The 116413-nt window shown below is 37.0% G+C and overlaps 2 protein-coding genes across 7 annotated transcripts; one reads left to right on the top strand and one right to left on the bottom strand.

Moving 5' to 3' along the window:
* Positions 1-544: 544 nt before the first annotated feature.
* LOC124169543 (high affinity copper uptake protein 1) lies at positions 545-47570 on the bottom strand. Of its 3 annotated transcripts, XM_046548180.1 has the most exons (6): positions 47289-47570; positions 7267-7447; positions 5137-5270; positions 3019-3120; positions 2315-2344; positions 545-1566 (listed from the first exon to the last, which is right to left on the bottom strand). In XM_046548180.1, the coding sequence occupies exons 2-6, from the start codon at positions 7438-7440 to the stop codon at positions 1365-1367; spliced, it is 642 nt and encodes a 213-aa protein (XP_046404136.1). In that variant the 5' UTR covers positions 7441-7447; positions 47289-47570; the 3' UTR covers positions 545-1364. The 3 variants fall into 3 exon arrangements, with proteins under 3 accessions (XP_046404136.1, XP_046404138.1, XP_046404137.1); XM_046548182.1 differs by lacking the exon at positions 2315-2344; XM_046548181.1 differs by lacking the exon at positions 2315-2344 and having other exon boundaries at positions 545-1575.
* Positions 47571-47709: 139 nt separating this feature from the next.
* LOC124169544 (FK506-binding protein 15-like) lies at positions 47710-111524 on the top strand. 4 transcript variants are annotated; one of them, XM_046548184.1, is made up of 15 exons: positions 47710-47880; positions 48241-48483; positions 53110-53254; positions 54033-54131; positions 56776-56994; positions 57335-57535; positions 60927-61080; positions 65148-65500; positions 79311-79520; positions 93051-93227; positions 93475-93723; positions 93936-94073; positions 94524-94895; positions 99454-99591; positions 103565-103651. In XM_046548184.1, exons 1-14 carry the CDS (start codon positions 47819-47821, stop codon positions 99547-99549), a joined length of 2718 nt encoding a protein of 905 aa, XP_046404140.1. In that variant the 5' UTR covers positions 47710-47818; the 3' UTR covers positions 99550-99591; positions 103565-103651. The 4 variants fall into 4 exon arrangements, with proteins under 4 accessions (XP_046404140.1, XP_046404141.1, XP_046404143.1 ...); XM_046548186.1 differs by lacking the exon at positions 47710-47880 and adding an exon at positions 47887-47985; XM_046548185.1 differs by lacking the exon at positions 99454-99591 and having other exon boundaries at positions 103565-111524.
* Positions 111525-116413: the final 4889 nt, after the last annotated feature.

Genomic DNA, 116413 nt, shown 5'->3' on the forward strand with positions numbered 1-116413 from the left:
GGCCTTAAGAAAGGGCCAAGCTTGACCTCCCAAAAATATCTTTAATTATTAAGAAAGCATAGAAAAAATACATGTATATATTTTGACATCTATGTTTGCTGAAGATTACCTCACAGCTCCAACACTTATAAACTCATGTTTTCTGTATTCCATTTCCTCATTCAATATAAATATGTAATTGATTTAAGTTTTTCATGTTTGTACATAAAAGATGAGGTTGAAACATTGCAGGCAACAGTGATGACACCATGGTGCATCGTTGCTTTCAACCACTATAATGTTTAAAACCCTGGAGTGCTAAAATCATTAATATTTTACCAAGAGGAAAATAATACATTTCCCAATAGGTATAGATAGTTTCTCAGCTCAAATTTTCCACTTTGTCACACCCATCATTCATTTGTATTCATTCATGAATGCCACATACAGAGCAAAATGGCTATGCTAAATGAAGGCCTACTGGGCACATTGTTTTCTATATTTTTCACAGTACATCAACTTTAACGGGTATTCATCAAAAAGAAAGGGAAACAAACAAGAGGGATACAGTACGTCTTATTTATTCAACAGATAAGAACGATTTGACACATGATTCTCCATTCTCTACAGACATTGGGCACATGAGTCAGAGAGAGAGAGAAATTTCTTAAGCAGTACATATTTACACTTGGTCTGGTATGGCAATCCTCCAACTGTTTACCTAAGTATTGGCCTGCCAGAGATATTCTGGTGCTTCAATTTCTCATTGCCCTTTTGACTCTCAAGCAGGAAAAGAAAGCAGTCTTATTCACTTTCATTCATTGAAACCAAAACTTCAGAAATCACCAATTATTTACACCTATAATACTCTCCAAGAGTAATGATAACAAGTTGAAGAACCCACACAGATGTACAGTACGTTGTCCAATACAAAAACGTGATGAATTAAAACAAGTCAGTAGTTCACACCTCATGAAGCAATCAGGTCAATGCTCTCATAATTGAATCTCCTTTCCAATGAAATTGGCCAAACGTTCAAAAAATATACATAGCCATATTCCCCACCCAACTTCCAATATAATTTACAGGCATAAATCAACAAATTTAGGCCATATTTCTTAGCCAAAAGAAGGTAACAGTGCAGAGTAAATGGCCTGGAATACTAAGAATATTACTGTTTTACTAGGAAAATAGGTATATCATCAGTCACTCTAAATACATCTGCAGTAGAACATGGTTCATGAAGGATTACTCCTGATTTCGTCAGCTACACTGAATAGCTTCACGTCATCAGTTGTCCCCTGTTGACCTTGGTCACCCAGTACAGTTGCAATTGGTGCACTGTTATCACACTGGCAGAGGTGGTCCAGGGGACGATCCTCCTGTCAGTGACAGTGTTCGGTTACATCCACAACCACTGACTTCTTCCAGCCAAATAAGAAATATCCAGTGCCAGCTCCAGCCAAGACAGCTATACACAACCACACGTTGTACGTCATAAAAATCAGCATCAAGAAGTACGAAATGACAACTTGAATGATGTGAAGAACAGTTTGCAGAGCATGAGGCCAGCTCAACATTGTTGGTCTGTCCGGCCAGTTTGAGAAAAAAAAGAAGAAAAAAACAATGATAGTTATTCAGAATAAATCGTACTCGAGAGTAATTTGGTTATTAACATAAACACTCATCAAACACATCTCAAAAGAAATTTTAATAACACAAAGCCACTCTTTTAATTCATATTCATCACATGTGTACAATTAACCTCATCAATCATGAATAACGGATTTTTTAGCCTTTAAGCTATGGATACATCAACACAGCTACCTAATTAATAGAGTTAGGATTCATGTATTCCCTGATTAGCACAGCATATAGCAGTCAGAATATTTCATTTAGGTTACAATTTTTGTTGCATCCACTACAATCACATTAATGTAGTGATTAACCATTTAATGCAAATGTCTTCTAGCAATTATTTAAATTAAAACAACATTACACTACGTTTTGCAATATTTTTTTTTCCTTGTTACCTAGCTCTTCATCCTCTTACACTAAATTTTCATGCAAGGACAACACATTTATTTGTCCAGTAAATTTCAGAGAAAATGGATGTAAATTTTGAAAATGCCACAGAAATACAAAATATGTACCTAATTTCTAACATAATTGTTTTATCAACTCTTGGTTATAATTTTGTCATGCAAAAGAGTCCAATTCTAGTTAGGAGAGTGCAACTAATGATCAAAAACATCTACTACAGCAAAGAACAGCTAACTACCAATATTCAGCTAGTAATGGTGCATACTAAGAAAATCTGCTTCCCATGACTCACCTTTTCTTACGTATCACTTCACCTACAACACTAAACGGTGCATGGATAGGGGAGAATGGAGAAGTTTAAGAATGGTGACGACAGAACAATTGAATTCACAATACACATTAATATATTCATCACAATCAGAAAGGCCAAGTAATACCACTAAAATTATTTCATATTCTCATTTATGCTAAAAAATTCACAAGACAAAGTTAAAATTAAATCTTTGATTCAGAAGATGAGGAAAATTTTCCAGTAAAACTATGCACATGTTTATATAACGGATGATGCTGCTTTAGAGCAATCAACAAAGTTTAAGTAACTTGCGACTGATTAAAAATCAAGAAAAAGCATATCAAGCCAAAATCAATTTATTTACAAAATTAATGAAAATGTCTGTCTCAGAATGGAAGTCTTGCAACAAATTAATGTACTGTGCACTGTAAATTCTCACAAGCACAACAAAAAAAATTGATAGTTATTTTTTCCCAGCAGGAAATGAACACTTTTTCATCGAGGAGGATACATTATTAATAGACAACATAATATGTATTCCAATTGACTCTTCCGTTCCTAACTTTTAAGCATACACAAATTGCATGTTCAACATGAATGTAGGATAGTCTAGAGACATAGACATCTTTTGGCCAGTGCAATATGACCTCATTCTCTGAAATCAACAGATACTTTAATATGCCCCATTAAATTAAATTACTTACTGAACAATCCTATGATCACTTGTTCCAATGCTCCCTTTCTCATCAGGTGTCGTTACCGATCTATACTGAATGGAGTTGTATGAGCGCCAAAACAAATATTCCCTGCAAAAAATATTTCATTCCAATGAGAACATCAATTGAAATTGTTCTGAAAGACCACATTACTATAAAATAAGATCATGGCAACTTAGAGCAGAGTATATCTCAAACACCCAAGAAATATCATACATTTATCGCCAGCTTCAAAGGCCGCAACTGAAATATGATTTTAAATTAGATAATTTTACAAGCACCTCACCAAATACATTAAAAATGGGATCAATGTAGTCGTAATGATTAGTTCTCCTTCAGTCCATATAGTTAGGAATCTTTTTGAAAGCCCACTTTTAATAGTACATATGTACTAACATAAAATAATCAGCAAAAAATTTGAACAAAATTCAGAGGAAAACAATTAATTACAGGCTTAAAGATTAGATAGATATTATTTAAAGAAATAAAGAAATAAGAGCAATGCTTTTGGGAATAGATTCAGTTTTTTTGAGATAACATAATTTATTGGATTCAAATTTTGAAGGGAGATCATTTTGCATGCTACAATTCACTAAATCAATTTTGAATTTCATAACCATTAAAATAACATTAAATCATTTTATTTCAGCACATATCACATCACTGTCCGGTTTTGTACCACTAAATGCTATTGCAAAAAACTGATTCCCACTTTGAACTGCATTATGTCAGTTTCAATTATCAGAGAATTCAAATTACAAACTCTCTACAGCAATATAGAAAGCGTTAAGGCTAGTCTACAATGGGACATAAGCAGACATATGCTATAAGACGTAAGCCGTAACTGTAAGAAATTGCTAGCCTCTCATGACAGACATAAACCATAAGAAAAATATTCAAAATCAAGGTGCTGATAGAAACAGTTGAGTTCCACCATCATGCCTAGTACTTGAGACAAGTGTTTTCATCTCATTTTTTCACATGATACTCAAGTTTTCTGAACTACATGAATTGGCATCATTTGCAGAAAAACTTAGCGGGGGACAGGCTTCCAGGAGGCCCAGCAGATATACCTTCATAATAACCTCATTAAATTCTCCGGGGGACATGTCCTAAGTATCAAATATTGGGGGGATGTTTCCTTCACAGCATTGAGGCCAGTGACTACATGTATTCTTTCTAACTCTTAATCTACTTATTTTACGCTCAATATAAGTATGTACCATATTTTTCAGCACTTTCAACCACATTGAGCAAATTTTTACAAGTTTTGCTGGTGCTAGATGCTCAAGATGTTGATATTTTTTTCCTTACTCTCAGGTTCCAATAAACATCAAGCTAATAAATTCATTTATGCAATATGTAATATTTCCCTTTGTGTCACATATCTTTCCCATAGTTTTTATTTCTTGGACATTAGACCGTGGTCAACTGAATTACCCACCACCCACTTCTTGCTTGGTAAAAGACTCTACTGCCAGCACTTGTGCTCAAGTGTCACTGAAATTGTCCAGACGTAAGTCATAGGGATGAAAATCAACCATCTTTCTTAGGCTTATGTCATGGGTTATTTCAATTGTAGAAAAGCATTTTGACTTATGTCTGATGGCTTATGTCTTACTTAAGACAGGCCTTTACAGATGAGTGACAATTGTTCACAGTAACAACGGACTGCAAATGACTTAATAGTTTAGGAAAATGTTTTATAGTGTGATACAAAATGTGTCGGAAGGAACCATACGGAGGTTATGTTAGAACTAAGTCAATAAAAGCAATTTAAGACGGAATGCATGACAAAAAATAGGAAGTCTCCGCACAGTGAGATTTCTCTCCTATAAAGTTTTCTTAAAGATATTCTCTACTTGGTGGGATACAGAAATGAGCCTAGAAAGCAAAATGGCACTTTTACTCTAGAAGTTAAAATATAATTCACATGCTAATAGGTTATTATGGGTACACCTCTACCCCAGCTTACTCATCAATCTAACCTTTGGGTTGAAACTGCAAGTGAGTGTAAGTAATAACCAATATTCATAAATCACAAATCAAATTAGGTAATTTAAAAGTAAATACGGGTAGATTTCATAAAAATATATAAAATTTTACCTGTAATATTTCAGTCCTTCATATAAGGCTGCCATTATAAATATTCCAATCATGGACCCTACAAGGCCTCCAATATTTGTAATTTTCCAGCTCTCAAAAAGAACAGTTTCATTGTAACCAAAATGGAAGAACATCTGGAAAAATAAAATACCAGAGATTTAGAATAATGGCAATGTTTAGGCTTATCCAGAAAGTAAGTACCATTTCGTTTTAGTGCCACCACAGTGCTGCCGTCATTGCTTCAAGCACGAGCACAAGCCTCCTTGGTTTTTAGGCTACGATTCATGCTATTTTGGTTGCTCTTTCTGATGCATTCTTTCATCTGCATGCATTTACAATGCTTAAGACAATAACTGAACTCGCTAGTTGTGAGATTAGTTCTGTGATTTGAATTTTGAACACAATGAGCATCAAGCTGGCTAAAATCCATCCTCAAATTCATGAAGTTTAGCGCGACATAGCTATATAAGTGATGAAGTGATGAGAAAATTATTTAAAATTTCAATGAGGGAAATTAAAGATGAAAGAATGTCCATGATGAAGCTCAGACAGACCTATTTCCAAACATGATCTCATAAGGAGAGTCTTTGAAAAAAATCATTAGGTGTGAGATTTCACAATGAGAAAGTTTTTTTGAAAATTGCCACGTAATTTCAACAACCACTACCAATTTTAACTGGAGTTCAAGTATGAGCCAAGCAGGTGCACATTTTCAAAATGATGACAATGTGAAACACTTTTAGGAGCTATGGCTGTCAAAACTGGTGGTTTGCATTGCTTCATGAGGAAGGTCTAGATAACTTGGTTAACCAGAATGACAAGTGTCTCAAAAAACTTGAAAACAATGTAGATAATACTTTAAGATATTTTCTTTCTTAAGCCAAAAGAATTTGGATCTTAAGAAATTGTTCACAGTATTTTTTTTTCAAAATGACACTTACTTTCTTGATACACATCATACTTCAAGTATTTTTCAAATTATAGGGAAAAAAATCTATCTAGTCATAAAACATAGCAGCGGTGACCCTCATTAAACCTAATCATAAAGCTAAAAGCACTCAAGTGAATTATCATTTCCTTCACACATATGAGTATGCTAAGAAAACTCAATTTATAAAATGGGTCTTAAAATTAATCAACATAATATGACCCAAGAATAAATGTTTTTATGCTACACATACAATCAAATAAAATAGCAGAACAAGAAGAAATAATGGTGATAAAACTCTGCAATACTACAGAATAACTATAAAAGGATGACTCACGCATTATAATTTAGATGAAAGATGAGAAAATGGGTATCAGCATTCTGACATAAATAATCAATTTAATGGGCAAAATGAATATAACTACAGGTTTCACACAATTTTATGATTCCCTAATGCATGCATAGAAATGTAAACATCTCAGACACAGGAGTGACCTAGCTAAGACGACCAGTCCACAATCTCTGAAGGCTTCAAGTACAATAGATAGTAAGAGGGTTGCTTAGAACAGTGATAAAATGATAAACACCCCCAGAGCTCAGAGAAATTTTTAAGTTTAATCCATTTTATTTAATTGGATTGATATTACTAATAGAATAGTGTAAGGATTAATAAAATATCCCTCAGAAAGCCGTAAAACTCACCATTTTGAGCCATTTATCTTAAAATTCCGCAATTTATTAATCTCGCACCTACCGCTTATCCTGGTGGGTATACCATACCATGGGCACTTAAACCTTCCCTTTCCTAGCTGCACCCCAAGCTTAGACCACCCTCGGTTCTATTTCCCTGTTAACTTTGGGGTACTTAACTTTTCTTTCAGCAAATGACTCAGGAAAGCTAGATCATCACTAACAGAATACCAATAAACAAGTCATAAGAGTACATATTTCAGCAGAGGAACTTGTGTAATCAAAAACAGGGGCAAAAAGAATAAGAACTGAATTGAATACCTCATGCTTCTTGCAGAGCAAAGTGTCCCTTAGAAAGGAATTGACACCCTTAACTGAATATGTGAAATTCAAACTCCTGGAGCTAAATCTGGGATGAGCTCTACCATCACCTTACACCATATCTACGCCAACCTCGAGCTGAAGCCCTAAGTTTAATATTTCTTACATGCATAAAAGTAATACAAGCCTACCATCATCATTGAATGCATAGGAGGCATGGAACCCATTGCAGAGTGGTCATGTGCTGAGTGATCCATGGAGTCATCGTGCGGCTGTGGGGTGACAACATTTCCTGGATATGCCATCATATGATCATGCCCTTCGTGGCCATGACCGTGATGATCATGTGCATGACTGTCAGCCATTTTCTACCTGAAACATTCAAAAGTTGAAAACAGTGATCAGATGAATACATATAAACCTCATCATCATCAGTCTTAACTTAATTGACTAAATTTGTACGTGGTCTGCATACAAATTATATATCGATGCTTTCGATGGATTGATAAGGAAACTGATTTCATTCATGCTTGATACACACAAATTATGCTAAGGACTAGAATGAAGGGTGATAAGGAGGTAGGGTAGAATGGAAGAGATTAAGTATGGTGCCGTTTGGATCATATGATACCCCAAATAACTAGTTTTATGTTTCATCTGTCCATATGATGGACAAAAGTTTTGAAGCATCCTACACCTTGGGCATGTAGCTGGGTGGGGAGGGGGCCTCATAATACCACTAGCCCTAGGGTACCTATCATGGCACCACTCCATTTTTTAAATATATGTATTTACATTTCATACTGTCTGCCAATTACCAACAATTAATTTCACTTTCAGCATCATTTCATTTAAATGCATGGCAGATTCATTGAAATGTATGGTTTTCCGATGTTAGCAAAATATTAGTTGCTCATGACCCATGGGCAGTGGCATAGCCAAGGGGGGGGAGTCCGGAACCCCCCCCCCCCCAAAATAAAATAAAAACACTCATTTTTTTCATACAAGAAAATAAAATATTGAAAATTCATGAATTAACAAAATATTTTATAAAATTATTAAACTAGGGGGGGGGGGGGGGGGGGGGGGGAGAGTGCTTGAGATTGGGCTCGTTTGCCAATTTTATTTTATTGTTGATTATCATAGATTTGAAAATAACACCGTCGCCTACTCATTATCACTGGCCAACAACCTTAAGACTAGTTTGACGCGGCTCTCCACTCAATTCTCCTTTTGGCCTATCTCTTATTTTCCCAACCTACGTATTTCTTCTCTTTCACACAATTTTTGACCCAGTCCATATGATTTGTTCGAGGTCTTCCTTTTCCATTCTTGCCATCTATTGTCTTCATCAGGCCATCATATCTCACGATATGACCTGTAAGGTTATTCCGTCTTCTTATCAAGGTTTTTATGAGGCTTCTCTTCTCTTCTTAGGACTATCTCATTCCTACCTCAGTCGATCCATTTGATCCTCATCATTTACCTATAGCACCACATCTCGAAGGCCCCTTACAACGTACTCGAAATAATCTCGGAGAAAAATCGACGGTTTTGACCATTTTGCCGATCAGAACTGACGTCAATGACTCCTGCCGAGCGGATTACCGCGTCCATGACCGCGTCTCAGACACTCCTCCACCTCGCGCGATTCGCTGTTGTTTTCACTCTAGGGCGATTTCCTTTCCTCAAGGAGAGATTCTCTCTGAATATTTACGACCTGAAATTATGATGATAACACCTAACACCAACCTACGAAAAGTGGGCGGCAACTTTTTTTTTCTTTTTCAACGCGTTTTCTCATTGAAAAATTACTAAATGGAATATTTTTGTCGTGACTTGTATCTCCCTCCTATGCACCAAATTATCCCAATCAATTGCAAATAAGGGTCAGAGTGAATTATCCCATTATCCCAATCGGTTTTAACCACGAGCGGACGGTATCGTGCGGTTGTCAATACGATAGGAATTTGTTGCGTTTGAAATTTTCGTCGTGACTTGTATCTCCCTCCTATGCACCAAATTATTCCAATCAATTGCAAATAAGGGTCAGAGTGAATTATCCCATTATCCCAATCGGTTTTAACCACGAGCGGACGGTATCGTGCGGTTGTCAATACGATAGGAATTTGTTGCGTTTGAAATTTTCCATTTCGATGACGAGATGACCCCTCGTAAAGAGCAGTCGAAATGAAAACTTTAAAACACCCTAATTCCAATCGAGTGGAAAACCATTCCCAATCAATCGCTCGTCATGAGAAGAGCTCCCAGTTATTCTGATCAGCGTCGAGCATCCTTACTCTACCCCTCCAGAGCTGCACGCGAAAGCTTAACGAATCAAGTACATTAAAGTAATGAAAAGAAAGGATTTTACAAGGCTAGCCACTAGTTTGATATCACAAGCCCACACGTATTCTACGTTGTTTTAGTACCTCAACGGCTCCAGATTAACATTGTATATATTTCGTTCGCATGGAGCTGAAAGTTAAAATCATTAATAGCTATTAGCAGAAATAATGCAATGAATATCGAAAACGGAGTGTCAGATGTTTGATGCCTCAGGGCTAGCGGTCTCCTCAGTCGATGTATCGCGGATATTCCCATCAAGGGAAAACATTCCGGGCTAGGGGGTGGAGGGGTTGAAGCCCCCGGATACCTGCCTGGCTGTCGCGCTCAAATAAACCACAATACACCATGCCTCGGACGGATGAACAACATCTTTATGCCTCCAAACAGCTTTCAAATGTCTCCAAGATTGCCGCCCCAAAATTCTCCACCCCGTACTTCACTATCTCTAAATTTGGCGATCAAGTTATTAATAGTGGATTTCTACGGTTGACAGATGAAGTTAGACATTTTTTGTGGCGAATAAATTCTCTGGAAATAGTCTAAGCGCTGATATAATTAGGATTTTTAAAGTAATATGAATTTTAATAGATTTTAACAATTTTTTTCAAATTAGCATATTTTAACATGAATTTTTAAAAAATCGGGTCAAGACCACACTGACTCCACAACACTCTTTACCCTGAGGGGTGACGCAGACCCTTGACTTCCCCAGAGGATGAGAGGTCAAGTTATGTCGGGCCCTTATATTACAGGAATAACTTCTTCACCGAGTACTTACACCATCCCCATACAGCCCGAGCTTAAGCTTTAAATAATAAATACCATTACATACAGGATAGAATGCCCGCAAAGTGGAGCGATTTTGATTACAAAATGGCCTGTCAACGACTCAGTATAATGGTAGACCTAACGGATTCTTACGTGTTCCGTTTCCGCCCCCAGCAGTAATCGTGATGCAGGTAAGAGAAAGGTCGAAATAGCCGAGGTGAACTGAATGTGAGACGTCATGCATGGTTGGACCTTAGTTCTATATTACATCCTCATCTAAGCTGTGATTTTCCTTTCGAGCCTTGTAAGCGTACGGAAATTTTATCAGTAGATTTTATTTCGCTCACAACCTTTCTCCCACAGTTGAGTGATCATAAAAAGCAGATGGCCAACATAGAGAAATAATGAAAGCACAAGCTATGCATAACGATAATTACGGATTGCTGGGAATAATCAACCTCATGAATGAATTCATGAGGATAATTAGGGACGAGCTTCCTCTACCATTACCCCACGAAACTAGAGTAAAATTACGAAAAAGTAAGAACCATAATCTGGATTAGTTAAAAGAAACATGCGTAAGGGCATGGCTGCGTCATGCAAAGATAGTCCCTCATAAGTATTATTATTATTTGTATTTATTCTAATATTAATCAAGGGCGTACCTAGGATCATAACTAGGGGTGGGGGAAAGCCATGGTTCAGGGGGAGGGCAAGTCATGGTCTAGGGGAGGACAAACCAAGTTGAGACATAAGTATATGAGATTATTTCCTTGAAAAAATAGTTATATTTTAGTCACATACCTTATACTAATACATATAATCTTTCGTGGTTTTAAAGAAAATTTGTTGAATGCTTTCATTTCAATTCAGTACTGATTTTGCTTAAAGACTTTTGCGATTTTTGCTTCTGGGGGGGGGGGGGCAGCTACACCCTCCCCCTGCCCCTCGCTGGGTACGCCCATGATATTAATATCATAGAGTGTCCTTGTTTAAAATAAGTTCAACTAATCTTACATTGCCTACACCACAACCATTATCGATCCATGATACTAAATGATTGCTAATGAGGGTACGTGAGAGAGAGAGATGGAGGTTAATCCGAAGGGTCGAAATCACCTGAGTGAATATGACGAATATTCCCGAAGTACTCTGACCAGCTTTAGCTCTAGAATGTGTCACATGGGTGGGCCAAGGGTGACCCAGATTATAAAATGGGTGGGCCTTCGTCATAAAATCCACTTCGATTATATTTTATTCATTTTACGGAGTTAATATTGGCAATACAAAATTTTTAGCAAATTATCAGAGTGGTTTTTCTTATGCCCATAACTGTGTACAATTTATTTTGATAATATAAAATAAAGTTGAACTTTGAACTTCGATTCTGAAATTTGTCCGTCTTATTTGGGTATGCCCGGGACCACCCTAGCCCACCCCTAGCGACCCCGCTGGCTCTGACAGGCGCGGTCCCTCTCGACACCGAGGTTATGCTCTCCATGGGGCCAAACCAATGTTTACAGTTACTACTGTCAGCCCTCTCGGGGGCACAGGGAAAGAATGAGGGGCCCGCCACCATGCCCCCAAAATAAGGATGTATATACGAAAATGGTATCAAAGCTTGCAAAATGAGAAACTTTTATCAATATATTTTTTCGCTATCTACCATTCAGTCATAGTTGACGGATCTTAAAAAAAAAACAGATGGCCAACAGCGACCAATAATGAAACCTCATGCCATGCATAGCGATGACAACGGAATGCTGGAAATAATCAAGTTCATGAATGGTGTATCCACGATAATAATACATGTATTCACGGAGAGGCATATATTTGGAATGTCCTTTTGCAATTAATATTTTCAATTCGAGAAAAAGTTTACTACTGTAATTTATTTCCCGAAACGAACTCACACTTATGAAAATTTCAATTTTTAAAAAGACATCAAAACATACCACCGAGTACACGACCGCTATCGTTTGAGCATCACGGTATTTAAATCGAATACGCGTGTACCGGCGTCCTGTTTCGCTGCTCTCTTTCAGGGCACTTTTGGCAGGAAAATGAATTATAACGTACGAGATAAAATTCCTCTTCGTTCGAATTTCATACAATGTACCAAGCGTGCGCAGGAATATATAACTTGGTGCTTTTACGGTTTTGTGCCAATCATCCCACCATTATCAGTCACAGTGGCGTAACTAGGAATATGGTTTGGGGGGGATGGGGCGGCCTGGTGTGGCGACCCTCTCCCCCGGGCAACGGGGGATCCGGGAAAATTTTTGAAAAATAACATGCCTAGAAATACATTTCACATCATTTTGTCACTAATATTTAGCTTTGAGCAGATGCAGTTATTATACGTCAAAACTAGGCAATAGTTTTAAATATTTTTTTCATTTTTCAGAGGCTTTGTGGGGGGGTCTATCCCCTCATCCTCCCCATAGTTACGCCACTCATCAGTCAGATGTAAATCATGTAATCCAATTTCAGGATTGCACGCTCAAAGAAACAAGAATATCGGCGCTCGTCAAATGTAATTTCGATTGAAAAGACCTCAGACTGAGAGAGAATGCCTTGAAAACGACGTGTGATTAGAGCAGTGATCAGAGAATGGATCCGTAGATGACGCGGGGCGTTTCCATGGCAACCCCATTCATCATGAGATTCCTCGGATTCCTAAGTCGAGAGCGCGTCGGACCAATAAAATGGCGAAAAATGCTGAGCAATGCCGAAGCCAACGTGGAGAACATAATGATGAGAATACCGCTTGGGACCTTCTCTTCACAAGAACCCCCCGGCTAAAGACAGACTCCGTAGTCGGCCGCTTTGGCATACTTATCCTCACATCCGAAAGCAGGTCACGGAGCATCAGGACGAGTTTAGTTAATTAATTTCGCATCAGACTGTGATTTCGCGGTCTTTCACAGACAACACAATCCTGATTGTAAGGAACTTATGGATTTTGTTAAAAACACTTAACAATAGCTCTCGAATTTTATTTTGCAAAATTTTTCTGAAATTGACAGTAAAAAAAACCCTTAAGGCTGTTTTACACGGTACACGGAATTGCGCAAACTGACGTACGTGCGAATGCAATCAAAATTGCGTCGTGTAAAGCGGTGAATTGCTAGAACACATGCGAGACGGCAAAATGGCCCCTGTTCTAATTTCTTTCATGCATTCGCGCAATTCCACGCCATTTTAGAAATTAATGCAGCTCTAACCTGCGCAATTCCGTGCCCCGTGTAAAACGGCCTTTACGAGTGTAAAGCCTGAATCACACGATCATTTTTTTCCATCCCTTCCGAGGGACAGCACCAGCGATCGTTCCTGTGATGCCAGAAAAATTCGCTTCTGCGATCATTTTCCGCGACGGCTCGAGGAATGGAAATCCCATCCCTTTTTCCATAACTCGGAACGTCCCTTTCTCCGTCGCTGGCACCGTCCTTCAGTCAACCAGAACGTACGGCCACTTAAAAAATCTATAACACCACGCTTTGCTTTTAATTGAACGACAGTTTTAAATACGGAATATGACGGAAAAGCGATGGAAAAATGGACGGTGGGAATGACCGTATCATTCAGAAAATGATGAGTCGAACGATCATTCTTTTGGTCCCTATAAACCTATCGCTGAAATTATCACTCGAAGGGGTGGAAAATATGATCGATTCTAAAATTCATACTTAAAAAAGCTATAATGAATTGTATCTATAGATAGCAATAGAACATTTTTCCATTTAAACAGAGAATTTTAAAAATCTATTTTTGCTGAAAAAATGCAGTGGCATGGTGAAAGGATAAAGCGACAGTGTAATTCTCATTGCATTGTAAATTACTCGACATACCAATCCAGTGCTAGAAGACAAAACGCTTCAATGTTGAACTCACCACTTCCAAACATGGCCGCTCATAGTAACAAAGCCCATAAATATAATGAAAAGTAAATTTAGACCCACCCACTCCGGAATGAGCAACACATCACATTCAAAAGCAAATTACGCAGGTGATCCCTCTAACTGCATCAGTAAATTATAAAATAAATAAATATAACACTGAATGGCCATCATTTGCTCCGTATTTCAGTCTGCACAGCTGCGGTTAAAGTGCCATAAAATTCGAAGACATATTGCTAGAATAAATGCGCAGCGGTTCCATAAACAGCCGTCGCGAGAATTACAGGTTATAAAGATTTACATCCTTTCGTATCCCTAGAATTCGACGTCAAACGGGAAGGAAAAATGGGTACTTCAAGAACGCTCTCAATACTTTTGGCGTGGGCGAACGAAGAAAATTGACGTGACTAAGAATGAAGCGGCCCTCGTAACGATTCCATGATAGAAGTGGACTCGATTTGGCCAATTGAAGAAAATTTTCAAAAAAAAACGGATTACTCTCACCAGCAACTTTGTATCAACTTTAAAACAATCTTTCCGCACTTGAATATTTTCTTATTTTTAGAAGAAAATTTTGAAATTATATTACACCTAAATTTAGAATACAATAGAATAGATATTTATTATGCTCTGGGAAAAAACTCTTGGAGCAAAAAACACAATTTACAGTAAAATGGCTCATCAAAGCAAAAAGTTCATGAAAAATGTCAAGTAAAGTTGTTTGATACACACATATAAAAAAGAAATAACACGTAACAAGGATTGAAATTTGACATCATAGGCAGACGGAATATTGGGCAATAGTACATAATACATAATAATAATACATAATAGGCTGTATTTTTCGTGGGAGTTTATTTTAGCTCTCCACCGAGTATCATTTATAATTTAATTATTATCCATGTATAATTTAATTTTAAAAGCATGGATGGAGCCCCTCTGTCTAAGATCCTCAGGGAGAGAATTCCAGAATTTTCATCCCGTTAAATTTCAGTTTTATAGATGGAAAAAGAATTGAGTTCTTACGGTAGAAAAATGATTTGAGTCAATTACTCCAAACTTTTAGAAATTGGCATGACATGGTAGTTGGAGGAGGCAATCCATAGCTGAGGTCATTTGTGAGGTCATTTGTGAGGTCATAAGGAAAGGGTAAGAGAAGGAAGGATGAAGAGAAACCTGGCGTTAGCATCAGCCTACTCTTATAGAAAGACGCCATGGGGACCACGGCTTAACGTCCCATCCGACGGACGGAGTGTCGTACTTGAAATGCCTTCCATAAAGCACTCAAGCAGAGATCGGACAAACTCAGAAAATTTTCCACCACCACCGGTATTTGAACCCAGGCCCACGGGGTGGGAAGCCAAAACTCGGGCCAATACACCAATCCGACTCCCTTTCATTAATTTAAAGCATCCCATCGTTCAAGGCAGGTTTCGCATGGAGAATATTGCGAATCGCCACATTCTGTTCCCTCTCCCACACGGTACTTCCATCTTCATTTCACATGAACGCCTTTTCCCTTTCAATCAAACCATAGACCCTTTAACTTACCTCACCCTTCCATGTTTACCACAGATTTACCGGCATTGATTATTAACGGCTGTGGGAGAAACTTCATTCATTTCAGTTTCATGCCAAACGCTTTTTAATTCTGAAAAATACGCATTCTTAGCCCACAAATAGGAAAATATTGATTAATTGAAAAAATTACGAATTCTAAATTCCCGTTGATTTTTTAAATTTACCTTCAGGGTTCACGTTCACCTGTTTTTGTTTTAAGAAAAAATGGCTACATTCTTCCAAACCTAACAGAAAAATTAATTCTTCAGCACAGGAAATTTACGCATACTAGTAATTAAAGCTCCAGCTATGAAAAACACCCCAATACCTCACAGAAACAAATTACACATGGCATTCAGGTGAATTATTCACTTTTCCTCAGGATCAGTTACCTTCGATACTGAACATCGTTCCTACCTTTGCTGACGCCGACTACTACAAACTAAGACATTATATTCCTACTAAGAATGAACAATAACCTAGAAATTCAAGAGCTTTTTTGATTGTCAGTCAGAACGCAATGACCGATAAAAAGCACTTTTCCCGGTTATAGATGACTGATAAGATTCAATGAGGAAGAAAAAAGACGTTGCAATCACAATGAATATTCAACAGTGGATGATTATTACGCAATAAGGCCCTTGAAAAGCGATAAAACCGCCAAATATGTACCACAATTGAGCTTCTTATCTGTGATTCAGGGTGAACGCTGTGTTTGTATACCCCTTTCTCCCATTCCTTAAGTTAACTGAAGCCTACTTATAAATCCCGGAATGTTTTGATTTGATCAGCTATTCATCATCGTTTTAACAGCTAAAGGTGTTGGACGACCTGAAATTTATGAAAAAAAGAAGTACATGGCCAGAGTTACCGAGAGAAATACAAGCGCCGGGATATAGGTAACTCAAAAGAACGAACAAAATCTTGTAACCCCATTGAAGTAAGCGTGGTGTACAGTCCACAAATCAATAATGGAAAGTAGTCATTCTGGAAAGCTTCACTCTCAAACAGAACGTATTCAGGGTTCCTAGCACATGCCATCCACTAATTTCGGAGCAAAATAAATGAAAATAGTCATTGAATGACTGTCCAAAATACCGGCTACGGTCGAGGGACACAGATTTTATTATAGTCTTGCTGTGAATACTATAAACAAATGTACACGAAGTGTCACATTACATTTCCCACACACACATTAAAATTTAGTCGTGCCATCCACATAGCAATTTCAAATATAAATAATGTGTGATTTTTAAGTCCATAATTATTTATTTACGATGGACTACGGGACAACTGGTCAAACCTTAAGACATTAAACACCATTTGGTTCCATTCTTTCCCTTCTTTTGGGCCTTTCATAATTTGGAGAATTCATTAAATGGATGAACCAAACATAGCCATTGGCGTTATAAAAAAATTTGCCTTCACATTAATTAGGTTAACAGGCTAAGTTAGTAACTATAGTAACATATGACTTTGATAGGTTTCGTATGAAAAGCCTGATAAATAATGCGATAATTAGGTAAAATACAAGGTTTTTGCGTGCATATCAGATGATCAGATAAAAGGGTTCACTGTAAAGCTTGCACAAAAAAATATAATCTTCCAAGTATACTTTAGTATAGCATTAAGAGGGTCGTAAGTATACTTTCCAGCGATCCTCTAAATAATGATACGTTACTAATGAAAATCTATCATACTCCATTGTTAATTTCAAGAGGCTAGCAACCTTTATTGCAAGTGGTAAGGCTAATAAAAATCTTTTCTGGTGCTATGAGTAGAAGAAAATAAAGTGCAGGTTAAACCATTTATTTTCCCCCATCATAGCCATATCGAAAATTTCCTAACGACTGAGGCAGAGCATATCACTTCTCCCGACAGTCTGTTTACCCGAGTAATACGGCGTTGCAGTAATGACTAAAATAGTTCAGTTCACACAAAAAATTTGTTCGTCGCGGCACTTCCGGTCAAACTTTTGCCTTTGCGTGGAATTACATCAGCCAAAGAAGAGAGATATACATAATTCAATACTTTCCATCACTTCCAATACCCAATCACACACCAGCAGCTATTAAAAAAAGAAGCTTCTACTCCGAACGTATTTCGTTCCTGTAGCAAGTACCATCAGGCTTTATGCACCCTTTTCTTCCGTTGATACAATTCGAAAATGAATAAAAATGAAACATGCATAACCAACGCACTATCAAAATAATAGTTAGAAATACGGATCCAGTTCTGTAGCACGGAAAGCCTGTTCCCAGAATCAAACTCTTTACCCATTGAACACAGAGTGTGCCGCGCAAATTTGATATGAACTCTCATTATTTTATCCGCATTAATAAACGCGTAACTTAACATAAAATAAGGTTTTCTCATTGCATACCCTAGTGGTCTCACAAATTATAAGATTCATTGTCCACATCACACATACTTGAAGCCAGGACTTAATAATTAATTTAATCATTAAGGACATAAGGAAGTGAATACAAAATATATGGTACGGATGCTTATTAAGATTTATGGCCTATTAATTGATGCCAGTTTCCAATTACCTTATCCGTATCAGTCCAAGGAAAGAAAAAAGATCAGAAAAATTTAGAACGGTTAAGAGGACCATTCAAATGTAATCGAAGCGATCTCCACAGCGAACATCAGATGAAAATATTAAAAAGGCGATGTTCCCACAATCTGAATATTTGTGCTAAGTAAGTATTATGGTCTGTGACTTGGGAAAGTTAACCATCAATGACCGGCATTTACATACCGACTAGTTCCTGCGAAAGCCAATTTTTTTGTGGGCGTAAATATCTTCACTTAAAAGAAAATGCAACACAGCATGTCCTGGATCGTGATGAAGTGCGTCAAGAATAAAACCACAAGTGGAAACTTGAAACTTGAAAACTTCAAGGGATTATAGTAAAATTAGAAACACGATTCCTCTTCACAACACTAAAAGATCGCAAGAAAATTTCTCAGTGGGACCAAAACAAACTCAGTTATTCTGTTCGGCTGCCGCGAACAAGGGAATAGAGACGAGAACCAAAGGAAGTGATGGCAACAGGCCGCGGGGTTCTACCGGAAGCGCTCATCTCGGCTGAGAGAGTGATACTGATAGGATGCACCTAACGGAAAACGCAATACGACTGAACCGCGATAACAAGGGACTGCATTGAGAGGGCTCCAGTCCGTCCCGCAGAAGTTTGATTTTTGCTGCCACTATGGGTGCCATGAATATTACGATGAAGGATCCTCAAGTCGGCCTCTCAATGTGTTGCCACCCACCGCGTATTTAAATGGGTTTACAGAGGTTGCCACTCACATAGCTGACGGAAAAATTGGGACTCCTCAATATACAGCGCGATATTGGTAATCCGACACAAATGCAGTCGTGGCATGGCCGAATTACTGGAAACGTACAGGGAAAAAAACAAATAACAAAAAACTTTAGAAGGTATATATTTACGATTAAATACATATATTGACGCCATCTCTCCCTACTACTTATGGTGTCAGTCAAGGTAGATAACCAAATTAATAATAAGGATTACGGTTGGTAAAGGCAGAATAAATCCTGGACACCACTGTGACTCTGCAAGGAACGTTTTCACCCCGATTCAATGGGTCACGTAATAACTTCAAGCAAATCATGAACTGACGAACATCTACATAAATAATTTAAAAAAAAGCTTAACGTTTCAGGCTTGACTTGGTGGAAATACCATATATGCATGATATAGTTTGGTTATAGTTTCATAGTTATATATTATAATATACATTGAATTTTCAAACAAATAATAAGTATTGAAAAATCTTTATCTTAATCTTTATCTTTATAATCTTATCTTAAAAATCTTTATCTTTATAAAACTGACGAAGTTATATTGGCCAAAGGGAGGTCGCCAGCCCTGCACAGCGAATTGCTGGACGTGTAGGATTACCGTAAGGCCGGATAACAGAGATTGTACTGTAGTATGTACTAGCAATCATGCAAAGTGAATGTTGAAAAGTTATGAATTTCATGGGTGACACTTTCATGAATATAAATTTCGGTTAACGCCCTAAAGCCTCTTTGGCCGTGAAATTCGGTGCACTCTGCCTGTCAGCGACGCGGGAGGTGACTATTGTAATCCCTTTTAAATGGCACGTGGCAACGCATTTAGTGACCGACAGAAGAATTTTCTACTTCAATACTCGTGCGCGATAACATCGCGTCATGCATTCCAAAAGAAAAACGCAGCACTCTTGAACATTACAGATAATAAATCCCAGACATCCTCGACGAGTAAAAAAAAAACCTATCCTTGGATAAAGTTTTCCTACGTCCTTACATGTTAAGTTAATTAGACCGATTTGGAAAAAATATTCCAGAAGCCCCTGGCTAATGATATACAATTTTCCACACTTCATATATTTATAAAGACGAACGTTTTAAATAGATTTTAAATATGCACTGCAATCGAAACTGGCAATATAAATACATGTATAGGAAGTTGAAAATTGTATCATATTTAGCGGCAGATTGCACAAGTCGACCTTCGTCAACGTAGACAAGAGGTCAAAATAGTGAACATATTTTCAATAAAATTCACATATTATAAACTAGCCGCCTCCAATGTTTAGTGTAGAGTGATTCTAAGTCACCAGCCGTGAATATGATAATTATAACTAAATCAATAAAGATCGTAGGCAATTAAAATATAGCTATTATTATATATAATAACTTATAAGTTTGGCAGTACTTTCATTGTAGCTAGCGTTTTATTACGGTCCTCTATGTTTACCACAAAGACTGATTCCTTCACCTATCTGTACGAGAATGCAATGATGCATCTCTCTCAGGTAATTTTCCCATGCAATGGAAACAATTACGCTCATTAATTCAGTTAAAAATATGGGCATATATACTTTATTCTTAAGAAAGTAAAATATATTTTTGTAGTCCACGAGTACGCTGTAGAGGAGCCAAAAAAGAGATACGGTGTGAATATGTTCTCTCTCTAAAAATCTTAAGCCTGAATCACACGATCATTTTTTCGTAATTTTCGAGTGATCACTCCCGCGATCACGTGGAGGGATTTAGAAAAATGATCACTCGAGCGATCACTTTTCCGGTCCCGAAAAGCGATCGCTCGAGTGATCACTATGACGGACGAAACAAATGATCGCGTGATTCAGACTTAACAAAATTACGTTAAAGGTCTGTACAAAAATGTGACTTTGTACGAAGTCACGCGCACGGGTCCAAAGTTGGATGAAGTTCGCGATGAAAAAAAATTTGACTTAAATATTTTTTCATGGCGAATTTTATCCATTGGTGTCTTTAAATTATTGGAAATAAAGGCGTAAAACTTTGTTAGGTTCACTACTACTTCATGAAGATGTAACTACGTTCCGAAACCCGAATCAAAGGTCGTGCCCATAATATCATAGTAGTGAACCTGACAAAGTTTTACTCATTTACCTCCAATATGGAGAGGTTTCACAAAGTTAAGCCTGAAGTTCTCAGTTATCTCTAAATTATGTTGCGTGACTGTCTACGGAGACATTTTTGAATGCACGAGTCTCGTATGTACTCGCCAGCGGCGTAACTAGGAATATGCTTCGGGCAGCAGTGGCGGATACAGGATAGGGAAAAGTGGCGGGTAACCTCCCAACAGTAGTGGGGGTCCAAACAAAATTTCCATTCTATACAGGGTAAATTACTTACCCAAGGGGGTCTATAGTCCTTCACTGGATCTGCCACTGGATTGTAACATCCCAAAAGAGTGTAAAATAGGCCCAAATTTAGCGCTAATTTTGTATTTCAATTCCTTTAAGTAGATAAATATATCAGAAAAAACAATTAAATGCTTTTGTACAAAGTGGCAACCTCAAAAATTTTGATTTTATCCAGTGCGTGTTTCGACCCAATAGCCCCTATAGGCTATAGCTTCAGTCCCCCCCATAGATCCGCCAATGCTTTGGGGACGATTCCTGCCTGACAATTAGGGGGTCTGGGAAAATAAAAAAATGACATGCATGGAAATATATTTTACATCATTTTGGCACTTACATTTAACTTAAGCACATGAAGTTATCATACGCCAAAACTAGACAAGGGTTTTAAATAATTTGTTTATTTCTCTGAGACTTTGGGGAGGGGGTTGGGTCTATCTTCCTCATCCGCCCCATAGTTACGCCACTGGTATCGTAAAGAAAAGCAATTAAATGCTTTCTGAAGTCTCTAACTGTCATGTCGTAAAGAAGTTTCACATACACCGTGCCGATTGATCACACTTCGAGTGGCGGATGACACACGAGGAAACTCGTGAACAGTCGTGACTTCCCTGCTGTGCGTGAAGTTGGATGCGATGGGCTGTTTTTCCCGAGGCGTGAGGGAATGGAAGCCGACATCCTCCCTACCACGACCTGCCCAAATGACCTCGACGGAAAGGAAGATGAGATAATGGAGTCGGGACAGCATTGCGTTGGTTGTTGCCGCTGAAACATTTTTAGGTTGACAAAGAGGGGCGGATTCAGACAAAATTCGAGCCTTGAAGCATAGGCAATGTCACTCAGTGTACAACCACTTTTACGACGGGGCACTCTCCCCGTCGGCCACCAATTGTGTTGTTCTCACACATTGCGCATGTTCACTGAAGTTCCCACTCGTGTCGCTGACGAGCGGAGCGATCCGAATTTTTCGGTAAAATAAGCTATTGAGCTAGAATGGTTATTGTTATTAAAGTATTCTACCGATTGAGATAGGTTTTCATGAAGCATTTATAACCTTCCGTTTCAATTTGTTTCCTGAGTTAGTTCTCTTATCCTCTATTTATTTTTTCTGTCGTTCTTTTTAAATGGAATGGTAGGTAATGACATGATATATTATAGCATGTAATCAAAAAGGAACAGTGAAATAGAAATTGGTTGTTAAACATCGAGAATGCAGCTATCGCTACTCCTATGAAATCATTTATACCTTCCAATGCATCATATTCCTTGAAATATATGTTCTTTGTGTACATTATGGATGTTTTAACATTTTTAAACTTTCAAAATATTTATATTGTTCCCCTTATTGGTGCAAAAAATTATGGAGCTACACTCGTCATGTCTCCAATTCAAAATACGGCCGACTCCCTTTGATTCTACCTAAAAATCCTATTCTTTTCCTTCCTCTCCCTCGTTTACCCAACATTCTACCCTCTAATACTGTTCTCAACATCTCCTTCCCGCTATGTACTCCTTCATTGCATACCCTCTGTCTCCTCGGTATTTTATCGTGAAGATACGTTTCTTCACCCTCCATGTCCAGCACTTCCTCGTTCCGCCTCCTTTCCGTCCGTTTTACTTTCTCCATTCTTCTTCACACCCATAGGACAGCACTGATTTTCTTTACTCTGATGGCACAACCCCAAGGTTGATTTTAAAATTTGATGGTAGAAATTGACCAAGCCAATGCCGTGTAAAATTTAAGACTAAATATATCCTATCGTTAACTAATTGATAAATTTCATAGAGTTTAATGGATTTTGTATTTGTTTCCTATGACTGGGGTTAAATGCTGCGCATCATAAAATGGGCCATCCGGTATAAACTTTTACGTTATTAGTCTCAGAAACAAATTTTTCTCATCGATTTAGTCAAATGAAATTTCTGTTCCAGTATATTCGACTGACGGAAATCTAGATCTCAGTACTAATCGTTCACTGTTTCAAACCTTAGGTACATACATTATATTTAAGTCAGTCATTTGGGCGGACACAATGGAGAACTTTCACGGAAAACACATGGAAAAGTGACGACGCATCGCGACGTGATTCCCCCGTGATTCTGAGCAATTATTTAGGTTTCCATTCTTCATGCCATGACAGATCCGTGACCAATTCGCGTTGGGGACCGGAGATTGCCTGTTTCCCTTCACGGAGCATTCGTGCGGAATATTTTTTTGTTCATAATCAACTGAGATTGCATTTATTAAAATCCATGTAAATCCACCTTAAATTAGAACTGAAGAACATTCTGCAAAATGAAAAATAGAATTCGTTGTCTCCGGCGTGACTTCATGGAATCCACTTAACATAATGAACAGTAACACTTTGTATTTTCACACACATTTATTGATGTACGACCTAGGTTTCGACGCAGCAGGTTTTCGTTACGAAAAGTTGTAATTTCATTATGAAAAATACAACTAAAGACACAACATTTCAAAGTATCACAATACATACACAATAAACTTTCCTGTGACTCTGTATCTTTGCCAAATGGTGGGGCAAATGTTATAATTTCATTTCGATATGTTAAAGTATTTAAAGAGGCAAGTACTTCGGGGGAAGTCACGTCATTTCACAGAAGTCTGCAACGAATGCAAAACTGCCATCCAAAGAACAATGTATCGCTGGATTAAGTTTCACAAGCAAACAGCAAGATTGCAAATGATCATGCGCACCAAGGTTCTGACGCCCCTTCCTATATTTAAGGCAAAGAATGCAAGAGGTTTCCACGATGTTTTCTACATTGCGAAGGATTCCGATTACCGGGTCCGCCATTGTCTTCACGGATTCACTCAGCCCCTCCAGACGAATCAGCAGCCAATTCATGAAGATATTAACAGAGTGGAAAATCCGCATCGCCACATTGACAAAATAACCCCATGCATATAAAATAAAGAGGACTGCAAATAAAAAAGGGAAAATAGCTTGGGGAATAAAAACGAGTATAGACGAACTTGGACCCACTGAAGAGCATCCTCAATTAGCAAAAAAGGGCAAACAACCATTCTAATGATGCTACAAGATAATTGCCTAATAGCAGCCGTGAAGTCGGTAAAAAATATGAATCCACCATGCGATTCAAAATTTAGTGTTTTTTAAAAACAGTTTATACAAAATATAGGTATGACGCATTGCTTCATTTGCATAGATAAACAGTTTATCTGCTTGTATTCTGTACAATTCTGACTTCAATCACAAAAAACACCTCGACTCCATGAGGCGCCAAATAAACACATACAACAGGAGATCGTTAGAATAGATTTAACGTACGGGGGAGGTTTCAGTGTTAACTAAAATAGTCTTCAGTCGGAACCATTGTAATTATTTGACTTTTGTAAGCTTTATGGCTAAACCGAATTGAGTACGGTAAAAAAAACAAAAATTCAGACAGTTGAATAGTTTGACGCGGGCTTTAAAAATGGTATTAGTGGGATATGAAAGGGTATTATAGAAGAACGCTATGTGTACCATGGGTGCAAAATTACAATTAAAATTAAGATGCTGCAGACGTAAAGATTAATACATGTGCCATACAAGAACTGTATGCTTCCATCGAGGTAGGGAGGAACACTGGTAAAACGGGGGGCCAGGTAATCTTGAAAGAGATGGCTGAAACCGGGATGGCTACGGGAAATTCAGACTCTTAAGAAGTAACTCTGTATTTATTCGCTGTCGGGGATTTCGGAGCCCCACCCCTGAAAGTAGTTCAGATAACCCATCGGCAAAGCAAATTTATGAGGAATTTAATACGAAAACCTGTACCTAATGAATAATTAGGGGAATTATATCTCAAAATAATTATTAAAAGAGCGTTAATGCAGCCATAGTTGTTGTTATTAGAATGCAGCTTGGTCAGCCCACACCAACGCCGCAACCACAAAAGGGCAAGGAACAAGAGATTCAAACCCCCCTACGAAATTATTAAATAGTGCAACGACATTGTACAAAATGCGCCCCGCCTCCAAAAGATATTTTTATGGCTATGGCCTTAGTTTTATTGGCCTTAGCTCATTCTCATAAATATCGTGTAAGGAATAGAAAGGCCTACACCACAATATTTATTCACTCATTTCCATCATAAATATATTTCATAGGGGAGTAAGCAACAAATATGCAGCCGCTAAAATAGCTCGCATCGGATGGCAGCGCCGGAATTAAAAAACGCTTATTCCTTGCTCCATACGCATATCCGGTTCACGTAAATTTGCTCGACGCATGAAGTAAACACTGCGAAAAGACTGAGATACAATAAGCTAGCGATAATTGAGTGCAAAAATTTTCTACAAAAATATGTGACTGACAATGAGAGGAAAAGAAATAAAAAACATACCCTGCTCCTGTAGTATTTCCATGGCCTCAGTAGCAAGGAGAAATATAAGCAACTGAGAGACAAAACGGACTTGAGGTCAAACTATAACAATCAATTGATCATTATCGCGGCCTTGGTAGGCTTGTTGATTAACTGAAGGATACAGACGGAATATATCGTCCGAATGAAGAATTTATGTCAGGTATATTTTACAAGCAAATTAATCGAGCCTTGTGCATGGAATGCACAAAAAATAATCTCCAATACAATAAAACATTTGTAAGACACCTAAAAAATTCTACAAAAAAAGGAGCAGTTACCAAGTCAATCGAGTTTTTGGGAGCAAATGACATGTTATTGCACATTTTGGGAAAGATAAAATACTAAGGAAGTTAAGAATAGCGTGTATAAATCAATAATGAGATGAAAAACCAAGGTATCCACAATATACGACGGGTTGGTGTCATATAAATACAAATAATTCATACGCACAAATACCCACCAATAAATACCATTTCTCAAGGTATTTGGCCGGCCCAATCACACTTAAGGACTGAAATTAATCGAAAAGTTTGTTGGTTATTCTGCCCAATTCAAAATCAGAGTTAAAGAAGTGGTGAGAAACACAAGAACCAAACGTTTGGTATAGATTTAAGTCAAGGCCAGTTAGCCTAAAAACAGTTTCGCAGACGACCACATGCCTGTGGCTATCACGGATGTGGTCATCCTTTCAACATGTCTCGAATATATCCAGGAATTCCCCGGTCTACCGCTGTGACAACACGATAATCGCCAAGACGAACCAAAATATGACGCACGCCACCCATAAAGATACACACGGATCACGATCATCATCAACAGTCATCGAAGCTAGGATTGGTTTGACCACGAATATTACAAAAGAAGATCCTCAAGTGTACCTCAAAATGTGTTGCCACTCACCGCGCATTTAAACGCGTTTACAAAAGTATCCACTCGCTTCGCTAACGGACAAATTTATCTGAGTTTCACGGGGACTTAAAGTATAATTAGGGGCACGCATTAAAATTCACGCATAATTCCCGATTCTACCTGTTTCCCTGGTCACTGAACATCATGTTAATCACCCCGGACTTGTTGAAAAACTATACTTACATAAACAATGAGCATATGAAGGAAGAATAAGCGGCACCCGTGCAATATGAGAAACCCAAGAACAATCTATAGCATTTCACGTCAAAGGTTGCTAACTCACTGATTAAAAAAACTTCAAGGATAGAAGACTAGGTGAAACCGCAAACATTTTAGTTCCTATCTATCGTAGGATGCGGGAAGTCATCAACCCAATTTATATCTTGAAGTTGTGGTCGGTGATGGCGTATTGTTTAACTCCGATATCACTCCACTCTGATACTCCAGCTATCTCTATTGAATTTTTGGAAACTGGACAACCGCAACCGGATTTAAACACACAATCTAAGTATTGCTGAAATCGGCTAATCTATGGCAAACTTGGTTTGGAAATTATGCGACCAAAGGTGATAAGTTACCTTAAAGTATGAGATGGCATAAATCAAAAACTGTCGTTTTTATTGCAATGAAACGCATTCCGGCGGTGCGAAAACCATCAAATAATAGTGATTCCATCTAAAATATTAACTAGGCCAGAAATTTCCGTCGGCAAATTGGGATACCAGCAGAAAACACGTATCACCATCCCAGAGCTATCTTTAGAATACTTGTCACGCAATCTCCGCAAAATGTTCGTAAAAACATTTTCTAGAGAATTACAGACTAAATGACAGGAAGTTAACGCGATATAACTTTGACTACAGTGCGGATTATGTAACCTTTCCTTAATACGGTTAGTTCTTCGTCACGCCAGCCATAATCCGATGTAATGAAGAATCTCTGTGAATTCTATTTAATTTTTCACGACAGCCAACGAATGATTTTTTCAATAACAGTGTCATGATAGAGGAAAACAATTCAAGGCGATTTTTCTTCATCGTCCATTGCCACCATCAGAATCGTAATTAGGAGCCCAGAGGTCCAGCCACTTACATCAACTAGTCGGAAACATAGTAAGGAAACAAAAGGGGCGATATGATAAGAAAACATTACATACAAAACATACATAATTAATGAGGTTTGAGCAAAAATAAAATTAATGCGGAAGAAAACTTTTGCGATAATCAAATGGGAAAGGCACACACGGAATGAAATCATAAAAAAAAACAAGCAAATCCCGAGAATTGAATAATTAGGACGCAACTGACATCACAGAGGTTACATAAGAACTATAAATATCTCCAAAAAGGCTGTCATTATTTAAAAAAAATTTAATCAACGTTTAAGGAAGAAAATTCCCTCTTCGCACCTGAGGGAGATGAAATGCAAGTCAACACGTTTGAGCTCCACTCCACACCATTCTATTCTGCTAAAAAAAAGACAATTCATAATCTCCAAAAACTATGCATGCCACCTAAGCACACAGAGAAAAATATGCCTCTTTCAAAAAAATTTTGCAACAGACTACCGTCATCATACAGCAATAAACTGAGCTTCATCTGACACGCATCACATGCACATTTATTCAAATTAAAATCCTTGTATATAATCACACTACATGCCATAGTTTTTACTCAATCTGCCAATCCATATAAAATTCAAATTACATTACAACTAATATACTAGTGTAACTGCATTGATCGCGGAGATTTTAATCTCTACTTCCGTTATTTAGGTCCGTCTTTCACTCAAAATCCATCTAGTATATTTCTTATCGTACGCATTTACATTAAGACTGATATCCTTAAATATTGAGCAATAAAAATTCTATCATAACCTACATATAAAGATAAGATTAGAAAAGATTGCGATCGCAGAGAATGTCAACTCCCTGTACTAAAATGTATAAACAACCTCATGACAAAGAGGGTGGAAGGAAATCTATAGGGATACAATCTATTATTGACAGAAATATTACAAAATACTAAACAATAGAATAAATGCAGCCCGATTGGCGTTCGTACTGGAAAAGAAAAGACTATTCGTAACACGTGAAACTCGGAAATATGAAAATTGCACTGCGAGAAATCTAAAATGGAAAAACAACACTGCTAACCGAAGATCTGACTATAGTACTTGACACAAACCTTTTTCACAAAAACTCAACTTGACTTAACTTGGCAAAACTATTGCGTAAGCAAACTTGAGAAATTTTCTCAACTACAACACAACTCATTAAAACGGTGTAACTTGTAGGCGTCGTCATTAGTTAAGAAAATGTCACAATTTACTCGAAATTACGGTGCAGCGGATTTTGCCCAGAGATATGCATCATAAGTCCTCCAAAATTTATTTCACCATAAATTCACAGCAGACTGGGCTGGTATTGGAGGAATATTTCAGTTATCTCTCTGGGCCGTAATATGTAACGTTATAAGCAAGTCAAGTGACTGCGAGCGATGCTCGAGGCTGTTGAGAAGATATTATCGTCAGAGATACACACTTCTGAGCCAGCGTCATTTTGATAAAACCAAAAATCCCCCCAAACTCAATGAACTCGAAGCATACATACAAGAAATTGAGATTTGAATCGTGGAGATTTTGCACACCAAACTATCGTTTAAGGGAACTGTGAGATCCTAAATTGAGGGTTTAAAATCACGTGAGACACAATTGAACAATTTTGAAAACCGTGTTTTGATAGTGGTATTCTAATGATTATCTGAAATTACTAAATGAAAAGAGATTGAAACATTTGAGGATAAAAAAACTCCAACCAACTAACGTTCTTTTATTGATACTTCATACGACTTCGATTTGGCCCTGACGGGGCAGAGAAAGTCTCCGCGTTTGTAAAAGTTTCCGCGTTCAGGGCCCGTCTCCCGTTCCTTTTTTCAAGGTAAATAATAGTCCAGAGGTCAAAGCAAGGTATACCTCCCCATTAACGCCGCTGAAGGCTGACAAATTCGGCAATTCGAATTAGAATAAGGCACTCACAAGATGGCCAGAATTTTACCAGAAGGGCAGGAAGTTGCAACATCCAGCCATGAAGGTACCAAGTTGAATTCCACAACGAATTATCTTAATTTGTTTTTATTTTTGCTATCATTATGGAGGAATCAAAGTTTAACCATGTACCCGAAAAATCAAAAATATACATCGAGAAAAAAATCATTTGCTTCGCCCTGGAATTGAGTCAATATTCGCCGATTTCATATGAAGCATTCAAAGCGAATTCAGAATATTCTGGTTTAAGTCTAACCCAGGGCATCTGCTAGATTCACCGCTGTTAATCCTAATTGTTTCACGAGAAAGGGGACAAAACCAAGAATCCATTACGAAGATTATTACCACAAAAAATACTAAGCACGAATTGCAGTGACATCGTATAGAAATATTTATTCGAAGTTATAAAAAAAATCTATTTCAATATATCCCCGGCTACGGGTGCTTCCTACTGAAATTTGGCACGGATGAAGGATTTCAATCGCAACGTGATATTGGGGGATATGAAGAAGTTATTACAAAATAAAAAAACAATAAATATATTTGATCGAACGTGAGTAGAGATGCATAGGGTATTCATTAGTCTAAAAATAAAGTAAATTTAAATGAATATAAGAATACAATTAAATGCTCAATAATATCGGGCTTTTGGGGACGGCAATATGTAGCCAGTCTAATGCAAGCCAACTGCCCCGTTCCAATGCCGGGTGTGAAAATTACTCGAATTGCGGGGAGTCCACTTTATAGCGAGACTTACGCGACATTTAAGCAAATACGAGCCTGTGCGAAAAATGGGTGACTCCGTAAAGTTATCACAGTGGCTAATCCCTGTATGCTTAAATAAAAAAATGTGAGCTTATTAACAAAATATTGCACTTGTATACACATCATATTTCGCTAACTAACTGAAGCGTTGATCAGTTGGCCGAACACCTTGTTTAGCAAACCTAAAAAAATTGGGGGGATGCTGTAGTGCCCTCAGCACCCTGCCGTATACGTGCCAATACCTGATGGAGGGGGAGTAAATATCCCAGCGTCTTTGAATATTCCTCCTGCAGGGCTCGATTTTCCAATAGGTTAGCTAGGCCTCAGTCTAGGGCCTCAAGATCAAGAGAGGCCTACATTCAAATTATTAGGAGAATTGAAATTTCTCTATTTTAAAAACAGTGAACACTAAAACACCAAACACAGGCCAAATTTTATGCATATGATTAATAAACGAACAAAAAAATACTTTGCATAAGATCAACGCTTTGGTTTCGCTCATTGGGTCTGTTCGTTTATGTGTAATAGATTACATCAGACAAAGACTTTTGCGATTTTTGCTTCAGGGGGGGGGGGGGGCAGCTGCCCCTCGCTGGGTACGCCCATACATCAAAGTAAGTTCATAGGTTCACTGATTGCAACGGCAAACATGCCTTGCACTCCTAAGTTTGAAAAATAGAAGGTGATAGGGCCTCATAAGTGGAATAGCCAAGGGCCTACCCCCACTCCTTCAGCTTAAAATATAGCATTAACTGTAACGGAAAGTGTCTGAATTATCACCCCACCAATTCCAGTAAATGGTGAACATACGGCGAAAGGCATGCGGTTCATAAACAGAAAGCAAGGTCGTTATCTGCATGGAAAGAGACTCTGGGACCACGCAGGCGGATAGACATTGAGCTGGTCTGCAGCGATAGATAACCAACGCCCGAAGGAATTCCGAGATTCGATTTTGAAATCCACTTTTGAGTTCCTTAATTTCTTCCGCCTCCCCTGAATGACTTCTTGTAATGTCTGGAAAAGCCCCTTCACTGCTCTAAATAACACGTGTGCAAGACTTTCACCTCCCGTCACTAAAAACCAAGGAGAGAAGGGAAGACAGTTGTGCACGAACGTTGTTGGCGCGACCGGAGCCCGGTCTCCGAAGCGGAAAAACGATAGTAACCTCCATCGGAGAAAAAGAAAGTTGGGCAGTTGGTGCATGCTTGTGTCGGAACTTGAGGAAACCATGGCAACGGCGCAGATCAGAGGTATCGGACACGGAGTGAGAAGAAAACGGAACAAGTAAACGCATTAGTCGCGTGGGCGCTGAAGTGGACCGGGCATTTATCCAATGCGCAGGACATGCATCTATGAATATGTGGTTTTTTTGGCGAAGGAGAAGTAGTAATTCAACCTAGGTGAGGTAAGGTCGCACTATCTACAGGCCCTTAACAGCAAAAGTACACGAAATAGAAACATAGCAATCAATAATAATAATTATTATTATTATTATCATTTCAATATTATACTGTTAAGGTAGTTTTATGTAAAGCGTTTATAGCTCAGTCTGTCTCCATTCCAAGATTTAACCTCGCCCATTAATACACAAAAGCCCTACTCCTTTCATTTTATGAATTAATCGTAATATTTTGTTTCCCAAGTCAAAAATAAATAAATGAACAACTTACAATTACACAAAAATTTTCAAGTATTAAATTGGAGCAGTAATAATTGATATATAATAAATATCAAACAATTTTCTCAACTCAGAGAGCACACTACAACAATAATGGTAACGCGAAGTTAGAAAAAATCACAAAATTCACTTTTGAAGCAAGAAATTGATTTTAATTTCTTTCAACGGACTGGCAATTGGGTCCATAGTCGAGGTTACAACAACGAAGCTGGAGGTAAGATGTGAAGGGAAATAAATCTACATACTACCACACAAGCCGCCTAAAAGGCGTGTGGCAGAGGGTGTTAGGTCACCAGCCGTTTACACATTCAAAAATGCGAAATAACGTTTAGCATTTATTAAAGTCCTGGTTCGGGGGAAAAACGAATTCCCAGATATATCCGTTCGGCTAAATATCTCTCTAAATTTATCGCTTCTGTCGGACCTGGAAATATAGTGGGGCTCTAATATTACCTTCTCCGTGTCGGTCTTAAATATATCTATTCTCGATTGTTCAAACCATCTAATCCTAGCGCGCAGCCTCCGAGTCTCCAGTGGCTCCCAGCCTAATTCGCTTAACATCTGGGAAACGCTGACTGTACGCCCATAGCAGTTTTTGACGAACCGCGCAGCCTTCCTTTGTATTTTATTCAGTTCACGAAGTGAGTCTTTCTGCACCGGATACCATATTACTGCATATTCAACGTGTGGCCGAACTAGTGCGAAATAACACCTTTACTTTCTCATCCAAAAATCTTCCCACAATATGCCTGACGTATCGTAATTTCTTCAGGGCTATCGCAAATATTCCTTGAATGTGTTCCCCACGAGAGGTTTGAAGTTATCGTAACTCCCAGGTACTTCACTTCGTCTGTTGTCTTTATTTTAATACCATTCACATCATAAACATTGCTAAAATTGGACGAACTCTGCAAAAAATGTACCCCCGCGCAAATGTAACAAGAAAGAATTGACCCTGCGAGAACTGAGAACAGTATTAAAAAAGTATGTAAATCGTGGTTTTTCGGGTGTCTATGAGTAATATGACTCAGTTAAAGGATACTTTAAGTTTATGGGTGAATAAAATAACAATACTTCTGAGCACTAAAATACACAATGTAACGATACCATCTTACATGAATGGGATAACAGAAAATTAACCTTTTATAAATTGGTAAATGCTTTCATACAACTCCATTTCCGTTGAACCATTTCCACGAACTTTTCGTCATTTGTGCAACTTGATGCATATTGTCGCCATGTAGCCTGATAGACGCCAAGATACATAAGGGTGCCCTCTCCATTCCGATCTTCGGCCGATTCTCGACTCGAAGAACGAAACGCTATAGCCATATTGATCAGTTTCACTTGTATTACCACCCGTAAACGGATACATTAACAGAATTCCTACGAAGGCCTTCTATTATAGCGAATTTGCAATGATTTGGGCAAACATCTAGAATAAGGGTAAGTACGCCATTTTCAGCTCCACCAATAACGACAATCTTTGATACGTTTGAAACGATACTACTACCAAAAAAATGAAATAGAACATGTATCGCAACACAAAGGTAAAAATTTCCCCACCTTTTAAAATAATAAATGTCGATACTGAATGTTAAATGAACACCAATTTCAAAATATTCAATTTCAATAGCTCATGTTACCATCTTCCTCAACACTAAACTCAAAAGTTTAACCGTTACGGCTAATAGATATCACACAAAATTCAATATCTGTCTATTTTACTCTCCTACACCTTGGCTGTCCTGACAAAGCGCTCTTTCACAGAAACACACACTGGGAAAAGTCGCACCTAATGAGCAACGGACTTCCCAAACTGTGCCACAACCCCGTTGAAACGAAAAAATTCCGACAACTTTCCCGGGAGACTTTATTGTGATACGCCTGAACCATCAAGCGCAAAATTGGAGAGCCGAGGAGTATTGGAGGCAAACTTTTGCGACATTACAGGAAAATTTCAGAGCCATACAGCGTAAAATGATGGTAGCACCGAAAGATGAAAAATAGGGCCGTTCTTCGGATTTGAAAGCGGCCTAAACCCAAGTCACAACGACACTTTGACTTCTCTTATGAAAACTAGAGGAAACTTAAATCTTCTCGTGCCAACCAATCCATTGGTGTGGGCGTAGCTGTAATATTGGATTTACAGCACCTTTGATGCAGATATTCTGAGCATAAAAAGTAACAAAGGACGTTATACACGAAGCACGTACTTGCACAATCTGACGTATGTACGAGGGCGCAGTCAAAATTGTGTCGTGTAAAGAGGTGAATTGTTAGAACACATGCGAGAATGCGTGGACGTGAGATGGCAAAATAGCCCCTGTTCTAACTTCGTTCATGCATTCGCGCTATTCCACGCCATTTTAGAAATTAGTGCAGTGGTAACCTGCGCAATTCCGTTTCCCGTGTAAAACGGCCTTAACATCTAATAATTAACTCCTTTAATACCGTAACTAAAGACCTCCAAATGAAGACCTATAAAATGCATTCGTATTGGTAGTAAGTCTTTAAAAAATGATCACGTCATGACATTTAATTCGATACCAGCAGACGTACTGAAGTCAACATCCGGAAACAAAAATTCCCAAGCCTTCAGAACGAAGGGGAAAAACTATTATGTAGTGCGCTTATCGGAGGAGATGTTCAGTCACTTCCCCTGCGGCCAGTAACCCATTCAAAGTAATAAATGTCATAGAACCAACATAAATCGAACCCCTTTCCAAAATCAAAACGAAAGGTATCAAGCAGTGCTCTGCCAAGTACGGCTTTCGATCGATAGGATTTTAGAATGGAATGGCCCTGATCGCAATGTAATCTCCTAGAGAGAAGGGAGACACCTAGGCAAGTCGCAAACTCATAGCGAACTAATGGTGCACAATCTCCGTGTGCTAAATTCCAGCAAAAATTGCACTACAGGAGATGCCAAATAGTTCAGAGTTAAGGAATTAGATAGAATTTTCTCAGATTAATTGAGGAAAAAGCTCATTTAAACGAGGCAGGCATTAGAACAACAATTACGTGAACATATGAACTTAGATACCGATTCTGTACCTTCTCTCTCCCCTGTGAACTACAACTAATGCCTCCTCGTTCATAGCCTTTCTTATCTTGGCTCTTCAGTAATAAACACAAGTTCACATGCGTGGAGACAAAGAGAAATATGCATAATTTTTAATCCACCTGTGTAAAATATAAGCGTTTTTTTCTTCATAATTAAAATTTAAACTAATAAATAAAAGAGCAAAAATGCATTTTAATCCTAAAAAAAAGTCTTATTCGTAATATTTCGACGTCCCTCAGTGCATATATCGGAATTCTTTGGTTCTTTGGCACCATTCCATTACTCATAATTTTTTCACCATACTTACACTTCACTGATTTGGTGATGAATGTGAAGCACTGGTTGTCTAATCAGGCGGCAAGCTTCTTTGACGATGGCATACAAACGCTGGCCCCAAGATCCGATAAATGCCTCAATAGTAATGGGAATTATGTAGAAAAGTAGAGTAAAGTATGGCCTTTCAAGTGAATGTATCATTTTTGGAAAAAAATTACTTGTTGTTTTTTTTATGTCAAAACAGTACTTTCTTTAAAGACACGCCTCGTATAATGTCGCACGCCAAGATTGTCGGTCAAGAAAAATTCCATACAGAAGCACTAAATGTTAATCGAAGCAGTACAGTCTTTGGGTCGAACAAGTGGGATATGCTTTTATTGTTTTGGAACAAATAGCATTCCAAAAATAGCAACCATAGGGCATTCATTTGGGGGTAAATTACCTTGAGGGGAGAAATGTATTTGAGGTCTTAATAAGGCACTATTACGCCTCTAAATAACTAACGCTATTCTAACCTACATTTGCATAGCTGAGAGATTGTGGTGGAAGATTCGTTGGCGAAAGTAATGCTAGACAATAAAAAGAGCACTACATAAACATCGTCAAGATAAACCTACTACGCAATGAAGACAAAGGAAATCTAAATTACGTCACAGACACGTTCATCAACCTTTCACATACCTTTCCGGAAGGAATGAAACGCTTTCTCCACCAAACCTGAAATGCTGCACAAGTTTATCAGTCGCTCACTTTTTGCGAAGACAGTTTCTCATTTCGGCACTTTCGGCGAGGAAAACGCAAAACGGGTCCCGGATGACAAGCATTGGTATCCCAAATGAAAACGTAAATGACCTCATTCACTTTAAACATAACAATTACCACAAATATTAAGATCTTATCCATCCATTTATTAATAGAATATCATTATAAATCAAATTGTGAAAACAAAGGACGTAACACTACCGATAGTTTCACAAATACGAAGGCAGTTATTGGAGAATTCCTTTTTGAAACCAATCACATACAGATATATTATTGGATAAACCTTCGTGAGCGCTCTGGCTGAAATTAAAAGTCACTTTCTAAATCCAAAATAGAAAATGAAAATTTTTAATAACTGTTTTCTAGCCGTTTAAGTAGAAAATACTTTAAATGGCCTTCAGTAGAGTGCTTGGACTCAAATATACCTTCAAATATAGGAAATTATATGTGTACTGGTATGTTAGGGTACAATTTGTAGCAATTTTTCACATTGCATAACCCAAATTACACTCCTCAATGCCGTCATCAAATACATCAAACAGTAATTTAGGCATGAATAACCCATGAAAACAAGATTAGCCATGTAGCCATGATTTGAATAACGGGAGCACAAAAATAATCTGGGAGCCCAAATAGGAGTCAATGTCGAAGGAAAATATTTGGAACGAAAAAATGAATGGTCATCCGGAATGATACTGGACACAGATAGGGGAGACCTGCTTGATGGTCCAGGTGCCTTCTTATCCGATTGCTGATAAGCAGATATAGTGGGATGCACACGTTTTAGATTCCCGATAAAGATAAATAAAAACGTCTATACGTATAAAATATTTGCCCCTCACCCCGCATCCGACACTGCTCCAAACAACTTGCTTGCAAGACCCTTCATTTCTTAAATGCTATTACGGGCACGTTTACTAATAAAGGCCGGATTAAAAAAAATTGCGTTAAATTCTTCGTTCGGAACACTTGGCGTGAGTTTCAAGCACCCATTCGTTCGTTTGGCGTTCATAAAAAAATTAGCTCGAACATTAGCGAGAAACCTTTAGAAGGCGCAGTGTCGTATTAATTATTAATGCGCTCTGAAACCGTGTTTTGTTAGATCTATCCGTGAATCGCGGAGGAAGACACCTCGGAAAGAAAAATAGCGTGGGCATTTAAATACCTCGATGCGGATTTTAAAAAACTCAACTCCATTGCAATATCTTATTTTCAGCACTTTGGTGATACGTTTCTGCAGAAGAATGACAGATGGGGTCCAGTCCACGCTCATATTTTCTATAATAACTGAGAAGGTATTTTTTTTAACACACCGGCCCTACGTTACTCTGTAGATTTTAATACCGCTTCATACATAAGAAGACCCGTATTCTTATGTTTTTAGATCTTTCATCCACTTCTCGAGCTGTTCGCGATGAAAATGACGACATTAACCCTTACGAAGATAAGTAGATGACGTCACGCGCACCTACTAAGCGGGTCACCGCTTCTGGTCTCAGCCTCTGGTAGGTTTCGTTGATGTTTAATTTACAGTGTCATAATCATTATCTCTACTATCGGTTCTCCTGGAGTAGATGAACTAGAACTCCTTTATGCCACTAACTCGCGTAAAGTAGGCGGAAACTTTGGCAATTCATTATTTCAAATTTATCTCTAAAGCCTGAATCGCGCGATCATTTTTTTCATCTCTTCGGTGGGTCTGCTCCAGCGATGACGGAAAAATTAGCGTTTCTTTCCATCATTTTCCTCGATGGCTCCAGGAATGGAAGTTCCATCCCTTTTTCCATCACTCGGCACGTCCCTTTTTCCGTCGCTTGCACCGTCCTTCAGCCAATCAGAACGTAAGGCCGCTAACAGCGATTTTAACGCCACCCTTGCCAATTTATTGAATGACACGGAGAGTGACGAAATATGCAATGGAAAAAGGGACGGTGGGAACAAGGCCCTTATATAGGGCCATGGGTGGGAATGAAAGTGTAATTCAGAAAATAATGTGTCAAGCGATAATTCTTTGGGTCCTGAAAAGCTATCGCTGCAGCTATCTCAACGAGGGATGGATCGTTTAATTCAAGCTTAATGAAGACAATTTTTCTTTGGAACTCATCTTTACTATGCATTCACCGAATTCTTTTAATGGAATGAAACATCAGGTTAGAGTGAACGACCCCGCGAATCCATGGCCTCGCAGCAATAAATCACGGAGACCACCGAGTCACGAAGTCCGCCTACCAATCACGGAGGATTCTCCGATTCAGCCCATCTATTGCACTCCAATCGAAAGGTTAAACGCCCAACCGTGCGATCAGCCGCCAACACAAGGAAGCGTGGAGGGAAGGACGCTCGCAACTGCGAGGGACGAGATCACGTCCGCACGATAATACTGGCCCGACGAATCCCAGACCTAACTACCATAAAACCGTAAAAGACAAGAACTGAAGTAATCCTCTTTCAAATCCTCATATTCTTACATCGAGCAAGTACCTAGCCAAGGGCGGCGGCTTAACCTCTCCCTCCCCTCCCCGCTGAAAGGAATGGAGTGCCACCTAACTGAGGCCATTATCGACGGCTTTAGGAACCCAAAAATGAATACGAGAAAGTACACCGGCCCATCGCATACAAATTATAGGTATCGCTGTAAGAATTGCAACTTCAGCTCTCTAACGCAAGCGCCCCATGAGCTGTAAACTATTACTAAATTTACCACTTAAACAACTGATTTACAGAATACAGCAGTAAATCTGAAAAAATAAATAAAATATAGCAAAGCTATGGTAAATTCCTACTAATGCTTACATGCGAGCAAATAACCTTGTTATATTTTCAGAAGCCATTCACGTAATCGTGCAAGCGTTCGAAATGGTTACCTTTACGATTTCAAAGAGTTTACGTAGGACTTTAAGCAAATACTGGTGCTAGGAATAACACCCTTGAGTTCATAAAAAATACCAGCAGATGCAAAATAGGTGTACAGGATAAAAAACGGTTCAATAAACTAAGTAAACTGTTCTCTTCCAGGGCTTCTGCGGTATAATACGTCTGAATAATAACGTACTTGTAATAAATACGGCTTATGATACGAAGGAGTATTAGCGTTCTCAGTTTATTAATCCTGATTTTACAAATTATGATCACTGCAATAAATAATAAAGAACACGCCTTAAAGCTACCGATCGATTAAAAAATACTCGTTAAGCGAAAACAAATTTAATTACTACGATAGGAGAGCTAACATAAGTGAGAATTATAAAATGAAACATAGAAAATAATTTATACGTTTAATTTCTATGTTTATATCAGTTCAATACAAGCACAAAAGTTTGAATTCCTTGTTCGCCTGAATTGACTGTAAGTGGTGGCAGCTGTGGATGGGACCCCTCAAGAGATTATTAAAAAAAAAGGTCGAGCTTCCCGTTTGAACCACCATGGACTTGTCAATTATGTATGTTGTAGGAGGTTATTCAAATAAGTGGTGGGAGGTGGAGTATACAGATTGAGAGAGAAGCGACCTTGATAGAGGAAAATCGCGGAAACAGCACTGGCAACCACGCAAGCTTGCAGGAGTCTTGTTTGAGATACTCGTGGTTTGAGGTATCGTGACCACCAGAATGAGATGGTATGGACAAACTGCTTCAGCAGGACGGAAAAAATAGATTCCATATCATAAAATGGAAATCTCTACTATTTAACATCACGCGGGAACTCTAAAGGGACAGTTTTTCATAGTTTCGGACCTCCCCTGGCATTGGTATCTGGATCAGTCGACCAAAAACTGTGACATGAAGAAAGGAAGGGTAGATATAAACCAAGTGGATGCCGGTACACGACAGTCGACGAGTTGAACTAGAGGTGTCCTTAATGCTTGCATAGACGGTCTCCATATTATAATCTCCGCCACCGCCAGGATTTGAACTACGACCATCGGAATGGAAAGCAAACAATCGAGGCTCTCAACCGGTCATGGCTACATTGAAGGCATTTCTACTTCTTGTTGCCATCCTTGATGGACCGCGAGGACCTAATATCTAGTAACTTGAGCCTCGGTACTAATGCCGTGGTAATTTAGGAATCAGGATAGCGTGGTGGTCTGCGCTGTGGCCCGGAAATACAAAGGTCTGTGGTTCCATTCCCGGTTCAGGGGAGTTTTTTTATCATGGCAATTCAAGTATAGAGAAACCCATTATCGGCGCTATTTGCTCTGAGCGTAACAGTAAGGGGATTTCCGCTGGTGGCGGCACACGATAGTCGACGAGTCGAACTAGAAGTGCCCTTAATGCTACGACTGACCACTGGCCTAATGTAAATCTCCGTCACCGCCAGCATTTGAACCACGACCCTCGTGGTTCAAATGCTGGCGGGGGGAAAGCAAATTTTTGGACCCATTCGTATTAGAATGCACTTATATATTTTTCATTAGCTGAAGTAAGTCGTTTACCCCTAACAGAACGCCCTGAGTCCCCACCAGGAGCGGATTAAAGGGAGAACGGAAGAAAGGTACGTAACATCCTTCCAATAGGCCTTAAAAAGGCCTTCCAATCGTGGTTGTCAATGACTTTTTCCACTTTCCTGGCAGAAATGGTTATGATTTTTGCTGTTGCTCGACGCTTAACGACGTACCAATTCAACAAATAATTTGTATGAGTTTCACGTATGTTTGAGCGCATTTTTTAAAAGATCCGTCCTCATCAACGTGTCGTTAATAGGATTTGAATGTCCTTCCCGAGCCCAAAAAAAATTAATGAATTACCTAAACAAAACTACCATTGCAGGCTCGAGCCTAACCCTCCCAAGAAAAAAGAAAGTTTGTAGATAAATCCATAGCTAAATTTACAAATAAATATGTACATAAAATATGCTTGGAGCACTTTGTAACGAAGTTCATAAGCCAATTTGACAAATTATCTTGGTCTTACACCCGGCTCTTATCAGCGCAGGAGAATTCGTCCCGGTTGAAAGATCACTTAACAACTTAGACAACACCTGCATAAAACAATGAAGTTTAACACTGGGGAAAGACTGACGTAAGCTTCAGTCTTTGTTCGACGGGAAAAGCACAGCAAAGGTAGACGAAACAATATAAATTTCATAAATTTTCCACAACGATCATTTTCTCGAAAGACGCCCAATGTTGATACAATATGACCGAACATATTCCGTTATACGTACGTTCGAATGCATCAGTCCTCAAAAACATCAACTGCTTGGCCCACGGCCAACGTAAAAACCCAGTTTTTCGTAAACAATATGATCTTCGTGAAATTTTGACAGGTGCGATAAATCAAGAGGTAAAAAGGGAAGAAAAAAACGGAAACCCCTTCGAAGATAATAAGAGAGGTGATGCCGAGGTCAATAAAAGTCACGGCAACACCGTTCCAGAAAAATTCATTTCCTCACTCGATTTACAAGGAAAATTCAATAAGGCTTGTGTCGAACCAGTCTTTGGCTTCGATCGTCATTGACAATAGGGTAGTTTCCTTCATCAAAGAAAACGAAAGGCATTGATTGCGATTCGTTACCCACCATTAGTGTATTCATATTATACAAATTATTTCGTTTTAGAAATACCGGTTTAGACGAATGGCAATGGTCCGTTTTTATCCTCATTTGAAAAGGGCCAGATTGGCGCCCATGCGATGCCACTCCACGTGACGTCACAGGGACCTAGTTTCTATAGGAGAAGATAGGAGTTATACATCGTCTGAGATTACCAATGCATGCATGAGGCGCAGAGCTCAGGGAAACATGTCTTAATAATCACCTATTAAAACTGGCTAAGGTCGGAAAGTTTTCTTCGTTTGATAAGGTATTAATAAACCTTTTTTAAGCCAAGCGCTACCAGACAGCAATGTACTCAGCTACCCTCTAGCATCCTGCGTCCTATCAGCGCTCAGAGCCTCGATCAAGGTCACCTTACAGCAAGGCGGGAGGGGGAACCAGAAATACGTCACACGGAGAGATTTCCTTACCCGTCGCGTTTTCGCGCGCTTGAAAATTTTCTCTTTTCATTTAATCGCGAAAAATAGATATCGTCATTTAAAAATCTAAAAGCGTGAAATACGTACTCCAGGAGTAGTAATCTTTCGATTTAGGCAATAAAAAAATAATAGGAAACCACCCAATTGGCGCTGAGGTAACGATCGCCTTCGCTAAACAGAAAAAAATTGTTATGTGCCACGAGACAGCCTTCAAGGGTTTCCAGCCGGCTGATTGGCATCGACATTTCCAAGACACTCCCATCTCTTCCGTAGTGGATTTTCGCCGAGGATAATGGCAGATCATACAAAAGAAACTTAGACTCCTTACCCGGTTGCAAACCCTGAAGGAATTCGTCATCAGCAATCAGCGATACAACGAGGGATCGGAAAGATACGATACGTCCTTAACACACTTTCAGTAATGTAGATAGTTTAAAAATATATTCATCAATGATTTTGAGCAAAAATTTCGATAGGACTTTTTGGCTACGTATATAATATGATAAATAATCACAACAAAAAATCGGTGGCGATAATTTAGTACGATCCTACAAAAAGATCTTCAGAATTCAAATAACTGAAAGTGAAATAGGCTCAATAGGTACGATTAAATATCTGAATTTTTGATCGATAACTGAATAACTGAAAAAATAACCTTTTCCCCTTAGAAATAGGAATCCCGGAAATGCATATAACCGGAGAGTCTTTTCTAGAAAGCTTAGATTGGAAACAGACGGAGGGGCAAGATAATTATACGGGAATCGCAAATGCTCAAGTCAGATTATCAACCAGAGGACCTGTCTTAGCATGCTAGCAGATTAACTTCCTGATTACACAGCTGAGATATTTCAAAACAGCTTTTGGCTTAGTTGTCGCAGATAGCTACACAATATACGCTCGCGAAAAATCAGATAGTTAGACCTACGCTGGATATCGCAATAGGGTAGTTTCCTTCAGCAAAGAAAACGAAAGGCATTGATTGCGATTCGATACCCACCATTAGTGTATTCATAGTATAAACATTATTTGGTTTTAGAAATACCGGTTTAGACGGTTTAGAAATACCGGTTTAGACGGTTTAGAAATACCGGTTTAGACAATGGTCAATTTTTATCCTCATTTGAAAAAGGTTAGATTGACGCCCATGCGATGCCACTCCACGTGACGTCACAGGGACCTAGTTTCTATACGAGTAGATAGGAGTTTGACATCGTCTGAGATTACTAATGCATGCATGAGGCACAGAGCTCAGGGAAACATGTCTTAATGATCACCTATTAAAACTGGCTAAGGACGGAAAGTTTTCTTCGTTTGATAAGGTATTAATAATCCTTATTTAAGCCAAGAGCTACCAGCTAGCAGGGTACTCTGCTACCTGCTAGCATCCTGCGTCGAATCAGCGCTCCAAGCCTCGACCAAAGGTCACCTCACTTGCGGCAGCGGGAACCAGAACGACGTCACACGGAGTTTTCCCGGCATTCATACTTAGCCGTCAGGTTTTCGCGCGCTTGAAAATTTTCACTTTTCATTTAATCGCGAAAAATAGATATCGTCATTTAAAAATCTAAAAGCGTGAAATATGTACTCCAGGAGTAATAATCTTTCGATTTAGGCAATAAAAAAATAATAGGAAACCACCCTATTGTTTCATCACTGTCGAACGATTTGACAAACAAAAAAAGAAGATTTCGGCAAGAAAAGTTTGTGGTCGAACCAAATCAAATGAGCAAGGAAATATTCCAGGATGAAAAATAGTATTTGTTGAGTTAAAAATGCATAGAACGAGCGCTTTCGTCATTAATTACATCAGAAACTTCAGATTTATTGCCAGAAAAATAATTAAAAATACCCGAGCCCGACTCAGTCGGTAAAACATACGCCTAATTGCAAAGTTAAAATACAGCAATTAAATATCAATCAAATATATCTGATACAATAACTACGAAAGTAGGAGTTGGGTAAAATCCGTGATATAGGTCGGTCAAGGGTAAAGATTCGCCTACTTGGCTCCCTTGAGTGCATGCAACCCGATATACGTATGTTGTGCCCCTGGTTGCATAACGTTATAATGCTCAGTTCTACTCTTTGTCAGTAATCTTTAGTCATCCTTAGAATGAAATTTGCGACTCGGGGCTGCAGCTAAAGAGGTTTTCAGAGGTACTATAGCCTCCCTCCACACCACAAACTCTATAATCATGACGAATAAGAAGTTGGCCTAACATTATTGAGGAAGGGTTAATGAGGGGCACCATCGATTGCAACATTGTGCAAATGGTGCAGAAACGTGGACACTTAGGAAGGAGGGCGAGAGAAGACATTCGAGATGGGGGTATGGCGAAAAAGGAACGACGAAGAGCTGGATATGATGGGTGAGGAGAGGCAGCTTTCAGATGAGATACGGAGGAGACAGAAGGTATGGATGGAGCTTAGTGGGGACGTGATGTTGAAAAAAGTGTTAGAGGGAGGAATGATATGTAAATTAGGGAGAGGAAGGAAAAGAATAGTATTTTTGAATAGAATGAAAGGGAGTAGGTCTCATTGTGAATTGAAGAGGGAAGTGCATGATGGAAGGGGAGACTCACAGAATTCTCCTCAAGCACTCCATGGAAGCCTACCTTAATCGGTAGAATACTTGAATAAGTAAATAAATCTACCAGTGGCAAAGATATTTAAAAAGGACACCACATGCAACGGTTACAGAAAAAATTGTTCCTGGCAGTTTCTAACTTGATTAATTTAACCAAGCAGTGGCAAAAATACTCCTATGGCGTTGCTTACAGAATTTGTAGTTTTTTATGAGGATTTTCTCCATGTCCATTCATGAGATCATGAATCGATGTTGCGATCAGATGATAAGGACTTGAAATATGTAATTGAGTTTTGGATTTTTAAGTTCCCTTTTTCATAGGGACTATTCATTTTTACCTTGCCACTAATTTGGACATCATACCAGAATTAGTCAGACAGAGATTGTTCAATATTCTTGGAATTGTCTGTAAACAAATTTTAGATACATAAGTTAACGTAGCTTGATTAGTTTTAATGCTATTTAACAGGATATTTCCGGAACACAAGGCAAATAATATGAAATTCAGTAGCATTACATTATAGCAGTAGCATTAGCAATTGCCGGCCTCGGTGGCGGTGGGGTTAAGTCCTCGCCTGCCAAACCGTAGGTCGTGGGTTCGAATCCCGCCTGGGTAGGTGATCCCTATCCAGGGCATGGATGTTTGTGTTGTACTTTGTTAATGTTGGAAACCCTCGTTGTAAAAGGCCGTCATGTGCTGTTTACGGGGGATGTGATAAATAAATAAATAAATAAAATAAATAAATAAATTATTAGCTCACCTTTAAGAGGCTTTGGAAGAATTAACTATATCATTGTTTAAACTCTTACTATATAGACACTATAACGGGAAATTTTAAAACTGTATACCAACTAATAAATAGGGTTTGTTTTCCACTCTATCTCTTTTTTAATGCGATTTCAATATCGAAAAGTTTCACACAGCTTGATTTCAGAATTGTCTACCAAATTTGCATTACATTGTTTCGAAAAAGGAAATGGATACAAACATATTTGAGCCTAAATAAAATGACTAACCTCAACAAAGTGGATGAGACCTTACTTTTATGAAACTCAGCTGATATGAATGAGGTAAATAATTTCACAATAGCAAATGCCAATACTTGTTCATTCCTGGCGTGATTAAGTCAAAATCAGAGAACAACAGAAAATGACTACTTCCATATTTTATATTGTATCAACATTAAAAAATTAATGACTGTGCAGCCTCTCAATGTCATGTACAAATGTTTATAATACACTTAAAGAAAATATATAGGGGATGAGAAAAATGGTTTGCTTGTAAGTGAAGTTGGGAAAGAAAAAGGAAAAGGAATGATTGATTGCAGCAGGACTGAATGGAAAATTTAGTACAAAATAACTTTCAGTGAATATAAGCAAGTGAAAAATTTCACTCACTTCTCTTAGAGGTTCCAGCAGAATATTTTAGAAAATTTTACCCTCAAATCCCAGAGAACAATCAGTACCGCAGCCGATATTTGAACACGGAATTTCTTTACAGAAGGCCAAAACATTCTCTATCTTTTCTAATTTAATTTACGTGGGACAGTTTAGGACATGAGTTAACTGTATCTCCCTAATATACATCCAAGCTACAAATGGCAGGCTACCAACGTGAAAGGTGACAATAATTGCAAGTTCCCATATCTCAAAGACAGCTTAATTATCTTACATGCAGACTAGTAATTTAATAATTGTTAATTTATTAAGAGCACACATTATGAATATTTTAAAATGTATAAACAGGAAAATTTTCGATAAATATTAAGTCAACGATTGAGTTGAAACGATCAAAATATTATCAAATATAAATAAATGTGTGATTTAAAGTCTGAAACTTATGGATACACTGTAATTAAATTCGCCATACATTTCGAAATGGCCCAAGAATTTAGACTACGGCAGACCGTCGCAAGTAATAGGTCAACTCAATTTAAACAAAAGAGCTTGTTTTAAAGAACGAAAGAGCCAGGAACACGGCGATTTTAAGCCGATCACTGCGTACATAGACTTGCATCAGTAGTGGGTATATACAGCAATCACATTTCAAGGCACTGTACCGATTATTCAAGGGATTCATTTAACAAATCCACGTTCTTCCTCACCCGCACTTGGTACATTGAACACACACGAAGATTCTACCACAAAATTTACCGAAAAACAACAACAAATTTCCTCATCTAATGAATTAACCTTTCACTAGACCTATCTTCCCAACAGTAGAAGATACGTCATGCCATGAAGACAAAGGAATAGTAATGTTATTAAATACATCAATAATTGGACAGCTTAGGCATTATCTATCCATCCCGGCAGAGTATTTTAGTACACTTCAAGCAAAAAAGGAATATGCTATTCACAACAGCATATGCACTCAAAATATTAGCGAAGAGAATGCACAAAATACTACAACACATAGTCTTTAGAACGCTTTCCATGGTACCAAGGTATTACCCACATACATACCTCCAAATAACAAAGTGAGCCAAACACAACAGCAGATTAAGGCAGTGTTCGGAGGTTTCCAGCACAGATGACAACACAGGCAAGTCTGGTTGAATTTCTACGAACGCACAAACACACTATTATACGGTTCTAAACGCGAAAACTGAGTCCTAATTATTTAATATTAATAAAACCTATCACAAACTAGGCCATCCAGTTTGTAACTGGGCATAAATCCATAGAACATTGCACAACTTCAATCACCGTCTACTCCAGTCTTCCTCTCTCCATCGACTGAAAGTGACCGCAATTTCCGATGATTCTCCAGCAGCTCGAGATATCGATAGCATCTACCTCTCGATAGACGATTCGATATCAATAGAATCGATTCTTTTTTATCTCGTTATACAATCGAAAGAAGATCAGCATCGGATAGCTACGATAGATCGACATCAAATGTTGTAAAAATGGGCGTAAATCACCTGTCTTCTTACTATTCCACATAACTGAAGTAATTTTTAAGGCGTGGCTTATGTATTCACAGTTGTAAAATGTTTCCATTTCCGGGTGGAGGAGAAGAAGACGACGATATGGACTTTGTTCCATCATCAAGGTACCACTCCTCATTTCAGTGATGAATAACTTCATTTGTAGTATACCTCGGATAGTGGTTTTAGTCATTTTCTTAGCTGGGCCCGTGTAGAATGGCTCGAAAAAGGTACATATTCGATTAATTTTTCAATTGAATCCATCTGAGGGATGAATTTTAAACTAATCGTACTAAAATTGTATCCTGATAATGTATTGATCAATTGTAGCTCTTGGTTACTTCGTCCATATATTCCATAGTGACTTGTTGATTAGGCTCTTTACCCGAGCCTCATGTGATTGACAATCACGTTTGGTGTTTTATTAGCATGAATGTTTCATTTTTCGTATTAAATTCCTACGAATGTAATGTGCTCTGTTTTAGTTCGAAACTTGCGTCCCTTTTTGGTTTGGAGAGGCCCGCCGAGTCTGGAGGTAATGCTTCATTGACTTATACTGCCCCAAAACAGCCTGGTACTTTAAGAAGAAAGAAAGGGCATGAATCAGGAGATGAATCTGGTGGAAAGGGTGGTTCTGGAGCAAGTGAAAAGAAAGGCTACCAGCAATCTCATCAGAACTCGCCAAAACTTGATCTTATATCAGCTAAACCTGTTACTACATATAAGTTGTAAGTATATAACCTCATCGTTGATCTTAATTGTGTTGATGGTGGCATTGGGTGTTACACACGAACGTCAGGGACTGTAGGATAAGTCTAGCTATGTGCCTTGGTTTAGCAAAGAGTTTTCATTAATTTTTTGTCTTAGAGTAATTAAAGGGGCAATTCCCCTACTTGTTAGCAATAATGCTGAAGGTGTGTGCAGAAATTCTCAACCAATATTATACTTAAGTGGTAATATTCTTATCCAAAGTTCATTGTGATTATTAGTCTAGACTTTGAGCTCATTTCTCGCCATATCTCCTGCAACGTAACTCGATTTTCTTCCAATATGTTGTATATTTATTGATGCCCTTATGGCATAAATTCATCTTTTCTCTTAGTTCTCATTTGAGCAGAATGCTATTGTTTCTATGCGTGATAAAGTATAGTATAGATAAAACCTTCCTATGGTCCATGGCCATGTATATTAAGATAAATTTTGCATGCAAAAATCTACTAATCAATCTAGTTTACAAGAAATATTTTAATAAATTCATTTAGGTTTTGTTTGTTTAACCTTACGTACATGTAAAGTTCATTAATATATTTAGAGAAAACCACCTAGAAATATCATCAAAGATCTGCCTTATGGAGTAAAGGGCTACGAATACTTGAACAGGAAAAAATACTTTGAAGTATAATTCATCAAAGTAGGCTAATTTACCAAAAATTATAACAAAGTACATATATGTTCTTGAACTATGTGCTGCTCCTAAAATTTCAATTTAATTTTAATTTTTTAACTTTAATCAAGCTTCAACCCAATGCATGCCTCCTTAGCCCCCACCCCCACAGATCTTTCTCTGCAGCAGTGTTATGTAATTGTTGTGAGGAACATTAAATTCTTCCACCACTCCCTATGGCTTACATAATTTGGAATTTTTGATCCTGATTATGATGTAATGATTGTTCAAACCGATCGTCCCTTGGGACGATCAAATTTGAAGACTTATGTGAAGTACTATTGAAAAATGCTCTGGGCCAATTGCGATCCGTCCATCGTTTCCAGTTAGTATCAGGTGTTTGCACACATTTGATGCCATGGAAGTGCACAAGATTGAACTTGCATTCAGTCACTGGATTAAACCAATCATTCATGTATGGACTTTTATGTATTATACATGCTAAGTAGAATGAATCTTCATTTACCCTCTTAGATAGGCAATCTTGGTGCACAAGGGAAGTGTATTGGGTCGAAAACATGCCAAACTTTGACGTGCCTTGAAACAAAAAGTATAGAAATACTACCTTTTTTATTTTTCTTATTGATAGAAGAACATTTAAACTACCCACTGATAAATTTTAAAGAAAGTAAAAGGTGCCCTTATGTATAATAAGTTGTTAAATAATTACTAATTTTTATTAATTAGGCAAGCCTTATTTGTTTTTCATTTATTTAAATTACTTGAAAGTAATGTCAGAATGTGCATTTTCTTGCATGCTATTAAATGCATTTTCTTCAAAATGAAATAATAACCACTGCTTTATGGGTCATGGTTCCTTAATAATCAGCAAATATGTGATTTTTCTTTTTTTACTCCCGAGGCCTGACTCAGCAATATTCAAAGGATAATAACTTTATAATGGTTCAGTTCTGAGCTGAGAAAAAGCATTCATTATTCATCATAAGGACACTGCTATCACAAATATAACTTTCAGAGAAATCGACAATGGTCACGTGTCACAATTTTGCATTATCTGCCTGATTTGAGATGAAAAGTCTCATGTAATTGTATCAAGTCTTTTAATCGTGAATGATACTTATTCATGTTGTGCCTGATCTTGCATAAGGGAACATTTCCTGGACTTCTTTTGGTATTTTTCATTTTTAACCATGGAAAAATTTTATGTCTCAAGAGGATATATGGGAATATGACAAGAGATTGGTATAATATTGCTAAGAGCAAATTTGACTTGGTGGCAGCAATTTCTGCATGTATAGCTAGTCATCTCATTCTCCAAAAACCTTACTGTTTAGTTAAGGATAGAAGAATCAGTACTTGGTTTGCCACAATGGTTGTGAAGAGACACAGATCTGTGCCATCTTGCTGCTGGTGCTGGAAATAGCACAGATACTCCAAAGGCACAACCAATCAAACCTGTCACCAGGGTCAAAGTCTTCATTGGAATGCTGTAAAATGACCTAGGCCTCAAAACCTTGGGAGTACACAGCACCCCATGTGAATGCGGTTACGTCTAGATTGGTGAAACTGGCCACACAATTAAATAATGGCTGACAGAGCATGAAAGATACATGTGTTTGTTCTACCCCCTGAAATCAGCGGTAGCAGAGCATTGTGTGGACCTCTGCCCTATAATGAATTTCAAAAATTGGAAGGATTCACACAGATAATTATTGGGATAGCATCTTAAAGAGCTGTACAACTTAACCTAGAAGAAAAGAATATCAATAGAAACAAAGGTGTCCTGTTGAGCAAATTGTGGAAAAGCCTAATCTACCACTACATAGGAAAGCAACACCATTAGAGGAAGAACTAATCGGGGATCTCTTGAATGGCATTTGAGGGTATAAATGCCTACAAGAACTTGGCCTCACATTCTATCCCTGAAGACAATGCCCGACTCAGCCTTCTAAGCATTGCGACCAGTTACCCAAAACAATACCCAGTGGGAGAATTATTCCTTCAGACTCTAAGCCAGAAAAACTCAAATTCTACCGAGTCCCAATTTATTTATTTATTTATTTCACACACCACCGAAAACAGCACTGTTCGGCCTTTACATCGGGGTTGATAACATTTAACAATCACAAACATCCATGCCCCGGATAAGGGTAACTTACCCAGGCGGGACTCGAACCCGCGACCTTCGGTTTGGCAGGCGAGGACTTTACCCCGCCGCCACCTAGGCCGGCAATTGATCATAGCTATGATTGCTTGTGAAGAATTTACTATTCACAGTGTTTCTTTTCCAAATCACCATTGGCCTCCTCTCTCTCACATCCTTTCCACGCTGTCGTCCTTGTGCCAAGGACTTTACTAAAGCATTGCACCTCTTCGTTGTACTTACACTTAGGTCTTGCACTTGCAAACAATCCCGACGCACTGCCCTTTTTATTCCTTCAAATTAGTTAAACAGTTGTGCTAAAGGCACTTGAAATTTGTATGTATGATAAAGTGGTAAATCATGAGCTGCACTGGGTCAGTACAAATGGACAATGTCCAGGACAAGGGGCTGCCAATAGAAAAAGAAACAAAAGTAACTGCCTTACAGAGCGTACTGCTACAATATGTAATGCTTATTATTTTAGAACATTGTGTCCTATCTCTGTAACCTTTTACCCTTTTTGCTGGAGTATATGGTAGCACTCCTTATTGTATTTGTGGTGGTCAAGTATTCAACAATTTGAGCATCATAACTTTGGTAATGAGGTACATACAGTGGCGGCTGGTGAACTTTTATTTCGGGGGTTCAACCGGGAGGTGCGGCGTCGGTCTGCCTAGTGCTTTGATTGCACATTTTTGTTCAAGAGTTAGGGCACAAAAGTTACTACTAAGTAATGATGCAACACTGTTCATCCTTGACACGTTTCGAAGCACTAAGCCCACACTGTACAGTCGCTCACAATCAACTGAAATAATTTACAATCCACGATGACACATTCAGTAGGGTGAAACACTATTCGTGATACTGACCAATACTGACTGACAGAGACGTAACTTTAAAATTGTAGTAAACAAATGAGTTGCAGCGATATCGTGCACCAGCTGTTGACAGCGCTGTGCACCTTTCCGCGCGCATTAAAATCAGCTTCAAATATCGCCACTTGCGACCCTAACGAGTAACGGTATCCAAAGTCCTTTATTTATGAAGTGAGGGAGTGGTGCTGAGAATCCAATATAGAGGACTCTGACGAAGAGTAATATAGAGAAAGAGTAGCGTCGAGAACAGCCATTCAGAGGACTCTGAATACCGTTGCTTGTCAGCGCCTCGAGTGGCGATTTTTGAAGCTGATTTTAATGCGCGCGGAGCGAAAACAACTTTAGCGGCGGACATGAGAAACCTCTTGTTGTGCAGTTTACGGGAATTGGCAGACTTGTGAACCTCGGGAACGATCGGCTATTCTCGGGGACCCGCCATTCGGACACGTTCGGTTACTCTCGGGAGAAGTCGGTTGTCGCTGCACTGTCTTTGCAGCTCCGAGACCATGTTATTCCGCCGCAAGCCCCCCTCCCTCCGCCAACCCCGCCGCGCCTAAGTCAGGAGGTTCATCCTTCATACTGAACTCAGCACAGCAGTCGACAATTGTAGAGCTCACGCGCGGCAACTTCATGCCTGTTTCAACAATTTTGAAATGTATTTAATAAAAATTTCCAAGATATTATATTATTTCCAAGATAAGTATTCACTAATGTAAAAATTCCCATCTTTCCTGGGGCTATTCCATACTCCCCGAGCCTAGGTCATGAACTCCCCCCAATTTGATGCTAAATCTGCTTGTGATAGTGATAAACATAATTTATAGCCACTATGAAGTCATATGTTTCCAAATCTATTTTGTGGACTGTGTAGAGCTTATAATGTCAACATTATCTTTTGATTCCCACTTTACACCCTTTTACTCTCTTGCAGGGAGAAAGAAGGCTATACTTCAAAAGGAATGCTTGGGGTTGCAATTCAAGGCAGTCATCGACTTGGCATTTACCACTTAATTCTATATGATAGAGAGAAGTTACGGGTGACTGATGTGAAGATAGTGTCATCATTCCAATTTACCGTGAGTCTTCTTTGAATTTAGTTAAACCATTATGCATCTAATGAGACTGAACTTTGAAATTGCCTGTATATTCTCAGTTCAAAATCAGATGCTTCTTCCTCATCCAAGGTGATGTGATATGGGATAAAGTGAATTAATTTCAAAAATGAATGTCATGTGACAATTTTAACTTGACGAAGCTATTTATTTAAACACTGATTTCATGATGAAAATTACAATGAAAAGTGAACACATTGATAATTTATGCTAAATTGTGTTATTTTTTTGTCATTCAAGCCATGCTTCCATCATTTCTTTTGAGATTTTTCTTAATAATCAGTGCATTTATTTTTCATATCATTACACATACTTTAATTGTCCTTTTTGGATATCTCCCCTGGTCATTGCATTAAATATTTCAGACAAGCAAAGATGGGTTATAGGCGCGTGCTGGAACACCACAATAAAATCTGTATGCCCTCTTTCTACTAATGCTTTGTAATGATCTTATGGTGGATAATTGCTAAAAAATTTTATGCATTGTTGATTATCTCATTATACCTTTCTTCTCTGGATTTCATCAATTTCCAAGTTTTCTGTTACTTAACTGTAAAAAAATCTATTTTGTTGTATACAATCCTTTGATATGCCAGGCTATACCTTTATGCTTATGTTATATCCATGCTCAAGCCCATGTACTTAGTTGAAGTGAAATTGTAACAGCCTATGGAAGTGAAATAATTATTAGTTGATATTTATTTTCCACTGATTCAAGGTATTGGTTTTTTTTTCATTGCAGGTTCAAGCTAATAATTATGCTACATTTTATGATGAAGACCTTCAGAATTGGTCGCTTATGTTTTTTTCTTCGGAAGCAGCTGTGGATTTTGCACGAGAGGTATGGGCAATCAAATTGATAGCATATTTATTTGAAAGTTGCATCGAAGATGTTTTTACATGAAAGCCAAAATTTTGATTTGTACATGAGGGCGGATCGGAAAAATCGATTTTTTTCAAATCCGTCTGGCCCAATGAAAAAAGTTGTGGGACCGATCAAAAACAAGGCCTGAAAATTTTGAGATCTTTAGGTGAACCCCTGACCCTCGCTCAAATGTGATTTAGGGGGGGAGGGTCAAAATTCGAAAAATATAATATTTTATGGTCATTCCTTATAGATTTTGCCTAGTTACTGCTCTTCTAGGGCAAAAATTTCGTGCATTTCGACGTATCCACCACTGTTTAGCCACAAAATGCCTAATTTGAGTCCGCGTCCGCAAAGAAAATATTCCAACGCCCACACAGCGTCGTGGATACAAGAGCGACAGGCCACTCCCGTCCCCTCCCTGCTCGCTTCTCCCCCTCCCAAGCCTCGAATACAGCAAAATTCATCCTGCATGTGCTGCTAGGAGGGTGTTTATCTTTGATAATACCTATAAATCAGAAGATGGTAGACGGTAAAAAATGATGCGTAGTGAGACGACTTGTCCCTTATTTGGCACCTCGTCGGCGTTAAACAAATGCAACTAGAATGTGTCTGGCTCTCAGTAGGCCTTAGCTCAATCCTATTAGCTCTCTATTGCATTATATCACTTTATTTTTATCTTTACTTTGTATTCTTCTTTTATCTTATGAAGGGGAAGGCACTACCATTTTCAATAATATTTAGACATCCACATAACCCATTTTAGTGATGGGGCTGGGTTGGTGAAAACTTGGTGGCAAGCTGCTTCCTTTAAAAACTGCTAAAACTGTCTTCCTCAATTTAAACTACATTATATATTTGCCTCTTAGTGGAAAATAATAGGCAAAATTTATATGGCATCTTGACCATTATCTGGGATCGTCAGTAAGTTTGACCGTTTGTTTCGAGAGTGCAAGAAAGACTGTTCTCACTCCACTCTCTTGACCAGAGCTGGCATCTTCAAGTTGCCAGTTGCATCTGGTTTTAAGTGTTTATTATTAGGCGACTTCGTACCAGACTGCTACCACTAGTGGTGGCAAGCCCAGTACAGGGAGTATGGCATGTGACGAGAATCGCGTTTTAGTGAGTTGTAGGCTTTGTACCACCAAACAGCCAACATTTTACTTGTAAAATAAATTGGATATTGCGAGACCAAAAAGTTCTTTCCACGGTATACTTTCAGTATTATGAAAGATATCTCTTGAGTGATTAGCACCATCAAAAAGCCTATGACTAACTGAAATAATATGAATAGAGCCAGGCCGAAAAGTCTCTACCAGGCTATGCATTAGGTATTACGATGCATATCTCTTAGAGAGCAGTCCATGAACGTTTACGCAGAAAGTCATCAAGGTCATTCATTTTATCTGTGATGGCTTTAAGAATAACTCCGAAAAGAGGTGCGCGAGGTTTATTTTGTCAGCCAATAAACGTCTAAGCATCATGGATGCAATAAACGTAGCCATGCTGATTAAATTGCTATGCACAACTCCACTGAATGAATTCCCAGCTTGCTGGCATGAAGTCTTTAAAAGATGCATAACAATAAGTGAATGTAGGTTCATGCAGGGAGAAGACTCAGTGTACAAGCCAGGCTGCCTGTTGTCAATTGGGGTCAGTGTTCAGACCTCTCCAAGGCCGTGTGCCGAAGCTGTACGTTAATTGATTCCTAATGTCGCGGATGGTGCGATTATGCCATTTACTCATGGGACCGTGTCCGGCTATGGCAGCCTTCAGGTAACTTTGTCTGATACGATAGTTTGATGAGGCATCTGGAACATGGTTTCAGCCATCACAGAGATTTGACGCTCTCACCAATCCTGGGCATTCCCAGATCCATGATCACATTGCTACACATCAAACAACACGTAGCCATGGATGCCAGATTTTATGGAAATCAAGCCAATAATTTTTTGTGGTATTTTATCAGAAAAATTATGTACAAATATGCAATTTAAAACAAATGCAGATCTTATTCCTCTGTGAAATTGCACCAATACAGAGGAAAACTTGCAAGTGAAGATGAATTTGGGTAATTGGAGGGCTTCATCTTCACCTTTGGATATAATGTGCACCTGATATAGCGACAGTTTTTCTGAGGATTTTGAGTACATGTAAAACGGGACTTCCACTATATTTTGACTTATTTGGCATTGATTGAAAAACATACTTATAATAGGGATTAGGTTGGTGTTATGGCTAGAGTTGATGTTCCATCATGTTGATCCAATTGAAGAACAGTTCTTAATGATAAGAGGTTCAAGTTTGGTGGTGTAGTAGAACTTAGTTATCCATGAATCAGGCTATGTAATTCTCAAGCCCTGACAATTTCCAAAATGCAATGGGAAACTTTGACAAGAGAATTCTTTAGTTAAAAGAAATGAATTCATAGACTAATAAATTCCAGACAATTATAAATTGAAAAAGATCCAGAAATATTCATCTATTCTAATCTGTATTTTTTGTTGGTTACGCAGTTACTCCCCTCTGTGCTCATATTTGATTAAAAATTTTAAAAATTCATCATAATTAAGCTGAGTTACTTGTACTATCTGCTGAACCTATTTCTGATCATCAACAGGTGGGCCTTGCACGTGCCAATGTCTCCATCCGTGGTCAGACCTCCAAGCGAACTAGCAAGGACAAGGATGATGATGAGGCCATCCCTAACAGGAATTCTGCAATGGTTCAAGATCTTAAGAACAAAGGAGGAGGATTGCGCAGAATAGACACAGTTGGAGACTTGGTGGATGTGCGATATTTTGCAAGAGTGTTAGATGATGCTGTGCTCCATGGCGAGGTACATATGTTTTGCAGTTTTATTTTAACTGCATGCTTTCATTTTGGTCCCATTTCGCTAACTTTATATTTGGCAAGGTTATATCTATCTGCTTACTTTGTTGCTCAAAATTTGTTTGGTTAAAAAAATTTAGACTAATGAATTCCAGACAATTGTTAATTTAAAAAGATATAGCAACAATAGCATATTGGTCCCATTTTGCTAACTTTGTATGTATTTGTCAAGATTATATCTATCTGCTTACTTTATTGCTCAAAATTTGTTTTTATCAGAGTCACTATTTAAAATATAGGTTTTTTGCACTTCTCAAACTCTCTTGCTCTACTTTTATTCTAATCAGGTTGTTGACAGCAATGAAAAAGATGACCATCCACTTTGTTTGAAGGTCACAGAATGGTGGAAAACGTGGAAGGAGGAGGAAACAAATGTAGATATGGGGGAGGGAGGGGATAAAAGGTGGTGGGAGGGAGCCCTGTGGGGGGCTACCGTTGGAACTCGCAAAATGATAGTGCTTCCACCTGAAGTTGTATCCAGGATGAAGGTAACTGATAATGTGTATAGCCTTAAGCCTGAATGGCACAATCATTTTTTTTTTCACTTTCGAGTGCTCACTCCAGCGATCACTCAGAAATGATGGTCTGGTGCAATAGGGTGGTTTCCTATTATTTTTTTATTGCCTAAATTGAAAGATTATTACTCCTGGAGTATTTATTTCACGCTTTTAGATTTTTAAATGACGATATCCCATTTTCGCGATTAAATGAAAAGTGAAAATTTTCAAGCGCACAAAAGCTAAGTATGAATGCCAGGAAATCTCCATGTGACGTCGTTCTGGTTCCCGCTGCCGCAAGTGAGGTGACCTTGGGGCGAGGCTTTGAGTGCTGATACGATGCTGGATGCTAGCAGGTAGCCGAGTACCCTGCTAGCTGGTAGCGCTTGGCTTAAATAAGGATTATTATTCTCCTATCAAACGAAGGAAACATTCTGACCTTAGCCAGTTTTAATAGGTGATTATTAAGGCATGTTTCCCTGAGCTCTGTGCCTCATGCATGCATTGGTAATCTCAGACGATGTAAAACTCCTATCTACTCGTATAGAAACTAGGTCCCTGTGACGTCACGTGGAGTGGCATCGCATGGGAGCCAATCTGGCCTTTTTCAAATGAGAATAAAATTGACCATTTCCATTCGTCTAAACTGGGGTTTCTATAAACAAATAATTTGTATATTATGAATACACTAATGGTGGGTAACGAATCGCAATCAATGCCTCTTTTTTCTTTGATGAAGGAAACTACCCTATTGTTTTTCATGAGGATTCTTATCACATTTTTCATCACTCACTTTTTTGCTTCTTCCATTGCTGAAACCGCATATCAGCTAATCAGAACACATGGCCTTATAGAGCAATTGCAGCACAATTTTTGGTAATCGTGGGAAAGACATAGGTAAACATGGGCGACTAGCTGTGAGAACATGGAAAAATGATAGAAAGAGAGACGGAAATAATGACCATGTGATTAAAAAAACTGATGCTGCGAGAATTCACTTTTCCAGTCTTAAAAATCGATTTCATAAGTGAACACTAAGAGGGACAAAAAATATGATCGTATGATTCAGGCATTTACTAATAAATGCCTCCTGAATATTTTAGCTTGCTTAAACAAAGAAATCAGAATCCATTAATTGGAGCTCTTCCCCACTATCATCATATCATTTATGTCGTCCATGTTGAAGCTGTGACCTCTAAAATAACCTTCCTCCCTTCCAATTCATACCTATCTTCCACAGCACTCCTCCACCTCCTCTCCCGCATTCGTCTTGAATTGGCCTCAGCATCATCAAGCTACTGCTTTTGTAGTCTTTCTCTGCTTCTCCTCCCTCCTGGAGTGCCAACTATAACTTTTTTGATTGCTTTGCTTTCCTTCATGCACTGTACATGACCAGGCCAACGGAAGTTTTACTTGTTTCATAACCAGTATAATGTTAGGTTGTCCGTATAGTTAGTAAACTTCAGTATTTGTCATTATTCTCTATATTTTTGCATTTAGTCTGTACCATTTATTCTTCAAAGGATCTTTCTTTTCCATATTCAGATTATTTATTCTTGCGTAGGGGTCGGGGACCATTTTTCAGAAGCATAAAGGACGTAACTTGAATGAATTGCACTATTAACGTGCAATTCATATGCATTTATTGATAATATGGAGGAATTAAAACTTTCTTTCGATAAGAGCAGTTTTTTTCCTTACAAAGTCTTGTTTCTTGGTTGCAAAACAAGCTACCGCTGTGAAGCCAGGCATGTAAATGAATACAGTGGAAGCCCAGTTTAACGAGTACATACAGCATTTTACAAGAATCATGTTTTAGTGAGTAACAGTCTTTTTACCGCCAAACGGGCTATGTTTTACATGTAAAATAAATCAAATTTAGCGAAGTTTCTTCCACTGTGTATGCTCGGTATTACGACAGATATTTCTCGAGGGCAATGAACCGCTGAGCAAGCATTAACTTTTGTTTTGTATTATCGGTGTATTTAATTAAAAATACAAGATATGTGTCAGATCTACAACACTGAAAGCCAGTCTTGTCGAAGCATTTATGTGATTTACGGCCTTGAGTACTCTCCGCCCACTCCCATTTTACATTCTTCTTTTGTTAGGCCCAGTTATCAGTGGGATAGGAATTAGAGGAAGATGACAGTAGGAGAAGGAGTTAGTTCCCCCCCCCCCCCCATCCTCTTTGGCTGACTTCGTCACTAATAGGCTACGTCCTAAGTGTGGGAACATACATTCTAGTGAAACCCCCTCCGTCTTTTCCCATGTTAGGTATGGAAGTGGAAAGTGCAACATTGTGGTAGTTAGATCGGCGCCCTTACATTGACTTTCGACTTATAGAAAGCTGGAGCAATGTTACCTGCTGTTGCATGCTATCTGCCGATGCTTATTTCGATATTTCATGTTTGCATTGGAATGTAGTTCGATCAAGACATCTTCAGCTTTTGCCATGTGGGAAAATCACAGTTATTACCAAGATGCTAAAGTAACAATCAACTGTAGGTTAGCGAGCGAGGACTCAGCACCGCCGAGTAAACAACAGTAAAAAAAATTTGTGAAAGCACAATTACTGTGCTCATAGCAGAAACCCTCTGCTTAGCGGCCAATCACATTGAATCTTCATTATCTCTTCTTCATACTCTCCAAAATTCTGTACGAATCAAAGTTTCACATCATATCAGCAAAACTGTGATGCACTTCCGCACAATCCATTAAATTTGTTTAAATGAATGGCTTAACTTAGATGCGGGTTACCCTCAAGGTCTATGTGATATGTGAGCACAATTAAAAAAATGCTATTTCCTACACCAGACCCTTTGAATCTCTTGGAAATAATTAAAAGCTCTTATATTCAGACTACATGTAAAAAATAACATTCCACTTCGAATTTTGCGAATCAGCACATGCATCCTTGCTAATCCATTCCCATGTGGTGCTATTATTGTAGGCATATAAACCGCCCAGGGTATTTTTTTTCGGAGGAACTGAAGTTGTTGTACATTAAGTAAAATATTTATATCATCGCAATCACTCTCCAGAAAACCCCCTGACTAGAGTCCAGCCAGCGAGAGTTGTCCAATGACAGCCAAAAAGGAGGGCTGGTCTATACAATGCAGAAATGGTCTTTTATAAATGCATATCCCGGGGAAGAACTGTGCAATTGTGTTATTAGTGCCAAAAATTGTTGTATTAGAAAACTGGTTTTTTCGTTATTTAAAGACTTACAGGTGATGAAAAAGCACTGATGCATACACAACTGATATCATATGTAGTCAAAACTTGTAACACATTTTTTTTTAAGTTTTAAATAAAACTTGTACATTTTTTTTTCTAAAAACATTCTTTAAAATGTCAATGTATTCTAATTATGTTCCAGGGTTTGAAAATAAAACTTTCTCCTGAAGCATGCCTAGTCTATGAAGTAGAGATCATTCAAATTCGAAGAGGGATAGGGAATGAGGAAGTAAAACCTGGTCAAACAGCTGGTGAAGCATGTAAACCAGGGAGGAGTATAATGGCAAATACAAGAGGTAAGTTTTTTTTGTTATTAAATATATTTTCTGAAGTGGAAACAGTGAAGGCTTAGAATTTTGTGGCTCAGCCCTGTGCTACAGTGTAAGGAGGAGTTCTTCAGACAAGCAACTCTTTATAAAATTGATGACTTCAGGAGTAACTTTGTGGAAAGCCAGGTTTAACGTCAAAGTAGACTGCTATAGCAGTTGCTCAAGAATGACATCTCGCTACTTTTAGGTTGTATCGGCCAAAAAAGTATCTCCAAAAATGTAATGGCGGCTTTTCTGCTCCACAACAGAATTTGACCTTCTCTATTGTTTTAACTAATTAAGTGAAAAAATGTGCTCTCAAATTTCTATGATTGATCAGAATATAAGGGAGAAGGAAAAATTTCTTTCTCTCAAGTGGTTTTTGGCTGTATGTAGCCTTAAAACTGCCGATGGTACTTGTTCAAACAACCAAAGAAGCATATAAGCCAGAAGTATAATGAGAAACACAAGAAGTAAATTTTTTTATTCCTTGAGGTAGGAATAGGTAATGTTTTTTTTGACTCATCCCTATTTAACTATGCAAGGGGTGGTATGATAGTGTACTATTGCTGTGGTATGTCAATTGATGTGCTCAGTCACTAAAGCAATGTATTATTATTGAAAGGGAAAGAGTTGACTGAAAATAAAATATTATGAGGATTTATTTTGGAGAGCTTGAGAATCCTTTCCTTAATTATCCATTTAAGTCAAAAAGAAGAAAGTGACATTGAAGTCTACCAAATATTTCCTCAATTTTACTATTTCATGCAATAGGGTTTTGTTTTAAAAAATATTTCTTACATTTTATTTTGTCAATGTAGGAATATAAATTCACCTGTTTGAAAAAAGAATTCCATTGTTTGTTGCTTCATTCCATACATAGTTGATTCAACTGGATACTCTGTTTCAGTTGAAGTAATGCATGAAATTGTGTCACAACAGTCAGCTACCAAAGCAAGTGTGTTTTTTGCTGTTCTCAAAATCTGCTTGGGATTAAAGATGGCAAAATGATGGGAAGTTCTCGAAGAAAATTAAATTAAACAAATACAGTTTACTCCCGATTATCCAGGCTAATGATGGGGAGAGACAGCATGAATACACCCATGTCTCGTATAGCGCAATTTCGATTAGCGCAATTTCGATTAGCGCAATTTCGATATAGCGCAAATTCGTTCCTCGGGGAAACATTGCAACGCAGTGTAGCCTAATCAAAAATTTTAAACGCTCTCGTGATAAAACGTGAACTTGCGCTAAGTACACACGTAATTTCTATCAATTTACGCATATTAATATTATTTCTTGCCTCAAATCTTCTTTTTTGTTTCTATATTAATCGAAATTCATTGCTGTGCAATTGCCAAAAGTATTACTCGTCATTGGGTCCAGATAGCCGGCCTACCGAAGATTTATCTCGTCTCCTTAACAGAATGATAATAAATAATTTAGATCGTTAATTAAGCGTGGGGCTAGTGGAAATGAGTTTTTTTTCAGCAATACGGTTTGAGACGTATTTTTGCCGTCATAGGTTATCGGGCGATTGACTTCCAGGTAGAGGGTCTAAGCTAAAGCCTTCAAGGTCATCAGTATTCACGGGGGAGAAATGGAGCGGTGGCCGAGTTGCGCATGAATAGCATCGACACATAAAAGGGTCCGCTATAGAGTCTCAAACACAATGGCTTCGTTCCCTCCCCGCAGTCGTAGGCCTTCTGCGTCTCAGAAATACAGTTCAGCGGTAGAAGGCGATTTAGATAGAGCCATACAGAGTAAAAACCAAGATAATATGGCAAAAAATAGGAATGCGTGTAGAAAAATCAAGTATTTATCAAGAAAACCATAAACCTAGAAGAGGAATTGAAAGAGGTCAATTGCTTTGAAAATGGAGAGCGTCAAAGCGATATTGCGTGGAAGTTTAAACTCACGATGCCTTATTTTGAATAAAGACGAAGCTAAAATATCAGTGACCTCAGCCGCACCAACTTCAACCAAGCGGTCTACACATATGGAAAGTTCATGGTGAATCAGTACAAAAAGACGAGAGTGGTAATCGCTCCGAGACATTTAGTGAAAGCGGTTGGTTCCAGAATTTAAACGGCAAGCAGGTATTTTCAGTGCGGCGATATCAGGTGAATCTGCAAGTGTTGATAGCGCAGCCACCACAACATTTTCTGATGAACTCCAAGCTGTTATTGAAAGTGGCTCCTTTCCCCCTCAACTAGATCTAGTGTTGACGAGACGATATTCTTTTGGAAAAGAATGCATTCTCGTTCATTCATTTTCAGGGAAGGAAAACCTGGGTCAGGTTTCAAGGCATTTAAAGACTGTTTCACGTAGCTGCTAATGACTCGGAGGACTTCAAAATGAAATGATTTATCATTCATAAACTCCTCTAGCTATGAAATGGCATTTAAAGAAGCATTTTCCTGTCATTTCGATGAGCTACAAAAGGGCCTGGGTGACACAACAGTTGTTTTTAGACTAGTTTTAAAAATCGTCCACTGCCGGCAACGCATTACGATCCCCTGAGATAGCAGATGTTAGCCCACCCGCACGACAGGATGGAATTTCGAAAGCACCTAAGAATTTTTTTTAACGTGAATAAAAGTCTTTGAATGCGTGAATACTATCTTTAAAGATGTTTTAAACTATAAATATTTATAGAAATAATGTTTTCTAAGGCTTTTTATGGGAATATAGATGTTTTAGAGGAAATTCAACACCAAAGATCTATGCTACCAGGAACGCATCCCTATCTTCCCTATGTTAAAACGCTCTCGTATAACGCAAATTCGTATAGCGCAAAGACCCCAAGGAACGCATCCCTTGCGCTATACGAGACATGGGTGTAATCGGAAAACACGGATAAGACAAACTTTCACTCAAATGTCTTGCTATGTTCTTAATTAACCTAAAACAAACAATGTATTATTATTTATGCTGGTATTCTGTTATTTTAGAGTGCTTCTCTATCTCAATGAGAGCTTTCTTTGCCAGTTCGCGATCTTTTTAGTGGCAATAACATGGTTGCACTCATATTATTAATGCTCCATGTAAGGCCTGGTTTCGAAAACCACACATCCGTGGCTGTGTGATCACGGATACAGAAAAGTGGTTTGCACCAATGCTTCAAAATTACTGCTCGCCGTCGGAAATTATACTGTTAGGCACCACACCACGTAGTCGCGTCTCTCACAAGTTGCCTGGGTTGCAACTGCTGCGGGACGTGTATCCGTGATCACGGAACGCGGTCGCACACTGCGAGGCTTGGAAAACAGGAACACGGCGCTCCCGTGAATGCAGCTAGTATGCGATCGCTTCCATTTTACGAAGGGGATTCTAACGGAAATAGTAAGACCAGTGTATCCTCGCATTAATGTAGTAATTCCGATGATTTTGCGTCAGATTAATTTTTTTTAAAAGATCGCGGAAAAAATTGAGCGATATTATTTCTTCTTAAGGTATCTCCAAGTATGAGTTACCCAGTGTGTATCATTCTGATAATCTTTTTTTGTAACTTTTCAAGTTTATCAATGTAACCAATATTGCATGAGATCCAGACATTGCATAATTTGGAACAAGCTAAACCTTTATATAAAACTAGCAGGACCCCCCGAATTGTTCAGGAAGGATAGTGCTGGGAAACTTGGAACTTGATATTCATGGTTGCACAGCAGGAGTTTTATGTTTTCTCTTTGGGCAAGTGAAGAGGTGTGCATGCCCGGCAAGATGTCCAATTGCAGAAGTTGTATGACGTGTTGTAACATGCGGTAATGAGAAAATGATGCAAAGTATATGTCAGATGCAATGAAAATTAGCATTCTGGGGTTTGGGAGCATGAAATGCAAGTATGTTCTAACTTTGGTCGCAATCCGTGTAGTCATATGGAAACAAAGCGAAAACAGCCATATGGAAAAGCAGGCAAAATCCGTGCAGCCATATGCTGGCATATCGGACAGACAAACGGACATCCTCTTCTAGTTCGATAGCAATGATTTTAGTTTAAAGATGATTAGGTTAGGTTAGATTTTATGTGTTAAAAATGCATCATTTCATTTTAGGTGGTCCAGCTCCTGACCAAGAAGGTACTCCCAGAAAAGGTCACGTTGCTGGTTGTTCCATGTCATCAGCTGTCACATCTACTCCTTCGGGATCACCACCCACTGGCTCCAACATGAAAGATACCCGAACTCCAGCTGACAAGGCAAGCATCCTTTCTAGAATGGCTAGAATGGGGCAGCCAACTCTTATGCTCCCAGATCTTCAAGCTCGGCGAAGGGCAGCTAGTGAAGGAGATGATGGTGCAGGGAAGACTCCAGCCCGAGGTGAGGAGAGAAATGCCGTGAATGAGGAGGAAGCTCATGCTGATGAAGAAGTGGATTTAGAAGATGGGGGCTATATTCTCCCTATGGAGGTAACATGTTTTTTAACTTATCTGGTATCCATGAGCTTCATGTGTGGAAATCATCATGGGTCTTTCAAATTTTTTTATTATGGAAAGGATTTAGTATCGACTGATGCCAAAAATCGTGTCATTTTTTATAAAGTTGACTCAAAAGAAATTACAAAGCATGCCAGGAGTGTATGTATTGTTCGTGTTAGCTCTAATGTCTACTATGCTCAATGGTATCTATCTCTGTATCAGAAATCATTGTTTAATAACAGGGCAATATTTGAGCAATAAGTTCCATAGTTGTGTCAAACATTTTTCCCATGTTTGGACTGAAGTAATCATGGTACGTTATTATAGGTTACTACAATTCGCTCAATTTAATTTGATTTCTCAAGTTTTCTGGTCCAAATTCATGCTTTTTCTAACGGTGACTTTTCTTGCATCTGATTAATCTGCACTTAAGTGTTAAGCTCTTATTTTTCAGCCAGGTAATAATTGCAGTAAAGAAAAACAATTTTGCGTGGCAAATTCTATTTTTAATGCACAGCATATGATTTGGCTTTTGAAATGATCATTTCTGCTTCAAGTAAAGACTGATTGATTGATTGATTTTAAGGCCGTCATATAATTGATCATTTTATAGGCGTATTTTCCTCTAATTTTTTTGTATTATCACCCATGGCACTTTCATATGATCTTCACGAATGGCCAGCATATGTATATGACACAACAAATATTTTTCTTTGAGTGCTGGCATGTTGCAGTGTAGATTTCATATCACTGCTTTTGATGTGTGGACTATGGGTTTCTGTGGTTTTGACAGTATAATAAAGCTTTTTCAGTGGTTAGAATATTTAGAAACTGCAAGCCTACGTATGTGCTCATATCTTAATGATGTAGAGATATTTTGTCACTATGATGACTTGAACACCTGCGATGGGAATTGAATGAAATTTCCCTATTTTATTACTTTATGATCATGTTTTCGACTAAATCTAATTGATGTTCAGCTGTAAATCGTCGTTGACCTCTTGATATTTTTAAATTGTACCAATAAAAAGTTCTTTTCCTTTTTTATTGGTATAGCTATAAGGTGTATGTTATATTCTCTAGATTAATTGGTGTCTTTCATTGATTCTTTACAAATTATAATATATTTTGCATGATTCACAATCAACTAAACTGGACGAAATTGCATTTGGACAAATGAGACCATAGCAAAATTGAGTTTCAGTTTAATATTTACAATTGTTAAAAGTACCAAGCTTTCTGTGAGTCGTTGATGTTGCTAGAAGTACTACTCTAGATTCCAAATATTCTGCTGCATAAGTCAGACATATTCCGCCTTTATCTTTTTTCCAATTTCAACTTGTTTGCTGAGGAAAGATCTTTTCATTCTTTTTTGCCTTTAATTTCATCTAATATGCATGTGACTGCTTCTCTCAAACAAGTGTACTGTAGCCGCGGACACATGATAGATTGCTTGTCATATAAAAGTAGAGAAAAATTAATATGTAGAGCTGATTTGGTGTTATTTTTAGCAAAGTATTGATTCTCACATGTGACTTTCTTTTCCTCCAATATTTTTTTCATCCAATGAAATATTTTCATTCAAGGTAGTTTTTCATGTTCTTATCTTTGTTAAGTTGACCGTATTGCTGCTGAAGTAATCTTATTTTTTAGTTTTGAATCACTTCTTAATGGTACAACATAAGTCTCTGTGAGCTTAATTATTAGAGTAATACATGTAACTGTGGAGAATGATTCTCATTGCTCATGCAATGAAGCTTTGCATTGAGTGGGAAAAGTATACTGTAAGCATAAAACCTGGCAGAACAAATTTGGGACTGTGTCAATCATACATATATGCATATAACCTCAATCACTTTTCATTCTCAGTCATTATCACTTTTACTTTTAGTTTCATAATAAATTGTAAAATAATACGCGGTGATTAAGGAACATAATCTGATGAAAATCTTAAGGCAATTAGAGGCTTAGGTCAGAATTTCAGGAGGATTGCAAGAAAATAATTTGTCAAAATTGTCTGAAAACTAAATAAATATGCCTTTGAAGATTTTGTACAAAATCCCTCTACATATGTACTCTTGTTCACCATATGCACTTCAGTTTTCTTGCATTTGATACCAGACAATGTCACACTTTGATGAAACTGGTTGTATAACATTATCTATGAAAAATGCTAAGTTTTTAAATTCAACAATTTAAAAACCCTGTTGGAATACTTGCATTAAAAACCTCTGGAATTTCATAAAGATTTTTTAAAAGTTTTGTTAGATGCTAGTTATGAATCCTCCCTGAATCAACTGTCGCGAGATCTCCACAATTCCTGTTGAAAGCCTCTTCTTAAGATTTACAAATCCTAACCAACCTCTCGACAAGCCACAATAGAAAACCTCTTGCAAATTTTAAGTAATCATTGTAAAGGTACATATTTAAGATCTTCCTTAAAATCCTCTACCAAATAACCGCTGTCAAACCTCTTCAAATCTTGTTGAAAACCTCTTTGTAGCATTAGAAAATAGTGATTGCATTGCACCCAGTGAATTCCAGAAGATCCCAGTGCAATCCAGGGTTCCTAGAAGGTTTCTTTCTTGCTCCGAAAACCTCTTCAAATTCTCTAAAAATTCTCTTGGAAATCTCCTCATGCTGCATTAGGGTAGTGCATCATTTTTATTGCTGTTAAAAGAAATTAATGAAGCCAAAAAAGAAATTATAGTTGTTTTGATTTTCTTTTCTTTACTGTGTAACTATATGAAAAATTTTTCTGAAAGTTTTATGCTGCACTGATGTAGCCTATTGCAATTGATTGAAGTACGGCATCACAAAATGGTATTGATGTTGTAGTCGCCTTCCTGTACGCTGAGAGACACAAAAATCTCTGATCTGACAACATTACTGTGATTATAAAAGCTACAACAAATTTAGCAGAGGAGACGGGAGCTTACTATGGGCTTTATTTTATCCCTAATTGTCCGCAACTTCAGCATAATCTACCTACATAACCTTAATTTCTACAATTAAAGTGGCATTCTTTAGAGAGAAATTGCATAATGGTGATGTACGATATATATGTTTGATATTAAGGTGATTCTTAGATTTTTTTGTAATTCGTAACTATCCCTGTTTATAAAATTCACTTAATTCATGCCCTATATTTATCGAAGGCCAGGTGTTCTAGATAAAACTAGCTAAAATCTAACTAAAACTTAAAAGCATATATACCACCAGTTGGCATCACAGCAAAGTATCAGCATGGTCTCCCGTTTTCAAGAACTTTAAAATTTTTCACTTTTTCGCTGAACAATCTTTTTCAGCCATTTTCAATACTGGTGGACAAGCCTATTGTTCTCGATAGAGGTCTTCACCTCGATTAACCTTTTTTATCCCTAAATAGAAAAATTTTGAGATCTCTTGAAATTTCCTCATTTTCATCAGGGTATTTATTCTGTATATTTGTTACTTTTGTGAAAAGTTATGAATTACTCATTAACTGACTTACTTTGTTCAACAGATGTGAATTTTATTGATAGACCATTATTGACCAGGTTGTTTGGGTTACATCTTCATTTGCCTTCACAACTCAGGAGATGCATTTCATTACAGTTAAAGCTCATGATACACATAAGAAAATGGCTATTATTATCATGATATACAGTTCCATAGTTACCTGCTATTTTTTAGGTGTCATATGTTGGTTTAAAAAGCCAATAACAGGTAGGGACAGCCCCTATTGTGTCTTGTCTGTTTTCATTACCCCACTCATGCGATAAGTGAAATGAATTTCCACTAATAAGTATTATGTAGAGAAATTTTTCAGTTACATATAATAAAAAATTACATTTGTGGAAAATATCCTTTTTCATGTATTTTATCCGTGAATTAAAAAAAATCAGGAAAAAAGTGGAATTATTACAAATAGGTATATGTATCCATCTGTTACATATAAGGATAGTAATTTGATCTCTGAAGTATTTGTGTAAAATATTTCATGAATAAAAAGTGGGACAGTTAGTAAGTTAAATATATAGAAGAAACTAGGAAGTCATAATTATCTGGTATAATACTTTTGTAGGTACTAGTTCCCTACTGCACTTACCATGAATTTTAAATTGAACTCTTAATTTCTGTGGCCAATAATGTGTGGCAAAGAATTTCATTTTGTGGTTAGGGCCTTTAATTTTTAACTTTGGCGTATCAAAAGATTGTTTTGGGCTAGTTATTTCCCTTGTACATTCTTAAATTGGTACTTACTTGGTCTAGTGGAAATTGTGGTTAATTATTTTTGTAGTACATATTAAGTAATTACCTAAGGGTAAATTTTACTTATGGTATTAATTTTTAAATTTAATATTTAAGATTAAGAAGCCCTGTATGGTGGGTAAACTCTTCTCGGGATTCCCTCCAGGTTAATTTACCCATAACGGCCAGCATTTCAAAAGTAAAACAACATTCATCCGTGAGGATGAGCCCCAAGTCGGAGCTTGAAACATTGGCCGTTATGGATAAATTAATCTGGTGGGAATCCCAGGAAGAGTTTATCCACATTATTTGCGCGGGAAAGTATCAAATCATATTTCACAAAGCCCTGTATTGTTAAGCATAGCAAAAGGTATACAATCTAATGAAGTTTGGCTGGAATTTATGTAGGCCTAAGTATTTATAAATTTAATGAAGTGTTTTAGAAGTATATTATTAATTAGTTTTGCTCAGGAACTTTGGTTGTTAAAATAAGTTACTTGAATAGTGTTAAAAACTATTTAAGTTGTTATCTTTTGAAGGACAAAAAAGTTGTTTTTTGTCTGAATTAGTTGAGATATTAACTATTTTACTAGTAGCCCTGATTTCTGGAAAGACTAAAGTAGACTTTCATTCTGATGAAAATTTGAATATTTTCCATGGCATTTAATTTATATACAGTGGAACCTCGTTAAAGCGAGTACGGGCTATAGCGACACCCTCGCTATAACGAGAGATAGCCGATGCACCGTCAATTGACCCTATAATAAGCGTGTTAAAAAATTCGTTTTTACGACACCCTTTTGGTGCTGCCTCTCGCCATAGCGAGGGTTTCACCGCCGGAAGACTTTCATCAAGACTCCTTAATCTCTGTATTTTCTAGCGATCTGTTAGATATGAAGTTAATGGAGTGCTCAGACTCAAATTTATGTGGTAAACTGTCGTTCGATAAATAAGTAGTTAATTTTGGTGAAAATATTGTGGCATTAGCATTCGCGAATGCTTCATCTTCTTTTGTTCCTCGGACGGCAGAAAGCAGTCGGCAGCATACCCGCACGTCCGTGAGTTGCGTGAATAGAAAGCATTTGATGGCAGTCACCATGGCCAAAAAAACACCAAACACGTCTAAGTGAGAAAATAAAAATAAAGGAGTAATATGAGAGTGTCGAAATTAATTTTTCTTCCTATTTGCTCTGCAAAATTAAAAAAACAAAAGCGCCCAAGGAATGCAGACGATGAAGAGTTATAAGGAGCTTTGTTCGGATAGTTTTGCCCACTCAAATCTGCGGGAACTTCTGAGAAAGGGGCTACGCCTAAGCCTAAAGCGGATTATTTCAGGGATAGATTGCGAATCGAGAATTTCAAGAGTGCGGAAGGTTGATTATACTAATGCGAAGCACCAAAGCGTTATCTCCCCTCATAATTGCTGGTGATGCCTGCGGTGTAAACCCGAAGTCGTGGAAGAAAGGACTCCGATCGCAAGTATCTTTAGAAGTATTCCCCGCGTCATATAACATAGACGAAACGGAACTTTTTTACATACAACTCCTCGACAAAACCCTTGCAGTATGAGGTATTTCTTGCAATGATGCCCCTAAAGGTAGGTAGTGCGCCTTAGCGATGATGTAGGATGTACGAAGCAATGATACTCAGCGTGAATTGCCCGGATGGACGTATTTATTCTCCGTTGCGGATTTACAAGGGTGAACTATTCGCGTCAGTGGTCGGAGTCGTACTGACGCTCTCTTTTGTCACGTGGGTAGCCGAGCATCCCCTGGTGGCCGCTGGAAGAACTCGCAGAACAACTATCTCTCGTTTGCAGTGCCGTGGTAAACTCGGTGTATTACTTCAAATACGTCGCGAGCGTAACACTCAAAAAGAAACTTTTTTTCAACAACGGCAATTTTAATCACATCATTTTTCAAGGTTAGCAAACTTTTTACCGTAGATTATGTAGGTATTACATTATTTGATAGAAAAAGTCTTCCAAGGCGGGAACGTTATACAACCTTCCACCGTTTTCGCCTGTAGAAACAAATGCAATGCGTTATTTCACTTCACTGCCGCATAACGTACAGAAACAATAAACATACACTAATGGAAACATTTGAGGCATTAAATAACCGCGATACTGTTTTATCAATTAATTTTTGAATTTTCAGTGGAAAATACCGAAATAATAGAATGATCACGTAAATGAACTAATTAAGTGCATAGAAAAATGGCTTCGTCGGTTGTGCATTGGCATAATGATTGACGAAACGATGCTTTCCATGATTTTTATTCAGTGCGGTGCTTATAAATTGTTTGAATAGTTAGTCATTGTTTAAGTAAGGAAATTTAGTGATGCAAAAAAACATCGCCTTTCGTCTGGATTTATGCTTACGTTTATCGGATAGATGTTTATCTGTCGCCGCACCACTTCCGTTCCTGTATATCTGTTCGCAACAGGTATACTGGCTATTATTTGCTCCACCTCCGGTAAAGCGACAATTCGCTATAGCGAGTGTTTATTAGTACACCGTGGGGTGTCGTTATATCGAGGTTGCACTGTAAATAGTTAATCTTGCATTTCAGTGTCCATAGTGTGGAGCTAGAAAGGAAGATTATGTAAGCTTGCTTTCAAATTGGATTACGTAATTTGGTTATGTGCAGAACAAAGTGAAGGAAAGATGCTTGTACTAGTGAGTTAACAGGTGAACTTTTGAATGATTGCAGATGATTTGGTAGGATGTTAGTGAAAGGAGGGGGATTAGATTGGTAGGTGAAGGTGCATGTGAACATTGGATGAAAAGCTGCTGGAAAGTATTTGCGGTACTTCTAAGAGTGAATTTAGGTAGTTGGTCTGAGAAAGTGGAGAGCATTAACTCTACTTTTAACTTATGAAAGCTACATTATACGCACAATTAATAGGATACGGAATGGCTAACATTTCAGTGGTGAAAAATGAGCTGACAAGGCTTTATGCATGATGAACAATTGGATGCATTAGAAAGAGGTCTCAAATAGAAATATGGTTGCTGTCTGATAAATTGCATTGTTTTAGTCATTCCAGGGGATAAGATAAGAGTTAAAAAGCTGAGCTGTGTTAGTTTAGTGGATAGTATTGGAGGAGGGTGTTGGAACAGGTAATATAAGGATGGTTATGCTGGAACTAACAATGCATGAAAAGGACAGTGTGTAGGCAGTGGTGAAAATGTTAGGTAAATCCCAAAATATCCGTTTGAGATATGCCAAGACAGAATAGAATGGTGGAAGTTATCAAAGCAGAGCTAATGATATAGGCCTTATACATGTTGTGAAGCTCTATTTAGCATCACTGAAATGGAATTGTTGCAAGTAAGTCTTTCTCTGTACTGTGTGCCTTTTTTCATTTAATATTCATAGAAAACAAATGCTATTTGGTCTCCAATTAAACGTTCTGCAGTTTTTGTTCATCTCTTTTCCTAATAATGACTTCACCATAAAAATTCTTATAACAAAATTCCAAATTAAAATTTTTAATAAATGTATGCCATGTCATTCTAACCTTTTGTTTTTATGTCAAGGATTTCATGAATTAAATTGTGAGTTTGAGTTGCAGGAAATAATCATTTCACTAATTTACTTCAATCATATAGTGAATTTACTGCATAATTATAAATAACCTTTAGTATACCTCCATGCCTCGCTTAGTGCAAAGGATGTTTTTCTTGGGGTCTTTGCGCTAATTAAATTTGCATTATTTTCGAGACCATTTTAACATGGGGAAGATAGGGATGCGTTCCTGGTAGCACCGGTGTTGGGTATCATATATGTTCCTATTAATAGCCTTAGCATACCTTATTTATATAAGCATTTATATTTTTAAATATCTTTAAAGATAATATGTATGCATTCAAAGATGTTTTTCCTGATAAAAATATTTGTACATGCTTAAAATTCCCTCCTTGTATGCGGGTGGGCTAAAATATAGGAAGGAAACATGCAAGCTTAGGGGTTTGCAATGCATTGCCAGCAGGTGACGAATTTTCAAATTAGTCTTAAAACAATTCTTGTGTCGCCCTGGCCCTTTTGTCTTCAAGCTTCCACTAGATGTCTCGTAGCAATCACCACCCTCATCTTCTTCTATAGATTCAAATAAAGCCACAGATTTTGAAAAATTAACTGCCTGTGATAGAGGAACATCATTTGACCGTTTATCATAAATCCAGGTAATTAGAAGTCTTTCCGTTTTGTTTCCAGCAATGAACTTCACGTACAAGTTGACCGCTTGGCTGCAGTCGGTGTGGCTAATCTCACTCACCTTTTAACTGCATATCTATTTGGAAAAATAGTGCGGACTGTCGAGATCATGAGCTTAAATTTACACGCAATATTGCTTTGACGCTCTCTGTTTACAAAGCAATATATAACTTTTAATTTCTACTCTTGGTTTATGCTTTTCCTTGATAACTTCTTTATTTTTCTATCCACATTTCTATTTTTTGCCATTGTTCACTTGGTTTTCACTCCGTATGGCTCTGTCAAAATCACCTTCTACAGCTGAACAACTGCATCACTATATTTCCTGAGACGATAAGGGCGTATGACTGGAAGCCAATTCGTTTGAGACTCTCTCTCATACCCTTTTACGTGTTGATGCTAATCATACGCAACTCGGCCCCCACTCCATTTCTCCACCGTGAATACCTTTGACCTTGAAGTCTTTCAGCTGGACCCTTTATGTGGAAGCCAATTCACCCAATAACCTAGGACAGCAAAAAATACATCAAATAGGGACAGGACAGCAAAAAATACCTCAATAAAATAATCTCAAACCGTAGTGCTTTCAAAAACTCATTTCCACTACTTCCAAACTTAATTAATGGTCTAAATTAACTAATATCATTCAGTAAAGGAGACGAGATAAATGACTTTGGTAGGACAACTATCCTGACGCATGATGAGTAATGTTTTTGGCCACTGTGCAGCATTGGATTTCGGCGAATATATAAACAAAGTTTAACATTTGAGGCATGCAATACTATTAAAATGCATAAAATGAGAGTAATTTCGTATCTACTGAGTGCAAGTTCACATTTTACCAAGGAATTGTTAAGGCTATTTAATAATACTTAACAGCATTGGGAAGTTTCCCTGAGGAATGAATTTTGGCAATATCGAAATTGCTCTAAGTGAGGCATGGGTGTATTAAGTTATCATATATCCTAAGTCATAAATATAGTCTTCACATACCCTAACCTTTAACCTATCTCTTCTTTGTCTTAAACATTTCCATCAGATACTTTCATTTTCTCATACCTGATGTCATTTATTTTGGAGACAAACACGCTGTGAAATAATTATGATGTCATTCAATGTAGGCAGTTATAATGGGGTAGTTTCCTTCATCAAATAAAGCAGAATCTATTTATTGTGACTTATAAAATAATAATAGTGTTTGCCACCATTCAAATAATAATTATGCCTTGGTGGTTTAAACAGGGTTCTCACTCAACCTTAAAACCGTGAATAAGCCGTGAATTTCATATACCGTGAAAAAAACCTGGAAAAAGCCGTGAATTTCGTCCTAAAGCCTTAAAAATCTCTCAATCTTGATTTTACGATCATAGAACTGCGATAGGCAGATTAAAAGAAAAATGGATATTTCGATCATATTTCAAGGTCAGTCATGCGCAGACATGGCCATGGATTTATTTGGACACGTCCTTTGAAGCGCAATCATTGGTCCGTGTGCCCTGATAACACATTGACCTTAAGCCTGTGCCAAAGCTGGAAGACTGGTAACCAAAGTGTTCATTAAAACTTGCTAAAATTCAGACACTTCTTACCTTCCCTGGCACTCTGGTCCCTCCATTTTCCCACACAACCATTATCCGGAGCTGAATTTTGCCAACGACATGTGACGTTAAGAGAGATAGCACTTTTATTGCTACGTTTGGATTCACAGCGTCTGTCGCGTTTGTGAAATTTGTAGTTAACGTGCGGCCAATGATTGTTACGTGATCGATATTTCTGCCTAAAATGGTGTAACTTTGTGTTTAATTTTTCACTTCTCTTACTTAACAAATGATTTTTATAACACTTTATAAAGAAATTTTACAATTTAAAACTCATGAGCATAAACAACATCAACAAGCCGCCATGACTATCACAATCCCATTTGTACTATCCGTACTATCACTCACTGAACCACTGCCATGAACTGCACCAGTGGGGATCTTGAGTTCTGCCGTGTCCCCTTTCCTCCGGTCTCTTTCTCTCTCGTAGGCGCCTCCTTTTTCTCTGCATCCTTTTCTTATTTCTGCCGATCTTGAGTTCTGTCGTATTTCTTCCTCCGGTCTCTCAATACACCACAACTTTAATTTTTCTCCCAATCTTTTACAACACGTCTATCTCTTCCTTCTCTCCATACCCGACTCCCCTTTTTCTTTTCGCGTCCCTCACTCCCATTATTGCTTCCTCACTACTATTGTTAATTTTAATTCATTTAAATAAACAACATGGCAGCTTGTTTACAATGGTTTATCTACAAACCATGAATTTGAAGACATTTAGACTGTGAAAACCTGGAAAAAACTATGAATTTTAAAATTTAGATTGAGTGGGAACCCTGTTTAAATTAAGAAATCCTTATTGCTTGGGAATCATAGGTCAAATTTAAGGCCATTGGGTAAAGGTCAGAATGACAGGACTTCTACGTGTGTACTGTTTGACAGGCAACTATTTCACATTGCAAGTTTCATCACCTGAGCCTATGTGAGTGTTTTTGAAGACCTACCGTGTGAGAAGTGTGTGTTATTAGTCACCTATCTAATATATTTTGGAATGGAAACTTTCCTTCGAGAAGGAAAGTTTTTTTTTAGTTATTAAACCTAGTGCTCAACCAGCCACCATGAAACTTAGCTGTTATTGTGACAGATAACTGAATAACATAATTAAAGGACTTTGACCCCGAGATGCTTTCTCCCCTGAAAGTGCTGATGAGACTGGTTCACTTTAGTGCCTATTGCATTTGTTTCAGAATTCTTTTATAAACTACTTTTCATCATCATTGAGCTGATGCCTTCACTACTATTGTTCACAAAACTAAATGGATTTTGGAGGGTAGGGTTATTAACTATAGTCTATTCACTTTATGTCTGCGGGTGAGCTTTCGTGAGAGCCCGTACATTCTCGGATGGCTTCGCTGATAGGGGAGGGGTTGTACCGAGAGAGAGAGGAGGAGCGAACATAACGTTGCCGAATGTACATAGCCGCCCTACTTTGTCACTGAAAACGTGTGAGTCATAGGTGGCCACAGGTATTTTGGCTTCGTCATTGATACAAAAAACCTACTCATTTGGCAGTCATTAGGGATAATCCTTTCACAGAAGGCCATGACATTGTCAGCTACCCTACTGAATGAGGCACCGTTGGTGGAAGGCATACTTAGTCACATGCAAGGAGAACGCGTGAGGTTTGGCAACACTGCTTCACGAGGAGATTCACGATGTTCACTCGGCGGAGGTCTGAGAGCGACTCACTGAGGCCACGCCTACTGTTTGCTGATTGGCAAAGACAAAGTCACATGTCGAGAAACTTTCCCTACCCCCATTTCCATTTGCTTTGGCCATACCAGCTCATTGGCAGAGATAAAATGAACAGAGTATAAAGATCCTGGTTTTATGAGAGGAAGTTAATATTATATGGGGAAGTGAACTTCATGACTTCCGAAACCCTACAGGAAATCATATCTTCAATCCTATTGATGTGATACAAGCTTTGAAGTGTGCTGAGATGTATAATTACTTGATGCTATCATGTCAGAAATAAGGGTCTTGGTGATACAGAGAAGGATTTACGTATTGAAATTCTATATCTATTTCATCAACTGAAGCATAATCAAATTGATTGTTTGAGGCGTAACTTGGTGAAAGCGATTCATAATTAACATTAAAAAGAGGAACTTTGTACTTTCACATTAATATTTATTTACAAATTTACGACCATGGTTTCAACATTAGACGTCATCATCAGGTGAACTCTACAGAGGTCCATCACATCCTTTTATACCAGGCTAGGAGGGGTAGGGAGGAAGGTAACTAGGTTGAACGGATTGGTCAACAGAGAAGAGGGAGGGGGAAAGAACTTGGTCATATGGTTTGAAAGAAGTTAGGGGGAGGAGGCTCCCTTAGGGAGGGCATGGCAGGTGGAGGGGGGGATGGTTCAGGTGAGAGAGAGGCGGAAGAGTTCGTCATGTCATTAGCCCAGGAATTTAGGAGTGGGAGGCTTAAAAGAGGGGAGTGGGAGTCATACAAAAATTCGTTTACAATGTTGTCATTGGAAAGTACATGCTGCAAAATTTCCATCTGTTCCAAAGCATATAATCTAGGTCCTTTAGGTTCAAAATGAAGGTCTTCAAAAACAAAATCACTTTGATGATTGCTATCTAACAAATGTATAGCAAATTGTGAAGTTGTCTTTTTATTTCTCAGGCAGGCTTGGTGTTCTTCCACCCGTTCCTGAAATTGTCGCCCTGTTTGCCCAACATACACCGCTTTGCATTCACATTTTAACCTATACACCCCACTCCTTTCTCCTCTTGGGATGGGATCTGATGAAGCATAATCATTATGGTTTGTTAGCTGAATATCACTGCTGGAGCTCCTGCTTTCACTAGATTCCGTAGTTTAACACCTGGATTCACTCAATATGAAATCTTATAATTAGGGAGGTGGCCTTTCATCTCTTAGGATTACCGATGTACATACCTATATATATATATAATATAATTGTATACAATATATATTATTGAACTTAGAAAGTACTTTATATTGGCAATCATCATCATCAAAGTTTTGGTACCCAAGTGTTATTCAAGCCTATCTCTGTACTATTTACAGAGGGTCATGACATTGAGGGTAAAAAATTTATTTTAAAATTTTTAGAGTAATGTTTTGTATATGTTTTGAATTTTTACCATCAGCGAGCAAATCGACATTTTCACTTCAACAACTACCTTTTTTTTCTTTAGTTAGATTCAAATTTTGTGATGTATTTTTTGTAGCTGTCAATTTCATTTCCTTTTGTTGTGTAGAATATTGTTTTTATAATCTGATTTCTTGTACTTGTTAAAAGAAAATATCTGAAAAGTATGCATACCTATATAGTATCTCTTCACTGTAACTATGTAGCTATGAACAGGCTTGGTAATGATGGAACTTCATCCATATTTTGATCAATCATTTGTTCTCGATTTTTTTTACTAAAAAATGAACCAATGGTGATTGGTTTTGATCATCGTGATTTGATAGATTTTAGGATATTTTAGCATAGTGTATTTTCCTTGCATAAAATGGAGTATACTTTATACCCCTGCGTAGATAAGTATAATTTAGTATCTAACCCAGTTTGGTGAAAAAGTGATTCATTTGTTAGAATATAGGGTATATCATTTATCAACGCAGAAATATAAGTAATTTTAGTTTTTTAGTACCTCTCATCATGTTAATTTTTGTCATTTGATTTCTTTATTTTTAGATAAGTCCACTTATGTTGTCCTTTTCCCTCATAGGTGAAAACGTTTTTGAATGCATATTTGTAACAGGTGGAACCTATGCCCATTAGTTCTGGAAGTCGGCCTCCGCCCCCTAGGCTTCAGCCTCGTCCCATTGGAGTTCCTCAGGTTCAACAACCCTACCAGTCATCAGTCTACTGGCATTCACCCCCTCAGTACTCCAACGTACCCTCGGCATCATCATATTCCCTTCCCTCAAGGCCAGAGTCCACTTTGCTTGGACATCCGCAACAGCATCAGGTAGCAGCATACTTGTTAATTTCACCTCAGATATACCGTCTACCAGAACGCTATTAGGATTTCCAAGCAATTTTCTCCTCATTGTGGAACTTTTCAGGAAATAACCTGTTTCTTAAGAGCTGCACAGGTTTTAGCTGGTAAACATGGCTGCACCATTTCAAAATCAATACACTAAATGACTCAGATTTTCCAAAACAAAGTGTTCTATCTAAGTTATTTCTTATGTATATATAAATTACTCTTGCTGTACAAATATGTATTTGAAAATATTTCCTCGTCTTTAATCTTATAATTCATGAAAAATGTTCCTGATTAATCTTTTAAGTTTTGGTGTGTAAAAATTATTGTAATTCAATGTGGAGTACCTTTAAGTGTTTGGAGGAAGTGTTAAATCTTCTGAGGCTTGGAATGAGAAAAAGAAAATATTTTTTTTTTAATACGTACCAGAGAAATCACTTTTCTTACAAAGTCAGGTCAGTAAATTGTAATGGTTTCCTACTTTCTTTAAATATCTAATGTTCTCCTAATGTTAAAATTATGAGTTAATGAGAATTATGTATAAAGTTAGGATAATTATACTCCATAAGACTTGTCTAGACTAATTTAATCCTCGATAGTTAGGGCTTAGTCATGTGTTTGGGTTATTATAGAGCACCAAGCAAAAGTTTTATAAAATTTCTTGAAAGGGAAGCATTTAATCTCTCTAGGGTAATTATATTAGTAAATTCTTCTCAGGTTTTTCCCTGGAAAACCTTTTTGATATCAACTTTGCTATGGGCAACTTCCTAATTGAAACTATAGCCTTAAAAAGTCCCACCCATGGCCTGAATCAAGAAGATTTGAAGAGTTAAATTATTTTTGATGGAAATTAATAAAATGAACTCATTATTAACCCTAGGGTGAAAAGCTAGCAATGAGGGATTTAGATTTTAAGGCAATGCTCTGGGTTGTGTGAGGTTAAAACCCTAGCATGGCATTAATACTCTTTGGGCATGTAGATAGAAAAATGGAAGAATAGTAACTGATGGAAGGATATAAGCTGAAGTTAAAAGTGAGTCCTGTATTAAAAGGCATAGACTGAAAGGAAATGCATCTTTAGGTAATCTAGCAACTTTTGATTGTAGCTTTAGTCATAGCAAGATGAACTGCTCTATCAAACAAAGTGATGCCATTTTGTCATTTACAAAAATGCGTTTTTTAATTCATACATAGTGATGGTCTCATTTAAGCTACCATTTTTAATACAGTAAACTCTCAATCATACGAAATAGAATATTATGAAATTTTTGATAATACATAGTGAAATTGTGGTCCCGGGGCAAAACCTATGGTAAATACATGGCACTACTTGAAAATAAATATTGTTTTGAAATTATGAACATTGAGCTCAGTCCCCTAAAGCAAATTGGATTTGTGTATACGAACGAAGGCAAAAAAGGGTCTAGCCGGTTAAGATAGTGAAAAGTGCCCCCAGATATTTTGAAAAATAAAAAATATACACCTGGAGTGCATTAAAAATTGTGTGTTTCTCCAAAGTTTCAGGCCCTAACAATGGAAAATAACCCAAAAAAATTGAAACATGATTTTTCGTTTTTTAACCATATCTCCAGTCTTTATTTTTGTAAAATCTTTTTCTTAATTTTAAAATGTACATATTATTATGGTCTACCATCCTGATTTTTTTTCCAAATTTTTTGATCGAAAACTAGCTTTTTACTAGAGATGTGCGAATAGTATCCGCGAATACTCGAATACCTCGAATATTAGAAAGTATTCGATATTCGAGGTTTCGAATAGTTATGCGAAAAGTACCGCCTCGAATACCTCGAATACTTTGAATTTCGCGTCATACACTGTCGCACGCACGTCGTTGGTAGTTGACTCGGAAAAATGAAGAGAACTCTAGTCGTTTAGTGCTCGCTGCGCCGTTTTACGCAAGTTGACGAATAACATCAAATTCGTGGATTTTAGCGGAGAAAAGAGTTCGACGAGGGGAACCAAAATGGTCGGGTGAAAAAATCCGAAAATCCCCGATTCCCCCCACCAGGAGAACCTCAGTGCCATGGGATAGCAACCTAAGGGCATTTCCCACGATCCGCTATCCCCCTCCATTCTGCACTTGCCTCACCCACTCTGACGCTTTCCTCTTCTCAGAAATCAAACAAAAGGCCCCAGATCGCGCAGGGATCGCATTACGAAGACCCCTGCTTCGAAAAAAATATCAAGTTACGAGAACAATAAAAACGTGTTTCACGCCCTCCCCCCTTTTCTCACCCACTGACCTTTTTCTGGCTACCTGCTTCGAAGTTCCCCATTTCTGGAGGTCAACAGCTGTGTGAGTAACGTGGGATACTTACATTAGCGCATTTCCCAAGATCCGGTATCCCTCTCCATTCAGCACTAGCCCCCTCTGAGGCTTTCCTCATCTTCGAAATAAAAAAAGGTCACAGCTCGCGCAGGGATCATATTACGAAGACCTTAGCTTCGAAAAAATACCAAGTTACACGAGAACAATAGAAACGTCTTTCGGGCCCTCCCTTTTCTCCCCCACTGACCTTTTTTCCTACCAGCTTGGAAGTTCCCCATTTCTGTGGAGGTCAACCGCTGCATGAGTCATCTATTAGCACAAAAGGTGTCTAAGAATGACTTTCGTCAATTGATGTTACACCTTTATTGAATTGAAACATTAGTAATGTGCGCGTAATTTCAAAAAGAATAAGACCAAACACGAAGTATTTCTGAGTTTATTTAAGCATTTTACGCAAAGAAATAAATGTCAAAATACGACAGAGACTTAGCATTCTGGCGAAACTCGATATGAGCCGCAGAGCTTCTCGGGAGTTGATGCCGTATTTTTTTCCGAAAACATATATCAAGTTACAATTTATGAGTGGTGCTATAAATCTTTATTGTTACAGTCCCAGACAAAGGGATATTTTCTCAGAATATTTGGTTTCTCCCTGATAGCAATTCCAATTCATCTTCTTATCTCGTGAGAACTCCCAAAGATGGACTAATAATAATAACTAACAAAAAAAACTTACAAAATAATTGAAGAAAATCCGGTGGAAAAGAGCTTGTATTTTGCAAAATGCCTCAGATTGTCAGCTAGCACTTGGCAGCAGGAGTGAGGGTAAAGCGATGTTAGTTGAATTAATTATATGCCCAATTGTTTCCATAAAATTAAAATATTCATTAATAAGCTAAATTCCTGTTCGAATCATTTAAAGGAAATCAAAATTACTCCCCAAAATCTTGTTTCCTGCTTCATAGGCAACCGAGTCAAACATACCAGCATTCATCATTTAGTATTCGAGGTATTCGAAATTCGAGGTATTCGAATATTCGAGCAATGATTTAATATTCGAATTCGAGAAATCTGCTATTCGACCCATCTCTACTTTTTACATAAGTATGAAATTTTCAAAATTAAATTGAAAATTTTAGGAAACAATAAACATACCAAAAACAATATATTTGATGCCAGAAATACGTCGTGTTAGGGCTCGTTATTTTCTAGGTATGTACATTAGTAATTTTTCAAATGTTGGTTTACTTTTATTAATTCTTGAAAATTTTACCTCAATATGTAGGCCTTCTTTAGTTTTTGGGTTTTATTCTTCACGGTAAAAGTTTTTTTTTTAATTTTAGTGCTACAAATAGCAGAAATAAATATTAGTGTCGAAAGGGGAAAAAAAAACTAATTAATATTGAATTTAATTCTTCTCGGGCTTCAATCTGGGTATCTACCTCTCTGCCAAAGTTTCAGTCAAAGGCTTTTCCATTGTCATCATGGCCAGTGGCAAAGCGAGGGGAGGGTTTTGGGGGATAAAACACCCCCACAGAGCTTAGAGAAATTTTTAAGTTTAATCCGTTTTATTTTATTGGATTGATATAACTAATAGAATAGTACAATAATGATTATTAAATATCCCTCAGGAAGCCGTAAAACTCACAATTTTGAACCATTTATCTTAAAATTCCGCAATTTATTAATCTCGCACCTACTGCTTATCCTGGTGGGTACTCCATACCCTCACACACCCTGGTATTAGTGCTCCTAAATCCCCCCAGCCTTAATTCCTAGCTGTGCCCCTGATCATGGCCATTGACAGAAACTGGGTGTGAGGTGCCATTTCTATAAAATTGTCTCACTTCTTCTCTGCAGAATTTTCAATTGAAATTAGTTATTTGCTTTGCCCTTTCCAAGGTACTATTTATTTACGATTACGCTTCTAATTTTTGGTGATAAAACTAAGACAATCTTTTCTTTATATCAATGATACTCAGCATAATTTTCAATATGATGGAGAAAGAAACACGAAAGCTAAATGAGGTTAAGGCACACGTTTTGGGGTATCATTTTTGGAAATTCATGCAAGTGAACAAGCACTTCACCTTAATATGTTGATAAATGATAAAATGTGTGTAGTAGGAAAAAATGAATGTGGATAATTACGTTTCTTTCTTTATTTCCCCGATAACAGAAGATACATCTCCAGCCTTTCTCCGGCAAGAACCTTGCTCCTGTTGGTATGCTATATAAACATGGCACCTCACATGTGGCATCAATAGCTTTTATGACAAATTGAAAATCTTCCCTTTTTACATCTGCCAAGAAGTTAATGGAGCATGGCATCTGGACAGAGAACCTGAAAAGAATTTACTTCAATGATTTGCTGGTAGAAATCATATCCTACATAATTTATAAAGTAACGAGCGTAACTGAATCATAATGAAAATAACTAATTCAATAATTAATGGTACATTCACCGGACAATACGGAAAGAAGTACAAATACCAACAGACGAAAGTTATTTTGGAAACGGGCTAAGACCCTTGTTTTTCCTTTTTTCTTGTGACTAAGTGATAGAAGGCGACATAAATGGCGGTTAGGCCAGCTGACGTTAAAATTCCATGGGCATTTGAAACAAATCTACCTTATGTGTAGATAACAGTTGCTATTTGGTACTGACCTCAAAGTTCTAAGATTGAATTCTAATACACAAATTTTCAATGGGTTATTTGATTACATTTTCTTAAGTGGACGGAAAATTTTATAGTGCTAAGATCGTAGATATTTAACTTTAAAGAATGGGAAGTTTAGGGTTGTATTACAATAAAACTTGATAAATTATTAATTCACAGCATAAAATCAATAACGAAAAGCATTTTCTAAGAATTCTGTTGTACATAACCTACGAAAACGTTAAAAAAAGGCTTCTAGAGGTTTGAAATTACATAATTCAATATTACAGAGTGCCAATTTTCTGGTCCCGCTGAATTTGTATAATTGAGAGTTAACTGTATCTGGTAGTAAGGTCTGATGCTCTAATCTCTTTTCCAATGCATATTGTAGACACATTTGGACGTATGGAAACAACTGGAAAATGCTCTTTTTTGATTCAATTTCCTGGTATCCAGGTATTTTTTTGCGATTAGTGGTACTTGAGAAAATTTTCAGGAAACACATTTGTGTGTGATCAAGTACTTATGTTAATCTCATAAAGCCATGCAGAATTGGTCAGCTTATATGTGAATTAATATTAGTAGAAGTTCCCTGAATAATGATGTAGCTGAACAAAAGTGAAACATTTTAATAAGGCAAAAAAATTTTGGATGTCATTATGATTACTCTCTAATGAAACGCAATGTTTAAAATACTTAGAATATGTATATGCACAATGTCCGAATTCTTCACACTCTTTTTTCAGCAAGAATAAGTTTAAGTTGGATGTTTACATATACACCCATGTCTCGTATAGCGCAAGGGATGCGTTCCTTGGGTTCTTTGCGCTATACGAATTTGCGTTATTCGAGAGCGTTTTAACATTGGGAAGATAGGGATGCGTTCCTGGTAGCATAGGTCTTGGGTATTGAATTTCCTCTAAAACATCTATATTCCGATAAAAAGCCTCAGAAAACATTATTTATATGAATGTTTATAGTTTAAAACATCTTTAAAGATAGTATGCACGCATTCAAAGACTTTAATTCACGTTAAAAAAAATTCTTACGTGCTTTTGAAATTCCCTCCTGTCGTGCGGGTAGGCTAACATCTGCTATCTCAGGGGATCGTAATGCGTTGCTGGCAGTTGACGATTTTTCAAACTAGTCTAAAAACAACTATTGTGTCACTCAGGCCCTTTTGTCGCTCATCGAAATGACAGGAAAATGCTACTTTGAATGCCATTTCATAGCTAGCGGAGTTTATGAATGATTAATCATTTTAATTTGAAGTCCTCCGAGTCATTAGCAGCTACGTGAAACAGCCTTTCAATGCCTTGAAACCTTCCCCAGGTTTTCCTTCCCTGAACATGAATGAACGAGATTGCATTCTTTTCCAAAACAATATCGTCTCGTCAACACTAAAAACTGGTTGAGGGGGAAAGGAGCCACTTTCAATCACAGCTTGGAGTTCATCAGAAAATGTTGTGGTGGCTGCGCTATCAACACTTGCAGATTCACCTGATATCGCCGCACTGAAAATACCTGCTTGCCGTTTAAATTCTGGAACCAACCGGAGCTTTCACTTAATGTCTCGGAGCGATTACCACTCTCGTCTTTTTGTACTGATTCACTATGAACTTTCCGTATGTGTAGACCGCTTGGTTGAAGATGGTGCGGCTGAGGTCACTGATGTTTTAACTTCGTCTTTAGTCAGAATATGGCATCGTGCGTTTAAACTTCCGTGCAATATCGCTTTGACGTTCTCCATTTTCAAAGCAATTGACCTCTTTCAATTCCTCTTCTAGGTTTATAGTTTTTCTTGATAAATTCTTGATTTTTCTATACGCATTTCTATTTTTTGGCATATTCTCTTGGTTTTTACTCTGTAAGGCTCTATCTAAATCACCTTCCACTGCTGAACTGTTTTCCTGAGATGCAGAAGGCCTACGACTGCGGGGAGGGAACGAAGCCATTGTGTTTGAGACTCTATAGCGGACCCTTTTATGTGTTGATGCTATTCATGCGCAACTCGGCCACCGCTCCATTTCTGTGAATACCGACGACCTTGAAGGCTTTAGCGTAGACCCTCTACCTAGAAGTCAATCGCCCGATAACCTATGACGGCAAAAATACGTCTTAAACCGTATTGCTGAAAAAAAAATCATTTCCACCAGCCCCACGCTTAATTAACGATCTAAATTATTTATTACCATTCTGTTAAGGAGACGAGATAAATTACTTCGGTAGGCCGGCTATCTGGACCCAATGACGAGTAATACTTTTGGCCATTGCACATTAATGGATTTCGATTAATATATAAACAGAAAAGAAGATACAAGGTAAGCAATAATATTAATAAGCGTAAAATGATAGAAATTTCGTGTGTACTTAGCGCAAGTTCATGTTTTATCACGAGAGCGTTTAAGATTTTTGATTAGGCTACACTGCGTTGCAATGTTTCCCCGAGGAACGAATTTGCGCTATATCGAAATTGCACTAATCGAAATTGCGCTATATGAGACATGGGTGTATCATTTTTAAGCTGCGGTGAAAGTGATGCAAGTTAATGTTTTGCATTCCTTTTATGCCTTACAGTGCATTTTAAAATGCCATTTAAATTTTAAATACTTGTCCCAATACCATTTTTTACTGCCAAAATTGAGGAAATTAAATTCCTTAAAAAATCTTAACTATGTCCCCATTGTCCTAGCTTTCCTTAATTTGTCTTCATCGTACTTGTTGGTAATAATTATTGAAATCGTTAAATATATTTAATGCCTCTCCTTTCCTGTCTCTGCAATCAGGTATTTCAAACGATAAACAAATTGGTATTATGTATCTTGAAATGTGAGAAAATCGTATGAATGAAATAACGATTGTTGTGCCATAAAAGCCATAAGTTACATAGGTTAGATACACATATCTTTTTTAATTGTTAACTATTAAGACAAAAGGTAGTCTTTGGTGAATTATAATATTGATAACTCTAAATAAAATATTGTTGGTGATTTCACATACGCATCCACTAGCATTAGCCCTTGGCTCAGTGTTAACATCATTTTTTTATAGTTCTAAGTTAATTTAAGTGGATTTTGTATGCCAGCGTGAAGAAGATGTATTTATTAATTTTTTATTAATATTCCCTGTTGAAGAAGCTGCTGAACAGTATAAAGTGGATACTTTAATGATGGAAGTCTGTAAATTTATTTTCTATCTATTTAAGACCCTTTTTACTGCTGTAAATAGCTAAATTCATATTTTCTCTATTTGCTAGATATTAGGGTGAAATGTTTTATGATTAATTCACTAATATGCATGGTTGTTTCCAAGTGTTTGTAGTCTGTACATTTTCGCTGTAAGTTGCCTCTAAGAAATTATAAATTTTGCTAATATCTTCAGTTGCATACTGTTAAAATGCTTAGCTGGTTTAACAACTGGTATATGCGTGCACAGTAAAACCTCTAGCTGGAGAGCTTCTGATCAAATGTCATCAGTCCCTCTGAGATTCATCAAAAAGCAAATATGCTGTTTTTATATTACATATCATAAAATATTGTCTTGAATGGTGTTAATTTACTGAATGGAATTCTGTTGAGGAATACCAAATTGGAGGTAATTTTCTTGTTAATACCTAGGCAAAGCAAAAATATTGATGTTAAATACCTATCCAGTTTGTTTTTTGGGTATGTATATGTTTCTTGGAGATTTTTGCCTCTGCATTTTTGGAGTTAATATCTGGCTAATGGAAATTTTGTTATTTTATGATATTTTTAGCAAAATGGTAGGGAATTTGATAATTTTAATGTGAAATAATCATATGGAGTTTTATACCATCAAATGAACAACATATAATTAAGCACAATTTTACGAACAATATGAAATTATATCAATAGAATGGAGGCTAATAGGCCCTGTAAAGGTTTTATCGATATGATATGTAGTTGTAAAAAATTTTCTTAATTGCCAGAGGTCTATTTTTTCATTTCTTGTAATAATAAATCAGTAAGCAATGTAACACCTATCTTTGAATGTGTTGAGTCAGTATAGATATCAAAATTCTATTTCATTTGTTACGGTTGTTTCATATGGATATATTCCTTGGGACTGAAACTCGTGTAATTAACTGAATAATGATTCGTATCAGCTCCTCATGTAGGTGTTTTACTGTGTCATGAATATGCATGCTCAGAGAAATCTGACAAGTATGGAACTTTTATTATTATAAGGGGTAAATCCTAAATGCAGAAGCATGTACTCAGGAATAATAATTGTGCATTTCAACTGGCTTGAGATAAAATTAAACAACACTAACTTATTTTAAGTTTTATTGAGTATACTAACAGTAATTTTAATAAAAATTTTCCTTATTTTTCCCATTTTGAATTTTTTATATTTAAGTTTAATGATTATTTAAATTATGGTTAAATGTTGAAAGTGTAATTATGGAGATTAAGTCCTTTATGGGCATAATTTCACTTTAAATGTGACTGTCTATGGAAGAATTGGGAGGCAGTGTGTTAATAATATTAGCTTATCATCCTTCTCTCTATAGGATCCAGGGCCTTAAAAGAGGTTCTACAGTTTGCATTTAAATTTATTAACCCTTTCAAAAATGAATTCAATTTTGTTCATCGTATGTTGTATTAATTTCTTGCACACTTTGGTAAAAAGTATCAGGATGGAAAAGCATTTTTTGGTGTCATGTTCAGTTGGAGAATAATTTTTGATTCAGTAAGGTAAATTGTAAAGAAAAATATATATAATTAATTTTGTAGTGGAATCTCTTTGGCTAATTCTACACCAAATCCTCCTTCCTCGTTATACCCTGGACTCTCCGAATGTATAATTATGTGCACCTCCCAATCATGTCGTGTCCATATGCTGCTGTAACTAGTAAATATGTATATGTTTCACACAGCACGCATTTGTTCCAATTTCTACCTTTCCAGTTACCCGTAGTTGTTGTGAAACTCAGTGCATTGGATGCCAGGGTTCATATCGGTCAGGGAAATAAAAATCATTGGGATTGGAATTCAGATAAATTATTGTTAGACAATAGGGTGGTTTCCTATTATTTTTTTATTGCCTATATCGGAAGATTATTACTCCTGGAGTACGTATTTCACGCTTTTAGATTTTTAAATGACGATATCTATTTTTCGCGATTAAATGAAAAGTGAAAATTTTCAAGCGCGCGAAAACGCGACGGGTAAGGAAATCTCTCCGTGTGACGTATTTCTGGTTCCCCCTCCCGCCTTGTGAGGTGACCTTGATCGAGGCTCTGAGCGCTGATAGGACGCAGGATGCTAGAGGGTAGCTGAGTACCTTGCTGTCTGGTAGCGCTTGGCTTAAAAAAGGTTTATTAATACCTTATCAAATGAAGAAAACTTTCCGACCTTAGCCAGTTTTAATAGGTGATTATTAAGAGATGTTTCCCTGAGCTCTGCGCCTCATGCATGCATTGGTAATCTCAGACGATGTATAACTCCTATCTTCTATAGAAACTAGGTCCCTGTGACGTCACGTGGAGTGGCATCGCATGGGTGCCAATCTGGCCCTTTTCAAATGAGGATAAAAATGGACCATTGCCATTCGTCTAAACCGGTATTTTTAAAATCAAATGAATTGTATATTATGAATACAGTAATTGTGGGTAACAAATCGCAATCAATGCCTTTCGGTTTCTTTGATGAAGGAAACTACCCTATTGTCAGGGAAAGACTTCAGAGAGACAGAATAAAGGTAAAAATAGTATACAGAGGAACCTCGTTAAAGCGAGTACGGGCTATAGCGAGACCCCCGCCATTACGAGAGATAGCCGATGCACCGTCAATTGATCCTATAATAAGCATGTTAAAAATTTCGTTTTTACGAGGCCCTTTTGGTGTTGGCTCTCGCCATAGCGAGGGTTTCACCGCCGGAAAAACTTACACCAAGACTCCTTAATCTCTGTAATTGCTAGCTATCTGTTAGAAATGAAGTTAATTGAGTGCTCGGTCTCAAATTTATGTGGTAAACTGTCGTTCGATAAAGAAGTAGTTAATTTTGGTGAAAATATTGTGGCATTAGCATTCGCGAATGCTTGATCTTTTCTTCCTCGGGCGGCAGAAAGCAGTCGTCAGCATACCCGCACGTCCATGATTTGCATGAATAGAAAGCATTTGATGGAACACACCATGGCCAAAAAAAACACCAAGCACGTCTAAGCGAGAAAATAAAAATAAAGGAGTAATATGAGGTATATTGGCTATTATTTGCACCACCTCCGGTAAAGCGACAATTCGCTATAGCGAGTGTTTATTGGTGCACCGTGGGGTGTCGTTTTATCGAGGTTCCACTGTAGTTAAATGCATGGAGCATTGCTGCATTTGTGTTGAAAAGTGGGCAATTTGTTTCGTATGCATTCAGAAGAAGGGAGAGAAGAAGTTCATTTAAAATATCTTTGTGACTGAGGGGCTGGCCCAAGTTTTTCTGGGAGGTGAGGGAATATGGCACATGACTTCCTGAAAACCAATCAAAATGCGATAGGCGGAGCCTAGTCTATGGGAAATTCAGTCACTTCAGACCTCCGTGTTGTACGCTTTGTGAGTAAGTTCCACATACTGTATGTTGCTGCTTGAAACATTCCGACCTTGTACGATTGGACCAGTTGCAAAGATAATTGAGAAGAATCATTAGCCATTGGCACAAAATTTATCAGGGTATATTATGATGAGATATCAGGATAAATATATTTTATTTTGCAATGTACCATGCTGCATTTTTCTTCTAAGTCTATGTATAAAAGTGCTTTGCCATTGATATATAGTCAGGGAAATAAAGAATTACAAACTGGAAATCAAAAATAGATAGTTGGTATGAACCCTGTGTATTCATGCTAGAGAAGGTCATCAAGTCAGTGATATGAAGTGTTCTCAGTTCATTTTCAAATTAATGGGGTATGGAATACTCCTCTATCATCACCAATAAAACAAGTCAGTCGAAGGTGGTGATATCTGATTGATTCAATTCTTGGGTCAAGCTAATTTACGTCAATAGTTTTATAAATAGTAAAATTGCGTGTGGCACAGCTCTAAAAGTATATTTTATTCTTCTCAGTGGGTTATGACTAACATATTTATTTTAGTATTGCTAGCTAGATTTCAGTTTCTCTTGTTGATGAAAGACGGCAATCTTATAGGGCAGATCATGAACTGCCTTCAAAAAATGAGACATCTATTGGTCATTGCCGAGTAAAAGAAAAGCATCTAATTTCCAAGTACATACCTGCATCACCGAAGTAAACAATACGGTGATAATTCATGGATGTCTCCTCTGATGGAGATATTGTACAAGATTGTGGTCTTCTTTCATCAAGTTAACTTCTTGATTATTAACACTTCTGAAAAGGAGCTAAAGACATGAAGAATTGACATTTCCATTGGCACTAGTAATTCAGGCTGCAATTAGCATTGGAAAACTTATAATCAATTTTAGATTTCTTTAAGATCTTGTTGACTAAAACTCCAAAACTGATAGAAAAACCTCAGGCACTCGCCTATGCTAAAATTTAGCTGTGGTGTACAAAGCTATAGCATATGCAATTGTGTTATCTGTGTGGATATTATCTATGGTGTATGTAAGATTAATTAATCAGGCTATTGGTGAAAATAATTAGTAGTTTGTTTTACCTAAATTGGGAACTGTAGAGGAATAAATTTAAAAATTTGGATTATCCTAGTTTTCCAATCACTCATGCCATATCTCTCTTCATCATTATTGTGAATACTTGACAGTTCACTGTAAATATGTAAATTCTAGTTAATCTAATTACACATACCAGACCCCTTTTCAACTTGCAAAGTTTATCCTTACAGTCTTGAAAAAAATGCTTTTTTGAGTAATTAAATACATTTTTTATTCTTATAATCAACATGGAAAACTTTCATTATCTTATCAGAAAATTTTGTTTATCATTTTTTTCTTCTAAGTGAGTCAGTTGATGGTGAAAGGAATTAGTTGCAAGCTTTAAAGTGAAAGGTAGTATTTTTTAACTGATGTTGAATCTAATGGAAATGTGGTTGCCTTCTTTCCAGGTAAGCATGTGATAGTGGCTTTTGACTGGTGACTTATATAAAAAAGTATATGAAGCATTAGCTTCTATTATTGTGGTGGTTAGTATCTTAAATGTTTATTGCAGAGTGTATTTTATGTTTGTAATCTTAATGAAAATTATTTCCACTGGTGAATGCATAATCCCAATTCTTCCTTTTGTCACATTATTTTGTGGTGTGTACTTGTTTAAAAACTTATTTATTGTTAAAACAAGTAAAAACTATGCAGGTCCAGAAATAAACACATTTATGTGTGAATTTAAACTTTTTTTTTGCTGGAATCACTGAGTTTGATCCTATATTTGTCACAAGTTCTTCCATGGTAACAGATACATCGAGGTTAACTACACATTTCGTTTATTTGATTTTGAGGCTTAATACCTACATTGCTTGAAATAATAATAAAAATATCCTAGTTTCTAACCTCTGAATGTATTTTTCTAATGATTCCTTTGATTATAACTCTGATTTTACCTTTTCTGATTAGCAATACCCATACCCTTCTCACACTCTGGCCCTAACTGGACCTGCTGGCATGACAAATCAGCCCACCTTCCAAGATCCACATCTCTCAGTCTTCTTGTCAGAAACAAGAACTCAAAATGCTGAACTTCGAATGGCGATGGGTCGTCTCACTGATAAAGTTGATGCCATAATGGGGAAGGTATGAAATTTGTGGTAATTTTCCTCATTGTGTACCATTAACCTGCACCAAAATACCTCAATCCCTTCATAACTTGGTTGTTCCTAGTATGAATTCAATTTTAAAATAAACCAATTCAATGCTGGATGAGTACTGAGTCTTGTTATTTTGTCAACACCATTACATTCCGTCATACGTAGTTAAGTGATTTAGTTAATGGACTACCATAGATGTCATTCATCATGTATGTGATCTTCACAATTTTCAGCTTGATAGAAGTCCACAGCAACAGCAACCTCAAGAACAGTATTCAGGTGACTTGAGAGCTGCATTTGAAAAAGATCGAACTGAATGGAAAGATAAAGAGGAAAAATTTGAGAAAGAAATGGCAGAGGCTAAATCCAAATTAACTTCGAGGGTTGTTGCTGTGGAGGAAAGGTGTAAAACTTTGGAGAAGGAAAACACTTCCTTGAAGAAAGAGTTGGAGGAAATGTCAACAAAATTAACCACTATGCAGGTAATCTCTTTTTTGATGAAAATTATGTTTTATAGTGAAAATATTTAAAACTTATTGGTAGTTGCAATGCTGAAAATCATTTATCATACTCGGTTGAAATTCTGTGTCATTGTCATTGGCCTCACATGATTGGAGGAAATCATTTACCTACCTACTTATATGTGTATAATTTTGAGCATTATCTCATAAGTCTGAAATAATTTTCTTTACAGAGTAATAGAAGTAGTGAAATATCTGAAGCTGTAAAGAGTGCTATGAACTCTGTGTACAGTCACCTTCAGCCTGAGTTTTCCAATGGTGTGGCATATGAAGGATTGGTTGTGAGGAAGACTTTAGCTGCTACAATTAGGGTGAGCAAACTTATAACCATGTAATTGTAGGTAGGTATATGTCAACGCATGTGGTCAAGTTTGCAAAAACTCTTCCATGAGGGAGATCATTGTTGTTTTTCTATTTTTTTTACATATGGAGGCGGACTATGAAAAAATTAGTATATACATTAATACATACTATCATTGGTTCAAGACATGTAGAAATTTAATTTCAAATGAATTTAGAAGAAATTACTGTTTGGAAGTGCTGTGATTATTAAGACGACTATGGTCACGATCTATTCGTTAACTATCGATCTAGGATTCAAGTAGTGTAGCTTATTTTTTACTGAGATTTAGTCGCTCATGTTCAGTCTCAATGGTTGTCTTTGCATGATGGGAACTTTCATTGCCTGTCACTATGACCAGTGTTAATGTGAGCATGTTAATACTCCTTACAAGTTTTAGTGGTATATTATTCATTTGCAGGAGGTAACCTTAAACTTCCTGAGCTCAAATACAGAGGAAAAAGAGGAGCCAGATCAACCCAAGGGAGGTACACCTAAAGAGGTTCATACATTACGAAGGAAGGCTCACAAGCCTGAAATCAAAGCGAAGCCAGATGGACGGAAAGTACTTTTGAGGAAGGGAAGTTCTCCCAAGATAGATGTTGATGCAGGCTCATCTGGTGCCCAGGAAACTGATAAGAATGGTGCTTCGGGTTACAAAGAATCCTCAAAACATACTGATGATGAAGGACCCCATCTGGAAACTAAGTCATCAGGACGAGATTCCAGTCATACAAGAATGAAAGACGAATCTCGATCTAGATCATCCTCTCGGGAGGGATCCCTGGAACGGGTTAGTTGATGATATCTGATTACTATGTTGGTGGAATATGCGAGTTGTTATAAATGATTATTCTGCCTGTGGAACTTGGAATGAACAATATTCTTGAATGATCACCCTTCAATTTATTTTGTAAAAGCATGGACAGATCAGTTATCAATGAATCTATGAATTCTGAAAACAGTGCTTCTTATGTATTTGAACTGATCTGTAAGTGATATATATCTGCCTATATGAAATTGATGGGATGCATGAGCTCACATGTATTGTATCGTTTTTCAAAATAGCTTAAAAAAATGAAGGATTTTTTTAAAAAATCACTCAAGGCATTTTTTAGTAATTTTAGGTCTATTGTTTGGCTGTGATATTTTTTGAAAGAATTAAAATGCAGTTAAGGTTGTCATCATTATTATCTTTGTTGATATTTTTAAATAAATTATATCATAAAATTTATTTTTTGTTTAGCATGTGATTGAATCCGTTTATACAAGAGAAAATTACATATTTTCTGAAGAACCCCTTCTTCAGATAAATACTAAATTATAGGTTTGCCTTCCTACTAGCTTCTAATTTCCTTTGTATTGTTTATATTATTTTTCATGGTAGAATTGTTTGTCATGCAAGGTTTTAGCTGCAATATATTCTGTAATGCATGTAATTGTGCATAATGAGAGTCCCTAGCGCACATTTAAATTTCTTTTAAGATTCTACTTTTATCTTATATATAGTATTTAAAAGTTAATAAAATGTCAATGAATGTTAGCATTTAGGCTAACAGTTGGATCTTAATGACTCAAATCTCTGGAAAACTGTTATTGTATTCTACTGGTTAAGGTAGGTTTAAATATAAAATTTCATCTGTCACCATGGCCTATTTCCCTTTTCATGTTAAATTTTCCTCTTTAATTTGCCATGAATTACAATCCTTTTCGTCCTATCCATGAGTCCTATTCTCTTCTTCTCCAAAAATAATACACAGCACACCTTAATTCATATACATACTTATTGCTGTAACATCAATGGATATCTGCTGCTTTTTGTTAACATTCAACTGTAGCTGTACCATCGTATCTACGAGATGCATATGTTTGCTCATATCTCATTTGCATTGCATTCGATGTAATCATGTGTAATCGTAATAATGTGTCAGTCTGTGTTGAATTGTCTACCAATGAAGACAATATTTTTCACTAAGGAGTCATCTAAAAACCTTGAGCATGACAGTCGCACAGTTTTTAAATAATAAATTATTGGCGTTCAGGAATATTTCATTTCTGAAGTGTCAGAATGTGTTTTATCTTAGTTTCATAGATTTACCATTAAATCATATCATAATTGTAACTTATTTAAAGATAATTACTATATTCCATGTTTATTCATTACACGATTGTGTTCTGTATCACAACTTCCCAATGTTTTGAGTGTTTTTAATCATGTAAAATAATGATTAGACGGAACTGGAACATTATTTCTACATTCCCAAATTTTACATTTTCCTTTTCTCTTGAATCAATTTTTTAAGTTGTATCAATTTTTAATTCATTCCCATTTATAATAACCACTACAATTTAGACCATTCCATTTTCAGTTTTATTATATTTTATTATTATTCTGTCCTATTTCTAATAATTTATTCTGCTGCCTTGGAAAATGTCATGAGGTGACTAATTGATTAAAGAGGAGCATATTTACAGTATTTGAAAAAATTACCTCCTCATTGCCCACTGTGGTTTGGCCTAGTTCATCAGGCCCTGTTAGTGTTCACAGAAATAGAAGGGAAATTTAAGAAAAAGTTACAGTGAGTCCTCGTTCTACATCACCCCGTTTAACGTCATGTCGCGATAACGTCACGAAAATTTTGAGACCGTCATTCGTTTATCGCACCTTCGCTTCGCGATAACGTCAGGGCTTTTAAATTTCGCGCGAGAAAAAAATGCGAAGCGGCAGGCGTTGTAGGTTGTTCGTTTTGTGGGCGGTAATACAGTCAGTCTAAACGAAGTGTAAAACGATGTGTTTATTGTTAATTGCGATTACGGTTTTAACAAATTTTCTGCAAAATGAATTCTTAGGTAGGTGCGCAAGGTTATACTTGACATAATGGTTTTCGGAACCAAAAAATTATTTCAAGGAATTTTTCCGTGTAGAACTCTGAGTTTTTGTCGTCACTTTTTTCGGCGTGTTCACTATAATTTTGGTTCCTGTAACTGCGACGATGTTTCAGCGATGATGATGCCCAGGCGACGCTCGCCCGGGCGACCACCATAGCGAAGCCGAAAAGCAAATGCGGGAAGATACAAAAATGGAGAAGGATTTACGTCACTGCTGATATTGTCGTCGATGAAGACAGGAACTCGTATTTATGCCATAGCTTGGCATTCCCATCGTAAAAAATTCCCCAGATATGATACGCTAAAATTTTTTCACGTAGGAATTGTGGGGTCTAGGAGCCGATATTCACTTTTTACATGATTTCTTATGGGATATTTTGCTTCGATTAACATCATTTCGTTTATCGTCACATTTTTCAGGAACGGTAAGTGACGTTAAACGAGGACTCACTGTATTCTCCTCAGAAGCAAATAATTACATTAGAAGTTATTTAAGAACCTGTGTTGTTCTTGAGAAGCTCCTCACATTTCTTGCTATGAAGCTTTGCTCTAAATACCAGTTTTTAAAGCCACGAAATGATGATGAAACCTGTGTTGAATAGTTTCAGGTTAGACTTTGTAGAAGTTGAATTTCTCAAGTATAAGTAACTTAGACTTAGGCCTTTTAGTGCGGCAGGCCGACATATCGGCTTTTGCTACTCGGGCAGAAAGTGTGGCGGGCCGATATATTGGCTCATACGTAATACAGTTGAGGACCTCAAATCCGGAATCCAGAAACCTGGAAAATCAGAAATCCGGAACATTTGAAAATTCCTCTGCGTAGTGTTTCGACTTGCCACCTCGTGGCACCACTCTCTGAGCATTGTTCTGGGACGTGTAGAAAGTTAGGCTCACGCTATGAACATACACTAAAAACATAGGGAGAGACCCGTAGGGATCTCAAATATTGAGCACAAGAGCCTGAATGCATTTATAAATTGATTAATTTACAAAATATACCATGAATATCAGAAATCCAAAAACCCTTTGGTCCCAAGCTTTCCGGAATTAATAAAAAAACACTTATGGATATGTAATAAAATAACTGTGTGTAGTTTTTTTTTCCTAGTTGCTACATTTTATGAAAATACCCTTTACCATTACCCCAGGAAGAAGGATAGCACTAAGAGGGTTAGAGACCAGTGACTTAGTTTCCTTCAACTGATTGATTTTTTTGGTTCGATATGTTTCAACACATCAGTTTTTTTCATCAGGTACTACGAAAAATAAATTTATGAAAGGAAAAAAGTTACTACAGTACACTCCCGATTATCCGGGCTCACGATGGGGAGAGATGGCACGAATAATAAGGAAACACGGATTATCCAAACTTTCACTTAAATGTCTTGTAATGTTCATAATTTACGTAAAACAAACTATTTATTATTATTTATGCAGTTATTCTGTCATTTAAGAGTGCTTCCCAGACTCATTGAGAGCTTTCTTCACCAGTTCGCGATCTTTTTAGCAGCAATAACACGGTTGCTCTCGTATTATTAATGCTCCAAGTAAGGCCTGGTTTCGAAAACCACACATCCGTGGCTGTGTGATCGCGAATACAGAAAAGTGGTTTGCACGAATGCTTCAAAATTACTGCTCGCCATCGGAAACTACACTGTCAGGCACCACACCACATAATCGCGTCTCGCATAAGTTGCCCGGGTTGCAAATGCTGCTCAAAGTGTATCCGTGATCAAGGAGCGCGGTTGCGCCTTGCGAGACTTGGAAAACAGGAACACGGTGCTCCCGTGAATGCTGCTAGCGTGTGATAACTTCCGTTTTACGAAGGGGATTCCAACGGAAATAATAAGTCCCGTGTATCTGTGCATTTATGCTGCAATTCAGATGATTTTGCATCAGATTCTTTTCTGTAAAGATTGCGGAAAAAATTGAGGGAGAGTGAAAATCATGCACGGATAATCCGCAACCCGGATAAACTACAGCTGGATAATCGGGAGTCGGCTGTATTTCAATTGCCGGTATACATATAAATGAAGACAAAAATATCATTAGCAAGATACATATTTTGTATTGGAAAAAGAAAATGTGCTGAATTTTTTAAAAGATCTTTTTGCTTCGTGTCTGTTCCAGGCATGTATTATTTTCTGTCTTTCTTGTGTTATGAAATGAGTATAATTGAATCCTTACCCCCTTCTCCACAGTTGCACTTTCCTGGTTAGAACTTTTTCTTGTGATTCCCCTGAAAAAATTTGAAGTATGGATTTTATGGTGTTGTAATGTATGTAACTTTAGAAGATAATTGTGAGCAAAGGAAAACAGTACTTAAAACATATATGTACATGTATTTATTATACTTATTAGCCACCACGATTTATTCTAAGATTAAGGAGTAATGTCGTGTTGTGATTCAGTTTGGCATTATTGCACATCTTAATATTGCATCTTAATATCTGCTATTATAGGAAAGGGGTAGGGGCAGTACAACCCATCTCTTGTTCCCCAGTTGTGAGAGAATTTTTTCTGGTCCAAACAGAGGCTGGCGAGAAACAGATGTTTGAATTAAATGCCATCATTCATGCTAATAGGCAATATTTCCATGGGTTAGTGCAGCCTATACTTGTTTGTTTTACGTAAATAATTGTTTATCGAGCATATTTTGTTTTTTGTTCGATCAATTTTGAAGCTATGGTTTTGCATTTTAAATTCTTCTGACATGCAGGCATGTACATACGTGATGCCTGGTTTGAGTGTCATTGCTCACACATGCTAAGGCTTTTACCACGCTGTATTTTCTTTTGATGGGCTCTGCATGAATGACACATGTGCCTGATGAGGGTTAATCGTATGGTATATTTTGGTTTTACAATAAGTCTTCTGGTGTATTTTGATGCATGTGGTTTGAAAAATTGCAGCGAAATAATGCATTAATTGAAGGGAAGTCACTGCAAGTGGAAAGTTAGATTTAGAATTCATGAGTTCTCTAGATTTTCAGATTTTAAGAAAAATTTTCCATTGTCCTGAATAAACAAAGAGTTGCCAAAGTAAAAAAAATCTGATAGGAGGGGGATTTAGGGCTGCAGCCCCCTCCTTAATTTTTTCTGTTGTGGCTACTATCCGCGATCATCTGCTGAGATCACTAACACATGGGCATCTATTCTCCAATATTTCAATTTCCAATCTAGTGGCATTTGTGATTTCTGCCATTAATAATAAATTTGACTATCAGTATTATGCAAGCAAAATGTATATTAGACTTATATAAATATATATTTTCCCAATGTTTGTAAACTGACAACAAAATATCAGTATGGGCAACCTGCTTACCATCCAAGCAACCATGTAGCAACTTTATGGTGATCTTATGTTTACATTTCATGCTGCCACGTTAGGCTCTCAGCACGTGGTTTTCATTAATGTGAATAAGATAGACTTCCCTCCAGGTCCAGCTCAGATCTACAGGAAACTCATGCCTCTCTTACCATGTTGCCCCAAGTCATACTCGTACTCTTGGGAACTCCTAACTACTCACCCTGTGGCCCTTCTTTGAAACGTCAAGAAAATCCTAGATCTACACTTACCTGAAATTTACCATTAATTTCTAAGAATTAGGATATCTCTTGGCGTAGATTTTAGATGAGGGTGTTCTAAGTACTTTCTGAAATTTCATTCTGGATTACTTCAGTCTTAAGTCTTATTCTTGACCCACCAAATCCAATTGCTAATATTATCCAATGGAGCTAATTCTAGTGCATTATGGGAAAGTGATGTATTCATTACAAAATTGCAATTGTATCTGAGGTGAATTTGTCTCTGCATCCTTCCTTACTGAAAAGCATACTCAAAAAGTTTTGATAGAACCTCATGAGCCATCATACAGCACTGTACATTTTGTGCTTATAGCTGATTTATTAAGGTTGTCTCTAGTGTAAAATCGCCCTAATGAAGTCATAGATTCTCTCTCCCCATGATGTATGTGGAAACATCAAAATGTGTATTTGTTAGTGCATAACTTTGACGAAAGTGATGTGATATATGTCTTAATCATTCACATCTATTATGCTTGTAGAGGTTCATTTTTGCTAAAAGGTTAGAGCAGTGATTGTTACAGTGCAAACATTAGCATCAATTTTTCCACGGCAAAAAAATTTTAAATTAGGATGAAAATCAAAATTTTTAAATATCTGCATGTCTGAAATAACAAATTTTCTGCTGTATAAATGCCTCACTATTCTGATATTTATAAGAAAGTCTGCGTAGCTAATTTTTACCAATTTATTGTGTAGTAGTTGTTATTGATATTTCTTTAGTTTTTCAATACGGTAGCTCAATAGTTTAGTTTATCCATGCATTTCTTTTTTCTCAAATATGTGTTTAATTTTTACATGAAACAACTCACTCATTTTATGTGATAGTTTAAATTTGAAATAATGACTTTTTCATGAAAAGTTTCATGGGCTTCTAAATAGGTACCTGATCTTTTTCATGGAGTCACTGCCAATAATCATGAGTGCTCTGTTCATGGGAACGGCATTTTTTTTATGCTGGAAGCAATTACTCTTGTCCTAGCCTGACACAGCTTTCAAACTAATTTGCAGCAAATTATAATTACTTCATTATTTTCAATGAAGGAAACACACACTTATGCATATTATTATCACATTTTGTCAACATTGTCTGGCTTCCTGCACATTAACAAATTGTACATAACCATTATTTTTTTTCATTGTAAATATTTCAAAACACATAAAACATGATGGAATGTATTGCACTTGTTATGTAGTATGCATTAAAGGTGATACAAGCCATGTGTCACTATGTACTTAATATGTGTTACATTTGCCAGTTATTCTTAAATGTCTATTGTTAAAAGGTTATCTTAATTATCTATCACCATAAGTATTTTGTATAATATAGATGATGATATTTTCGTTCTAATTGATATTGAAACCAAGTAGTATCATTATTTATTGCTATAGTTTAGACACTAATATTGGTTAACATTGTTCTTGCTCATGTAACTGTTTTGACCTTTTTTTAGTAGAGTTGAACTATGTTAATTTGAAACACAAGTGGCTGATAAATGGGGGTGATTTATTGAGGTTTAAAGTGTACTCTTCCATAGTGATAATAATGATTTTATAATCAAATGTTGCAAGCAGAAATCAGCAGGCAAAATCTGCTTTAGGTAAACATGTTCAATAAATTTCAGACTGTCCATAGTATCTAAAATGTTACTTCCTATTCTGTTTACCAGGTACTGCTTGCAACTTCCAATCAACGCATGTTGAAAGAGTTTATTCAGTCACAATATATTGGTATTTATGAACACCATTGAAATGAGACGTTGCAGTATTTTTACCACTAATATTTATAAGAAATTGACTTTGATCAACACTTTATCCTCTATAACGCCATTATGAATCATGTAATTTTGACTCCAAGAACCTCCTTCTAATCATTGAGGGAGGTTTTGTATCCGAGAGTGTGGAACATAAGGCCTTGGGAGAAAGAGCCAGTTTTAGGATAGCGGAGAGAGAGAAGGGGTTCGGGGATGAGATTCCAACCATCCCCACTGGAGGATAATAAGGGAATGCCACTAGGTCAACAATTACTAGATGAAAAGAGTTTCTACTATAGCCCTTGCTGCATTCTTCACCACAGCTGCCCACCATGCTTCACCAAGGCAATGAGAAAAACACAGGAATGGCATTCTCAACCCAGAACCCTCTTCCCTCCGCAGAGCCCCTAATTCCAAATTAAATTGTCTTTGGTAAAATCCATAGAAATTTTAGAACCTCGCTTGTCTACATTAGAATATATCCCCTTCAAAAAGTCGGCATTCTTTTTTTTTCTGGTGCTGAACAGTAAATGACCAGATGATAAATGCTGTCCTATTAACACCGGGTTGTAATTTGTATGAAAATGTGAAATTCATGTGAAAATTCTCGTACTAAGCTCATAAAAACTCGATTGGGTCTTATGTAGGGTGTGTAGTATATGCAGAAAATAATAGTCATTTATTAAGAGGATATGTCTTCACAACAGATAGGAAGGCAGAAGATATTATATCATTAAATATCAACCTGTAAATTATTGCTGCTGTCAGATATATTTTAGACCTATTCCATATATTTACATTTAGGTCTTTTTACATTTTACTTATGCTTGTGTAAATCTTGTTACAGTCCGATCACCTTTGAAATTATTTAGTGTGAAAACCCTTGAGCGCACGTTTAAGTAAGCATCATTTTTGGTGCTAGACTAACTAATACTAGTATAAGGTACTAATATTTATTCCTTTGTCTTATTATGGTACTTTAGTCTTAAAGAATAGGAAGTTGGGTATTTGTCAAAATCTTGACTGTGAATGTTCCGTTTTTTCTCTTAATTATGATGCTTTTTTTGTATTTCCTTCGTTGAGTTTTACTATCACCTACAATATATTAGTTTGAATAGAGAAACTTGGCATAAGGCCTTAAAAATCTGTGGTGGCAAAGAATACTACGTCTACGTGTCTTTGTTGTAAGATTGTGCTCTAAATCTTGAAATGCCAACTTTTCTTGAATCCTTTAGGTGATCAACCCGGAGCCACCATCTCCACCAATTTTTGATGCTGGGGAATTGAGTGAATCTGGGGAAGAGTGGTTTCCTTAATTGATATTCAAAGGAAGGAAGTGATGTTCTGTCAAAGACAATTTCTGCCGGCGAATATTCCACTATTCCTGTTGGCTGTTATCCTCAACTCAACATGCAGAGGGATCGCATTTGAGGAAATTATACCAAAACTCTGGGAATGTGTATTATTTACCTTTATTTCTATTCACGTTTGCATGTATCCTATCTCTGTAAATACACAAACATCTGTGATCATATTACGAAGGACTTAGTGAGGATTAGGTTAAAAGTACAATCAAATTTTGTTGATTGATGAAAAAAAGATTGAATGATTCTTCTTGGAAAACTCTACTTCTTAGAAAACACTTCCTTTGTGGTAGAATTTTGTTAATTTTTATCGTTTTTACCACATTCCACAGTAATGCATTTATCTAAAATTATATAATGACTAAAGTCACTAGTGGCTTTTGTACTATAAATACTTATACTTTAATGATATATGAGTTAGTGAAAACTCTTCTTCAGCCATTGAATTCCTGTGATAAGCAACTTGTACCATATTAGGCCTTGTTATTTCATTGATATAGATGAAAAGTTTATGTCTTCACATTTTTTATAGTACTTGAACTGAAATTATGTTCTAAAAACCAAACTTCTAAAGGTACACTGAATTTCAAATGCACTCATATTAAGATGACAAATTTTTTTTTTTAAGGGAAAGAGTGATTTCTCTCAATAATATTATATCTTCCTCTCTTTGTTAATTCATTGCTCTATTTTTTGGTACTTACTTTTTACAAGTGCTTCCTGAATATATTTGCGTACTATTGTATGTATTATGTACATGCAGATGTGCACGTATACTGTCTTATATTAATTTAATCTTAGCATATTGTTCGTCATTGAGCAATTTTTTCATGTGTCTTCATCATGATTACAGTTGTGCATGAAGTTTAGAGTTTTAAATCTAGTTTAGCAATTGAGTAATGTTGTACTCAGATACCAGTAAAAAAAATTATTCTAAATGCACTCCTATATTAGCCCGTAGGCAGCATCAAACATCCTTGGTATAATGACGTTTATTTTGATTGACTTTGAAGATTGTCATAGAAAAGGTAATTGGAGCACTTATTTTTAAACGAAGGTCAAGTGAATTTGGACTTATAGGGTGAGGTGAGATGGGTGATCAAAGGTCTTCACTATTTCTCTTGTTATGCTAGTAATCAGCTGATTCATTCGCTTTCCTTGCATATTTTTTTATTTCAGATCAAGGCTGTAGCCACAGTAGTTTTTGAGGGAGGTTTTTATTTAGGAAATGGTGCAGGGGTTATATTGAGTAACGGTTCATTTTGGGGCAGTTCATTTGGATGAGGTTTATTGAAGACTATGCATCCCAAACTTTTGCAGGATTCAAACCCCCTGACCCCTCTCACATTGGCCTTGATTCAGGGAGACCACTCAATTCAGGAAGATAAAATTATTTCAAATACAAAAAAATTAAATGAAGGAGCATAAAATTTTCAAGGTGAGATTAAACATAAATCTTTCGATAAATTGAATAAATCTTTCCTTTTGCTTGTGAGCGACACATGGAGGAGTACTTGTATTGTACCGAACAATAGTGGGAGAGGAAGAGAGAATATTTCTTGCCATACCACTGATTTTTATTACCCCAGAGTGAGTGGATGATTTAACATCACAACACCAGCTTTGTGAAGCAATAATAATTTATAAGTGTTTATACTAAGCTTTCTGATTTTTATGTAGGTACTTTATGTTTGCAATATTAAATTCCTGAAAAAATCACTGCCTATGGAAATGGAGTGCCTATGCTTGTTTAGAATGGATTGAGGATTATATTCACACCAACAATCAGAAACAGCAGGAGAGTAAACAATATCTTTAGGGTTGGTTTTCAAAGGCTTCTTTCTACCGCTGATTGCCAATCTTAGAGCATTGCTGCAATAATTAAATCACTCTACTCGTATGATCAAAGCATTCTAATTACTCTAATTACTGTCTATTTTATTGGTCGTTAACTGACATTCCACTATTGGTGATATATTCTTTAACCCTCTGGATCTCTCGTATATTGTTGAAGTTACAGTAGATCCTGCGTGGCAGCAAATAGGCCGCATTAAAAAAATATTGCTTTTTTTGCTCATTAAGTAATATTTTGAAACTAATAATAATCTGTAATATAAAAATATTATGTAATATAAATAACGAAATTTGAAAAATACGCTTATGTAAAAAAACTTAATACTACTCACTAGAAGTAATAAAATGGCTAGCAATCTGAACTAAGAAAAAAATGCAATATACATTATACTTTATTAAATACTGTAAATAAGATAATAAAATTAGCCTCAACGTCTGAATCAGGAAATTAAATAGAAATGTATAAAAAAAATGCAAAATTAAAAATTACTTGTTTTCTTAGCTGTGGTCAATCTGGAACTCATCTGGTCGACCGAATCCACTCTTTTAGTCACATTTTTATCAAGTACCATTACAGGCCTGCCTGTTACCAGGTTGATTTCAGCAGTATCATGTTAAGTCGACAAGATAATGACGGTTATTTTCCTATTCATTAAAAACGACTTGTTAGGCTGGAAACCACATAGTAATGATCCTACCTTAGCAGAAGGATCATCCACAAATTCAAGAGATTGCTCCTTTTTATTTCTCGTAAGTTTTCATAGAAATGTCATTCCTTTTTTGAGAAAATATACTGCTATGGGAATGCTCGAGTTGTAATTGTTTGTGGTCAGGTTACAGTTAGACTTTTTTATTGGTTTAACCAGTTGTTTCACAATTTCCAAAGGCTTCTTCAAATTACCAAAATAAGGGCCTTTGGGCTGCTTTCCACAATATATTTCAATTTATCTGTGTAAAACATCTTACTTTCCACAATTGTATTCATTTTGATGCCATATTTTGCTGGTTTCTGTGGCATAGATTAAGTGAAACGGCACCTTCCATTAAGGCAACAAGTCTCATATGTTCACCCAGGCTGTTGCTATTTTGTGCATTTCTTCAGGAATTCAGTGTGGAAGTCATGAATCAGAGCCAGTTAGTCAGGTTTTTGTCTTCTCAGAGTATTTTCAATTCACTGCCTGTCCCCTTCCCCACACCATCATCTGAGGTACCCTATGGTAATAAATGCAAAATCAAGCTATAACTCCAAGAAAAAAGAACTAAATGGTACTTAACAAGACTGCCTGCACACATTAGTTTTTGTTAGGTTGATATCCCTGCTGTGGCAAACTGGCTGCTGGTCTGGTCACTGTTACCTATCGCATTCCTATGACAGCGTGACAGCTAAGGCTGACGTTCGGGCCACTATGCACCAAACAGAGTCTGGTCTGGTAACTTTCCACCAAGATTCGATCTGAATCTTTTTTTTAGATAAGAATAAATTTCCGGCCATTTTGCCGTGCACACAGGTTACAGAGGGTTAAGAGAAATCAATTGATAAATGAAGATGGAAATGGTGAATGAACTGGGTTGTCCGTATTAATGCCCACCAGTCTAAAGCACTTTTTTGCACAGTTTTAATTTTTTTGCCACATTCCACACTATGTATGCAATTCTTAGAAATGCATAACGACTGAAGTCACTGATTGTTGGTGGTGCTAGTTGTTAAAGTCTCCCTAATACACAAAGTGTGATGTTGAATGGTCTAAATTCTGTGTATCTCCCTCTCTCATTTCCAAAAATTGCTTTCGATGTAAATTTTATTTTCAAATTAAGAAAATGATATTGGTAATTACTTAATAACTTCACCAATTTTGAAATTGTTGGTGAGTTTGGCAAATAAATTTAAGTTTACAACACATGTATCATGTTTCTCTTTGATTTCACTGATGGTGGTGAAACTGGTTGATTTTAATTTTAAATGGCAAACAAGCTTAATTGACTATTTTGTTTCAAACACTTCAGCCTTATAATAGCCATATCTCCAGCTCTATTAGAGGGGTATTTCAGTTTCTGTCGAGTTTGAGGGAGTCTATTGTGTATTCGAAATTTGATTAAACTTGAGATTTGAAACTTTTCTTGGAGCCATGCTGCCACTACCTTAATGAATAAAGAGTTTTCATAGTACCCATTTCTTCACTTTGAAATATATTGTGAACTCACTCTCTGCATTTAATCCTGACTCTACCACTGTTTATGAGTGGCTGCCTTGTTTCATTACTTGCTCTTGCTAACATAGTTTAAATGGATGTCATAAAAATATTAAATTTAGTTAACTTCAGTTCATTAACTCTTTGTGTTTTAGTTGTGAATGGAAGGATAAGCAGTGAAGACTATTTTTATCCTCAAATGGGATTTATTAAATTAATTATGAAAATGATCACCTGCACAATTTCTTAGATCTCACCCGATATGAAACGTGATCGAATGAGCATATTTTTGTGCCTCATACTACTGCTGATGGCTTATGACATTAATGTTGATCAGCTATGAGGAATAATCTGAGTTAATTGCAAACAAATAATCAAATCTCTGATAGTGGCCTTGATTATGTATGAATTTTAAGATGCCTGATCAAGGTATCTACAGGGTTGCTACAGCCTGGAGGTATAAAATATTCTGGGCTTTTGGTGTGGTATGGCTTTCAGTATTAATTTTCATTTGCAAATGTGGATGCCCTGATTAATTCATTAAATTGACTATGACTTCAATGGTTGTGAATGTAAAAATACCAAATAAGATTCTAAAACTGATTTATTTTGTTACCAAGGAAGCAGAAGGAAGTACGGCATGAGAGTCATGCTAGTGCATGGGAAAAACTTGTGCTTACCATTCATTCAACGCAGCACTCCTTAGGAGCATGAGTAATATGATTAGATGATAATGGTCCTCTTCACACAAAAATGTCATGTACTTAGTGTCCATTTACTGGCCTCCATTAGCAGTTACAATATCCAACTTTTTGCTGCTATCACAATGTTGATACTCTACTAAAGTATTCCATACAAGGCATAAGTATAATTTTGCTGATACATACAATAGTCATCATAAATAAACACAAGTCTGGGAAAGAGACTTTACGGTGAATATTTACCCATCGGGCATTGTAGCAACCCTTGATCTGCACTCCACCTAATACTATTTACTTTTTTTTTTAATCTTATTTTCTGCTGTAATAAATTGGATCCTACTGGTGAATTGAATTATTTTCAATGCAGATTTATATAATTTCAATACATATGTGAAGAATGTTAAAGTACATTATGTATCTATCTAAAGACTTACACTTATGCATGGACTATTGCCCATGAATTCCTATTATTCATATTTTATTGCCCTGGTTGCTTGTGAGTGGGGAAATGTTTAATGAATAACTAAAGGTATTATTGTGAAAAATTGCTGAAATAATGAACAATCATAATTTTTTCACCCAGGGCTCCAATTAATTCCTTGGTGGATTCCAAAGCTATAACAACTACTTTTCAACTTGTATTTGAATGCACGTTTAAATTGATAAAATTTCGTTTTCTCAGGTAACATAATTGTGATTCTAATTAATTATGCATAAATGCCTAAGTTGTTTCCTTTACCTGGAAAGTTCAGTTATTCTTGTCTTCGTTGATGATGAAATGGATACATAATAAATTTTTTCCCTATGTTATCAAATGACACTGCTTAATTTTACAAATAAATAAATGTATAGGATTGTTGACAAATGTAGTGATAGTACACAAAGAATAACCAATTTTTAAAATACGCGCCAGTGAACTAGTCTCGAAATGCTCAATTATTTGTATAGGTGATATTTATATTCCTCAAGTGTACACAGAAAACATATATACATATACTATATATATAAATATATAGGTATTGTCCACTTTGTTTTTTATTCTAATAAAGCTAGTCAACTTGATTGGTGATGAAGTGTGATAGAGTGATTATCAAGTATTATTTTTAATTTATTAATTTTAAATTTGAATGCTTATGCCCAAATAGCAATCAATATATGTATTTGTTGGTCTTTGTTATTTTTTCTTTCAAATTTCTACAAAGAAATAATATCAAAAATTAGTATGATTTAAAACTTTAATATAAAATTATTTGTAGCTGAAGTACATTGTTTGCTCAGTTTTGAACTGATTGGTTATATTGTGTATAATTTTTTACTTGCACAACCTTCGTTTAACATTTTTTATAAGTTTATACTTGCGGTGGAAGACCATTTTTCTGAAAAATCTTGGAACATGCACCAATTAATTAATTTTTAAGAGTGATTTTGATCCTCAATAGAATGATGGCTGAAAACACTGAACACCCAAAATTCTGAAGCTATTTTGGACAAAATTGCATAGTTGTTGGAGCTGCTTGCGAGTCTGTGGGCCGTTTTCTCAGATGTCCCTGCAAGGATTACTATACCGATATGACATGATATGCAGGGACAACCGATCCAAAAACTGTTACTTAGACATCCCTTTATGGTTGTCGGGCCAATGCTTCCTACAAGCAAACAGATTCTGTCCCTCCAGCATTAAGGGTAGTCAATAGCACACTTTAGTCGGAAAGGGATGATTGCCTTACTGAATATGGTGGAATGCATTGATTGCCTCTGTGTTTAAGGAATTCAGCTTGGACATAGTTCAAAGCAGACAACTGGAATATGTTGACCATTATGATAATTTAGCCTGGCGATGTAAAGCTGTATCATCATATATTTCTGTTCCCAGGAAATATATATTGCAATGATGTAAGCTACTGTCATGTGGTTAGTTAATAACCAAATGTTAAAGATCCAAGAGGTTTTGCTCGGAATATGCCAGAAGAGACCAGAAACTGGGAAATTAATGCTTTTGGGATGGATAGACTTCTTTCAAGAACTTTTCAGAAGTAGAATTCTTAATGAGGTTTCGCTTTACCAATTGTAAGTTCTTTTGATCAGGCTCTTTTACCTATACTGAGGCAATAGAATTTCGGCAGCCCTGTTTCCTTAGTCCAGTTGTTTCTGAGCTAATTACTTTTAATATAAATTAGCTTTGGCCAAATTTTTCAAAAAGAATTTTCATGTACATATTTCTATATTGTTTGCACGTGCTCATAAAATTATGAAAATCATTTAGTTGAAAAGAAAAATTCTTAAAATTGGTTAAGAAAGAAGATTCCATTTTGCACACAAGAATCTAGCCATTACAAATTAATTTATATTTTGAGTCTCTGGATATCTTCCCTCCTTTCTTGTAAAGTAGGACCTACCAGAAAATCATCTTTTCCCATCCTTCTTGAAAATGCTCCTTTACATAATGAATGCAAAGCATGCACATTATTTTCATTCACAGCAGTATTTGTTATTTTTTAACTGTACAACTGAATTTTCATAAAATAGATTCTGCTCTCACTCATTTTCAGAAGTTTGAAAAGTTCTATTTTAAACAAAATAATTTCTTTTTTTATTCATTGTCCATCCTCTATGACATTAGGTCAAATTATTCAGTTTGGTTCAAACTTGTTTCCAATGCTATCAGCACCCAATTTTTCTTTGGAGTCAATTTGTAAGTAAAGATGTTCTTCAAAGCTCATACATGCAGGATGAGAATTTAGCCTGTTGTAGGCCTAATGATTGCCTGTTATTGCTCTGCTTCCTGGCCCAATGGTATTAAATTTTTACTTTGAATAGGGACATAGCAAAGGCTAGGCTAGATTTAATGTTGAATGGTTCAATTTCATTTCATTGCCATTATCATCTTTTTCCTGATCGTTTGCAAGGGTTGGCATTTAAACCTTTGATAAATTTTGTTGTACAGAAATAGAATTAAATGAAGAGGAAAAATTATTGCATGCTTAAAAAGTGCAGCAAAAGTAATTGGAACAAATCTATGTTTAATATCCAGGAGGCCCTAATTTCCTACATCACGAACTAAATTTTTAAAAATTCATGCTGGTATTGCTTTCAGCAAAAATAGGGTGGTTTCCTATTATTTTTTTATTGCCTAAATCGAAAGATTATTACTCCTGGAATACTTATTTCACGCTTTTAGATTTTTATATGACAATATCTAATTTTCGCGATTAAATGAAAAGTGAAAATTTCCAAGCACGCGAAAACGCGACGGGGAAGTATGAATGCTGGGAAATCTCTCCGTACGTCGTATTTCTGGTCCCCCCTCCCACCCGGTGAGGTGACCTTGAGGCGAGGCTTAGCGCTGATACGTCGCAGGCTGCTAGCGGGTAGCTGAGTACCCTGCTAGCTGGTAGCGCTTGGCTTAAATAAGGATTATTAATACCTTATCAAACGAGGAAAACTTTCCGACCTTAGCCAGTTTTAATAAGTGATTATTAAGACATGTTTCCCTGAGCCTTGCACCTCATGCATGCATTGGTAACCTCAGACGATGTATAACTCCTATCTTCTCGTATAGAAACTAGGTCCCTGTTACGTCACGTGGAGTGGCATCGCATGGGCGCCAATCTGGCCCTTTTCAAATGAGGATAAAAATGGACCATTGCCATTCGTCTAAACCGGCATTTCTAAAACGAAATAATGTGTATATTATGAATACACTAATGGTGGGTAACGAATCGCAATCATTGCCTTTTGTATTCTTTGATGAAGGAAACTACCCTATTCACAGGCACCTGATTTGACGTGAAGATAAGAGTGGTAAACCTTTTCGATATTATAGAATTTTTTCCATAATCTTGTTGGAATTAGCACTTCAGCTTATGATTCCAGGATGGTTACTGGCAGAAATGGTTTTCTACCGCTCAGTGGTGTTGTAGTATGCATACTCTTGAGGCTGTAGTTTAGCTAGTGAATACCCATTTAACCTTGTATTTTCACTGATTCAATGTATTTCCTTTAGTTGAATTTTTTTACTGAAAACATCTCTGTCTCTCCAGTTTGTTATTGAAATAAAACATGTCGTTAAAGATTTTAAATCAAAGTGCTGGTAAATGATTAATCATTGATTAACCTTGAAGAATTGGATATATGAAGTTGACTGTCCCATTTAGATGATGTAGAAAAGAGTTAATTATGGGTCATTTTCTCCCTAATGTGTCATGCATCCTTCCTAAAGCCGTGCACTGCATATTGTTTCCGTCAGTATTGCGTTAGCATAGTGGTCATGAACTGTTGAAAGTTAGTCTGTTGACTAGAGCTCAATTATGAGACACCAAGTTGTTGTGAAAAATGTCAGGATGCATGTTTCTGGTTGTGAGTGGCTCAGGATCCTTTTTGTAGGTTCTTGGGAAAGTAAACAACTGCATTTGGCCATGGTTTTCTGTTGTTATGAGGAGTTAATGGCTATTTGTAGATTCAGTGCCCATTGAGAGCTACAATTGTGTAGTTGGAATCATGTTATTGTGTGAAAGGGGTAACAACCTTTCTGGTTTTCATAAAGCAATCATGGAAATGATATTCTAAACACTAATCGGTGTTCATAAAATATTAAATAGTGAGGAACTCATGAAATCAAAAGCCTGACAATCATCAAGAAATTTACCCTTTGAATTAATTACAAATGTTTACTGAATATTGGCATATAAAAAAAACATAACTAGCTCTATTTAAAATCATAACAGCGATGTTACAACGTGTAGTGTATTTGAAAATGTCAAGATACCATAGATTATTCTGTTTTAGAAATGATTGTTAGTTGGAAGAAGTTAAAGTAATCAGAATAAAGTACTTGTGCCATGAGATATAATAATTTGTAGGGCTCATGTATAGATTTATGAGCCCATGCAAGATCAAATGTTTGTATGCTATAAAGTTAAAACTTATTCAATATTCTTACTTTCATTGTTTCAGCTTGTAAATACTAAGTAATATAGCTTGCAACTAGTGAATTTCTGGACATGACCTTAGAAAATGAATTTAAAAGGTTTTTGGAAGATATGTGACAATACGAGGATATTCCCCTATTATTTATTTCCATGGTGAAATACATCTTGTATTGATTTTGATGCTTCAAACTCCCAAGCATAAGAAAATATTTATTTGTCAGCGCTAAATAAAATTTCTATCCAATTGGCCATATTGTAAATTGTAAAAATTGCCACATCCATAGGGTCAGAACTTGTGGATGCCACTGGTAGGTGATGAAACCATTTGAGTGGGGGCCAGAAGTTTGTAATTTGAGAGTTTATGTACATACATCCATATTCTTTATTTAATTTTGTTTGTTATTATGACCTAATTGTATGGATAGAATTGTGGATCTTTCCCATGAGTTGAAAAATTCTACTTTAATAAATCATTAAGTTATGGTTGTCTTTTTGGATTCAGTTAACAAATGAGATATATGTCTACTGATAAATGGATTGCACGGCAGACTTAATATTAGAATCAATGTAAAATTGAATTTTCAGGAATTATGAATTACTTTTCACCAAGGCTATTAGGTATATCAAATAGACCTAGAAAATTAATGTAGAATACATTATACACTCAAGTAATTCTTTTGCCATGAATTTTGAATCTTTCAAAGTTGGTGTTTCTTGCCGACCCGAAATGCTTCTTACATGCTTGATGATTGTCATAGCTCGCAAATTCATTATAAATCAGTCATATTTTGGTAATTGGGTAAAGAACTGACTTCATGAAGTGGTGATAATAACCTTCATACTTTGAATAATGAAGTGACCTGAATAAATGAAAGATATGTCAGAACTTGATGCAAAATAAGAGAATATAATCAAAAGGGAGACGTGTTTATGTTATTATTTCGCCCGTTATATTTAATTCCTTCAATGCCTCAAGAGTATTGCATACTGTAAATAGTTGTATGATGTTGGAAGCTAAGTTATTATATATTTACTCAAAAGTCTTGACTTCATACTAAAATATCTCTTTCACTGCCAGCACTAGTGAAGGTGTACGTTTACATTTCTTGTGATTCATAATGTAGATCTGTGTATATTAGTCAATGTTATGAAAGCAAGATGTGGTCCAGTGTAATAATTGGTGTCTTGAAAATGCAACTTGGTGAATTATTTGTTTACCATGTAAACGAATACAAGTTTGAGTATTTTTCCTATGAATCAAATGCTGTGAAAAAGTTTTAATTTGATGCTTGTTGAAGCTATCTTTGCATACACCACATTTATATCAAATGTAATATCTTACAGTACAAAATGTGCATAGGCTATGAAAAATGACTTGAGCAGGTTTAAATCATTTTTTTTACCATTTTGTTGGATACAGCACATTTTAACTCCGGTTATTTGTAATGTAAAAAAAATCTATGGTATTTTTACTGTTACATATCTACTTTTAATTATTACCTTCATACAGCCTTAATGTGCATGGCCTCTTCTCTTACATTATTTTAATTTTCTCGTTCAATTTTGTCTATAGTTAATAAATATACTTGGAATAATTTGCTGTGTATGCACACAATATTCTAAACAATCATTTAACTAATATATAATCATGTTACATTAGTGCCGAGAGTAAGATAGTGGTAAAATTGATGAGCCCTTCATTACTGAGTTAATATGTCAAATTTTGAAAACCAACTATCAGTATGGTCCACGAGAATAGTTTTGAAAAGATATAATAAGATAAAGTGTAGTAAATATGTGCATTATCTGTCGAATAGATTGAATGAAAGTATACATTTACAGTTCCAATATGTAACACACATGTATATCTTGAAATTGTAAAATTGACCTCAATGTAATCCTTCATAAATAATTTGTTGCTCATTATGTTCATCAAATATTTTTGAGGACATTCTTTATGAATAATATTAAAGTTAAGGTTGATTTGTTTTCAGAAGTATGTGGTTATTATTGTCCATTATTATCATTTTGTTAGCTTTTTGTATGAAGTTAGCTTCTTTTACAGATGTATGATCATAGTAATGTGAAAAACCCTCACAAATGGTCATCTTTGTTGATAGTGTTCGCGATAGATTCCAGGGTTCCCACTCAACCGTGAAAACCTTAAAACCGTGAATAAGCCGTGAATTTTGTCTACCGTGAAAATACCTGGAAATAGCCGTGAAATTCGTCATGAAACCTTAAAAAAACTCTCAAACTTGATTTTAGATCTACGATTGACGGATCAAAAGAAAAATAGGTCAGTCACTCGCAGATACTGTCCACGCATTTATCTGCACACGTATATTCGAAGCGCAAATATTGGTCCGTGTGCCGTGACGACACACAGACCTTAAGGCTGTGATTGGACATTTAACAAAAGTGATCATTAACCCTGGCGAGAAATGAGACACCTCTTCACTTCCCTGTCACCCTCCATTTTCTCACTCACAACCTCTAGCCGGCCCTAAATTTTGCTAACAATAGGGGACGTCATAAATGCACTTTCATCGCTGCGTTTTGCATTCCCGGCATTTATCGCTTTAGCTATATTTTTAGTTAACGTGCGGCCAGTGATTTTTATGGGATCAATATTTCTTCCTAGAATGGCTTATCAAACAAACCGTGAATTTGGCCCAATTTAGACCGTGAAAACCGGGAAAAGACCGTGAATTTTATAATTTAGTTAGAGTGGGAACCCTGGATTCATACAATCATTATCCTTCCTGAGGGTCGTATTCACATTCGAACTATGTACAGTCTGGGAAAAAATATGAATCTGTGGGGATTGGACTTGAAACACCATTCCCGAAAGTTCTGCTAATGGCCCTGATTTTACAACACTGGTCTTTGGAGGGTTCATTCATAGTGGTCTCACCCCAAACTGGATTTATTCACGTGGAAAGGATTTGATGGAGGGATAGAAATTCACAACTTTTCTTTGTGTGGTTTGTATCATAGAAGGCTTGGACAAAACTTCAGAAACACGAGTTTTTGGTGTAGAAATCA

The sequence above is a fragment of the Ischnura elegans genome, chromosome 12, assembly GCF_921293095.1.
Source record: "Ischnura elegans chromosome 12, ioIscEleg1.1, whole genome shotgun sequence".
NCBI classification, from domain to species: domain Eukaryota; kingdom Metazoa; phylum Arthropoda; class Insecta; order Odonata; family Coenagrionidae; genus Ischnura; species Ischnura elegans.

Bases quoted from the DNA above. Each gene is read 5' to 3' on its own strand.
- LOC124169543 (XM_046548180.1), bottom strand. From the start codon at position 7,440: ATGGCTGACAGTCATGCACATGATCATCACGGTCATGGCCACGAAGGG. The intron at 3,121-5,136 runs GTAAAATTTTAT...TATTTTTTGCAG, and splicing joins GAAGGACTGAAATATTACAG to GGAATATTTGTTTTGGCGCT. The intron at 1,567-2,314 runs GTGAGTCATGGG...CTGGCCGGACAG, and splicing joins GAAGTGATACGTAAGAAAAG to ACCAACAATGTTGAGCTGGC.
- LOC124169544 (XM_046548184.1), top strand. From the start codon at position 47,819: ATGTTTCCATTTCCGGGTGGAGGAGAAGAAGACGACGATATGGACTTT. The intron at 65,501-79,310 runs GTAACATGTTTT...TATTTGTAACAG, and splicing joins GCTATATTCTCCCTATGGAG to GTGGAACCTATGCCCATTAG. The intron at 94,896-99,453 runs GTTAGTTGATGA...CTGCTATTATAG, and splicing joins GGGAGGGATCCCTGGAACGG to GAAAGGGGTAGGGGCAGTAC.